The sequence below is a fragment of the Gadus morhua genome, chromosome 6, assembly GCF_902167405.1.
Source record: "Gadus morhua chromosome 6, gadMor3.0, whole genome shotgun sequence".
In the NCBI taxonomy this organism is placed as follows: Eukaryota; Metazoa; Chordata; class Actinopteri; order Gadiformes; family Gadidae; genus Gadus; species Gadus morhua.
In genome coordinates this window covers 5,510,031-5,619,848 of record NC_044053.1, presented here as the reverse complement: position 1 = coordinate 5,619,848, position 109,818 = coordinate 5,510,031, and the positions used below count along the sequence as shown (strand labels likewise).

General features: G+C 43.0%; 4 protein-coding genes across 4 annotated transcripts; all 4 read left to right on the top strand.

Moving 5' to 3' along the window:
• The first annotated feature begins 7,649 nt into the window (after positions 1-7,649).
• Positions 7,650-9,747, top strand: LOC115545355 (sialic acid-binding Ig-like lectin 5). Its single transcript, XM_030358404.1, has 4 exons — positions 7,650-8,022; positions 8,199-8,271; positions 9,009-9,090; positions 9,173-9,747. Exons 1-4 carry the CDS (start codon positions 7,665-7,667, stop codon positions 9,392-9,394), a joined length of 735 nt encoding a protein of 244 aa, XP_030214264.1. The 5' UTR covers positions 7,650-7,664; the 3' UTR covers positions 9,395-9,747.
• A 2,840-nt stretch (positions 9,748-12,587) lies between these two features.
• Positions 12,588-74,173, top strand: LOC115545352 (sialic acid-binding Ig-like lectin 5). The gene is made up of 9 exons (XM_030358400.1): positions 12,588-12,632; positions 13,094-13,153; positions 13,541-13,870; positions 13,990-14,283; positions 53,136-53,399; positions 73,122-73,424; positions 73,605-73,677; positions 73,887-73,955; positions 74,038-74,173. The coding sequence occupies exons 2-8, from the start codon at positions 13,108-13,110 to the stop codon at positions 73,921-73,923; spliced, it is 1,347 nt and encodes a 448-aa protein (XP_030214260.1). The 5' UTR covers positions 12,588-12,632; positions 13,094-13,107; the 3' UTR covers positions 73,924-73,955; positions 74,038-74,173.
• Positions 56,396-60,046, top strand: LOC115545357 (autotransporter adhesin UpaG-like). The gene is made up of 4 exons (XM_030358407.1): positions 56,396-56,468; positions 57,172-57,244; positions 57,487-57,568; positions 58,360-60,046. The coding sequence occupies exons 1-4, from the start codon at positions 56,411-56,413 to the stop codon at positions 58,693-58,695; spliced, it is 549 nt and encodes a 182-aa protein (XP_030214267.1). The 5' UTR covers positions 56,396-56,410; the 3' UTR covers positions 58,696-60,046.
• A 9,654-nt stretch (positions 74,174-83,827) lies between the features above and the next one.
• Positions 83,828-104,209, top strand: LOC115545348 (sialic acid-binding Ig-like lectin 5). The gene is made up of 10 exons (XM_030358394.1): positions 83,828-83,907; positions 84,364-84,423; positions 85,075-85,422; positions 85,558-85,851; positions 86,123-86,386; positions 87,107-87,370; positions 100,976-101,278; positions 102,556-102,628; positions 102,876-102,957; positions 103,684-104,209. The coding sequence occupies exons 2-10, from the start codon at positions 84,378-84,380 to the stop codon at positions 104,017-104,019; spliced, it is 2,010 nt and encodes a 669-aa protein (XP_030214254.1). The 5' UTR covers positions 83,828-83,907; positions 84,364-84,377; the 3' UTR covers positions 104,020-104,209.
• Positions 104,210-109,818: the final 5,609 nt, after the last annotated feature.

Sequence of the window (109,818 nt, the reverse complement as noted above, 5' to 3'; positions counted from 1 at the left end):
TTTTCATTCGAATATTTTTTATATGATTATGATTATTATTATTCTATAGATTGGTTTAACTTTTAAAATATGATTATTATTGACAAGCAAGTCATAAGTCATCAGTGATGCCAGTAATGCGTAACGCGTTACTGTGTTTCCTGGCAGCGCTGTGTGTCAGTGTTAACAGTGAGCTCTCCCCCTGGCCCAGCCTGCGCCTGCTGGCCTCCGAGAAGACTGAGGCATGGCAGCTGCTGGCCACAGGCTGAGCCAGAATAAGCCCCAAAGACGTCACTAGCACCCCCAATCAACAAGAGTGAACTAAGAATGACACCCCCTTACGTCAGACCACTTTTTCCAGTAACGAGTAATCTAACGCGTTACTATTTCCAAACCAGTAATAAAATTAAAATTACTCATCAAAGTCACTGTGCGTTATTATTTTTTTACCGGATCACCGATTGGCGTTGAGAGCGATGGGGTGCTGTGTGTGTGTCTGTCCGTCTGTCTCCCTATTTGTGTGAGAGTGTGTGTGCGTGTGAAGCGTAAGTCTCCAAAGACTTCAATCTATCAGAGGCGAGTGTCTTCCTTGACTCTCCAGAGTCCGCGCAACCAGTTGTTATAGCGGCGGAATTAGTCGCACGGTGCTGCGTGCGTGTTTGTGTGTGTGTTGCGCTGGAGCGGGGGAAGAACATTGTTGACGGGGGGAGGGAGTTAGAATTGGCTAAACTGGTTGCAATTTTTTATTTTGAGGTGGCAGGGGGTGTTGTCGCAGCTAAATGTAACTGATAAAGTAATTTGTAATCTTACTTAGTTACTTTTAAAATCATGTAATCAGTAGAGTAACTAAGTTACTTTTTTAAGGAGTAACTAGTAATCAGTAATCTGATTACTTTTCAAGGTAACTGGCAACACTGTTAGTCATACGTGATATTTTGATTACTTTACAGCAGTGGCGGCTCGTCCATAGAGGGCTGGGGCGCCGACCTGCCTGCCTCTTTTTATTTTTTTTATTTAATAATAATCGTTCTAGCTTTGAAAAATAATCGGTGTTAATTACATGCTAATAATGATTTTACTTAAGAAACAGTTTTTCGCTCTCCAGAATCTCCGGTGCAATTTCGTTGTGTCTTTGAAAGAAGTTCCTTTTAGTCTGCGATCAAATTCAGACAAATTGGCATTAAAAAAAAACAGGACCTCCAAGACCAAACAAGATTAAACAGGTTTATACTAAGTGGAGGATGTCACACACCCGAGGATAACCCTAACCCTAACATATTAGTATGAGATAAAGAGCTGTCTAGCAGGCTGTGAAGAAGCTAACGCAGTGTTCTGCTCCCCCGCCTCCTCTTCCACCCTGACGGCCGCACGGCAGACAGCGCTGCCCGGGTATCGACTGGTGGGACACATTGAGGGGAGATTTGCGGCTATTGAGAGGGTGAACATTGCCACTCAACTCCAGCAAATCCAAGATACTTTGACTGCACTACCTTTGAAATGTCGTAAAGGTTATGAAAGCCCTTGATCCCAATCCTAACAAATACCAAGATGTCGTATTTTCAGCTCATTTTGTATTTCATTTGTGTCTGAAAATACATTGTTTGTGCAATGTTGAGGAACGTGAAATGATTGTATTTCTATGTACCACTTTGATAACTTATTTTACTTTTGTAAGCTTTCACGGTAAGTCAACTAGACTTAATATGCTTCCCCTGTCTTTATGTTGTTTCCGGACATATTTTCTCCTGTTTAGCTAGTTTTCATCATGCAACATAAGATTCATATAAATAATTAACTGTGGAGCTACACCATTTTTTTAGATGGAGTTGCAATCTAGTGGACACAAGAATGATCTCTGTATGAGTTAATCATCCAACAACAAATTAATACTGTCTTGCTTAATGCACCCATTGAATGGGTCACCTCAATCATTATAAGAAAAATAGCCCCACATGAGATTTTTTTTCAGGAGCCGCCACTGGCTGAATATGCAATTGTGTGGACCCGCTATGCCAATTCAATTCCAGATCCATTCTGAAGGGGTTATTCTGCCCTCTGGTGGTGATTTGAATTCATAGCCCAGGCAGAGAATGCTTGTAGTTGTCAGTAGTGAATTTAATGCAATAAATACTTTTTCAGTGTAAAAACGACATTGTGTGAAACATGACAGCAAATCGATAGAAATTCATAAATGTATTAGTTGTTATTCTATCCTGTCGGCAAAATAAACATGTCAAGTTTCTACTAGGTTTTATAGCAATGTTAATTAAAATGTGTAACTATCTTTTTTAAACATTTGCAGTGTTAAGTTTAAAAAGAAAAGTCACAGTTCTCAGCTCAAGGCAAGGTAAGGTGCTGCCCTAAAGAAAGTCTTGCCTAGGCCCCTACTGCCTAGAACCAACAATGACCAGTGTCCCTATTAACAAAGGTAACCATTAGCATAGCTTGGGGCCCTGCAGTCTCCCTGGTTAGAATTAACCAAAAGCAGTATTTACAGTATCAAGAGAGAACAATATAAACAGTTGTTTACATGAAACTAAAGAAAACTGAATTATTGGGTTAGTCCAACTATGATTGGATTATTAAAATGCATGTTTACACCTTAGTCGTTGGATTAAGACCCCTAGATTATTAATGTTTACGGTTAATCTGATTGGAATTGGATTTAATTTTCTGCCCATGCTCAAGATCTTTTCTGGTGGCCGTGAGCCTGAAGTAGAAGGAGATGGTAGTCGTGTTGTTGTCGCCATCGGAAAACGAGAAACGGCGATTTATTTAAAAAGGTTGCGCATAAGATGGTGGAAGCCGTACCAATGTAGCGACCCCCTATAAGTGTATCATCATCGACATGCATTCACTACAAACTATGCTTAGATCTCACCCAAGAAAAGACTGAATTAAAAGTTAATGTTTTTCTAAAGGTTGGTCATCAACGAGGTAGTAAATTAGTATCACCACTAGGTGTCTCTAGCGTACTCATTTGAAGCTTTGAGGTCGAACTACTTTGGTGGTTCATCCGGCTGGGAGTCTTTGACGTTTCATGAGGCATCATCTCGACACCCCTATAGGTACGGTGCCACCTATCGTATATGACATGCTTCGGCCAATGAACCGATTTTTTCGACGCCATGTTTAATCGGACAATTGCAGTTGTCCAATTGAGGACCATAGTAGCACTAGCTTTAATCAAATTAAGCTGTGCATATAAACGTACTAACTTGTTAACAGATGACCTTATCGACAGAAAACATTTTCGGAAGTGAACAGTATAAACTGGGGGAGTACTTTTACCTTCTTGTACTTTGACCCTGGACTGTTTTTCTACTCTTTTTGTAGAGTTTGGGATTACCCTGTTGATTTGTTCGCTATTTCTGGATTGATCTTGTTGCCAACCTTTGCCTGTCTGTTTACCCTGCCTTTTGGATTACCCCTTGGATTTATTGGCAATGTGCTTTGCCTTTTTTGGATTCTGGGACTGAGTTTTTGTGTTTTTTGCTTTTTGGAATTTTTGGACTGAGTTTGTTTTTTGATCTTCTGAGCTTTATTGGATTTGGAACTTTATTTGTCTGAGGAATAAATACCTTAAAACTTATCCTGCTTTGCACTTGAGTCACACTAGCTTTCTGTGTACCATACCCTGACACGCTTGCCATGTTCATTATCACAGTTGTGTAATAAACCATATTTCTAACACCATTCGTACATCCTTTGTCTGAAGGAGCTCTAAATAAGTCACCTAGGTGGGGTGGGGCAGTCACCTAGGTACAGTATAACATGGACATTTGCTACAGGCAGTAAAAACAGCAGGATCAACAGGAGTAACAGAGAATATTAGCAACAGAGCAGTATTAAGTATAGTATAGTATCAACAGTGATTAGTATTAACAGGGAACAGTGTAAACAGAGATTAGCATAAACTGTATTAACAGTATTAACAGATTAGTATTAACTATTAACAGGCAAAAGTATTAACAGATTAGTATCAACAGAGCAGTATTAACAGTGATTAGTATCAACAGTAATAACAGAGCAGTATCAACAGTAATACCAGAGCAGTATCAACAGTATTAACAGAGCAGTATTAACAGAGCAGTATTAATAGTACTAACAGTTGTGCCGACCCTGCGGCTCGAGGAGACTGGGGGCGGGTCCCCTGCTCATGTGTTGGAGGTCGTGGGAGGAGCCAGTGGCTCATTACGGAGAGGTGGAAGCACCTGTGTCATGTGATCTCAGAAGCTGCCATTTTGAATGACGCAGTCTTCAAGCCCTCGACCCCAGTGCACTCGCTTTCCGTTGTGCAGGCTGCTCAACTTCCCGTTTTCTGTTCCATTACCCTGCTTTGTCAACTCTACACCACTACATAACATATATCCATCATCCACTTACTGTGTTACTGATGCTGCTGATCTACACATGTCATTACTTCAATTTAGTGGTCGTCCTTCATTGAATTATGTTAAGTTTACTCTTACAATCATCACCCTCTCCAATTGTTTATTATGGCCTAGAGCCGGGTCTAAACACAGTATTAACAGAACAGTATCAACAGTATTAACAGAACAGTATCAACAGTATTAACAAAGAACATTATCAACAGTATCAACAGTGAGAAGAATTAACAGAGAACTGTATCAACGAGATTAACAGAACAGTATCAACAGTGTTAACAGAGAAAAGTATCATCAGAGAACCGCATGAACAGTGTTAACATTATTAACTAAATGAATAGAAGTCAGTATCAACAGTATTACCAGTGAACAGTGTGAACGGCTTTAACAGTGTTTACAATAGCAACAGTATTAACAGAGACCAGTATCAATAGTATTGATAGAGAACAGTATTAGCTGCATAAACAGCGTTAACATTATTAACAGCAATTAACAGTATTAAGAGTATTAACTAATCAACAGTCATACAGTGCAGTACTAATATTGGTTGATAATGGTTTTGTTGAACCTTTAATCTCTAAATATATATTCTTCCGGTATGTTGGCTCAGCTCTAAGTTATGTCTCTGCTCATGTACATTTTAATAAGTTCCTCATTCATTCACCTCACCACGGCGTAGAGAGAAAGATGAAGTGAAGCTTTTACTCTTCAGGAACTTCATATCAAGTCCTTCACCTCTATCACGTAAGTCAACTCTGTGTCTGGTTTATAGAACAAAGGAACATAATAACTGTTTACATGTACTGATATATATTATTTTTGGTTTTATTCAAGCAATACCTGTTTTAGTTAATGTAAAGATGTTATCTTTTGATGTCCTGTTTATATCCCTGTCTAAACTTCTCAAGAGTTGAATATGTCCAAATGTTACCTTTAAAGGTAATACATCACATATGCATGGTTATTATCATTGTTCTTCTTTGAATATTGGTATTATATGATGGAAAATTAGTTTAATTAGTAAAAGTGGTAGATTTACTGTTATTTTGAAACAGACATTTCTATAGCATTTAATAATGTCTTACTATTATTAGTGTAGTACTGAATACCTTAAGTGTAGTATGATATTAAGTGTAGTACAGAAGTTAATGAGATTTTTGTATTTCTCCTGATGAAGTTCTGGAGGAGAACATGACTGGATTCTGGAGAGTATTTCTGCTCTGTAGTCTCCTGCAAGGTAAACATCTCAACCCTCTCTGATGTTACCTTTAATAGGTACTATATTAATACCTGTAGCACTGAAGTTATCTCTGTAGTACACTCTCTAATACCTTTGATACTCTATTTTTACCCTCTGTAGTACTATAATAATACCTGGAGAACTAGTTCTTTCTTTTGTCATCTGTTAATACCGATAGTACTCCCTTAATACCTGTAGTACCCTCTCTAGTACTCCCTTAATACCTGTAGTACCCTCTCTAGTACTCCCTTAATACCTGTAGTACCCTCTGCAGTCCTCTGTCAATACTTGTAGTACTCACTGTTATCCTCTGTAAGTACCTGTAGTTCTCTTTGTGTTCATCTGTCAATCCCGGTTGTACTCTGCTAATATTTTTTAATTACTCAGTGACTTTAACTTTACATTTAGGACTTCGAATTTTGAAATGCACCATCCAAATCAAACATAATAAATGATGATATTAATAATAATAATAATAAATAACTAATAACTTAGTGACTAATATTACTAATTAATATCAATAGTAGGATATATTATCTTGTTTTGGTAGGAAGTTCAATGTTGCATTTAAATATTTTGTCAGTTTGCATCGATTGAGCCTTTGGATTTGTCAACCTCTTGTTTTAAAGGTGCTGGGTGCAACGCTGCAGAATTTGAGGCCCTAGTGCCAGCAAGTGTGACGACACTCAGTGGATCCTGTGTTACCGTTCCTTGTTCCTTCACCTTGGAGGAGGAGTATAAAGACAAGCTACTTCCTGAATGTATACCAACATGGAAAAAAGATAAAATAACTATCAGTACAACATTCAAGGGAAATCTAACAGCGTACAACTGTACTACAACATTAAATAACGTACTTGAAGACAATGTTCAATATTATTTAAGAATTGACTGTGGAAAGCCATTAAGATATGATTTTTCAGTATACCCAGTGACCATCCAGATCAAGGGTAAGTGCAATGTGTGTCCGTCTGAAACAAACATCTCTCACAAGTCCTATTGGTCTCACTGTGGTTCAGATTATGCTTGGGTCTCCATAGTAACCGCTCTAAATTGGTTTGGTACCCAGGGCTCCCTGATGCACCTCGTTTGACCACCCCCAAGGAGCCGGTGGTGGAGGGGACTCCTGTGGAGCTGGGGTGCTCTGCCCCGTCCTACTGTGACACCCACCCCCCCACTGTGACGTGGACCCCCGCCCTGGGGCTCTGCACCCAGCTCCAGCAGAACGATACCGTGACCTCCACTCTGACCTTCAACGCCTCCCACCTCCACCATGGAAACAATGTCTCCTGCACTGCGGCCTACTACATACCATCTGGGAACAAAACTGTGACGTCTACAAGATACCAACTCAGTATCTCATGTGAGTCAATGTACTACCTTCTCAATGAAGAGTACATTTTATTATTTGTTTACTTTTTTATATTGATCTTCTCTGTAATATACCTTTTTTTCCCTTGATCTTAGAAGACTTTGATGCTCCTCCTGTTTTTCATTTCATTTACTATAATTTATTGTATTCAGAACAGTTTTCTTAAACTCACAACATCTGACCAACATGACACCGGAGCTGAGGGCTAGGCTCTGATTGGTGGGTTCTCTCTCAGATGCCCCCAGGAACACCTCTGCTGTCGGCAGCCCGTGTCTTCCAGCCAGAGAGGGAGGCTGCCTGAAGCTGACCTGCTCCAGTCATGCTAACCCTGCTGTCAGCGAGTTCACCTGGTACCGAATACACGGAGAAGACATCCTTAAGATCGGGAGTGGATCTTCTCTGTCCATCCAGCTGTGGAACGCCAATGATGTTTTCTTCTGTGTAGTCAGGAATGACATTGGCATTGAAAAGTCTAATATCTACAAGATCGACTTTCAAAGTAAGTTGATTCAAAACAGGAAACCACCCCTTGCTTGGTGATGTGTCTAAAGGTTTCCTCGATCTAAGAAAGAAGACAAAGCAGTGTGTTGATCAATAATTCAAAGTAAGATTGACTGAAAACCAGGAACAACCCTGAGTTTGGTGATGTAGTGATAACAAGGTTTTTTGTTAAACAGGAAGTAAGATGACTTCTCCAAATTCTCTCTTCTCATTGTCTTCCCTCTTCCCTGTATTCACAGCTCCTCCCAGGATCCTGCCCTCTTCAGCCTGCAGCAGAATTGCTGCCTGGGTGCGATGTTCCTGTGACAGCGTGGGCAGACCATCACCGTCTCTGGAGTGGCGGTTGGATGGGAAACTGGTGTCGGGTTCTGAAGACGTGTCTGTTAGCCAGGTCAACCTGGAGAACGCCACGTTGAGGAGCTCCCTCATAATGAGGGCCCCTGCTGGTCTGACTGCCTTGACCTGCCACAGCTCCAACGCTGCCGGGAACACCAGCCAGGAGCTTCCTGTCCCCCACCTGGATACACAGCCAAACCTGACAGGTCTGACCTCAGGGAGATAAAGCACAACCAATGCACATGTATCAATGCACTACCAGCTGTGAGTCTGAAGAGCCTCGGGGTCTTTATGTATTGACCTGTTCAATCACAGCCAATCACAAAACCATGAACAAAACCTCCTGACAACACATTCTAAATCCTGATCTTTAATATTCCAGACTTGGTGCTGTGCATTGTCAAATCTGCTGTGATGTTCGTGGGATTAGTGTGTGTGGTCGTCTGTATTATAAGGTAAGTCCACTTGAAATCGTACACATTCACTGTGTTTAGAAATTCACAACTATCTCTATTGAATTCAGATAGATGTCATTTAGTAGCAGAAGCCTACAAGCAGACTGAGGACATGGGGGACTGAACCCCAGGGGCGCAGTTGAGCGTTGACAGTGTAGAGTGTAACAACGGTTTCCAACTACCCCTCAAGTACAAGTTACGTACACTTATTATGCCCTGCCGTCCAATAAATCTGAAAACGATTGAGGCAAGATACATGCATCTCATTTGAAAAATATAGATAAATATAATTTTTATCCAATGAGGGCTGTTTAAAGAAAAATATGAAGAGATTCAGCAGGATAACCAGTGCTGCCAGGTGCTCGTCACGTCGTGTAGCTTCACTGCTGGAGCTTCTGATCTAAAAAGGTTTATCACACATCAGTTGTGTGTGGGACAAATCAAATTATTTACAATAACCCGTGGATTGTCATCTATGTAGCAGCGAATCAGAAATAGACAGAGATTCAAATTACTGCATTTAGCTCAGTCCACCCCATGCATTATACACTGTCAAGTCTGTCCCCCTGGTGCGCATTATTTTTCCGGTTGTATTCCGGTCAACGGGAGTGGGACAGCGCTCTCTCTATGACAGCTCTGCCAGAACCTTTCAACTGGTTTCCAAACCCCCTGACCAATAGACCATCCTACCCCCTCTGATATACAGTTTGCCCTACTGTGTATTCTTTTGGTTTCAGAACCCGGAAAGTGGGTGAGGAGACGCGGTCCTTTAACGCTGCCACTGTGAAGCGAGCCCCCCCAGACGAGGAGGAGTCCCAGGTAACATGGATACAAGCTCCACACTGACCTCTGGGATATTTGTGGAGCTCTGTTGTGTTTGAAGACCCATTCTGTGTCTCAGGTCGTCTTCGGAGGTGAGGGGGACATCTACGTTAACAACGGGATGCAGATGAACCCGGTTGGGCCGAGAGAGGAGCCTGTTGGACCGAGAGAGGGGGCTGTTCTGAGAGCCGGTTCCCCAGTCTCAACGCACCGTGATGCAGCCTCCTCCAGCCGGATAGGCCCTGCAGGCTCCCACACAGGACGACCGGTCTCTAGGGACCTGACTGAAGATACTCAGTAAACAGTTCATGATGACCAAGTATTTCCTCCAGGTAGATATTTTAAAAAGTTAGCATATAGCTTTTCTTAAATTAGTTGAGAACCATCGGTGTCAGTGGCAGCCTGCCCTATACGCTGAATATGCAGTTGTGTGGACCAGTCTAGCCAGTTCACAAAAGTTAATTAATTCTCTAATTCAAGATCCATTCGGAGGGGTTATGTTGCCCTCTGGTGGTGATTTGCATTCACAGCCCAGGTAGAGAATGCTTGTAGTTGTCCAGAGTGAATTTTAACGCACTATATACTGTTTCATACATTGTGTGCAGCATGACAGCAAATCTATTGAAATTAATAAATGTCTTAATAGTAATTCTATAATTTCGGCAAAATAAACATTGGTCAAGTTTCTACTAGGTTTTATGGCAATGTCTAATTTTGATTAAAATGTGTAACCATCTCTTTTAAACAATTGCAGTCCTTTGTTTTTATTTAAAGTCACAGTTTTCAGCTCAAGGTAGGGAGTGGCTCCAAAGTAAGTCTTGCCTAGGGCCCCCTACTGCCTAGAGCCAACACTGACCAGTGTCCCTGGTAACATCTAGCGTCCTAGGTAACATCTAGTGTCCCTGGTAACATCTAGCGTCCTAGGTAACATCTAGCGTCCTAGGTAACAACTAGCATACCTTGGTTCCCTGGTACCAACCAGTCTTCCTGGTCAGTATTAACCAAGAGCAGTGTTTAAAGTATCAAGAGAGAACAATATAAACCGTGTTATCAGATGACCGTATCAACAGTAAGCATTTTCAGAAGGGAACAGTAAAACAGATAGCAATATTAAAAGTATTCGTATTGACAGAGTACATTATTAACAGTATTAAGAGCAGCATCAATAGTATGAACACTGAACACTTAGTAACAGAACAGTATTATCAGTGTTCAAGTGGAAGTCCTGAAGATTTATTTATTTCACAACATTCATAGTACTGCAAAAGCAATGGATTTCATCAGTCTCAAGCACTATCGTGTAACCTAATTTGGCGATAGATTGTCAAGACTGCCAACGCAAATGTGTTATATGTAACACACTTACTGAACTACATCATACATTGACCATGATAAGTAATCAGAGATTAAGGCTACGTTTACACGATGACGGTCTGAACAGCAGACGCAAAAGTGGCGTTGCGTCTTCACTTTTTATTCCGCATTTAGACAAGCGTTTTCGGGAGGAAATCTGCGTGCATACGGTGACGCAAAAGTGTGTGGAATTCAATTGGGTATGCATGCCAGGCGGCTAGTTGGTGCTGTGATACACCATCACACAACACCGCCATGTCTGAGCGCATGCGTAGAATCTTCGTTCTTCTCTTATCCGTGCCGCAAAAACCAAAAGATCCTTCTCTGTTCAGTAACACTTTCTGTACAGAATCTGTACATTTCGTGGAAAGACTCCTGTACGCTTGTTAGAGCCGTCAGAGCAGCTTGAGGGTCCGACGCATGGAAATAATCTGACATGTTTGTTTATTTCCTTGTACTGGCACATGTATGTGACGTAAACGCGTACGCGACGTGAGCAGATCTGAGCAGTGTTTCGCGTCTTGGCCGTTTAGACGGAAACGCTACGGCGGAGCGTATTCAACTTTTCCACTCTGAAGGGTGGTTTCAGTTTATGCGTTTTCATGCCCCAAAAACGCCGTCAACGTCTAAACAAAAGGCACTTCCGATAAAATATTTTGTCGTTTCTACCCGCAAGCGTCCTCGTGTAAACGGGGCCAAAGGCCACTGTGGCAGTGTGTGTGTGTGTGTGTGTGTGTGTGTGTGTGTGTGATGGCTGGTTTAAGCAGCCTCAGCTGGCGGAGTCGGATTGGACTCTGGTGCTGGGTGAGGCTGCACACCTGTTGCACATTGAGTAATCAGTGAGCACAGGTTAGACCAGCCGTCTGCACTCGGCAGCGGAGCACCCTTGCCGTGTTCATTATCACACTTTGTGCAATAAACCATATTTTTAACACCACCACCCTACGTCCTTTGTCTTGAGGAGCCCAAAATAAGTCACCTAGGTGGGGTGGGGCAGCGTCCTAGGTGGGGTGTAACATGGACATTTGCTACAGGCAGTATGAACAGGGAAGTATCAACAGTATTAACAGGGATTATTATCAAAAGTGTTAACAGGGCAGTATTAACAGTATTAACAGAGCAGTATTAACAGTATTAACAGAGCAGTATTAACAGTATTAACAGAGCAGTATTAACAGAGCAGTATTAACAGTACTAACAGTTGTGCCGACCCTGCGGCTCGAGGAGACTGGGGGCGGGTCCCCTGCTCATGTGTTGGAGGTCGTGGGAGGAGCCAGTGGCTCATTACGGAGAGGTGGAAGCACCTGTGTCATGTGATCTCAGAAGCTGCCATTTTGAATGACGCAGTCTTCAAGACCTCGAGGCCTCGACTCCAGTGCACTCGCTTTCCGTTGTGCAGGCTGCTCAACTTCCCGTTTTCTGTTCCATTACCCTGCTTTGTGGACTCTACACCACTACATAACATATATCCATCATCCACTTACTGTGTTACTGATGCTGCTGATCTACACATGTCATTACTTCAATCTAGCGGTCGTCCTTCATTCAATTATGTTAAGTTTTCTCTTTCAATCATCACCCTCTCCAATAGTTTATTACGGCCTAGAGCCGGGTCTAAACACAGTATTAACGGAACAGTATCAACAGTATCAACAGTATTAACAGTATTAACAGAACAGTATCATCAGTATTAACAGTATTAACAAAGAACATTATCAACAGTATCAACAGTGAGAAGAATTAACAGAGAACAGTATCAACGAGATTAACCACAATTTTAAGATTACCACTGAACAGTGTGAACAGCTTTAACAGTGTTTACATTAGTTACAGTATTAACAGATACCAGTATCAATAGTATTAATGGAGAACAGTATTAGCTGCATTAACATAGTTAACATTATTAACAATGATAACAGACCAGTGTTAACGGAGAACAGCAACAACAGTATTAACAGTATTTACTAATCAGTGCAGTATTAATATTGGTTGATGTGGTTTTGTTGAACCTTTAATCTCTAAATATATCTTCTTCCTGTGTGTTGGCTCAGCTCTACGTTATGTCTCTGCTCGTGTACATTTTAATAAGTTCCTCATTCAGTCACCTCACCACGGCGTAGAGAGAAAGATGAAGTAAAGCTTTTTACTCTTCAGGAACTTCATATCAAGTCCTTCACCTCTATCACGTAAGTCAACTCTATGTCTGGTTGATAGAACAAAGGAACATAATTACTGTTGTATTACACGTCTAATGTCTATTACATGTATTGATGTATGTTATTTTTTGTTTTATTCAAGCAATACCTGTTTTAGTTAATGCAAGGGTGTTATCTTTTGTTTTCCTGTTTATATCTCTGTCTAAACTTCTCAAGAGTTTAACATTTCCAAATGTTATCTTTAAAGTTAATACATCACATATGCATAGTTATTATCATTGTTCTTCTTCGAATATTGGTATTATATGATGAAAAAATAGTTTAATTAGTCATGGTAAAAGTGGTAGATTTACTGGTATTTTGAAATAGACATTTCAATAGCATTTAACAATGTCTTATTATTATAAGTGTAGTACTGAATAACTTAAGGGTAGTACGATATTAAGTGTAGTACAGAAGTTAATGAGATTTTTGTATTTCTCCTGATGAAGTTCTGGAGGAGAACATGACTGGATCCTGGAGACTATTTCTGCTCTGTAGTCTCCTGCAAGGTAAACATCTCAACCCTCTCAGTTGAAACCTGTAGTTACCTTCTTAATACCTGTAGCACTGAAGTTCTCCCTGTAGTCTCTGTTTTTACCCTCTGTAGTACTCTAATAATACCTGTAGTACTTGCTCTGTTAATGCATATATATTAAAAAGTAAGATTTTGAAACTAATTAGAAGCATACCATACAAATCAAACATAATAATGACAATAATAATGATAATAATAATAATAACTAATAACTTAGTAAATAATATAACTTACTAATAATAATTTAATTGATTCAGATAAATTATCTTGTTTTTTAGGAAGTTCAATGTTGCCTTAAAATATATTATCACAGTTTGTGCATCGATTGAGCCTTTGGATTTGTCAACCTCTTGTTTTAAAGGTGCTGGGTGCAACGCTGCAGAATTTAAGGTCCTAGTGCCAGCAAGTGTGATGACACTCAGTGGATCCTGTGTTACCGTTCCTTGTTCCTTCATCTTGAGGGACGGGTATGATGCCTGGCTAAACCCTGAATGTGGAAAATATTGGTATAAAATTACATATCAACCTATAAGTTCTACAACATTCAGGGGGGACCTTACCGCATACAACTGTACCACAACATTCAATAACGTACATGAAGACAATGGTCCATATTATTTTAGAATTCAATGTGATGGAAGTCCTTTAAAATATAATTTTAAAGAAAACCCAGTGACCATCCAGATCAAGGGTAAGTGCAATGTGTGTCCGTCTGAAACACACATCTCTCACAAGTCCTATTGGTCTCACTGTGGTTCAGATTATGCTTGGGTCTCCATAGTAACCGCTCTAAATTGGTTTGGTACCCAGGGCTCCCTGATGCACCTCGTTTGACCCCCCCCAAGGAGCCGGTGGTGGAGGGGACTCCTGTGGAGCTGGGGTGCTCTGCCCCGTCCTACTGTGACACCCACCCCCCCACTGTGACGTGGACCCCCGCCCTGGGGCTCAGCACCCAGCTCCAGCAGAACGATACCGTGACCTCCACTCTGACCTTCAACGCCTCCCTCCTCCACCATGGAAACAATGTCTCCTGCACTGCGGCCTACTACATACCATCTGGGGACAAAACTGTGACGTCTACGAGATACCAACTCAGTATCTCATGTGAGTCAATGTACTACCTTCTCAATGAAGAGTACATTTTATTATTAGGGGTCCAAGCCAACAGGTTGGATCCCTATTGTTTTTGTAAGGATTATTATTAGGGGTCCAAGCCAACAGGTTGGATCCCTATTGTTTTTGTAAGGATTTTTCCTATTATACTTACCTCCCTAAAAGTGGGACCACAGCCCAAACCGTAAATGGTGCCGACACGCCAATTGCATGACTAGATCCAGATCTCTTCGGACTATGCAGACGACAAAATCCAGACACGCCGGCCACTAGGTGGCGCTATACCAAGGAATACGCGTTTGGGGCTATAACTCCCACATCGAACCTCCCACAGTCCAAAAACTTGTACACACAGATTCACTGGAGTCTGTTGCATCTTTTGGCATAGGCCACGCCCATTTGCGTCTAGAATTTTTTTTCGCAAAATCGCGAAAACCGCAAAACTGTTTTTTCGCTACTCCTCCCACATTTCTCGACCAATCAACACCAAACTTTGCACACGGCATCTTCAGACGCACACGCAAAGAAACCCTCAGACAGTTTTTTGATGCGACTTTTGACGACGAAACGGTAGCGTTTTGAATATTGGTTTATTAGCTAAATTAGACGTGGAATATCAAAAATCCAAAGAAATCCAAAATTAGACATCGGATCGAGTCCAAATTTTACACACATGTTGGTGTTAACCTTACCGTCGTTCGATAAAAAAATCGGAAAAATTCGCCATTAGGGGGCGCAATAAACGAGGAAATTGTATATCTTCTACAAATTTTCGCCGCGAAAACGCTACACTGACTTCTCGCTACTCCTACCACAGTCAAATCCTATGTATCCACAGGTTCAGGGTAGCGTTTTCAACACATGCTTCGCGTTGTGCCGGCGAAACGCACATTTCTTGTCGCGTTGTGCTGGCGAAATGCACACTTCTTGGACCCCTGCATAACTGCTTGCAGTTCTAGTTATTAGGGGTCCAAGCCAACAGGTTGGATCCCTATTGTTTTTGTAAGGATTTTTTTTATTATTATTATTATTATTCCCCCCTAGAAGTGGGCCCACAGCCCAAACCGTAAATGGTGACGACACGCCAATTGCATGACTAGATCCAGGTCCCTGAGTTCTAGGCAGACGACAAAATCCAGACACGCCGGCCACTAGGTGGCGCTATACCAAGGGGAAACGCGTTTGGGGCTATAACTCCCACACCGAACCTCCCACAGTCAAACACTTGTACGCACATATTCACTGGAGTCTGCTGCATCTTTTGGCCTAGGCCACGCCCATTTGCGTCTATAATTTTTTTTCGCAAAATCGCGAAAACCGCAAAACTGTTTTTTCGCTACTCCTCCCACATATCTTGACCAATTGACACCAAACTTTGCACACGACATCTTTAGACGCACACAACAATTTAAATAATAACACGTTTTTGATCCGACCTTCGACGACGAAACGGTAGCGTTTTGAATATTGGTTTATTAGCTAAATTAGACGTGGAATATCAAAAATCCAAAGAAATCCAAAATTAGACATCGGATCGAGTCCAAATTTTACACACATGTTGGTGTTAACCTTAACGTCGTTCGATAAAAAATTCGGAAAAATTCGCCATTAGGGGGCGCAATAAACGAGGAAATTGTTTATCGTCTACAAAATTTCGCCGCGAAAACGCTACACTGACTTCTCGCTACTCCTACCACAGTCAAATCCTTTGTATCCACAGGTTCAGGGTAGCGTTTTCAACACATGCTTCGCGTTGTGCCGGCGAAACGCACATTTCTTGTCGCGTTGTGCCGGCGAAATGCACACTTCTTGGACCCCTGCATAACTGCTTGCAGTTCTAGTTATTAGGGGTCCAAGCCAACAGGTTGGATCCCTATTGTTTTTGTAAGGATTATTATTGTTATACTTACCTCACTAGAAGTGGTACCACAGCCCAAACCGTAAATGGTGCCGACACGCCAATTGCATGACTAGATCCAGATCTCTTCGGACAATGCAGACGACCAAATCCAGACCCGCCGGCCCCTAGGTGGCGCTATACCAAGGAATACGCGTTTGGGGCTATAACTCCCACACCGAACCTCCCACATTCAAAACCTTGTACACACAGATTCACTGGAGTCTGCTGCATCTTTTGGCATAGGCCACGCCCATTTGCGTCTAGAATTTTTTTTCGCAAAATCGCGAAAACCGCAAAACTGTATTTTCGCTACTCCTCCCACATTTCTCGACCAATCAACACCAAACTTTGCACACGGCATCTTCAGACGCACACGCAAAGAAACCCTCAGACAGTTTTTTGATCCGACTTTCGACGACGAAACGGTAGCGTTTTGAACATTGGTTTATTAGCTACGTTTTACGTCGAAACGCAAAAATTCAAAAAATACCAAAATTAGACATCGGATCAAGCCCACATTTTAGACACATGTCGGTGTTACCCTTAATGGCGTTCAATAAAAATAACGGAATTTTTCGCCATTAGGGGGCGCTATAAACGAGGAAATTGTATATCTTCTAATTGGCCCAAGGAATGTTCTTCAGACTATAAGGGAACCATCAAGGGGCAAACCCGAGACCATATAGAAAATATGGCCAACAATTATTAATGTGGGCGGGAGTTATTTGGCAAAGGAAAATTGTCTTTGGAAAATGTCGCCACAGGGCGGCGCCAAAAAACGACGACATTGTCTATCTCCTATTTGGCCAATGTTCTGAAAACGCGTTTTAGGCTATAACTCCCACACCGAAGCTCCCACAGTCTAAACCTTTATATCCACATGTTGTTCACGGTAGCGTTTTCAATACTTGCTTCGCGTTGTGCCGGTGAAACGCACATTTCTTGTTCTTATTAGGGGTCCAAGCCAACAGGTTGGATCCCTATTGTTTTTGTAGTGTTTGTTATTATTCCCCCTGAAAGTGGGTCCACAGCCCAAACCGTAAATGGTGCACACGCGCCAATTACATGACTAGAACCAGGTCCGGCACCGCTACTCAGATAACCAAATCCAGACATGCCGGCCACTAGGTGGCGCTATACCAAGGAGAAACACGTTTGGGGCTATAGCTCCCACACCGAACCTCCCACAGTCAAAAACTTGTACCCACATATTCACTGGAGTCTGCTGCATCTTTTGGCATAGGCCACGCCCATTTGCGTCTAGAATTTTTTTTCGCTAAATCGCGAAAACCGCTAAACTGCTTTTTCGCTACTCCTCCCACATTTCTTGACCAATCGACACCAAACTTTGCATACGACATCTTCAGACGCACACGGACAGAAACCCTCAGACACTTTTTTTATCCGACCTTCGATAACGAAACGGTAGCGTTTTGAATATTTGTTTATTAGCTAAATTAGACGTGGAAAATCAAAAATCCAAAAAAATCCAGAATTAGACATCGGATCGAGTCCAAATTTTAGAGACATGTCGGTGCTACCCTTAACGACGTTCGAATAAAAATTCGGAAAATTACGCCCTAAGGGGGCGCTATAAACGAGGAAATTGTATATCTTCTAATTGGCCAAAGGAATGTTCTTCAAACTCAAGGGAAACCATCAAGGGGCAAACCCGAGTCTATATAGAAAATATGGCCAAGAATTATTAATGTGGGCGGGAGTTATTTGGCAAAGGATAATTCTCTTTGGAAAATTTCTCCACAGGGCGGCGCCAAAAAACGACGACATTGTCTATCTCCTATTTGGCCATGGAATGTTCTGAAAACTCGTTTTAGGCTATAACTCCCACACCGAAGCTCCCACAGTCAAAACCTTTATATCCACATGTTGTTCACGGTAGCGTTTTGAATACTTGCTTCGCGTTGTGCCGGCAAAATGCACATTTATTGTCGCGTTGTGCCGGCGAAATGCACACTTCTTGGACCCCTGCATAACTGCTTGCAGTTCTAGTTATTATTATTCCAGCACTAAAAGTGTGCCCACACCCCAAACCGTAAATGGTGCGGACACGCGAATTGCATGACTAGATCCAGGTCCGTGAACACTACGCAGACGACAAAATCCAGACACGCCGGCCACTAGGTGGCGCTATACCAAGGAATACGCGTTTGGGGCTATAACTCCCACACCGAACCTCCCACAGTCAAAAACTTGTACGCACATATTCACTGGAGTCTGCTGCATCTTTTGGCATAGGCCACGCCCATTTGCGTCTATAATTTTTTTTCGCAAAATCGCGAAAACCGCAAAACTGTTTTTTCCCTTCTCCTCCCACATTTCTCGACCAATCAACACCAAACTTTGCACACGACATCTTCAGACGCACACGAAAAGAAAAACTCAAACACTTTTTGATCCGACCTTCGATTACGAAACGGTAGCATTTTGAATATTTGTCTATTAGCTACGTTTTACGTTGAAAATCAAAAATCCAGAAAAATACCAAAATTAGACATCGGATCAAGTCCAAATTTTACACACATGTTGGTACTAACCTTAATGTCGTCCGATAAAAAATTCGGAAAAATTCGCCATTAGGGGGCGCAATAAACGAGGAAATTGTATATCTTCTAATTGGCAGAAGGAATGTTCTTCAAACTCAAGGGAAACCATCAAGGGGCAAACCCGAGTCTATATAGAAAATATGGCCAAGAATTATTAATGTGGGCGGGAGTTATTTGGCAAAGGAAAATTGTCTTTGGAAAATTTCGCCGCAGAAAATTTCGCCGCAGGGCGGCGCCAAAAAACCACGACATTGTCTATCTCCTATTTGGCCAATGTTCTGAAAACGCGTTTTAGGTTATAACTCCCACACCGAAGCTCCCACAGTCAAAACCTTTATATCCACATGTTGTTCACGGTAGCGTTTTGAATACTTGCTTCGCGTTGTGCCGGCGAAACGCACATTTCTTGTCGCGTTGTGCCGGCGAAATGCACACTTCTTGGACCCCTGCATAACTGCTTGCAGTTCTAGTTTGTTTACTTTTTTATATTGATCTTCTCTGTAATATACCTTTTTTTTACTTGATCTTAGAAGACAAAGCAGTGGGTTGATAAACAAGAACTCTTGATGCTTCTCCTGTTTTTCATTTCATTTACTATGTTTTACTGTATTCAGAACAGTTTTGTTAAATTCACAACATCTAACCAACATGACACCGGAGCTGAGCGCTCTGATTGGTGGGTTCTCTCTCAGATGCCCCCAGGAACACCTCTGCTGTCGGCAGCCCGTGTCTTCCAGCCGGAGAGGGAGGCTGCCTGAACCTAACCTGCTCCAGTCATGCTAACCCTGCTGTCAGCGAGGTCACCTGGTACCGAATACACGGAGAACACATCCTTAAGATCGGGAGTGGATCTTCTCTGTCCATCCAGCTGTGGAACGCCAATAACGTTTTCTTCTGTGAGGTCAGGAATGACATTGGCACAGAAAAGTCTAATGTCTACAAGATTGACATTCAAAGTAAGTTGATTCAAAACAGGAAACCACCCTGAGCTTGGTGATGTATCTAAAGCTTTCCTCGATCTAAGACAGACGACAAAGCAGTGTGTTGATCAATAAGTCAAAGTAAGATTGACTCAAAACCATTGAGCAATTGTAAGGTTATTTTATTCAAACCTTAACGTTTCTTATCTATTCATTTCAGTTTTTGCTTTGCTTTTCTGTTCACCCTGACAGCTTATTGTAAGGTCGACATTCAAAGTAAGATTGACTCAAAACCAGGAACAACCCTGAGTTTGGTGCTGTAGTGATAACAATGGCTTTTGTTAAACCGGAAGTAAGATGACTTCTCCAAATTCTCTCTTGATGTTGTCTTCCCCCTTCCCTGTATTCACAGCTCCTCCCAGGATCCTGCCCTCTTCAGGCTGCAGCAGAATTGCAGCCTGGGTGCGATGTTCCTGCTACAGCGTGGGCAGACCATCACCGTCTCTGGAGTGGTGGTTGGATGGGAAACTGGTGTTGGGTTCTGAAGACGTGTCTGTTAGTCAGGTCAACCTGGAGAACGCCACGTTGAGGAGCTCCCTCACAATGAGGGCCCCTGCTGGTCTGACAGCCTTGACCTGCCACAGCTCCAACGCTGCCGGGAACACCAGCCAGGAGATTCCTGTCCCCCACCTGGATACACAGCAATACCTGACAGGTCTGACCTCAGGGAGATAAAGGGACCCTATTGCAACACTAGCTGATCAGTCATTACAAGGTCTTTAAAAATACTCCCATCACAAATAGGAGTGATGTAGACTACAGATGATGTATGATAATAATTATAATAATTATATTTATTTATATAGCACTTTTCAAAGTTACAAAGTAATTTACATGGTCATACAAACAAAACAAATTACTAAAAGTAGAATCAATAAAGTAATAATGACAAGCAAGATGAATTAGGAGATATTTGAAATAAGAAAAAAAGCTCAAGTTTGTAGATGCTGTAATGAGAGGGACAGTAATACAACGAGTTACAGTAGTCTAAGCAAGAAGAGATGAGAGTGTTGATAACAGTGTCAAGATTTTAACGGGATAAAAACAATCTAATTTTATAGATAATACGACACTGCAGAAACACAATTCAAAGACTGATATTATCTTGTGGAAAAAGTTGTTAGAAAAGATGACATTGGGGTATGATGCAACAGGATACCGTGATTGGATACCAGGAAGTGCTCTCTGGCCTGCCCCTATGGTAATGGCATCCAACTGATCTAAGTTTAGCGGAAGAAAGTTTTGGATAGACAACAACTTAAAATATTCTGTGTTGTATTCTGACCAGTTGTGTTGCGTTTTATTGTAGTCAAACAAGAAATTGGGCTGGCAGTAGTCTGCATATGAATAGAAACTGATTTGCTGATGAAGGATTTGACCTAGCTGTTAAAAATATTTGGAGAATATAAAAGGGCCAAGGACTGAGCCTTGAGGCATTCCATAGTTAATGGAAGGTTGGGGAACTAAAGTAACCAATGGCCACGCAAAAGTTCCTAATAGAAAGGATAACATAAGGATAAAATAGAAAACAAATCTGAGGCTTCACCTGATAAGCCAACCCAATGCCTAAGACGTTCAATAAAATCACATGGTCTACTGATTCAAAAGCAGCAGTAAGGTCTAAAAGCAAAAAAACACATATTAGGCCGTGTAAGAAAAAATTGAGGGAGTGACTTGTGCATCATAGATCATGGTTCATGAAAATGAGGTAATAAACAAAACTAGAACTGCAAGCAGTTATGCAGGGGTCCAAGAAGTGTGCATTTCGCCGGCACAACGCGACAATAAATGTGCATTTCGCCGGCACAACGCAAAGCAAGTATTCATAACGCTACCGTGAACAACATGTGGATATAAAGGTTTTGACTGTGGGAGCTTCGGTGTGGGAGTTATAGCCTAAAACGCGTTTTCAGAACATTCCATTGGCCAAATAGGAGATAGACAATGTCGTCGTTTTTTGGCGCCGCCCTGTGGCGACATTTTCCAAAGACAATTTTCCGCCCCCTAATGGCGAAAAATTCCGTTTTTTTAATTGAACGCCATTAAGGGTAACACCGACATGTGTCTAAAATGTGGGCTAGATCCGATGTCTAATTTTGGTATTTTTTGAATTTTTGCGTTTCGGCGTAAAACGTAGCTAATAAACCAATGTTCAAAACGCTACCGTTTCGTCGTCGAGGGTCGGATCAAAAAAGTAATGCAGCATTTCTTTTCGTGTAGGTCTGAAGATGCCGTGTGCAAAGTTTGGTGTCGATTGGTCAGGAAATGTGGGAGGAGTAGCGAAAAAACAGTTTTGCGGTTTTCGCGATTTTGCGAAAAAAAATTATGGACGCAAATGGGCGTGGCCTATGCCAAAAGATGCAGCAGACTCCAGTGAATAAGTGGGTACAAGTTTTTGACTGTGGGAGGTTCGGTGTGGGAGTTATAGTCCCAAACGCGTTTTCCCTTGGTATAGCGCCACCTAGTGGCCGGCGTGTCTGTATTTTTGTGGTCTGCGTAATGTTCACGGACCTGGATCTAGTCATGCAATTGGCGTGTCGGCACCATTTACGGTTTGGGCTGTGGGCCCACTTCTAGCAGGAAATAATAATAATAATAATAACTAGAACTGCAAGCAGTTATGCAGGGGTCCAAGAAGTGTGTATTTCGCCGGCACAACGCGACAAGAAATGTGCATTTCGCCGGCACAACGCGAAGCATGTGTTCAAAACGCTACCCTGCACCTGTGGATACAAAGGATTTGACTGTGGTAGGAGTAGCGAGAAGTCAGTGCAGCGTTTTCGCGGCGAAATTTTGTAGAAGATATACAATTTCCTCGTTTATTGCACCCCCTAATGGCGAAATTTTCCGAATTTTTTGTCGAACGACAATAAGGCTAGCCCCGACATGTGTGTAAAATGTGGACTCGATCCGATGTCTAATTTTGTTTTTTTTTGGATTTTTGATTTTCCACGTCAAATTTAGCTAATAAACCAATATTCAAAACGCTACCGTTTCGTCGTCGAAAGTCGGATCAAAAAACTGTCTGAGGGTTTCTTTGCGTGTGCGTCTGAAGATGCCGTGTGCAAAGTTTGGTGTTGATTGGTCGAGAAATGTGGGAGGAGTAGCGAAAAAACAGTTTTGCGGTTTTCGCGATTTTGCGAAAAAAAATTCTAGACGCAAATGGGCGTGGCCTATGCCAAAAGATGCAACAGACTCCAGTGAATCTGTGTGTACAAGTTTTTGGACTGTGGGAGGTTCGATGTGGGAGTTATAGCCCCAAACGCGTATTCCTTGGCATAGCGCCACCTAGTGGCCGGCGTGTCTGGATTTTGTCGTCTGCATAGTCCGAAGAGATCTGGATCTAGTCATGCAATTGGCGTGTCGGCACCATTTACGGTTTGGGCTGTGGTCCCACTTTTAGGGAGGTAAGTATAATAGGAACTAGAACTGCAAGCAGTTATGCAGGGGTCCAAGAAGTGTGCATTTCGCCGGCACAACGCGACAAGAAATGTGCGTTTCGCCGGCACAACGCGAAGCATGTGTTCAAAACGCTACCCTGAACCTGTGGATACAAAGGATTTGACTGTGGTAGGAGTAGCGAGAAGTCAGTGTAGCGTTTTCGAGGCGAAATTTTGTAGAAGATATACAATTTCCTCGTTTATTGCGCCCCCTAATGGCGAAATTTTCCGATTTTTTTATCGAACGACATTAAGGCTAGACCCGACATGTGTGTAAAATGTGGACTCGATCCGATGTCTAATTTTGTTTTTTTTTGGATTTTTGATTTTCCACGTCAAATTTAGCTAATAAACCAATATTCAAAACGCTACCGTTTCGTCGTCGAAAGTCGGATCAAAAAAGTGTTTCATGCATTCTTTGCGTGTGCGTCTGAAGATGTCGTGTGCAAAGTTTGGTGTCGATTGGTCAAGAAATGTGGGAGGACTAGGGAAAAAACAGTTTTGCGGTTTTCGCGATTTTGCGAAAAAAAATTCCAGACGCAAATGGGCGTGGCCTATGCCAAAAGATGCAGCAGACTCCAGTGAATATGTGTGTACAAGGTTTTGAATGTGGGAGGTTCGGTGTGGGAGTTATAGCCCCAAACGCGTATTCCTTGGTATAGCGCCACCTAGTGGCCGGCGTGTCTGGATTTTGTCGTCTGCCTAGAACTCAGGGACCTGGATCTAGTCATGCAATTGGTGTGTCGTCACCATTTACGGTTTGGGCTGTGGGCCCACTTCTAGGGGGGAATAATAATAATAACAAGAAATGTGCGTTTCGCCGGCACAACGCGAAGCATGTGTTCAAAACGCTACCCTGAACCTGTGGATATAAAGGTTTTGACTGTGGGAGCTTCGGTGTGGGAGTTATAGCCTAAAACGCGTTTTCAGAACATTGGCCAAATAGGAGATAGACAATGTCGTCGTTTTTTGGCGCCGCCCTGTGGCGAAATTTTCCAAGGACAATTTTCCTTTGCCAAATAACTCCCGCCCACATTAATAATTCTTGGCCATATTTTCTATATAGACTCGGGGTTGCCCCTTGATGGTTTCCCTTGAGTTTGAAGAACATTCCTTTGCCAATTAGAAGATATACAATTTCCTCGTTTATTGCGCCCCCTAATGGCGAAATTTTCCGAAATTTTTATCGAACGACATTAAGGTTAGCACCAACATGTGTGTAAAATTTGGACTCGATCCGATGTCTCATTTTGGATTTCTTTGGATTTTTGCTATTCCACGTCTAATTTAGCTAATAAACCAATATTCAAAACGCTACCGTTTCGTCGTCGAAGGTCGGATCAAAAAAGTCCTTCGTGCATTCTTTGCGTGTGTGTCTGAAGATGTCGTGTGCAAAGTTTGGTGTCGATTGGTCAAGAAATGTGGGAGGAGTAGGGAAAAAACAGTTTTGCGGTTTTCGCGATTTTGCGAAAAAAAATTATAGACGCAAATGGGCGTGGCCTATGCCAAAAGATGCAGCAGACTCCAGTGCATATGTAGGTACAAGTTTTTGACTGTGGGAGGTTCGGTGTGGGAGTTATAGCCCCAAACGCGTATTCCTTGGTATAGCGCCACCTAGTGGCCGGCGTGTCTGGATTTGGTTATCTGAGTAGCGGTGCCGTACCTGGATCTAGTCATGCAATTGGCGCGTGTGCAGCATTTACGGTTTGGTCTGTAGTCCCACAAGTACGGGGGGAAGAATAATAATAATAGGAAAAATCCTTACAAAAACAATAGGGATCCAACCTGTTGGCTTGGACCCCTAATAAAAAAAATCCTTACAAAAACAATAGGGATCCAACCTGTTGGCTTGGACCCCTAATAACTAGAACTGCAAGCAGTTATGCAGGGGTCCAAGAAGTGTGCATTTCGCCGGCACAACGCGACAAGAAATGTGCATTTCGCCGGCACAACGCGAAGCAAGTATTCAAAACGCTACCGTGAACAACATGTGGATATAAAGGTTTTGACTGTGGGAGCTTCGGTGTGGGAGTTATAGCCCAAAACGCGTTTTCAGAACATTCCATTGGCCAAATAGGAGATAGACAATGTCGTTGTTTTTTGGCGCCGCCCTGTGGCGAAATTTTTAATTTTCCAAAGACAATTTTCCTTTGCCAAATAACTCCCGCCCACATTAATAATTCTTGGCCATATTTTCTATATAGACTCGGGTTTGCCCCTTGATGGTTTCCCTTGAGTTTGAAGAACATTCCTTCAGCCAATTAGAAGATATACAATTTCCTCGTTTATGCGCCCCCTAATGGCGAAATTGTCCGAAATTTTTATCGAACGACATTAAGGTTAGCACCAACATGTGTGTAACATTTGGACTCGATCCGATGTCTAATTTTGGATTTCTTTGGATTTTTGATATTCCATGTCTAATTTAGCTAATATACCAATATTCAAAACGCTACCGTTTCGTCGTCAAAGGTCGCATCAAAAGAGTGTTTCGTGCATTCTTTGCGTGTGCGTCTGAAGATGTCGTGTGCAAAGTTTGGTGTTGATTGGTCGAGAAATGTGGGAGGAGTAGCGAAAAAACAGTTTTGCGGTTTTCGCGATTTTGCGAAAAAAAATTCTAGACGCAAATGGGCGTGGCCTATGCCAAAAGATGCAGCAGACTCCAGTGAATATGTGTGTACAAGGTTTTGAATGTGGGAGGTTCGGTGTGGGAGTTATAGCCCCAAACGCGTCTTTCCTTGGTATAGCGCCACCTAGTGGCCGGCGTGTCTGGATTTTGTTATCTGAGTAGCGGTGCCGGACCTGGATCTAGTCATGCAATTGGCGTGTCGGCACCATTTACGGTTTGGGCTGTGGGCCCACTTTTAGCGCGGGAAGTATAATAATAATAATAAAAATCCTTACAAAAACAATAGGGATCCAACCTGTTGGCTTGGACCCCTAACTAGAACTGCAAGCAGTTATGCAGGGGTCCAAGAAGTGTGCATTTCGCCGGCACAACGCGACAAGAAATGTGCATTTTGCCGGCACAACGCAAAGCAAGTATTCAAAACGCTACCGTGAACAACATGTGGATATAAAGGTTTTGACTGTGGGAGCTTCGGTGTGGGAGTTATAGCCTAAAACGCGTTTTCAGAACATTCCCTTGGCCAACTAGGAGATAGACAATGTGGTGGTTTTTTGGCGCCGCCCTGTGGCGAAGTTTTCCAAAGACAATTTTCCTTTGCCAAATAACTCCCGCCCACGTTAATAATTCTTGGCCATATTTTCTATATAGACTCGAGTTTGCCCCTTGACGGTTTCCCTTGAGTTTGAAGAACATTCCTTTGGCCAATTAGAAGATATACAATTTCCTCGTTTATTGCGCCCCCTGAGGGCGTAATTTTCCGATTTTTTTATCGAACGCCGATAAGGTTAGCACCAAGATGTGTGTAAAGTTTGGACTCGATCCGATGTCTAATTTTGGATTTCTTTGGAATTTTGATTTTCCACGTCTAATTTAGCTCATAAACCAATATTCAAAATGCTACCGTTTCGTCGTCGAAGGTCGGATCCAAAAACTGTCTCACTATTCCTCTGCGTGTGCGTCTGAAGATGTCGTGTGCAAAGTTTGGTGTCGATTGGTGAAGAAATGTGGGAGGAGTAGGGAAAAAACAGTTTTGCGGTTTTCACGATTTTGCGAAAAAAAATTATTGACGCAAATGGGCGTGGCCTATGCCAAAAGATGCAGCAGACTCCAGTGCATCTGTGTGTACAAGTTTTTGGACTCTGGGAGGTTCGGTGTGGGAGTTATAGCCGCAAACGCGTATTCCTTGGTATAGCGCCACCTAGTGGCCGGCATGTCTGGATTTGGTCGTCTGCCTAGAACTCACGTACCTGGATCTAGTCATGCAATTGGCGTGTGTGCACCATTTACGGTTTGGGCTGTGGTACCACTTCTAGGGGGGAATAATAATAATAATAATCCTTACAAAAACAATAGGGATCCAACCTGTTGGCTTGGACCCCTAATAATAACTAGAACTGCAAGCAGTTATGCAGGGGTCCAAGAAGTGTGCATTTCGCCGGCACAACGCGACAAGAAATGTGCGTTTCGCCGGCACAACGTAGGAGTAGCGAGAAGTCAGTGTAGCGTTTTGACGGGGAAATTTTGTAGAAGATATACAATTTCCTCGTTTATGGCGCCCCCTAATGGCGAATTTTTCCGATTTTTTTATCGTACAACATTAAGGTTAGCACCAACATGTGTGTACAATTTGGACTCGTTCCGATGTCAAATTTTGGATTTCTTTGGATTTTTGATTTTCCACGTCTAATTTAGCTCATAAACCAATATTCAAAACGCTACCGTTTCGTCGTCGAAGGTCGGATCAAAAAACTGTCTCACGATTCCTTTGCGTGTGCGTCTGAAGATGTCGTGTGCAAAGTTTGGTGTCGATTGGTCAAGAAATGTGGGAGGAGTAGGGAAAAAACAGTTTTGCGGTTTTCGCGATTTTGCGAAAAAAAATTATAGACGCAAATGGGCGTGGCCTATGCCAAAAGATGCAGCAGACTCCAGTGAATCTGTGTGTACAAGGTTTTGAATGTGGGAGGTTCGGTGTGGGAGTTATAGCCCCAAACGCGTATTCCTTGGTATAGCGCCACCTAGTGACCGGCGTGTCTGGATTTTGTTATCTGAGTAGCGGTGCCGGACCTGAATCTAGTCATGCTATGGGCATGTCCGCGCCATTTACGGTTTGGGCTGTGGGCCCACTTTTACGGGGGGAATAATAAAAATAAAAAGAATCCTTACAAAAACAATAGGGATCCAACCTGTTGGCTTGGACCCCTAACTAGAACTGCAAGCAGTTATGCAGGGGTCCAAGAAGTGTGCATTTCGCCGGCACAACGCGACAAGAAATGTGCGTTTCGCCGGCACAAAGCGAAGCATGTGTTCAAAACGCTACCCTGAACCTGTGGATACAAAGGATTTGACTGTGGTAGGAGTAGCGAGAAGTTAGTGTAGCGTTTTCGCGGCGAAATTTTGTAGAAGATATACAATTTCCTCGTTTATTGCGCCCCCTAATGGCGAAATTTTCCGAAATTTTTATCGAACGACATTAAGGTTAGCACCAACATGTGTGTAAAACTTGGAGTCGATCCGATGTGTAATTTTGAATTTTTCGGGATTTTGGATATTCCACGTCTAATTTAGCTAATAAACCAATATTCAAAACGCTACCGTTTCGTCGTCAAAGGTCGCATCAAAAAAGTGTTTCCTGCATTCTTTGCGCGTGCGTCTGAAGATGTCGTGTGCAAAGTTTGGTGTCGATTGGTCAAGAAATGTGGGAGGAGTAGGGAAAAAGCATTTTTGCGGTTTTCGTGATTTTGCGAAAAAAAATTCTAGACGCAAATGGGCGTGGCCTATGCCAAAAGATGCAGCAGACTCCAGTGAATCTGTGCGTACAAGTTTTTGAATGTGGGAGATTCGGTGTGGGAGTTATAGCCCCAAACGCGTCTGTCCTTGGTATAGCGCCACCTAGTGGCCGGCGCGTCTGGATTTGGTTATCTGAGTAGCGGTGCCGGACCTGGATCTAGTCATGCAATTGGCGCGTGTGCACCGTTTACGGTTTGGGCTGTAGTCCCACAAGTACGGGGGGAAGAATAATAACTAGAACTGCAAGCAGTTATGCAGGGGTCCAAGAAGTGTGCATTTCGCCGGCACAACGCGACAAGAAATGTGCATTTCGCCGGCACAACACGAAGCAAGTATTCAAAACGCTACCGTGAACAACATGTGGATATAAAGGTTTTGACTGTGGGAGCTTCGGTGTGGGAGTTATAGCCTAAAACGCGTTTTCAGAACATTGGCCAAATAGGAGATAGACAATGTCGTCGTTTTTTGGCGCCGCCCTGTGGCGAAATTTTCCAAAGACAATTTTCCTTTGCCAAATAACTCCCGCCCACATTAATAATTCTTGGCCATATTTTCTATCTAGACTCGGGTTTGCCCCTTGATGGTGTCCCTTGAGTTTGAAGAACATTCCTTTGGCCAATTAGAAGATATACAATTTCCTCGTTTATTGCGCCCCCTAATGGCGAAATTGTCCGAAATTTTTATCGAACGACATTAAGGTTAGCACCAACATGTGTGTAAAATGTGGACTCGATCCGATGTCTAATTTTGGATTTCTTTGGATTTTTGATATTCCACGTCTAATTTAGCTAATAAACCAATATTCAAAACGCTACCGTTTCGTCGTCGAAGGACGGATCAAAAAAGTGTTTCATGCATTCTTTGCGTGTGCGTCTGACGATGGTGTCTGCAAAGTTTGGTGTTGATCGGGCGAGAAATGTGGGAGGAGTAGCGAAAAAACAGTTTTACGGTTTTCGCGATTTTGCGAAAAAAAATTCTAGACGCAAATGGGCGTGGCCTATGCCAAAAGATGCAGCAGACTCCAGTGAATATGTGGGAACAAGTTTTTGACTGTGGTAGGTTCGGTGTGGGAGTTATAGCCCCAAACGCGTTTTCCCTTGTTATAGCGCCACCTAGTGACCGGCGTGTCTGGATTTTGTCGTCTGCGTAGTCCGAAGAGATCTGGATCTAGTCATGCAATTCGCGTGTCGGCACCATTTACGGTTTGGGCTGTGGTCACACTTTGAGGGAGGTAAGAATAATAATAGGAATAATCCTTACAAAAACAATAGGGATCCAACCTGTTGGCTTGGACCCCTAACTAGAACTGCAAGCAGTTATGCAGGGGTCCAAGAAGTGTGCATTTCGCCGGCACAACGCGACAAGAAATGTGCGTTTCGCCGGCACGACGCGAAGCCTGTGTTCAAAACGCTACCCTGAACATGTGGATACAAAGGATTTGACTGTGGTAGGAGTAGCGAGAAGTCAGTGTAGCGTTTTCGTGGCGAAATTTTGTAGTAGATATACAATTTCCTCGTTTATTGCGCCCCCTAATGGCGAAATTTTCCGAAATTTGTATCGAACGACATTAAGGTTAGCACCAACATGTGTGTAAAATTTGGACTCGATCCGATGTCTCATTTTGGATTTCTTTGGATTTTTGATATTCCACGTCTAATTTAGCTAATAAACCAATATTCAAAACGCTACCGTTTCGTCGTCGAAGGTCGGATCAAAAAAGTGTTTCCTGCATTCTTTGCGTGTGTGTCTGAAGATGTCGTGTGCAAAGTTTGGTGTCGATTGGTCAAGAAATGTGGGAGAAGTAGCGAAAATACAGTTTTGCGGTTTTCGCGATTTTGCGAAAAAAAATTATTGACGCAAATGGGCGTGGCCTATGCCAAAAGATGCAGCAGACTCCAGTGAATATGTGCGTACAAGTTTTTGACTGTGGGAGGTTCGGTGTGGGAGTTATAGCCCCAAACGCGTATTCCTTGGTATAGCGCCACCTAGTGACCGGCGTGTCTGGATTTTGTCGTCTGCGTAGTCCGAAGAGATCGGGATCTAGTCATGTAATTGGCGTGTGTGCACCTTTTACGGTTTGGGCTGTGGTACCACTTTTAGGGGGGTAAGTATAATAATAATAATAATAGGAAGAAAAATCCTTACAAAAACAATAGGGATCCAACCTGTTGGCTTGGACCCCTAATAACTAGAACGACATTAAGGTTAGCACCAACATGTGTGTAAAATTTGGACTCGATCCGATGTCTCATTTTGGATTTCTTTGGATTTTTGCTATTCCACGTCTAATTTAGCTCATAAACCAATATTCAAAACGCTACCGTTTCGTCGTCGAAGGTCGGATCAAAAAAGTGTTTTCATGCATTCTTTGCGTGTGTGTCTGAAGATGACGTGTACAAAGTTTGGTGTCGATTGGTCAAGAAATGTGGGAGGAGTAGCGAAAATACAGTTTTGCGGTTTTCGCGATTTTGCGAAAAAAAATTCCAGACGCAAATGGGCGTGGCCTATGCCAAAAGATGCAGCAGACTCCAGTGAATATGTGTGTACAAGTTTTTGACTGTGGGAGGTTTGGTGTGGGAGTTATAGCCCCAAACGCGTATTCCTTGGTATAGCGCCACCTAGTGGCCGGCGTGTCTGGATTTTGTCGTCTGAATAGTCTTCACGGACCTGGATCTAGTCATGCAATTGGCATGTCGGCACCATTTACGGTCTGGGCTGTGGTACCACTTTCTTGGTAGGAAGTATAAGAATAATAATAATCCTTACAAATAGGGATCCAACCTGTTGGCTTGGACCCCTAATAATAATAATAATAATAGGAAAAATCCTTACAAAAACAATAGGGATCCAACCTGTTGGCTTGGACCCCTAAAAATCCTTACAAAAACAATAGGGATCCAACCTGTTGGCTTGGACCCCTAATAAACCAATATTCAAAACGCTACCGTTTCGTCGTCGAAGGTCTGATCAAAAAAGTGTCTATCATTTCTATGCGTGTGCGTCTGAAGATGCCGTGTGCAAAGTTTGGTGTCGATTGGTCAAGAAATGTGGGAGGAGTAGGGAAAAAACTGTTTTGCGGTTTTCGCGATTTTGCGAAAAACATTTGTGGACGCAAATGGGCGTGGCCTATGCCAAAAGATGCAGCAGACTCCAGTGCATCTGTGTGTACAAGTTTTTGGACTCTGGGAGGTTCGGTGTGGGAGTTATAGCCCCAAACGCGTATTCCTTGGTATAGCGCCACCTAGTGGCCGGCATGTCTGGATTTGGTCGTCTGCCGTCACCTCACGGACCTGGATCTAGTCATGTAATTGGCGTGTGTGCACCATTTACGGTTTGGGCTGTAGTACCACTTTTAGCTGCTGGAATAAAAATCCTTACAAAAACAATAGGGATCCAACCTACCTGTTGGCTTGGACCCCTAACTAGAACTGCAAGCAGTTATGCAGGGGTCCAAGAAGTGTGCATTTCGCCGGCACAACGCGACAAGAAATGTGCATTTTGCCGGCACAACGCGAAGCAAGTATTCAAAACGCTACCGTGAACAACATGTGGATATAAAGGTTTTGACTGTGGGAGCTTCGGTGTGGGAGTTATAGCCTAAAACGCGTTTTCAGAACATTCCCTTGGCCAACTAGGAGATAGACAATGTGGTGGTTTTTTGGCGCCGCCCTGTGGCGAAGTTTTCCAAAGACAATTTTCCTTTGCCAAATAACTCCCGCCCACATTAATAATTCTTGGTCATATTTTCTATATAGACTCGGGTTTGCCCCTTGACGGTTTCCCTTGAGTTTGAAGAACATTCCTTGGGCCAATTAGAAGATATACAATTTCCTCGTTTATTGCGCCCCCTAATGGCGTAATTATCCGAAATTTTTATCGTACGACATTAAGGTTGGCACCAACATGTGTGTACAATTTGGACTCGTTCCGATGTCTAATTTTGGATTTCTTTGGATTTTTGATTTTCCACGTCTAATTTAGCTAATAAACCAATATTCAAAACGCTACCGTTTCGTCGTCGAAAGTCGGATCAAAAAACTCTCTGAGGGTTTCTTTGCGGGTGCGTCTGATGATGCCGTGTGCAAAGTTTGGTGTTGATTGGTCGAGAAATGTGGGAGGAGTAGCGAGAAAACAGTTTTGCGGTTTTCGCGATTTTGCGAAAAAAAATTCTAGACGCAAATGGGCGTGGCCTATGCCAAAAGATGCAGCAGACTCCAGTGAATCTGTGTGTACAAGGTTTTGAATGTGGGAGGTTCGGTGTGGGAGTTATAGCCCCAAACGTGTATTCCTTGGTATAGCGCCACCTAGTGGACGGCAGGTCTGGATTTGGTCGTCTGCATAGTCTTCACGTACCTGGATCTAGTCATGTAATTGGCGTGTGTGCACCATTTACGGTTTGGGCTGTAGTACCACTTTCTTGGTAGGAAGTATAAGAACTAGAACTGCAAGCAGTTATGCAGGGGTCCAAGAAGTGTGCATTTCGCCGGCACAACGCGACAAGAAATGTGCGTTTCGCCGGCACAACGCGAAGCATGTGTTCAAAACGCTACCCTGAACCTGTGGATACAAAGGATTTGACTGTGGTAGGAGTAGCGAGAAGTCAGTGTAGCGTTTTCGCGGCGAAAATTTGTAGAAGATATACAATTTTCTCGTTTATTGCGCCCCCTAATGGCGAAATTTTCCGAATTTTTTATCGAACGACATTAAGGCTAGCACCGACATGTGACTTAAATGTAGGCTTGATCCGATGTCTAATTTTGGTATTTTTTGAATTTTTGATTTCCACGTCAAATTTAGCTAATAAACAAATATTCAAAACTCTACCGTTTCGTCGTCGAAAGTCGGATCAAAAAACTGTCTGAGGGTTTCTTTGCGTGTGCGTCTGAAGATGCCGTGTGCAAAGTTTGGTGTTGATTGGTCGAGAAATGTGGGAGGGATAGCGAAAATACAGTTTTGCGGTTTTCGCGATTTTGCGAAAAAAAATTAATGACGCAAATGGGCGTGGCCTATGCCAAAAGATGCAGCAGACTCCAGTGAATAAGTGGGTACAAGTTTTTGACTGTGGGAGGTTCGATGTGGGAGCTATAGCCCCAAACGTGTTTCTCCTTGGTATAGCGCCACCTAGAGGCCGGCATGTCTGGATTTGGTTATCTGAGTAGCGGTGCCGGACCTGGTTCTAGTCATGTAATTGGCGCGTGTGCACCGTTTACGGTTTGGGCTGTGGACCGACTTTCAAGGCGGGAAGTATAATAACTAGAACTGCAAGCAGTTATGCAGGGGTCCAAGAAGTGTGCATTTCGCCGGCACAACGCGACAAGAAATGTGCGTTTCACCGGCAGAACGCGAAGCAAGTATTCAAAACACTACCGTGAACAACATGTGGATATAAAGGTTTTGACTGTGGGAGGTTCGGTGTGGGAGTTATAGCCCAAAACGCGTTTTCAGAACATTCCATTGGCGATTAGGAGATGTATTATTTCATCGTTTTTTTGCGCCCTCTTGTGGCGAAATTTTGCAAAGACAATTTTCCTTTTCCAAATAACTCCCGCCCACATTAATAATTCTTGACCATAATTTTTATATAGACTCGGGTTTGCCCCTTGATGGTTCCCTCATAGTTTGAAGAACATTCCTTTGGCCAATTAGAAGATATACAATTTCAACATTTATGGCGCCCCCTAATGGCGACATTTTCCGAAATTTTTATCGTACGACATTAAGGTTAGCACCAACATGTGTGTAAAATTTGGACTCGTTCCGATGTCTAATTTTGGATTTCTTTGGATTTTTGATTTTCCACGTCTAATTTAGCTCATAAACCAATATTCAAAACGCTACCGTTTCGTCGTCGAAGGTTGGATCAAAAAAGTGTTCCAGCGTTCTTTGCGTGTGCGTCTGAAGATGCCGTGTGCAAAGTTTGGTGTCGATTGGTCAAGAAATGTGGGAGGAGTAGGGAAAAAACTGTTTTGCGGTTTTCACGATTTTGCGAAAAAAAATTCTAGACGCAAATGGGCGTGGCCTATGCCAAAAGATGCAGCAGACTCCAGTGAATATGTGCGTACAAGTTTTTGACTGTGGGAGTTTTGGTGTGGGAGTTATAGCCCCAAACGCGTATTCCTTGGTATAGCGCCACCTAGTGGCCGGCATGTCTGGATTTTGTCGTCTGCGTAGTCCCCACGGATCTGGATCTAGTCATGCAATTGGCGTGTCGGCACCATTTACGGTTTGGGCTGTGGGCACACTTTTAGGGAGGTAAGTATAATAATAATAAACACTACAAAAACAATAGGGATCCAACCTGTTGGCTTGGACCCCTAATAATAATAAGAAAAATCCTTACAAAAACAATAGGGATCCAACCTGTTGGCTTGGACCCCTAACTAGAACTGCAAGCAGTTATGCAGGGGTCCAAGAAGTGTGCATTTCGCCGGCACAACGCGACAAGAAATGTGCGTTTCACCGGCAGAACGCGAAGCAAGTATTCAAAACGCTACCGTGAACAACATGTGGATGAAAAGGTTTTGACTGTGGGAGGTTCGGTGTGGGAGTTATAGCCCAAAACGCGTTTTCAGAACATTCCATTGGCGATTAGGAGATGTATTATTTCGTCGTTTTTTTGCGCCCTCTTGTGGCGAAATTTTCCAAAGACAATTTTCCTTTTCCAAATAACTCCCGCCCACATTAATAATTCTTGACCATCATTTTTATATAGACTCGGGTTTGCCCCGTGATGGTTCCCTCATAGTTTGAAGAACATTCCTTTGGCCAATTAGAAGATATACAATTTCCTCGTTTATTGCGCCCCCTAATGGCGAAATTTTCCGAATTTTTTATCGAACGACATTAACGTTAACACCAACATGTCTGTAAAATTTGGACTCGATCCGATGTCTAATTTTGGATTTCTTTGGATTTTTGATATTTCACGTCTAATTTAGCTCATAAACCAATATTCAAAACGCTACCGTTTCGTCGTCGAAAGTCGGATCAAAAAACTGTCTGAGGGTTTCTTTGCGTGTGCGTCTGAAGATGCCGAGTGCAAAGTTTGGTGTTGATTGGTCGAGAAATGTGGGAGGAGTAGCGAAAAAACAGTTTTGCGGTTTTCGCGATTTTGCGAAAAAAAATTCTAGACGCAAATGGGCGTGGCCTATGCCAAAAGATGCAGCAGACTCCAGTGAATCTGTGTGTACAAGGTTTTGAATGTGGGAGGTTCGGTGTGGGAGTTATAGACCCAAACGCGTATTCCTTGGTATAGCGCCACCTAGTGACCGGCGGGTCTGGATTTTGTCGTCTGCATAGTCCGAAGAGATCTGGATCTAGTCATGCAATTGGCGTGTCGGCACCATTTACGGTTTGGGCTGTGGTCCCACTTTTAGGGAGGTAAGTATAATAGGAAAAATCCTTACAAAAACAATAGGGATCCAACCTGTTGGCTTGGACCCCTAAAAATCCTTACAAAAACAATAGGGATCCAACCTGTTGGCTTGGACCCCTAATAATCCTTACAAAAACAATAGGGATCCAACCTGTTGGCTTGGACCCCTAACTAGAACTGCAAGCAGTTATGCAGGGGTCCAAGAAGTGTGCATTTCGCCGGCACAACGCAACAAGAAATGTGCGTTTCGCCGGCACAACGCGAAGCATGTGTTCAAAACGCTACCCTGAACCTGTGGATACAAAGGATTTGACTGTGGTAGGAGTAGCGAGAAGTCAGTGTGGCGTTTTCGCGGCGAAATTGTGTAGAACATATACAATTTCCTCGTTTATTGCGCCCCCTAATGGCGAAATTTTCCGAAATTGTTATCGTACGACATTAAGGTTAGCACCAACATGTGTGTAAAACTTGTAGTCGATCCGATGTGTAATTTTGAATTTTTTTGGATTTTGGATTTTCCACGTCTAATTTAGCTAATAAACCAATATTCAAAACGCTACCGTTTCGTTGTCGAAGGTCGGATCAAAAAAGTAATGCAGGAATTCTTTTCGTGTAGGTCTGAAGATGCCGTGTGCAAAGTTTTGTGTCAATTGGTCGAGAAATGTGGGAGGAGTAGCGAAAAAACATTTTTGCGGTTTTCGCGATTTAGCGAAAAATATTCATGGACGCAAATGGGCGTGGCCTAGGTCAAAAGATGCAACAGACTCCAGTGCATCTGTGTGTACAAGTTTTTGGACTCTGGGAGGTTCGGTGTGGGAGTTATAGCCCCAAACGCGTATTCCTTGGTATAGCGCCACCTAGTGGCCGGCATGTCTGGATTTTGTCGTCTGCCGTCACCTCACGGACCTGGATCTAGTCATGCAATTGGCGTGTCGGCATCATTTACGGTTTGGGCTGTGGGCACACTTTTAGGTTTATTTTTGCTGGAATAATAAAAAGAACTAGAACTGCAAGCAGTTATGCAGGGGTCCAAGAAGTGTGCATTTCGCCGGCACAACGCGACAAGAAATGTGCGTTTCGCCGGCACAACGCGAAGCATGTGTTCAAAACGCTACCCTGAACCTGTGGATACAAAGGATTTGACTGTGGTAGGAGTGGCGAGAAGTCAGTGTAGCGTTTTCGCGGCGAAATTTTGTAGAAGATATACAATTTCCTCGTTTATTGCGCCCCCTAATGGCGAAATTTTCCGAATTTTTTATCGAACGACATTAAGGTTAACACCAACATGCGTGTAAAACTTGGACTCGATCCGATGTCTAATTTTGGATTTCTTTGGATTTTTGATATTCCACGTCTAATTTAGCTCATAAACCAATATTCAAAACGCTACCGTTTCGACGTCAAAGGTCGCATCAAAAAAGTGTTTCGTGCATTCTTTGCGGGTGCGTCTGAAGATGTCGTGTGCAAAGTTTGGTGTCGATTGGTCAAGAAATGTGGGAGGAGTAGGGAAAAAACAGTTTTGCGGTTTTCGCGATTTTGCGAAAAAAAATTCTAGACGCAAATGGGCGTGGCCTATGCCAAAAGATGCAGCAGACTCCAGTGAATATGTGGGTACAAGTTTTTGACTGTGGGAGGTTCGGTGTGGGAGTTATAGCCCCAAACGCGTATTCTTTGGTATAGCGCCACCTAGGGGCCGGCGTGTCTGGATTTTGTTATCTGAGTAGCGGTGCCGATTCTGGATCAAGTCATGCAATTGGCGCGTGTGCACCATTTACGGTTTGGGCTGTAGTATCACTTTCAAGGGGGGAAGAATAATAATCCTTACAAAAACAATAGGGATCCAACCTGTTGGCTTGGACCCCTAACTAGAACTGCAAGCAGTTATGCAGGGGTCCAAGAAGTGTGCATTTCGCCGGCACAACGCGACAAGAAATGTGCGTTTCGCCGGCACAACGCGAAGCATGTGTTCAAAACGCTACCCTGAACCTGTGGATACAAAGGATTTGACTGTGGTAGGAGTAGCGAGAAGTCAGTGTAGCGTTTTCGCGGCGAAATTTTGTAGAAGATATACAATTTCCTCGTTTATTGCGCCCCCTAATGGCGAAATTTTCCGAAATTTTTATCGAACGACGTTAAGGTTAGCACCAACATGTGTGTAAAATTTGGACTCGTTCCGATGTCTAATTTTGGATTTCTTTGGATTTTTGATTTTCCACGTCTAATTTAGCTCATAAACCAATATTCAAAACGCTACCGTTTCGTCGTCGAAGGTCGGATCAAAAAACTGTCTCACGATTCCTTTGCGTGTGCGTCTGAAGATGTCGTGTGCAAAGTTTGGTGTCGATTGGTCAAGAAATGTGGGAGGAGTAGGGAAAAAACAGTTTTGCGGTTTTCGCGATTTTGCGAAAAAAAATTGCAGACGCAAATGGGCGTGGCCTATGCCAAAAGATGCAGCAGACTCCAGTGAATATGTGGGTACAAGGTTTTGAATGTGGGAGGTTCGGTGTGGGAGTTATAGCCCCAAACGCGTCTTTCCTTGGTATAGCGCCACCTAGTGGCCGGCGTGTCTGGATTTTGTTATCTGAGTAGCGGTGCCGGACCTGGATCTAGTCATGCAATTGGCATGTCGGCACCATTTACGGTTTGGGCTGTGGTTCCACTTTCACGGGGAGGTAGTATAACTAGAACTGCAAGCAGTTACGCAGGGGTCCAAGAAGTGTGCATTTCGCCGGCACAACGCGACAAGAAATGTGCGTTTCGCCGGCACAACGCGAAGCATGTGTTCAAAACGCTACCCTGAACCTGTGGATACAAAGGATTTGACTGTGGTAGGAGTAGCGAGAAGTCAGTGTAGCGTTTTCGCGGCGAAATTTTGTAGAAGATATACAATTTCCTCGTTTATTGCGCCCCCTAATGGCGAAATTTTCCGAAATTTTTATCGAACGACGTTAAGGTTAGCACCAACATGTGTGTAAAATTTGGACTCGTTCCGATGTCTAATTTTGGATTTCTTTGGATTTTTGATTTTCCACGTCTAATTTAGCTCATAAACCAATATTCAAAACGCTACCGTTTCGTCGTCGAAGGTCGGATCAAAAAACTGTCTCACGATTCCTTTGCGTGTGCGTCTGAAGATGTCGTGTGCAAAGTTTGGTGTCGATTGGTCAAGAAATGTGGGAGGAGTAGGGAAAAAACAGTTTTGCGGTTTTCGCGATTTTGCGAAAAAAAATTGTAGACGCAAATGGGCGTGGCCTATGCCAAAAGATGCAGCAGACTCCAGTGAATATGTGGGTACAAGGTTTTGAATGTGGGAGGTTCGGTGTGGGAGTTATAGCCCCAAACGCGTCTTTCCTTGGTATAGCGCCACCTAGTGGCCGGCGTGTCTGGATTTTGTTATCTGAGTAGCGGTGCCGGACCTGGATCTAGTCATGCAATTGGCATGTCGGCACCATTTACGGTTTGGGCTGTGGTTCCACTTTCACGGGGAGGTAGTATAATAATAAAAATCCTTACAAAAACAATAGGGATCCAACCTGTTGGCTTGGACCCCTAACTAGAACTGCAAGCAGTTATGCAGGGGTCCAAGAAGTGTGCATTTCGCCGGCACAACGCGACAAGAAATGTGCGTTTCGCCGGCACAAAGCGAAGCATGTGTTCAAAACGCTACCGTGAACAACATGTGGATAGAAAGGTTTTGACTGTGGGAGCTTCGGTGTGGGAGTTATAGCCCAAAACGCGTTTTCAGAACATTGGCCAAATAGGAGATAGACAATATCGTCGTTTTTTGGCGCCGCCCTGTGGCGAAATTTTCCAAAGACAATTTTCCTTTGCCAAATAACTCCCGCCCACATTAATAATTCTTGGCCATATTTTTTATATAGACTCGGGTTTGCCCCTTGATGGTTCCCTTATAGTTTGAAGAACATTCCTCGGGCCTATTAGAAGATATACAATTTCCTCGTTTATTGCGCCCCCTAATGGCAAAATATTCCGATATTTTTATTGAACGCCATTAAGGGTAGCACCGACATGTGTGTAAAATTTGGACTTGATCCGATGTCTAATTTTGGTATTTTTCTGGATTTTTGATTTTCAACGTAAAACGTAGCTAATAAACAAATATTCAAAATGCTACCGTTTCGTAATCGAAGGTCGGATCAAAAAGTGTTTGAGTTTTTCTCTTCGTGTGCGTCTGAAGATGTCGTGTGCAAAGTTTGGTGTCGATCGGTCAAGAAATGTGGGAGGAGTAGGGAAAAAACAGTTTTGCGGTTTTCGCGATTTTGCGAAAAAAAATTCTAGACGCAAATGGGCGTGGCCTATGCCAAAAGATGCAGCAGACTCCAGTGAATATGTGCGTACAAGTTTTTGACTGTGGGAGGTTCGGTGTGGGAGTTATAGCCCCAAACGCGTATTCCTTGGTATAGCGCCACCTAGTGGCCGGCGTGTCTGGATTTTGTCGTCTGCATAGTCCGAAGAGACCTGGATCTAGTCATGCAATTGGCGTGTCGTCACCATTTACGGTTTGGGCTGTGGGCACACTTTTAGGGAGGTAAGTATAACTAGAACTGCAAGCAGTTATGCAGGGGTCCAAGAAGTGTGCATTTCGCCGGCACAACGCGACAAGAAATGTGCGTTTCGCCGGCACAACGCGAAGCATGTGTTCAAAACGCTACCCTGAACCTGTGGATACAAAGGATTTGACTGTGGTAGGAGTAGCGAGAAGTCAGTGTAGCGTTTTCGCGGCAAAATTTTGTAGACGATATACAATTTCCTCGTTTATTGCGCCCCCTAACGGCAAATTTTTCCGAATTTTTTATCGAACGACGTTAAGGTTAACACCAACATGTGTGTAAAATTTGGACTCGATCCGATGTCTAATTTTGGATTTCTTTGGATTTTTGATATTCCACGTCTAATTTAGCTAATAAACCAATATTCAAAACGCTACCGATTCGTCGTCGAAAGTCGGATCAAAAAACTGTCTGAGGGTTTCTTTGCGTGTGCGTCTGAAGATGCCGTGTGCAAAGTTTGGTGTTGATTGGTCGAGAAATGTGGGAGGAGTAGCGAAAAAACAGTTTTGCGGTTTTCGCGATTTAGCGAAAAAAAATTCTAGACGCAAATGGGCGTGGCCTATGCCAAAAGATGCAGCAGACTCCAGTGAATCTGTGTGTATAAGGTTTTGAATGTGGGAGGTTCGGTGTGGGAGTTATAGCCCCAAACGCGTATTCCTTGGTATAGCGCCACCTAGTGACCGGCGTGTCTGGATTTTGTCGTCTGCATAGTCCGAAGAGATCTGGATCTAGTCATGCAATTGGCGTGTCGGCACCATTTACGGTTTGGGCTGTGGTCCCACTTTTAGGGAGGTAAGTATAATAGGAAAAATCCTTACAAAAACAATAGGGATCCAACCTGTTGGCTTGGACCCCTAAAAATAAAAAGAATCCTTACAAAAACAATAGGGATCCAACCTGTTGGCTTGGACCCCTAAAAATCCTTACAAAAACAATAGGGATCCAACCTGTTGGCTTGGACCCCTAACAAGAAGTGTGCATTTCGCCGGCACAACGCGACAAGAAATGTGCGTTTCGCCGGCACAAAGCGAAGCATGTGTTCAAAACGCTACCCTGAACCTGTGGATACAAAGGATTTGACTGTGGTAGGAGTAGCGAGAAGTCAGTGTGGCGTTTCCGCGGCGAAATTTTGTAGAAGATATACAATTTCCTCGTTTATTGCGCCCCCTAATGGCGAAATTTTCCGAAATTTTTATCGAACGACATTAAGGTTAGCACCAACATGTGTGTAAAATGTGGACTCGATCCGATGTCTAATTTTGGATTTCTTTGGATTTTTGATATTCCACGTCTAATTTAGCTAATAAACCAATATTCAAAACACTACCGTTTCGTTATCGAAGGACGGATCAAAAAAGTAATGCAGGAATTCTTTTCGTGTAGGTCTGAAGATGTCATGTGCAAAGTTTTGTGTCAATTGGTCGAGAAATGTGGGAGGAGTAGCGAAAAAACATTTTTGCGGTTTTCGCGATATAGCGAAAAATATTCCTAGACGCAAATGGGCGTGGCCTAGGCCAAAAGATGCAGCAGACTCCAGTGCATCTGTGTGTACAAGTTTTTGGACTCTGGGAGGTTCGGTGTGGGAGTTATAGCCCCAAACGCGTCTGTCCTTGGTATAGCGCCACCTAGTGGCCGGCGTGTCTGGATTTGGTTATCTGAGTAGCGGTGCCGGACCTGGATCTAGTCATGCAATTGGCGTGTCGGCACCATTTACGGTTTGGGCTGTGGCACCACTTCTAAGGCGTATAGTATAATAATAATAATCCTTACAAAAACAATAGGGATCCAACCTGTTGGCTTGGACCCCTAATAAAAATCATTACAAAAACAATAGGGATCCAACCTGTTGGCTTGGACCCCTAATAACGGATGGGTAGATCAACTCCCAGGTCACCTCCTTGATTGGTCAAATCACAAATTCCTGGTGCCACCTTTTCACACTCAGACCAACTGCCCTGGATAGCTGCTACTGCAGTGCTAGCCGCGGGTCTGTTGTTTGCAACAGTGTGTGCCGTGAGGTACGTGGACTGATAGCCATTGTTTGTACGAATGTCCATTTCTTCACTGATTATTTAATTATTCTTATTATTCAATATTTAGTTTACAGGCACACCGAGTTCATCATCTGAATTGAAACCACTTTCCCTGTCTGGCAGTGGGATCAATTCAGCTAACCACAATGTCAATCAAAAATGGTCAGCTTCTTCTTCTCCATCCTCTTCTTCTTCTTCTTCTTCTTCTTCTTCTTCTTCTTCTTCTTCTTCTTCTTCTTCTTCTTCTTCTTCTTCTGCTTCTTCTTCTTCTTCTTCTTCTTCTTCTTCCCCTGTTAACATTCCAGAGCTTGGAAGATGGCGACCCGAGCAAGACTTGGCAGTGATGCTCTAATCAACAAAGCTCCACCCAACCAAAGGAACTCCCAGGTAACCCTCCCCTTATTTATACCCAGGATACCCTATCTGAAAACAATCTGTAGCCGGCTGACCCTAACACTATCTTTACCAAGGTAACCCTAACCTTATCTGTAAACAGGTTACCCTAACCCTATCATTAGCAAGGTAACCATAACCTTATCTGTAAACAGGTTACCCTAAACCGACCATATGTTTACCCAGATAATCCTAACCCCATCTTTTTCCCACGGTCAACCTAACTTTACCTGTAAACAGGTTACCCTGACCCTATCGTTAGCAGTGTAACCATAACCTTATCGGTAAACAGGTTACCCTAACCCTATGTTTACCAAGGTAACCCTAACCTTATCTGTAAATGGGTTACCCTAACCCGACCCTATGTTTATACAGGTAACCCTAACCCTATCTCTGTCCCAAGGTCACCCTAAACGTAACCGTTTTTAACCCGGGTAACCAGGGTGTGAGTTACATGTGAGACAGTAGGAGTTGAGCTCCCATAAGTCTGAGCTCCCATGAAATAAGTAAAATGTGGAAAAATGTGTGTCTTTGTGTGTGTGTGTGTGTGTGTGTGTGTGTGTGTGTGTGTGTGTGTGTGTGTGTGTGTGTGTGTGTGTGTGTGTGTGTGTGTGTGTGTGTGTGTGTGGGATGTCTTTTTGACATCCCAATCAGTAAATCCATATATATATATATATATATTTTTTTATATATATATATATATATATATATATATATATATATATATATATATATCTCACTCAGGTGTTCTTCAGAAGTGGGGAGGACATCTATGCTAACATTGATACACTGATGAACACGGTCGGACCGAGACAGGATCCTGTTGGAGCAGGAGAAGAGGCTGCTGGACTGGGAGAAGGGGCTGTTGGACTGGGAGAAGGGGCTGTGGGACTGGGAGAAGGGGCTGTTGGACTGGGAGAAGGGGCTGTTGGACTGGGAGAAGGGGCCGACTGTGATGTGGTGTACACAACAGTGAAATGGAAGAAGAAGTCCTAGAAAAAAGAGGTCTGAGCTCCTGGGGCAGAGACCCTCTGGGGCCCAGGGCCCCGGAGGCCCCTACACTTCCTCTGGGGTGGATGAGGGATGAGCTAAGGGCCGGAGGGATGAGTTAAGGGCTACATTGATGGGTAAAGGCTAGAGGGATGAGTTAAGGGCTACATTGATAAGTAAAGGCTAGAGGGATGAGTTAAGGGCTACATTGATGGGTAAAGGCTAGAGGGATGAGTTAAGGGCTACAGGGATGAGTTAATGTTAGAGGGCTGAGTTAAGGGCTACATTGATGGGTAAAGGCTAGAGGGAGGAGTTATGGGCTACCTGGATGAGTTAAGGGATGTAGGGATGAGTTAAGGGCTAGAGGGATGAGTACGGGGCTAGGCCAGGGGCCGTATTCCCAAAGAATCGTAGGGTTAAAAGTTAGGGTTAGTGGCTGATTTAGGAGAAACCCTTAAGAATAATGGGCGTGTCAGTCTTAAATGTTGGACTCCTAATTGATTTAAATTAGAGCAATTCACAAAGTATTATGGGCCCAAAAGTAGAACCCAAGTCTAGGAGAGCTTAAAAGTCCTCGAGAGGACTCCTAACTCAGTAAGTAACTCAGTATAAATATGTCCTCAGTTGTTGTATATATATGTATATATATAGTGTTGATTCTGTACCCAAGTCCACAGATTATTGAACCACTGTGGGGAGCTGTGTAAGGATGCAGGCTTGCATATGTAAATGAAGGTGCGTTCACATCAAGCACATGTTCAGGATGTATAATGCAGTTCTAAGAGAGCTCGGCCGAGCCTAACATGTATAAATGGTATTGAGAAAATATATCATAAACCATGCCCAAGAGCTAAAGAGTTCACGTGTGTAAAGAGTGTAGCGTATGGGGAAGCGGCCTTCCTTAACGTCAACAATCGCAACATCAGTGATGGTTAAAACACACGGGGCTGTAAAGCTTAGATCGAGTGGTGACCCTTTGTCGCTGGCGTGGTGGAGTATACGTAGAACGAATAGTATTCACTTCAGCCTTATGGCATATTTATTCACCGTTCAGAAGAGCCTACAGAATACACGACTGGATGCCGCTCAGTCATTCAACAACATCGCTCTAGCTTGACTTGACGCACTCATCTGCTAGAGCGCAGTGACATCATCACGTTACCGTAAAACATGTAACACATTGTCAACAGGATTATACTGGTACCCTACTACCACAGTTCATGGAGTAAGGGTGCAATCACATATTAACACTTAACAGGGGAAATGTTACAAATGAATCTATAATCATTCTTATTAATATATTGTATTAAGTTTGTAATCAGCTCAGTAGCAATTGGTCCTGGTACCAGTTGGGCTTTCGCTTGAGTTTCATGTCTTAGGCTTCGCTTTCTTTCATCATGAGAGGAGGACTTGAACAGCAGTATGGGCTGATTTTAAAGTGTTTGAGTTCTGGATATATGCTCAATGGATGAAGTTTGCATGGTGCTTTTAATTACCTCCTTGATATAATGCAATTTGCGTGTTTTTATTGTTTGTGTTCTCTCTCTTTAACGTGCATACATTGCATTATCGTGGTCTGCACAAAAGTGTCATCATGTGTGTATTCTGCTAACTGCACTGTCCATAACTATTTGATAGGACTTCATTGTAGCGTATGTAACAGGATGTTTCGGATGAGTTTCACCGAGACCGCCTGCACTCAACAACCAATCACCATACTGACCGCTAAACTTTTGCCCGAGAATCGACGTAAGGGGCTGTCATTCTTAGTTCACTCTTGTTGATTTATCCTTAGTATGAGTAGGTCTCAGCGGCTTTGTGAATTACTTTAAGTAAAACTCCTACGTAAAAACTTTTAGAGCAAGTTAGGAGCACTCCTAGCGGTAAGATAAAAAGCTTTGTGAATACGGCCCCAGATGTCTAGTAAATCAGAGTTTAAAAAAAGGTTGTGAATAGGTTTTCATTCGAATATTTTTTATATGACTATGATTATTATTATTCTATAGATTGGTTTAACTTTTAAAATATGATTATTATTGATAAGCAAGTCATAAGTCATCAGTGATGCCAGTAATGCGTAACGCGTTACTGTGTTTCCTGGCAGCGCTGTGTGTCAGTGTTAACAGTGAGCTCTCCCCCTGGCCCAGCCTGCGCCTGCTGGCCTCCGAGAAGACTGAGGCATGGCAGCTGCTGGCCACAGGCTGAGCCAGAATAACCCCCAAAGACGTCACTAGCACCCCCAATCAACAAGAGTGAACTAAGAATGACACCCCCTTACGTCAGACCACTTTTTTCAGTAACGAGTAATCTAACGCGTTACTATTTCCAAACCAGTAATAAAATTAAAATTACTCATCAAAGTCACTGTGCGTTACTATTTTTTTACCGGATCACCGATTGGCGTTGAGAGCGATGGGGTGCTGTGTGTGTGTCTGTCCGTCTGTCTCCCTATTTGTGTGAGAGTGTGTGTGCGTGTGAAGCGTAAGTCTCCAAAGACTTCAATCTATCAGAGGCGAGTGTCTTCCTTGACTCTCCAGAGTCCGCGCAACAAGTTGTTATAGCGGCGGAATTAGTCGCACGGTGCTGCGTGCGTGTTTGTGTGTGTGTTGCGCTGGAGCGGGGGAAGAACATTGTTGACGGGGGGAGGGAGTTAGAATTGGCAAAACTGGTTGTAATTTTTTATTTTGAGGTGGCAGGGGGTGTTGTCGCAGCTAAATGTAACTGATAAAGTAATTTGTAATCTTACTTAGTTACTTTTAAAATCATGTAATCAGTAGAGTAACTAAGTTACTTTTTTAAGGAGTAACTAGTCAGTAATCTGATTACTTTTCAAGGTAACTGGCAACACTGTTAGTCATACTGTATGTTTCTGATATTATGATTACTTTACAGCAGTGGCGGCTCGTCCATAGAGGGCGCTGCGGCGCCGACCTGCCTGCCTCTTTTTATTTTTTTTATTTAATAATAATCGTTCTAGCTTTGAAAAATAATCGGTGTTAATTACATGCTAATAATGATTTTACTTAAGAAACAGTTTTTCGCTCTCCAGAATCTCCGGTGCAATTTCGTTGTGTCTTTGAAAGAAGTTCCTTTTAGTCTGCGATCAAATTCAGACAAATTGGCATTAAAAAAAAACAGGACCACCAAGACCAAACAAGATTAAACAGGTTCATACTAAGTGGAGGATGTCACACACCCGAGGATAACCCTAACCCTAACATATTAGTATGAGATAAAGAGCTGTCTAGCAGGCTGTGAAGAAGCTAACGCAGTGTTCTGCTCCCCCGCCTCCTCTTCCACCCTGACGGCCGCACGGCAGACAGCGCTGCCCGGGTATCGACTGGTGGGACACATTGAGGGGAGATTTGCGGCTATTGAGAGGGTGAACATTGCCACTCAACTCCAGCAAATCCAAGATACTTTGACTGCACTACCTTTGAAATGTCGTAAAGGTTATGAAAGCTCTTGATCCCAATCCGAACAAATACCAAGATGTCGTATTTTCAGCTCATTTTGTATTTCATTTGTGTCTGAAAATACATTGTTTGTGCAATGTTGAGGAACGTGAAATGATTGTATTTCTATGTACCACTTTGATAACTTATTTTACTTTTGTAAGCTTTCACGGTAAGTCAACTAGACTTAATATGCTTCCCCTGTCTTTATGTTGTTTCCGGACATATTTTCTCCTGTTTAGCTAGTTTTCATCATGCAACATAAGATTCATATAAATAATTAACTGTGGAGCTACACCATTTTTTTAGATGGAGTTGCAATCTAGTGGACACAAGAATGATCTCTGTATGAGTTAATCATCCAACAACAAATTAATACTGTCTTGCTTAATGCACCCATTGAATGGGTCACCTCAATCATTATAAGAAAAATAGCCCCACATGAGATTTTTTTTCAGGAGCCGCCACTGGCTGAATATGCAATTGTGTGGACCCGCTATGCCAATTCAATTCCAGATCCATTCTGAAGGGGTTATTCTGCCCTCAGGTGGTGATTTGAATTCATAGCCCAGGCAGAGAATGCTTGTAGTTGTCAGTAGTGAATTTAATGCAATATATACTTTTTCAGTGTAAAAACGACATTGTGTGAAACATGACAGCAAATCGATAGAAATTCATAAATGTATTAGTTGTTATTCTATCCTGTCGGCAAAATAAACATGTCAAGTTTCTACTAGGTTTTATAGCAATGTTAATTAAAATGTGTAACTATCTTTTTTAAACATTTGCAGTGTTAAGTTTAAAAAGAAAAGTCACAGTTCTCAGCTCAAGGCAAGGTAAGGTGCTGCCCTAAAGAAAGTCTTGCCTAGGCCCCTACTGCCTAGAACCAACAATGACCAGTGTCCCTATTAACAAAGGTAACCATTAGCATAGCTTGGGGCCCTGCAGTCTCCCTGGTTAGAATTAACCAAAAGCAGTATTTACAGTATCAAGAGAGAACAATATAAACAGTTGTTTACATGAAACTAAAGAAAACTGAATTATTGGGTTAGTCCAACTATGATTGGATTATTAAAATGCATGTTTACACCTTAGTCGTTGGATTAAGACCCCTAGATTATTAATGTTTACGGTTAATCTGATTGGAATTGGATTTAATTTTCTGCCCATGCTCAAGATCTTTTCTGGTGTCTGTGAGCCTGAAGTAGAAGGAGATGGTAGTCGTGTTGTTGTCGCCATCGGAAAACGAGAAACGGCGATTTATTTAAAAAGGTTGCGCAGAAGATGGTGGAAGCCGTACCAATGTAGCGACCCCCTATAAGTGTATCATCATCGACATGCATTCACTACAAACTATGCTTAGATCTCACCCAAGAAAAGACTGAATTAAAAGTTAATGTTTTTCTAAAGGTTGGTCATCAACGAGGTAGTAAATTAGTATCACCACTAGGTGTCTCTAGCGTACTCATTTGAAGCTTTGAGGTCGAACTACTTTGGTGGTTCATCCGGCTGGGAGTCTTTGACGTTTCATGAGGCATCATCTCGACACCCCTATAGGTACGGTGCCACCTATCGTATATGACATGCTTCGGCCAATGAACCGATTTTTTCGACGCCATGTTTAATCGGACAATTGCAGTTGTCCAATTGAGGACCATAGTAGCACTAGCTTTAATCAAATTAAGGTGTTCATATAAACGTACTAACTTGTTAACAGATGACCTTATCGACAGAAAACATTTTCGGAAGTGAACAGTATAAACTGGGGGAGTACTTTTACCTTCTTGTACTTTGACCCTGGACTGTTTTTCTACTCTGAGTTTGGGATTACCCTGTTGATTTGTTCGCTATTTCTGGATTGATCTTGTTGCCAACCTTTGCCTGTCTGTTTACCCTGCCTTTTGGATTACCCCTTGGATTTATTGTCAATGTGCTTTGCCTTTTTTGGATTCTGGGACTGAGTTTTTGTGTTTTTTGCTTTTTGGAATTTTTGGACTGAGTTTGTTTTTTGATCTTCTGAGCTTTATTGGATTTGGAACTTTATTTGTCTGAGGAATAAATACCTTAAAACTTATCCTGCTTTGCACTTGAGTCAAACTAGCTTTCTGTGTACCATACCCTGACACCCTTGCCATGTTCATTATCACAGTTGTGCAATAAACCATATTTCTAACACCATTCGTACATCCTTTGTATGAAGGAGCTCAAAATAAGTCACCTAGGTGGGGTGGGGCAGTCACCTAGGTACAGTATAACATGGACATTTGCTACAGGCAGTAAAAACAGCAGGATCAACAGGAGTAACAGAGAATGATAGCAACAGAGCAGTATTAAGTATAGTATAGTATAGTATCAACAGTGATTAGTATTAACAGGGAACAGTGTAAACAGAGATTAGCATAAACTGTATTAACAGTGAACAGTATTAACAGATTAGTATTAACTATTAACAGGCAACAGTATTAACAGATTAGTATCAACAGAGCAGTATTAACAGTGATTAGTATCAACAGTATTAACAGAGCAGTATCAACAGTATTAACAGCCGTATCAACAGTATTAACAGAGCAGTATTAACAGTACTAACAGTTGTGCCGACCCTGTGGCTCGAGGAGACTGGGGGCGGGTCCCCTGCTCATGTGTTGGAGGTCGTGGGAGGAGCCAGTGGCTCATTACGGAGAGGTGGAAGCACCTGTGTCATGTGATCTCAGAAGCTGCCATTTTGAATGACGCAGTCTTCAAGCCCTCGACCCCAGTGCACTCGCTTTCCGTTGTGCAGGCTGCTCAACTTCCCGTTTTCTGTTCCATTACCCTGTTTTGTCGACTCTACACCACTACACAACATATATCCATCATCCACTTACTGTGTTACTGATGCTGCTGATCTACACATGTCATTACTTCAATTTAGTGGTCGTCCTTCATTCAATTATGTTAAGTTCACTCTTTCAATCATCACCCTCTCCAATAGTTTATTATGGCCTAGAGCCGGGTCTAAACACAGTATTAACAGAACAGTATCAACAGTATTAACAGTATTAACAAAGAACATTATCAACAGTATCAACAGTGAGAAGAATTAACAGATAACTGTATCAACGAGATTAACAGAACAGTATCAACAGTGTTAACAGAGAAAAGTATCATCAGAGAACCGCATGAACAGTGTTAACATTATTAACAAAATGAATAGAAGTCAGTATCAACAGTATTACCAGTGAACAGTGTGAACGGCTTTAACAGTGTTTACAATAGTAACAGTATTAACAGAGACCAGTATCAATAGTATTGATAGAGAACAGTATTAGCTGCATAAACAGCGTTAACATTATTAACAGCAATTAACAGTATTAAGAGTATTAACTAATCAACAGTCATACAGTGCAGTACTAATATTGGTTGATAATGGTTTTGTTGAACCTTTAATCTCTAAATATATATTCTTCCGGTATGTTGGCTCAGCTCTAAGTTATATCTCTGCTCATGTACATTTTAATAAGTTCCTCATTCACTCACCTCACCACGGCGTAGAGAGAAAGATGAAGTAAAGCTTTTACTCTTCAGGAACTTCATATCAAGTCCTTCACCTCTATCACGTAAGTCAACTCTGTGTCTGGTTGATAGAACAAAGGAACATAATAACTGTTTACATGTACTGATATATATTATTTTTGGTTTTATTCAAGCAATACCTGTTTTAGTTAATGTAAAGATGTTATGTTTTGATGTCCTGTTTATATCCCTGTCTAAACTTCTCAAGAGTTGAATATGTCCAAATGTTACCTTTAAAGGTAATACATCACATATGCATGGTTATTATCATTGTTCTTCTTTGAATATTGGTATTATATGATGGAAAATTAGTTTAATTAGTAAAAGTGGTAGATTTACTGTTATTTTGAAACAGACATTTCTATAGCATTTAATAATGTCTTACTATTATTAGTGTAGTACTGAATACCTTAAGTGTAGTATGATATTAAGTGTAGTACAGAAGTTAATGAGATTTTTGTATTTCTCCTGATGAAGTTGTGGAGGAGAACATGACTGGATCCTGGAGAGTATTTCTGCTCTGTAGTCTCCTGCAAGGTAAACATCTCAACCCTCTCTGATGTTACCTTTAATAGGTACTATATTAATACCTGTAGCACTGAAGTTATCTCTGTAGTACACTCTCTAATACCTTTGATACTCTGTTTTTACCCTCTGTAGTACTATAATAATACCTGGAGAACTAGTTCTTTCTTTTGTCATCTGTTAATACCGATAGTACTCCCTTAATACCTGTAGTACCCTCTCTAGTACTCCCTTAATACCTGTAGTACCCTCTCTAGTACTCCCTTAATACCTGTAGTACCCTCTGCAGTCCTCTGTCAATACTTGTAGTACTCACTGTTATCCTCTGTAAGTACCTGTAGTTCTCTTTGTGTTCATCTGTCAATCCCGGTTGTACTCTGCTAATATTTTTTAATTACTCAGTGACTTTAACTTTACATTTAGGACTTCGAATTTTGAAATGCACCATCCAAATCAAACATAATAAATGATGATATTAATAATAATAATAAAAATAACTAATAACTTAGTGACTAATATTACTAATTAATATTAATAGTAGGATATATTATCTTGTTTTGGTAGGAAGTTCAATGTTGCATTTAAATATTTTGTCAGTTTGCATCGATTGAGCCTTTGGATTTGTCAACCTCTTGTTTTAAAGGTGCTGGGTGCAACGCTGCAGAATTTGAGGCCCTAGTGCCAGCAAGTGTGACGACACTCAGTGGATCCTGTGTTACCGTTCCTTGTTCCTTCACCTTGGAGGAGGAGTATAAAGACAAGCTACTTCCTGAATGTATACCAACATGGAAAAAAGATAAAATAACTATCAGTACAACATTCAAGGGAAATCTAACAGCGTACAACTGTACTACAACATTAAATGACGTACTTGAAGACAATGTTCAATATTATTTAAGAATTGACTGTGGAAAGCCATTAAGATATGATTTTTCAGTATACCCAGTGACCATCCAGATCAAGGGTAAGTGCAATGTGTGTCCGTCTGAAACAAACATCTCTCACAAGTCCTATTGGTCTCACTGTGGTTCAGATTATGCTTGGGTCTCCATAGTAACCGCTCTAAATTGGTTTGGTACCCAGGGCTCCCTGATGCACCTCGTTTGACCCCCCCCAAGGAGCCGGTGGTGGAGGGGACTCCTGTGGAGCTGGGGTGCTCTGCCCCGTCCTACTGTGACACCCACCCCCCCACTGTGACGTGGACCCCCGCCCTGGGGCTCAGCACCCAGCTCCAGCAGAACGATACCGTGACCTCCACTCTGACCTTCAACGCCTCCCACCTCCACCATGGAAACAATGTCTCCTGCACTGCGGCCTACTACATACCATCTGGGAACAAAACTGTGACGTCTACAAGATACCAACTCAGTATCTCATGTGAGTCAATGTACTACCTTTTCAATGAAGAGTACATTTTATTATTTGTTTACTTTTTATATTGATCTTCTCTGTAATATACCTTTTTTTTCTCCTTGATCTTAGAAGACAAAGCAGTGGGTTGATCAACAAGAACTTTTGATGCTTCTCCTGTTTTTCAATTAATTTACCTTATTTTATTGTATTCAGAACAGTTTTGTTAAATTCACAACATCTAACCAACATGACAGCGGAGCTGAGGGCTAGGCTCTGATTGGTGGGTTCCCTCTCAGACGCCCCCAGGAACACCTCTGCTGTCGGCAGCCCGTGTCTTCCAGCCAGAGAGGGAGGCTGCCTCAACCTGACCTGCACCAGTCATGCTAACCCTGCTGTCAGCGAGGTCACCTGGTACCGAATACACGGAGAACACATCCTTAAGATCGGGACTGGATCTTCTCTGTCCATCCAGCTGTGGAACGGCAATAATGTTTTCTTTTGTGAGGTCCGGAATGACTTTGGCACAGAAAAGTCTAATGTCTACAAGATTGACATTCAAAGTAAGTTGATTCAAAACAGGAAGCCACCCTGAGCTTGGTGATGTATCTAAAGGTTTCCTCGATCTAAGACAGAAGACAAAGCAGTGTGTTGATCAATAATTCAAAGTAAGATTGACTCAAAACCATTCAGCAATCGTAGGTTATTTTATTCAAACCTTAACGTTTCTTATCTATTCATTTCAGTTTTTGCTTTGCTTTTCTGTTCTGACAGCTTATTGTAAGGTCGACATTCAAAGTAAGATTGACTCAAAACCAGGAACAACCCTGAGTTTGGTGATGTAGTGATAACAATGGTTTTTGTTAAACCGGAAGTAAGATGACTTCTCCAAATTCTCTCTTGATGTTGTCCTCCCCCTTCCCTGTATCCACAGCTCCTCCCAGGATCCTGCCCACTTCAGGCTGCAGCAGAATTGCAGCCTGGGTGCGATGTTCCTGCGACAGCGTGGGCAGACCATCACCGTCTCTGGAGTGGTGGTTGGATGGGAAACTGGTGTTGGGTTCTGAAGACGTGTCTGTTAGCCAGGTCAACCTGGAGAACGCCACGTTGAGGAGCTCCCTCACAATGAGGGCCCCTGCTGGTCTGACAGCCTTGACCTGCCACAGCTCCAACGCTGCCGGGAACACCAGCCAGGAGCTTCCTGTCCCCCACCTGGAGACACAGCCAACCCTGACAGGTCTGTCCTCAGGGAGATAAAGGGACCCTATTGCACCACCAGCTGTGAGGCTGATCAGTCATTACAAGGTCTTTAAAAATAGAGTCACTTCTGGACACTCTCATCACAAATAGGAGTGATGTAGTGTACAGATGATGTATGATAATAATTATAATAATTAGGGGTCCAAGCCAACAGGTTGGATCCCTATTGTTTTTGTAAGGATTATTATTATTATACTATACGCCTTAGAAGTGGTGCCACAGCCCAAACCGTAAATGGTGCCGACACGCCAATTGCATGACTAGATCCAGGTCCGGCACCGCTACTCAGATAACCAAATCCAGACACGCCGGCCACTAGGTGGCGCTATACCAAGGACAGACGCGTTTGGGGCTATAACTCCCACACCGAACCTCCCAGAGTCCAAAAACTTGTACACACAGATGCACTGGAGTCTGCTGCATCTTTTGGCCTAGGCCACGCCCATTTGCGTCTAGGAATATTTTTCGCTATATCGCGAAAACCGCAAAAATGTTTTTTCGCTACTCCTCCCACATTTCTCGACCAATTGACACAAAACTTTGCACATGACATCTTCAGACCTACACGAAAAGAATTCCTGCATTACTTTTTTGATCCGTCCTTCGATAACGAAACGGTAGTGTTTTGAATATTGGTTTATTAGCTAAATTAGACGTGGAATATCAAAAATCCAAAGAAATCCAAAATTAGACATCGGATCGAGTCCACATTTTACACACATGTTGGTGCTAACCTTAATGTCGTTCGATAAAAATTTCGGAAAATTTCGCCATTAGGGGGCGCAATAAACGAGGAAATTGTATATCTTCTACAAAATTTCGCCGCGGAAACGCCACACTGACTTCTCGCTACTCCTACCACAGTCAAATCCTTTGTATCCACAGGTTCAGGGTAGCGTTTTGAACACATGCTTCGCTTTGTGCCGGCGAAACGCACATTTCTTGTCGCGTTGTGCCGGCGAAATGCACACTTCTTGTTAGGGGTCCAAGCCAACAGGTTGGATCCCTATTGTTTTTGTAAGGATTTTTAGGGGTCCAAGCCAACAGGTTGGATCCCTATTGTTTTTGTAAGGATTCTTTTTATTTTTAGGGGTCCAAGCCAACAGGTTGGATCCCTATTGTTTTTGTAAGGATTTTTCCTATTATACTTACCTCCCTAAAAGTGGGACCACAGCCCAAACCGTAAATGGTGCCGACACGCCAATTGCATGACTAGATCCAGATCTCTTCGGACTATGCAGACGACAAAATCCAGACACGCCGGTCACTAGGTGGCGCTATACCAAGGAATACGCGTTTGGGGCTATAACTCCCACACCGAACCTCCCACATTCAAAACCTTATACACACAGATTCACTGGAGTCTGCTGCATCTTTTGGCATAGGCCACGCCCATTTGCGTCTAGAATTTTTTTTCGCTAAATCGCGAAAACCGCAAAACTGTTTTTTCGCTACTCCTCCCACATTTCTCGACCAATCAACACCAAACTTTGCACACGGCATCTTCAGACGCACACGCAAAGAAACCCTCAGACAGTTTTTTGATCCGACTTTCGACGACGAATCGGTAGCGTTTTGAATATTGGTTTATTAGCTAAATTAGACGTGGAATATCAAAAATCCAAAGAAATCCAAAATTAGACATCGGATCGAGTCCAAATTTTACACACATGTTGGTGTTAACCTTAACGTCGTTCGATAAAAAATTCGGAAAAATTTGCCGTTAGGGGGCGCAATAAACGAGGAAATTGTATATCGTCTACAAAATTTTGCCGCGAAAACGCTACACTGACTTCTCGCTACTCCTACCACAGTCAAATCCTTTGTATCCACAGGTTCAGGGTAGCGTTTTGAACACATGCTTCGCGTTGTGCCGGCGAAACGCACATTTCTTGTCGCGTTGTGCCGGCGAAATGCACACTTCTTGGACCCCTGCATAACTGCTTGCAGTTCTAGTTATGTTTATTTATATAGCACTTTTCAAAGTTACAAAGTAATTTACATGGTCATACAAACAAGACAAATTACTAAAAGTAGAATCGATAAAGTAATAATGACAAGCAAGATGAATTGGGAGATATTTGAAATAAGAAAAAAAGCTCAAGTTTGTAGACGCTGTAATGAGAGGGACAGTAATACAACGAGTTACAGTAGTCTAAGCAAGAAGAGATGAGAGCATTGATAACAGTGTCAAGATTTTAACGGGATAAAAACAATCTAATTTTATAGATAATACGACACTGCAGAAACACAATTCAAAGACTGATATTATCTTGTGGTTAAAGTTAGAAATTATGAGACCAACATTTCTGCAATGGGGTATGATACAACAGGATACCGTGAGGAGAAGTGCTCTCCGGCCTGCCCCTATGGTAATGGCTTCCAATTGATCTGAGTTTAGCGGAAGAAAGTTTTAAATACACAACAACTTAAAATATTCTGTGTTGTACTTTGACCAGTTGTGTTTGCGTTTTATTGTTGTGAAACAATAAATTGGTCCGGCAGTAGTCTGCATATTTATAGAAACTGATGTTCTGATGAACGATTGGACCTAGCGGTAAAATATGGAAAATATAAAAGGGCCAAGGACTGAGCCTTGAGGCATTCCATAGTTAATGGAAGGTTGAGGAACTAAAGTAACCAATGGCCACGCAAAAGTTCCTAATAGAAAGGATAACATAAGGAGAAAATAGAAAACAAATCTGTGGCTGCACCTGATAAGCCAACCCAATGCCTAAGACTTTCAATAAAATCACATGGTCTACTGTTTCAAAAGCAGCAGTAAGACCTAAAAGCAAAAAACACATTTTAGGCCGTGTAAGAAAAAAATTGAGGGAGTGACTTGTGCATCATAGATCATGGTTCATGAAAATGAGGTAATAAACAAAATATAGGATGTGTAGATCAACTCCCATGTCACCTCCCTGATGTACTGCACCAATTGGTAGGTTGGTAAGAAATTTCCTTTTGTGATTTTTTTTTTAATGGCTTTTGACGACTAATAAGCTCAAGGGATTCTTAATATGCATTGATTGGTCAAATCACAAATTCCTGATGCCACCTTTTCACACTCAGACCAACTGCCCTGGATAGCTGCTACTGCAGTGCTAGCCGCGGGTCTGCTGTTTGCAACAGTGTGTGCCGTAAGGTACGTGGACTGCTAGCCATTGTTCGTATGAATGTCCATTTCCTCACTGATTATTTAATTATTCTCATTATTCAATATTTAGTTTACAGGCACACCGAGTTCATCATCTGAATTGAAACCACTTTCCCTGTCTGGCAGTGGGATCAATTCAGCTAATCACAATGTCAATCAAAAATGGTCAGCTTCTTCTTCTCCATCCTCTTCTTCTTCTTCTTCTTCTTCTTCCCCTGTTAACATTCCAGAGCTTGGAAGATGGCCAACCGAACAAGACTTGGCAGTGATGGCCTACTCAACAAAGCTCCACCCAACCAAGGGAACTCCCAGGTAACCCTCCCCTTATTTATACCCAGGATACCCTATCTGAAAACAATCTGTAACCGGCTAACCCTAACACTATCTTTACCAAGGTAAGCCTAACCTTATCTGTAAACAGGTTACCCTAACCCTATCATTAGCAAGGTAACCATAACCTTATCTGTAAACAGGTTACCCTAAACCGACCATATGTTTACCCAGATAATCCTAACCCCATCTTTTTCCCACGGTCACCCTAACCTTATCTGTAAACAGGTTACCCTAACCCTATCGTTAGCAGTGTAACCATAACCTTATCGGTAAACAGGTTACCCTAACCCTATGTTTACCAAGGTAACCCTAACCTCATCTGTAAATGGGTTACCCTAACCTGACACTATGTTTATACAGGTAACCCTAACCCTATCTCTGTCCCAAGGTCACCCTAAACGTAACCGTTTTTAACCCGGGTAACCAGGGTGTGAGTTACATGTGAGACAGTAGGAGTTGAGCTCTCATAAGTCTGAGCTCCCATGAAATAAGTCAAATGTGGAAAAATGTGTGTCTTTGTGTGTGTGTGTGTGTGTGTGTGTGTGTGTGTGTGTGTGTGTGTGTGTGTGTGTGTGTGTGTGTGTGTGTGTGTGTGTGTGTGTGTGTGTGTGTGTGTGTGTGTGTGTGGGATGTCTTTTTGACATCCCAATCAGTAAATCTATATATATATATATATATATATATATTTTTATATATATATATATATATATATATATATATATATATATATATATATATATATATATATATAATATATATATCTCACTCAGGTGTTCTTCAGAAGTGGGGAGGACATCTATGCTAACATTGATACACTGATGAACACGGTCGGACCGAGACAGGATCCTGTTGGAGCAGGAGAAGAGGCTGCTGGACTGGGAGAAGAGGCTGCTGGACTGGGAGAAGAGGCTGTTGGACTGGGAGAAGGGGCTGTTGGACTGGGAGAAGGGGCTGTTGGACTGGGAGAAGGGGCTGTTGGACTGGGAGAAGGGGCTGTTGGACTGGGAGAAGGGGCTGTTGGACTGGGAGAAGGGGCTGTTGGACTGGGAGAAGGGGCCGACTGTGATGTGGTGTACACAACAGTGAAATGGAAGAAGAAGTCCTAGAAAAAAGAGGTCTGAGCTCCTGGGGCAGAGACCCTCTGGGGCCCAGGGCCCCGGAGGCCCCTACACTTCCTCTGGGGTGGATGAGGGATGAGCTAAGGGCCGGAGGGATGAGTTAAGGGCTACATTGATGGGTAAAGGCTAGAGGGATGAGTTAAGGGCTACATTGATGAGTAAAGGCTAGAGGGATGAGTTAAGGGCTACATTGATGGGTAAAGGCTAGAGGGATGAGTTAAGGGCTACAGGGATGAGTTAATGTTAGAGGGCTGAGTTAAGGGCTACATTGATGGGTAAAGGCTAGAGGGAGGAGTTATGGGCTACCTGGATGAGTTAAGGGATGTAGGGATGAGTTAAGGGCTAGAGGGATGAGTACGGGGCTAGGCCAGGGGCCGTATTCCCAAAGAATCGTAGGGTTAAAAGTTAGGGTTAGTGGCTGATTTAGGAGAAACCCTTAAGAATAATGGGCGTGTCAGTCTTAAATGTTGGACTCCTAATTGATTTAAATTAGAGCAATTCACAAAGTATTATGGGCCCAAAAGTAGAACCCAAGTCTAGGAGAGCTTAAAAGTCCTCGAGAGGACTCCTAACTCAGTAAGACCTATTCACAAAGAATCAGAAAATGGCTGCAGCGAGACAATTTTTTTTTGAGATAATAGAGGACTTCGAATTGATAAAGAGATATAGGCGTAAGGGTATCAAACTTGTGGTTGAATTTGTGAATAACACCTCGACATTTAGCAACAGGGAAAATGCAACTTTGCAATGCTGACGATTTAGGAATATCGCTGTTAAGGGAAACGTATAAATATGTCCTTAGTTGTTGTATATATATGTATATATATAGTGTTGATTCTTTACCCAAGTCCTCAGATTATTGAACCACTGTGGGGAGCTGGGTAAATATGCAGGCTTGCGTCATATGTAAATGAAGGTGCGTTCACATCGAGCACATGTTCAGGATGTATAATGCAGTTCTAAGAGAGCTCGGCCGAGCGTAACATGCATAAATGGTATTGAGAAAATATATCGTAAACCATGCCCAAGAGCTAAAGAGTTCACCGCCTCCGTCCCAACTATCTCTCAGAGTGTAGCGTACGGGGAAGCGGCCTTCCTTAACGTCAACAATCGCAACATCAGTGATGGTTAAAACACACGGGGCTGTAAAGCTTAGATCGAGTGGTGACTCTTTGTCGCTGGCGTGGTGGAGTATACGTAGAACGAATAGTATTCACTTCAGCCTTATGACATATTTATTCACCGTTCAGAAGAGCCTACAGCAGGGGTGCCCAACCTTTTTTGACCCAAGATCTACTTTTCAAGTAGCCAATCTCCCGAGATCTACCAGCCTAGTGTCAACATTGCAAACCTGCGTAACTACTGTTGACGGCTTTCAACTGTTGTTGACAGCACATGCGCTACCGCGCGTATATGTCCCGCGCAAATTTTATTTTATTTAAAAAAAAAAATATATATATATATTCTTTTTTTCTTCTTCTTCTTCACCCCTCGCGGTCTACTTGGGATCTGTCGGCGGTGTACTGGTAGACCGCGAGAGACTGGTTGGGCACCCCTGGCCTACAGAATACACGACTGGCCGCTCAGTCATTCAACAACATCGCTCTAGCTTGACTTGACGCACTCATCTGCTAGAGCGTAGTGACATCATCACGTAACCGTAAAACATGTAACACATTGTCAACAGGATTATGCTGGTACCCTACTACCACAGTTCATGGAGTAAGGGTGCAATCACATATTAACACTTAACAGGGGAAATGTTACAAATGAATCTATAATCATTCTTATTAATATATTGTATTAAGTTTGTAATCAGCTCAGTAGCAATTGGTCCTGGTACCAGTTGGGCTTTCGCTTGAGTTTCATGTCTTAGGCTTCGCTTTCTTTCATCATGAGAGGAGGACTTGAACAGCAGTATGGGCTGATTTTAAAGTGTTTGAGTTCTGGATATATGCTCAATGGATGAAGTTTGCATGGTGCTTTTAATTACCTCCTTGATATAATGCAATTTGCGTGTTTTTATTGTTTGTGTTCTCTCTCTTTAACGTGCATACATTGCATTATCGTGGTCTGCACAAACGTGTCATCATGTGTGTATTCTGCTAACTGCACTGTCCATAACTATTTGATAGGACTTCATTGTAGCGTATGTAACAGGATGTTTCGGATGAGTTTCACCGAGACCGCCTGCACTCAACAACCAATCACCATACTGACCGCAAAACTTTTGCCCGAGAATCGACGTAAGGGGGTGTCATTCTTAGTTCACTCTTGTTGATTTATCCTTAGTATGAGTAGGTCTCAGCGTCTTTGTGAATTACTTTAAGAAAAACTCCTACGTAAAAACTTTTAGAGCAAGATAAAAAGCTTTGTGAATACGGCCCTAGATGTCTAGTAAATCAGAGTTAAAAAAAAGGTTGTGAATAGGTTTTCATTCGAATATTTTTTATATGACTATAATTATTATGATTCTATAGATTGGTTTAACTTTTAAAATATGATTATTATTGATAAGCAAGTCATAAGTCATCAGTGATGCCAGTAATGCGTAACGCGTTACTGTGTTTCCTGGCAGCGCTGTGTGTCAGTGTTAACAGTGAGCTCTCCCCCTGGCCCAGCCTGCGCCTGCTGGCCTCCGAGAAGACTGAGGCATGACAGCTGCTGGCCACAGGCTGAGCCAGAATAACCCCAAAGACGTCACTTGCACCCCCAATCAACAAGAGTGAACTAAGAATGACACCCCCTTACGTCAGTCCACTTTTTTCAGTAACGAGTAATCTAACGCGTTACTATTTCCAAACCAGTAATAAAATTAAAATTACTCATCAAAGTCACTGTGCGTTACTATTTTTTTACCGGATCACCGATTGGCGTTGAGAGCGATGGGGTGGTGTGTGTGTGTCTGTCCGTCTGTCTCCCTATTTGTGTGAGAGTGTGTGTGCGTGTGAAGCGTAAGTCTCCAAAGACTTCAATCTATCAGAGGCGAGTGTCTTCCTTGACTATCCAGAGTCCGCGCAACCAGTTGTTATAGCGGCAGAATTAGTCGCACGGTGTTGCGTGCGTGTTTGTGTGTGTGTTGCGCTGGAGCGGGGGAAGAACATTGTTGATGGGGGGAGGGAGTTAGAATTGGCAAAACTGGTTGTAATTTTTTATTTTGAGGTGGCAGGGGTGTTGTCGCAGCTAAATGTAACTGATAAAGTAATTTGTAATCTTACTTAGTTACTTTTAAAATCATGTAATCAGTAGAGTAACTAAGTTACTTTTTTAAGGAGTAACTAGTAATCAGTTATCGGATTACTTTTCAAGGTAACTGGCAACACTGTTGGTCATACTGTATGTTTCTGATATTTTGATTACTTTACAGCAGTGGCGGCTCGTCCATAGAGGGCGCTGGGGCGCCGACCTGCCTGCCTCTTTTTATTTTTTTTATTTAATAATAATCGTTCTAGCTTTGAAAAATAATCGGTGTTAATTACATGCTAATAATGATTTTACTTAAGGAACAGTTTTTCGCTCTCCAGAATAATATTTGCATTCAGTTTCACGTTCAACGTTTATCGTTTTGGTGTAGTAGCCAATAGGCTGTCATCCCAGGCGCAGCCCTACCTACCCGGAATTTAATCCAATGGTTAATGGTTAAGCCCTGGTTGCTATGCAAAAAATTACATTTCGTCAATCAGCGTCGTCTAATTTTAGAGCTCTATTTGGAGATTTGGAGCTCTAAAAATGTCGCCCTTATGGTGTGTTCCTGAATCCTCGGACGCCAGCCTTCCGAGTTGCACTTTTGACGTAATTTCCGTTCTGGGAGCATTTATAGAGTTCTCGTGCGACTTTGTGATTGTGTCATGAAATTGGCTAGTCGTTGTTTATTGTTAGCTACATTAGCCTCTTTAGCAAACCAGCTCGAAAACGAACCACAAAACTTGACATTGTATTGCACGCACAGCAAGACTGTGCAATGCATAAATATGTGACCGGAATAAAGTAGCAATGTAATCAAGTGTGTAAGAGCATTTAAAATCAACATTAAAATGACCACGGTGGTACAAATACAAAGAAAATAAATCTCTTCACGGGCGCAACCATTTTATTGCGAGCGTCATCACTGCTCTCGGTCTACTCTCAGAAATCCGAGAGAAGACGACAAAAAGGGGGCGTGCCTCCGAGAAGTGCCGCAGGAAAGCTGAGAGATTTTCCGACTTCCGACTCGGAAGGCCGGCTTCCGAGGATTCAGGAACACACCCTTAGTATGGGTTCTCTATGGGTTCCTGGAGGGCTCGCCCCAACACGCTTGCGTCATACGTAACTAAGCAAAGAGAGGGAGGGAGCATGTACGGTCAAGTCACGTTCTACTTTCCAGATCGCGACTTTACGGTGCAATTTACGGTAAGTCAACTAGACTTAATATGCTTCCCCTGTCTTTATGTTGTTTCCGGACATATTTTCTCCTGTTTAGCTAGTTTTCATCATGCAACATAAGATTCATATAAATAATTAACTGTGGAGCTACACCATTTTTTTAGATGGAGTTGCAATCTAGTGGACACAAGAATAATCTCTGTATGAGTTAATCATCCAACAACAAATTAATACTGTCTTGCTTAATGCACCCATTGAATGGGTCACCTCAATCATTATAAGAAAAATAGCCCCACATGAGATTTTTTTTCAGGAGCCGCCACTGGCTGAATATGCAATTGTGTGGACCCGCTACCGTCATCGTCCTCATCGTCATCCGCTTATCCGGGGTCGGGTCGCGGGGGGAGCAGCTCAAGCAGGGGGCCCCAGACTTCCCTTTCCCGGGCCACATTGACCAGCTCTGACGGGGGGATCCCGAGGCGTTCCCAGGCCAGTGTTGAGATATAATCTCTCCACCTAGTCCTGGGTCTTCCCCGAGGTCTCCTCCCCACTGGACGTGCCTGAAACACCTCCCAAGGAAGGCGCCCAGTGGGCATCCTTACCAGATGCCCGAACCACCTCAACTGACTCCTTTCTAAGTAAAGGAGCAGCGGCTCTAATCCGAGTTCCTCACGGATGGCTGAGCTTCTCACCCTATCCCTAAGGGAGACGCCAGCCACCCTTCTGAGAAAACTCATCTCGGCCGCTTGTACCCGCGATCTCGTCCTTTCGGTCATCACCCAGCCCTCATGACCATAGGTGAGGATAGGAACGAAGATCGACCGGTAGATCGAGAGCTTTGCCATGCGGCTCAGCTCTCTTTTCGTTACAACGGTGCGGTAAAGCGAACGCAATACCGCCCCCGCTGCTCCGATTCTCCGGCCAATCTCACGCTCCATAGTACCCTCACTCGCGAACAAGACCCCGAGGTACTTGAACTCCTTCACTTGGGCTAAGGACTCATTTCCTACCCGGAGTAAGCAATCCACCGGTTTCCTGCTAAGAGTCATGGCCTCAGATTTAGCGGTGCTGATCCTCATCCCAGCCGCTTCACACTCGGCCGCCAGCCGATCCAGTGAGTGCTGAAGGTCACAGGCCGATGATCCAATGAGGACCACATCATCTGCAAAAAGCAGTGACGAGATCCTCAGACCACCGAACTGCAACCCCTCCCACCACGACTACGCCTCGATATCCTGTCCATGTATATCACAAACAGGATTTGTGACAAGGCGCAGCCCTGGCGGAGACCAGCACCCACTGAGAACGAAACTGACTGGCTGCCGAGAACACGAACACAGCTCTCGCTTTGGGAATACAAAGATTGGATGGCCCTGAGGATAGACCCCCTTACCCCATACTCCCGCAGCACCTCCCACAGTTTCTCCCGGGGGACCCGGTCATACGCCTTCTCCAGATCCACAAAACACATGTAGACCGGATGGGCATACTCCCAGGCCCCCTCCAGGATCCTTGCGAGAGTGAAGAGCTGGTCCGTAGTTCCACGTCCGGGGCGAAAACCGCATTGTTCCTCTTCAATCTGAGGTTCGACGATCGGCCGAACCCTCCTTTCCAGCACCTTGGAGTAGACTTTACCAGGGAGGCTGAGAAGTGTGATACCCCGGTAATTGGCACACACTCTCTGGTCCCCCTTTTTGAACAGGGGAACCACCACCCCGGTTTGCCACTCCTTTGGCACTGTACCCGACTCCCACGCGATGTTGAATAGGCGTGTCAACCATGACAGCCCCTCAACACCCAGAGCCTTTAGCATTTCTGGCTGGATCTCATCGATCCCTGGGGCTTTGCCACTGCGGAGATGTTTGACTACCTCAGTGACCTCCACCAGGGAAATTGACGACGAAACACCATCAACCTCGAGCTCTGCCTCCAACATAGAGGGCGTGTTATTCGGATTCAGGAGTTCCTCAAAGTGTTCCTTCCAACGTCCGACGACCTCCTCAGTTGAGGTCAACAGAGTCCCATCCTTACTGTACACAGCTTGGATGGTTCCCCGTTTCCCCCTCCTGAGGTCCCGGATAGTCTTCCAGAAACACTTTGGTGCCGACCGAAAGTCCTTCTCCATGGCCTCTCCGAACTTCTCCCACACCCGCTGCTTAGCCTCCGACACGGCAGCCGCTGCAGCCCTTCGAGCCTGTCGGTACCTTGCAACCGAGTCAGGAGTCCTCCAGGATATCATATCCCGGAAGGCCTCCTTCTTCAGTCGGACGGCTTCCCTGACCACCGGTGTCCACCACGGTGTCCGAGGGTTACCGCCCCTTGAGGAGCCTAAGACCCTGAGGCCACAGCTAGCCACCGCAGCTTCAGCAATGGAGGCTTTGAACACCGCCCACTCCGGCTCAATGCCCCCAACCTCCACAGGAATGCCAGAAAAGCTCCGCCGGAGGTGTGAGTTGAAGATACCTAGGACGGGGGCCTCCTCCAGACGTTCCCAGTTCACCCGCACTACTCGTTTGGGCTTACCAGGTCTATCCGGAAATTTCCCCCATTCCCTGATCCAACTCACAACCAGATGGTGGTCGGTTGACAGTTCCGCCCCTCTCTTTACCCGAGTGTCCAAAACATGCGGCCTCAGATCAGATGACACGATCACGAAATCGATCATCGATCTTCGGCCTAGGGTACTCTGGTACCAGGTACACTTATGAGCACCCTTATGTTCGAACATGGTGTTTGTTATGGATAATCCATGACTAGCACAGAAGTCCAATAACAAACGACCGCTCGGGTTTAGATCAGGGAGGCCGTTCCTCCCCACCACGCTTCTCCAGGTGTCTCCATCGTTGCCCACGTGGGCGTTGAAGTCTCCCAGCAGAACTACGGAGTCCCCTACTGGAGCCCCATACAGGACTCCATTCAGGGTCTCCAAGAAGGCTGAGTACTCTGAGCTGCTGTTTGGTGCATACGCACAAACAACAGTCAGAGTTTTCCTCCCTACAACCCTTAGGCGCAGGGAGGCGACCCTCTCGTCTACCGGGGTAAACTCCAACACCGCTCAGCCGGGGATTTATGAGTATCCCCACACCCGCCCGGCACCTCACGCCCTCGGCAACTCCGGAGAAGAATAGAGTCCAACCCTTATCCAGGAGTACGGTACCAGAGCTGAGACTGTGCGTGGAGGTAAGCCCCACCAGATCTAACTGATAGCGCTCCACCTCCCTCACAAGCTCCGGTTCCTTTCCCCACAGCGAGGTGACGTTCCACGTCCCCAGAGCCAGCTTCTGCCGCCCGGGTCTGGTCCGTCGAGACCCCTGACCTTCGCTGCCACCCATGTGGCTGCGCACCCGACCCCAACGGGTCTTCCCACAGGTGGTGGGCCCATGGGATGAAGAGAGGGGGGGTGCCACGTAGTTTGTTCGGGCTGTGCCCGACCGGGCTCCGTGGCAAACCCGGCCACCAGGCGCTCGCCATCGAGCCCTCCGTCTGGGCCTGGCTCCAGACGGGGGCCCCGGGCTTCCTCCGGGCCGGGTCACATCTCCTCTATGACAATTCAATTCCAGGTCCATTCTGAAGGGGTTATTCTGCCCTCTGGTGGTGATTTGAATTCATAGCCCAGGCAGAGAATGCTTGTAGTTGTCAGTAGTGAATTTAATGCAATATATACTTTTTCAGTGTAAAAACGACATTGTGTGAAACATGTCAGCAAATCGATTGAAATTTATAAATGTATTAGTTGTTATTCTATCCTGTCGGCAAAATAAACATGTCAAGTTTCTACTAGGTTTTATAGCAATGTTAATTAAAATGTGTAACCATCTTTTTTAAACATTTGCAGTGTTAAGTTTAAAAAGAAAAGTCACAGTTCTCAGCTCAAGGCAAGGTAAGGTGCTGCCCTAAAGAAAGTCTTGCCTAGGCCCCTACTGCCTAGAACCAACAATGACCAGTGTCCCTATTAACAAAGGTAACCATTAGCATAGCTTGGGGCCCTGCAGTCTCCCTGGTTAGAATTAACCAAAAGCAGTATTTACAGTATCAAGAGAGAACAATATAAACAGTTGTTTACATGAAACTAGAAAAATTAATTATTGGGTTAGTCCAACTATGATTGGATTATTAAAATGCATGTTTACACCTTAGTCGTCGGAATAAGACCCCTAGATTATTAATGTTTACGGTTAATCTAATTGGAATTGGATTTAATTTTCTTCCCATGCTCAAGATCTTTTCTGGTGTCTGTGAGCCTGAAGTAGAAGGAGATGGTAGTCGTGTTATTGTCGCCATCGGAAAACGAGAAACGGCGATTTATTTAAAAAGGTTGCTCAGAAGATGGAGGAAGCCGGTGTCGTACCAATGTAGTGACCCCCTATAAGTGTATCATCATCGACATGCATTCACTACAAACTATGCTTAGATTTCACCCAAGAATAGACTGAATTAAAAGTTAAAGTTTTTCTAAAGGTTGGTCATCAACGAGGTAGTAAATTAGTAACTTTGGGCACATATAAATGCATTCTCATATACGTGTATGTGCACATGTATGTATGTTGTGGCGTCCAGCCCCTTAAACCTCGGTCCAGGACGGACCCGAGGTTTCATCCTAGACAGCAAATACTACCGTCATCCACCAGCCGGCGACGGAGAGCACCCGTTGATCCCCAATCAGCGAGATGGAGTAACCCCTGACTGCAGCTCGCAGATCGAGGAGGAGCTAAATGTGGGCGGGCTTAAACGTTTAAGCCCGCCCACATTTAAGGAAAATTCCGCGCAGCATCATGGACTCAGTATCATGGTTTTACCCTCTCGGGCGCCATCAGGTGGCGGAGATCCGGCAGCACATTCTCAAACATCAATACAGCACAGCACAGCACAATGACTTACCGGTAATATGGAAAAAGGTTCATGCATTTGATAGACTTAGACGTTCCTACTTTTAACTTGTCATTTCAAATGTCTTTTTTAGTATAGACACATATTATTTCGTACACTCAATTATATTAGCTAAGTCAAATAAACCAAAGACAGAAGACTTTGCATCATTGATTTTTATTTTCACCCCAAGCAAGAAATTTTGATCTGTAAAGAAGAAAAAAAAAAAGCTTCCATAAATGTTTGACAAAGGCAAGTATCAAGGTATTTTTCTGGCCCATAGCAAGCAATGTACACGAACAGAGAGCGGCAACTTACCTCTAGGCAGAAAAGCGCGCAGCATCATGGACTCAGACGGTATTTCCGTCTGAGTCCATGATGCTGCGCGGAAGTTTCCTTAAATGTGGGCGGGCTTAAACGTTTAGACCCGCCCACATTTAGCTCCTCCTCGATCTGCGGGCTGCAGTCAGGGGCACTTGGAGTGATGGGAGACACCTGGCTGGACAGCCAGGAAGACACTTTAAAAGGAGCACGAGGACTGTCATTTGGGAGGGAACGGGAGCGAGAGAGAAGGAAGCGCTCGGGTCCGCGAGCGACTAGAGGCTCACAGGGGCCCTAGAGACCGCGAGTATATTATTTGTGATGTATGCAATAAATGCCACGTGTGGCTTAACCCTCGCGTAACGTGTGATTCGTACCTTGAACCCGGCTCATTGGGGGAGCGGGGTACCACAATGTACATACTGTAATTCATGTCTTAGACTTTTTCACACAGCTATAGATAAAAAAAAATGACTTCTCTATTTATGGTTTCATAATGACTGAGTCACCGCTAAAACAAATGAGTTTCAGCTCTAATGGTACTGTCTGTAATATGTTTCTATTCAGATTATTTGTCAGGATATTTTGTTATTATTGTCCGAGTCTGGTTATAACTAATGTGATACCACTTCAATCTATTATTACTTCAATTGTTATTATTACAATTATTAGTAGGCTAGGCTACTGTAGTTGACAAGACATATTTTGCCCGGGATGTCTACTTAAAATCTTTGCTAAAAATGATTTATTTTCTACCATGAGCTCGGGGAGATATTTATGAACGGCACGCTCACAAAGATGTATCAATGAAATTACTTTAAATCTCAAATGTTTTGATGTATCAGCACACGAAGCAAACATCACATTTTGGGCTAGGTTCACTGGAATCTCTTTTACTTTCATCATTATTTCAATCACCACTAGGTGTCTCTAGCGTACTCATTTGAAGCTTTGAGGTCGAACTACTTTGGTGGTTCATCCGGCTGGGAGGCTTTGACGTTTTCTTTCAATATTCGCTCGGTATCTCACTATGGGACACACCCCTCGCGCTGTCCCCCAGAAGCAATTTTACACTAGGCCAGTCGTGACTGGCCAACAGACGTGACGTCTGCCTGCAGAGGAGGGGCTCCCTCCTACTACATAAGTCCTGTCGTCACGTCATCTCTTCAGTCTTTAACCTCTTCTCGCTCCTAGAAGCACCTCGCGGACAGTCGTAGACGGACTAACACACTGTTCACAGAGCGAGCTAACCCCTCGGTCACCGAACGCTAGCCTACATTGCTACCTCTGACCTCTGTGAGACTAAGGCCCCTTCCACACGAAGCCGATTTCATGGCGAAACCGCAAAGGTCTTGTACGGTTCGGCCTTGCATCCACACGAAGCCGGCGAATCCGCTGACCGAAACCGCAAACTTCTGAAACCACCCTCGGAGGTGGTTTCAAATCTATCCGGTTTCGTTTTGGTTTCGTGTGGACGCCTGAAACAGACTGAAACCGCAAACCATGACGTCATCGCCCCACCCCTCGACCTCCTAGCCAATGGCTCTTAAGCCCGCGGAGTCTCAGAAATCCCAACAAAATCCCAACGTTCTGCAGCATATCATGTCCCTTGTTGGGTTGCTAAGCCATTATTTATTGAGAATCTAGTTCGCCTTCGTAGAAGAGCTGTTTGTTTGTGTTGTTAGTGGTTCGGGGGGCAGCCTTTATGCGCATGCTCGCCTCTTCTTCTTCTGGATTTCTGTACCAGAAGCAGCGCCCCTTATGGGCCTGGAATGTTTACTACAGCGTTTCTACAGATCTATCCGGTTTCGCTTGGCTTCGTCTTTACGGAGATACTTCGAAACCGGATAGATCGAAACCGTAACGGTTTCGTCCGTTTCGGCTTCGTGTGGACGGGGCCTAAAAAGAAAGCTAGACTGTCACCAAACAGTAGCTGTTTGGTGCCTCTCGGGCGGGCTGGGGAGCTGTATACGAGGGCATTTTCTTCCCTTTCTGAGAGGGCAACCAACATGTTCTAGTCAGGACGGACAACACCCCGGTGGTGGGGTATATAAACCGTCAGGGGGGGCTGCGCTCCCCTCAAATGGCCGCGCGTCGTCCTGTACGCTTTTCCCCCATTAAAACTGATCATTCCTACTCTCGCCAGGGTGCGAGAGAAGGGTCATGCGCTGATCCTTATAGCCCCCCGTTGGCCGGGGAAATATTGGTTGGCGGAAATAGTCCAGTTGCTGTGTGGCCAGCCTTGGCCTCTGCCTTTACGTAGGGACCTCCTGACGCAAGCGCATGGGGAAATCTTCCATCCTCATCCGGAGCGCATTGGCTCTATCGGCCTGGCCCGTGAAAGGATGAACCTAACGACGGCTGGACTCCCATGGAATGTCATTACGACTATCCAGGGCGCCAGGGCTTCCTCCACGCGTTACGCATATGACGGGAAATGGCGTGCGTACGGATTGGTGCGCGAAAGCTGGGGAAATAGCTTTCCAGAGTCCCGTGCCTATTATTCTGACATTTCTACAGGATTTGCTGGATAAAGGCCGGGCTTTCTCCACTGTCAAAGTGTAGGCCTACTTGGCCGCTATATCGGCTTGTCACATAGGTTTTGGGGACAAATCGGCAGGTCAGCACCCTATCGTTTGCCGGTTTATGAAAGGTGCACGCCGTCTTTGGCCGGTGTCGCGGAGCTTGGCTGCTCCGTGGGATTTATCTACGGTGCTTGATGCACTGTCACGCCCACCGTTTGAGCCCTTACAACAGGTAGAGCTTAAGACGCTCTCATTTAAGACGGCTTTGTTGCTCGCGTTGGCCTCAGCTAAACGCAATAGTGACATCGATGCGCTGTCGGTTAGCCCAACGTGTATGCAGTTTTTGCGGGGGAACTCAAAGGTTCTATTAAAGCCGAATCCTGCGTTTGTTCCCAAGGTATTCGACTCTGCGTTGTCATACCGCCCTATTGAGCTGTTGGCTTTCCATTCTCCTCCATTCTCCTCCCAGGAGCAGGAGCGGCTGAATGCGCTCTGCCCGGTGCGGGCTTTACGCGTCTAAGTTGATAGGACGGCTGAATTCAGGAAATCGGAGCAGCTGTTTGTATCATGTGCTACGTCACACCTGGGGAAGCCTCTCTCGAAGCAGCGTTTATCACACTGGATCGTGGGGGCTATAGCCATGGCTTATAGTAGCGTGGGTTTGGAACCCCCTATCGGCCTGTGCGCACATTCGACTCGCGGCATGTCCGCATCCTGGGCCCTGTTTCAGGGGGTCTCAGTGGAAGAGATACTGTATGTGCGGCTGCCAGCTGAGCGACGCCTCACACTTTCGCTAGATTCTACAGGTTGGATGTTACTGCGCCTAATCTGTCTTGAGCGTTGGATGCCTGTTTGATGGGTTTGCACTGGTACTTCTTTGGCAATACGGGAGTTACTATATCCCATAGTGAGATACCGAGCGAATATTGAAAGAAAACTTAGGGTTAAGAAATTAACAAAATATATGATATATGAGTGAGGTATCTCACCAGACCACCCTCCTTGCCCGGAGCGAGAAAGAGGTGTTTTGCCTATAGACTGAAGAGATGACGTGACGACGGGACGTATGTAGTAGGAGGGCAACCTGGTCTCACAGGAATCCGTGAAATGACTACGGACAAATAACTCGAAATCCGACGCATCACGGAAACACGCCGATTTCCGTGATTGAATTCGCTCCAATCGACCACGGGGGCTTAACTCAAAACCCGGGGTGGTCTCACTGAAACACTTAAATTGTCCTTGTTGTGTCCACAGAAGTTGCTCCAATGCAAGTAAATGACAATGATATTCCGTGGCACACACACAGATTCCCGTTTCAATCTGTGTGTGTGCCACATTTGACCACAGCGGGGGCTTAACTCAAAATCCGTGGTGGTCTGACGGAATCACTTCAATTGTCCGTGATGTGGCCACGGAATTTGCTCCAATGCAAGTAAATTACACTGTTATTCCGTGGCTCACACACGGATATCGGCGTGTTTCCGTGATGTGGCCACGGATTTCGAGTTAAGCGTCCGACCGTAGTCATTTCACGGATTCCTGTGAGACCATGTTGAGGATGGAGCCCCTCCTCTGCAGGCAGACGTCACGTCTGTTGGCCAGTCACGACTGGCGTAGTGTCAAATTGCTTCTGGGGGACAGCGCGAGGGGCGTGTCCCATAGTGAGATACCTCACTCATATATCAGAAAACTTTGGTTAATTTCTTAACCCTAAGTTTCACCGAGCATGCATCGGAGGTGGCTCGTGTGTACTTGCAACCGCTATAAATCCCAGGATGCATTTCGCACTCGCAGCAGTACGATGGCGGACAATATGGAGAAGACGCACAACTGTAGCTTAAGTTACTCTTAACTTATATATATATTTATATAATATATAATATAATAACAATAATAATAATAATATAAGATAATATATAAATAAATATATATAAAGTCGTGTGTGTATAGCTTATACACATGACAGGACACGCATATCTTTTCAATTTTTATTCATTCAGAATATTTACATACTATTTGAAAATGAAAGAGGCTGGGATTTTGTTTTAGATCATTTGTTTATATTGTTCAATAGTATATGCCTCAATGAGGCCGTAGCACAGTTAACGGACGAGCAGAGGTGGTGACGTCATCGAGTCCGCTGCTGTTCCGATGGCAGGTACGTACTCGCGTGCTCGCAAGTCTGTGCTTGAAGTACGGACTTGCCAAGTACGTACTTGCAAGTCATCGAGTCCGTAGTACGCGTGCTAGGAATTGAGAAACGGCCAATGTTTTTTGTTAAACAGGAAGTAAGATGACTTCTCCAAATTCTCTCTTCCTCCTTCCCTGTGTTCACAGCTCCTCCCAGGATCCTGCCCGCTTCATGCTGCAGCAGAATTGCAGCCTGGGTGCGATGTTCCTGCGACAGCGTGGGCAGACCATCACCGTCTCTGGAGTGGAGGTTGGATGGGAAACTGGTGTTGGGTTCTGAAGACGTGTCTGTTAGCCAGGTCAACCTGGAGAACGCCACGTTGAGGAGCTCCCTCACAATGAGGGCCCCTGCTGGTCTGACAGCCTTGACCTGCCACAGCTCCAACGCTGCCGGGAACACCAGCCAGGAGCTTCCTGTCCCCCACCTGGATACACAGCCAATCCTGACAGGTCTGTCCTCAGGGAGATAAAGCACAACCAATGCACATATATCAATGCACAACCAGCTGTGAGTCTGAAGAGCCTCGGGGTCTTTAAAAATGTATTGACCTGTCCAATCACAGAGAATCACAAAACCATGAACAAAACCTCCTGATAACACATTCTAAATCCTGATCTTTAATATTCCAGACTTGGTGCTGTGCATTGTCAAAACTGCTGTGCTGTTCGTGGGATTAGTGTGCGTGGTCGTCTGTATTATAAGGTAAGTCCACTTGAAATCGTACTCAGAAATTCACAACTTTCTCAGATGTCATTTAGTAGCAGATGCCTACAAGCAGACTGAGGACATGGAGAACTGAACCCCAGGGGCGCAGTTGAGCGTTGACAGTGTAGAGTGTAACGACGGTTCCCATTTACACCTCAACTACGAACTACGAACACTTATTATGCCCTTCTGTCCAATAAATAAAGGGTGAGGAGGCGCGGTCCTTTAACGCTGCCACTGTGAAGCGAGCCCCCCCAGATGAGGAGGAGTCCCAGGTAACGTGGATACAAGCTCCACACTGACCTCTGGGATATTTGTGGAGCTCTGTTGTGATTGAAGACCCATTCTGTGTCTCAGGTCATCTTCGGAAGTGAGGAGGACGACTACGTTAACAGCGGGATGCAGATGAACCCGGTTGGGCCGAGAGAGGAGCCGGTTGGACCGAGAGAGGAGGCTGTTCTGAGAGCCGATTCCCCAGTCTCAACGCACCGTGATGCAGCCTCCTCCCACCGGATAGGCCCTGCAGGCTCCCAGCCAGGATGACCGGTCTCTAGGGAGCTCACTGAAGATACGCAGTAAACAGTTTATGATGACCAAGTATTTCCTCCAGGTAGATATTTTAAAAAGTTAGCATATAGCTTTTTTCATAAGTTAATAACCATCAGTGTCAGTGGCAGCCTGCCCTATACGCTGAATATGCAGTTGTGTGGACCAGCTAAGCCAGTTCTCAAAAGTTAATTAATTCTCTAATTCAAGATCCATTCGGAGGGGTTATGTTGCCCTCTGGTGGTGATTTGCATCCACAGCCCAGGTAGAGAAGGCTTGTAGTTGTCCGTAGTGAATTTTCATGCAATATATACTGTTTCTTACATTGTGTAAAACATGACAGCAAATCTATTGAAACTAATAAATGTATTAATTGTAATTCCAGCCTTTTGGCCAAATAAACATTGGTCAAGTTTCTACAAGGTTTTATAGCAATGTCTAATGTTGATTGTACTATTGATTGTACTATACTAACTGTGACTTTTTTTTAAGTCACAGTTTTCAGCTCAAGGCAAGGAGCGGCTCCAAAGAAAGTCTTGCCTAGGGCCCCCTACTGCCATCCCTGACTAGTGTCCATGGTAACATCTAGTGTCCCAGGTAACCCACTAGTGTCCCTGGTAACATCTTGATTTCTAGGCAACAAGAAGCATACCTTGGGGCCCGTGGTACCAACCAGTCTTCCTGGTCAGTATTAACCAAAAGCAGTATTTGCAGTATCAAGAGAGAGCAATATAAACAGTGTTATATAGGGGTGGGTAAAAAAATCGATACGGCAATATATCGCGATACTTTGCTGGCCGATAAAATATCGATTTGTTCAACTTCAAATATCGATACTTTGTTGTTAAAGGGGTAGTTCGGAATTTTGGACATAGGGCCTGATTCCGAAGTGAGCATTGGTATTCTATATCACTGGAGACAGTTTTCAACACATTTCATTCAGTCCTTCTAGTTGCAGAGGTCGCTCATGCTAGGCTAGCGCACGTCAACGGGCAATGCTAGCCTGCTATTAAAAACACTTCTTACCCACTCCACAGTACACCCGAGGTAAATCAATTATAACGACAGACTATAAATCTAAATGTCTGTTTATAGAATTATGTTTGAAATAAAACCAACCTTGCATTGCATTGCATTTTGAGGGAATTGCGGGGTCTCAGCAGCAGTGTTTATATTCCTGTACGTAGGCTACGGCAGCGGCGGACTGATACCTAGGTTACCTGCCACTGTCATTGCTACAAACGCAGAGTACAGTGAACGAAGGAATTCTACAAGCGTATTAAATTAACAAGATATGGCCACGTTTGGAGGAGTTAGCGATGCATCTGCTTTTGAAGACGATTATGAGGAATGTGTTGTATCCAACATCGTACATGTACGAGCCGGTGTTTTGATGTCAAAGTCAGCAGCAACAAGCCACAGTTGAGTCCTTTCTGGATCTCGCACTGGAAATTGGTGGAAACTTTGTGGTGCCCATCTGTACCGTTTATTTCTACAATTTCTAAAAGCACACTGAACCATCATGTTGCCTAGTCGTCCAATTGCGCTTCTGTCCCACGCTTCTCTGTTTACATTCTTCTGTCGTGATTCGGTTAGAAACCTAACCAGCGCATAGTAGAATTCCGCTTCTGCTGAGAAAGTAGTCCCTCGATGATTCATGCGATGCAAGGTTAGTTTTATTTCTAACATTATTCTATCAACACAGACATTTAAATCTATAGTCTGTCTAACTTCAGAGCCACGTTACAAGATACCACAACGAGGGTACATGGTGGACACAGCTGTACCCGCGATGTATGAAGAGGTGAAGAAAGCGGTTAAAACATCCCTTGGCGCTGCGCAACGAGTTGCTTTGACCTGCGACGTATGGACCTCCAGAGCCACACAGTCGTATGTGACCATAACGTCCCACTACATCTCCGACGACTGGGAAATGGTTACGCATGTTTTGCAAACGAGGGCAATGCATGAGAGCCACACCGGCAGTAACATCGCGGATTTGCTGAAGAAGGCCGTTGACGAATGGGGCATTCAGGATAAGGAGCCAGCCATTGTCACCGACAACGCCAGAAACATGACCAGCGCAGCAGAGCTAGTCGGTATGCCGCATTTTAAATGCTTCGCGCATACACTAAATTTGTCTTCTCAGCGCGCACTGAAGTTGCCAGCAGTCCAGCGTTTGTTGGCTAGAGTGAGGCGGATTACCAACTTTTTCAGACGCAGTACAATTGCCACCCATGTTTTGAAAGAAAAACAGAAGAACCTGAAAACAAACCAAGTGAAGTACAAGTTTTAGGTCGATCCATTTCAGAATGTTTGTTTTTTTACTTAATTATTTATTTTGATTAGAGGAACAAAAGGGCTATTCTGCACTTTATTTTCTTATACTTTTTTACTGCATGCACATAGGTATTTTATTTTCATTTGAACTTCAGTTCAGATTTCATACTGTGAAAAACTACTGTGCACTTTATTTCAGTTTTCAGCTCAGTGTTTCAGCTGTAAGAAATAAAACAAATATTGTTAATGTTTCATTCATTGAAATAAAAAATAGCTGTTATGAATGAAATGGTTTTGACTCAATTTGTCCTCTGATCAATATAATCTGAAATACATAAACTCTTTAAATCGCAATATCGTGATATGTATCGTATCGTGACCCAAGTATCGGGATACGTATCGTATCGTGAGGTTCATGCCAATACCCACCCCTAGTGTTATAAGATGGCCGTATCAACAGTAAGCATTTTCAGGAGGGAACAGTATAAGCTGGCCGAGTCTTATTGGACTCTGGTGCTGGGTGAGGCTGCACACCTGTTGCACATTGAGTAATCAGTGAGCACAGGTTAAACCAGCCGTCTGCACTCGCACTCGGGGAGATCTCCTGGATGGCAGCGGAGTACCCTTTGTCACAATGTCGGACTTTTGTTATAGACCACTAGATGTCGCCATTACTGACTTTCTGTTCTCTGTGTTTTTTCCATCTAATTATGTCTCTTGTTGAGCAGACTCACCTGCCCCATGTTAATTAGTCATGTGATTTGTTCAGCCATTTTGTCTCGCAGTATTTAAGCCTGATCTTTCCACTCTGTCTCTGTTGAGTCTTCACTGAACCCCCGTGAGTAAACCTTAGTCTTGAACAGTATTTGCTGATTGCCTTCTTGTACTTAGACTGTTTTTCTACTGAGTTTGGGATTACCCTTTTGATTTGTTCGCTCTTTCTGGATTGATCTTGTTGCCAGCCTTTGCCTGTCTGTTTACCCTGCCTTTTGGATTACCCCTTGGATTTACTGTCAATGTGCTTTGCTTTTTTCGAATTTTTGGACTGAGTTTATGTTTTTGGATCTTCTGAGCTTTATTGGAACTTTATTTTTTTGAGGAATAAATACCTTAAAACTTTCTTTGCACTTGAGTCACCCTAGCTTTCTGTGTACCATACCGTGACACCCTTGACATGTTCATTATCACATTTTTCAATAAACCATATTTTTAACACCACATCTGCGCATCCTCTGTCTGGAGGAGCCCAAAATAAGTCACCTAGGTGGAGTGGGGCAGCGTCCTAGGTGGGGTGTAACATGGACCTTTGAAACAGGCAGTATAAACAGAGCAGGATCAACAGTATTAACAGAGCAGTATTAACAGTATTAACAGAGCAGTATTAACAGAGCAGTATTAACAGAGCAGTATTAACAGTATTAACAGAGCAGTATTAACAGTATTAACAGATTAGTATCAACAGTATTAACAGAGCAGTATTAACAGTATTAACAGAGATTAGTATCAACAGTATTAACAGAGCAGTATTAACAGTATTAACAGAGCAGTATTAACAGAGCAGTATTAACAGTATTAACAGAGCAGTATTAACAGTACTAACAGTTGTGCCGACCCTGTGGCTCGAGGAGACTGGGGGCGGGTCCCCTGCTCATGTGTTGGAGGTCGTGGGAGGAGCCAGTGGCTCATTACGGAGAGGTGGAAGCACCTGTGTCATGTGATCTCAGAAGCTGCCATTTTGAATGACGCCGTCAGCCCTCGACCCCAGTGCACTCGCTTTCCGTTGTGCAGGCTGCTCAACTTCCCGTTTTTTGTTCCATTACCCTGCTTTGTCGACTCTACACCACTACATAACATATATCCATCATCCACTTACTGTGTTACTGATGCTGCTGATCTACACATATCATTACTTCAATTTAGTGGTCGTCCTTCATTCAATTATGTTAAGTTTACTCTTTCAATCATAACCCTCTCCAATAGTTTATTATGGCCTAGAGCCGGTCTAAACACAGTATTAACAGAACAGTATCAACAGTATTAACAAAGAACATTATCAACAGTATCAACAGTGAGAAGAATTAACAGAACAGTATCAACGAGATTAACAGAGAACAGTATCAACAGTGTTAACAGAGAAAAGTACCATCAGAGAACCGCATGAACGGTGTTAACATTATTAACAAAATGAATAGAAGTCAGTATCAACAGTATTACCAGTGAACAGTGTGAACGGCTTTAACAGTGTTTACAATAGAAACAGTATTAAAAGAGACCAGTATCAATAGTATTAATAGAGAACAGTATTAGCTGCATTAGCGTTAATGTTATTAGTAGCAATTAACAGTATTAAGAGTGTTTACTAATCAGTTGATTATGGTTTTATTGAACCTTTAATCTCTACCTATATATTCTTCCGGTATGTTGGCTCAGCTCTAGGTTATCTCTCTGCTCATGTACATTTTAATAAGTTCGTATAAGTTCGTAAGTTGTAATGGCTAAAACTTGTCAATTGTTTTACCACTTCTTGTGAGTTCCGGTGTTTGCCTTGTTGAACGCGTGAAAGTAGAGTCCATGAGACGTGGCTATAATGCACTTGACTTTGTTTATTTCTAACAGATGTAAATTAAAGCATTGAAGTTTTGTCTTTGTTTCTTTGTTTGTTGGTTCAGCTCAGTTGCGTTTCCTCGCCACGGTCCCGTCAGGTTCATGACAGGTTCATGTCCTGTAGGCACGTTCTGCTCACGGTCAATAATGGTATTCGCAGGCCGGAACTCTCCACTCTCCTTGGCCTGGCACACCTTTATGCTATAGACAATTAGTGCCTTACCTATAGGGGGCACACACTCAGAAACAATTTACAATTTCCTAATTTGGGACAATTCAATACAAATAAGTTCACTAATAATAATTTTGTCACACAAACTAAAATATCAAACTGAATACTCAAAAAGGTCTCACATGGCTCCTACACACCGGCCCCTAATAGTGTGCATGGGCAACTATTACAACACTCAAATCATAAAGGAGCCTAAATTCTTTGTAGTTTATTGTTACCATTAACTCAAATCATAACATGAGTAGGTACTACTTATCTCTGGCCGATGACTTTGTGGTCATCTTTTCTGCTCCTTCCAGAAGCAGACAGAGCTTGGTTATTGGCCTCTCAAACACGCCAGTCTTCGTAATAATTTTCACTGTCCTCATCAAACCTCTGGAATCTGGTTTGACTTCTATTATTCTTCCAAGGTTCCAAGACCCACGAGGGGCTGAACTGTCCACTACCATCACAATGTCATCTACTTGGTATCCTTTCCTGACTGTAGTCCATTTTTGTCTTTCCTGTAACAGGGGTAGGTATTCTTTGGTCCATCTCTTCCAAAAGAGATCGGCAAGAAACTGAACTTGTTTCCAGCGCCATCTGATGTACGTGTCTGACTTCCATTTGGTTAGATGGAATCCTCCCTTGTGGCAAACACAGGTAAGGTCTCTCACCAGGTCGACGGCTTCATTTTCTGTTTCAAGAGACTTGCCGTCTTCTCTTTCAAGTTCAGCTTGTGGCACCACTTCAGCATGTCCATTGCTGATCACATCCTCCATAAACTCTGTGTACTCATTTCTGAATGTTTCATTTCTATTTAACTTCCTTTTCAGGCCTATTAGGCGCTGCTCTGCAATTTTGATCAATCTTTTATCCTCTATTGACATTTCTTTGTCATCTAATTTCTCATTGAACTCATGATTGTACTGTTGTACAATCAAATCTTCCAGCTTTGCAACTGATGTCCTGTTGACAGTAACTTTCTGATGTCCACTGCTGTCTGTCACGACACTGTCATCTAGAGGACCATTAACAACCCATCCCAATAGGGTCTTCACAGCATATGGCCCATTTTCACGACTATTTATTATTTCCCATGGTTCAATTGCTTTGGGAGCATTGTTGCCAATCAACAGCTCCACTTCAGCCTTGATTTTCGGGATCTGGATCTCACTCAAGTAAGGCCACCTAGCTAGCTCTTCTGTCTTTAGAATGCTGTCGGTGTCTACAGGCATACTCTTTTGTGTGTACACCTCAGGGAGTGCAATAAAATTGTTTTCGTTCAATGCACTAACCTCTATTCCATTTGCCATGTAGGTAATCACAGATTGTTCTTGGTTCATTGTCCTTAAGAGGATGTTGGTCTTTTTTCCTCTGATGTTCAGCTTGTTCAGGAGATTTTCTGTGCAAAAAGTAGCAGAGCTGCCAGGATCGGCCCCAGTATGTTCATCAGCTTTGACAGACACCTGCAGGCTCTTCAGTGTGGTCTCTTTGATATGCAAGGCACTTGGATGCTGCTTGTTGCAGATGGTGCACTGGAGACGTTTCCCACAGTCCTTGCTGATGTGTCCAGCCTTTGCCAGACATCCAAAGCAGACTCCATTCTGCATTACAAATTCAATTTTCTCTTCATGTGGTCTTGAATCAAACTGAACACATGTCATGAGCTCATGCTTACCATTGCAGAAGAGACATGCTTTATCTGGCACCATGTTTTGGTTTGCTCTTGGTTGGTCTCGTGTCATGGTTTCCTCTGACGTCCGCTGAATCGGCTTCACGTCAACTTGTGTAGCAAAACTACCTGTAAGATGTGGCTTCACTGGGGGTCTGGATGTGACCCTGCTGGAGCTAGGCTCCTGAATGTCACCAAAAACTGGATCTGAGACAATGGAAGCTTGTTTTTCAATGAAGGATACCAGGTCAGCCATTCTCACTCTGATATCGCGTTGTTGTATTTCGCAAGCCTTTGAGCGCCATCCTTCTCTTAACTTATATGGTAATATGAAAATGATTTTTCTCATGTTAGAAATTGTGTCTAACTCCTCCATGTACTGAAGTTGTTCCATGGCATTGCAGCAACTTCTCAAAAACAATGCAAAGTCCTGCAAAGCTCTTGGTTCCTCCGATTTGATCACTGGCCATGCAAGGGCCTTTTCAATGTAGGCACACGAGATTCTGTAGGCATTTCCAAAATGCTCTTTAAGCAATTGCCTCGCTTTTATATAGCCTCTATTTGCATCCATGAATTGACAACTTTTGACAAGCTGCTGAGCTTGTCCTTTTGTATACTGGATGAGAAATTGTAGTCTGTCTTGGTTGTTGTCTGTTCTACTTTCAATGATGTGTTCAAAGGAATGAATAAAGGAATTGTACTGTAAAATATTACCATCAAAAACTGCAAGATCTCCTTTTGGCAAAGTATGTAACAATTGTTGTTTCACTAGGAGACTTGTCAACTGATTTTGCTTTTCCAGAATTTTGGTAAGATTGTCAGGTACCTGTCCTCCCTGTGGAACTGAAAAGCTCTCTAAAGACATATTCTGGAGAGCGTGGCTCTGGTCATGCACTGGTCTAGCAGTACTGAAAGAGGGTGAAAGAGATGGCATTCTAGGTATTCTAGGTATTCTAGGTGTTCTAGCTGTTGTGGTCAAAACAGGGAATTGCACATGAACCCCATCTTTAGGCCTTGTATCTCTTACAGTCTGTTCAGCAATTGGTCCAGAAATCTTTTCAATATTCTCCTCATAATACGAATTCATTGCATTAAATTCTGTATGGTTAAATGCATTGAATGTTGCATCAACAGCTTGTGCTTCAGCATTTCTGAGATAGTTAATTTTGGCTGTAGTTGCAGACAATTCAGCTTGTAAGTCATGAGCCTCCATTCTCTTTCTGCTGAGCTCCTTTCTCTTTCTCAGTTCATCTTCCTCCTTTCTCAGTTCATCCTCTAACGCATGCTTTTTCTGTAAAGCTGCAGCCTTAACGAGTAGTGCTTCTCTGTCTGCCTCTGCACGGATGCGCACAGATGTCGTGGATGAAACAGAGCTAGTGCTTCTCAAGGACAGCCTATCTTCCTCAGTAGGCCCGACACTGATATCAGGATTACTTTCCAATCCAGTATAGGAAACGGTAACTTCATGCAAACGATTTTCAATTGAATCTATCCACCTCGTGACGTTGGCTAAAAAGGTGGTTATCGGCTCAAGCCTCGGTGCATACCAGGACTTAGTATCCTCATTTCGATCTTCCTCTTCTAACATTTCTTGGTATGAATCATGAAGAGATTTGTATTCCTCTAACATGTTATTAAACATAACCATATTACTTTTCACTTCATAAAAACTTGTTTCGTCATTCATCAAAGTATTTACAATGTTCATTCGTCTCGTCAAATGAGACAATTTGCCCGACCTCGATGAACGCAATCTGGCTGCTTCATTGAGGTTTTCTTCAGGTAGGCCCAAACTGGCCTCCTTCACGGGATCCGTCATCTTATATCAATACAATTTTCATTCGTTCTCACAAAAACTGTTCATCAACTTCATCAAACCCAGAATTTCAACAAAAAGCCTTTCTATCGTGCTCTGTATGCGTAAATTGCGTTTGTCCATGCACGATATGGCTTCAATTCCCCGACGTTAAGTCAAACTATAAACGTCGGGTTTCTAACCAAAAATACTTGTGTTTCTTGGGTTCAAAATGTGCACAAACAAGGTTTCAAAAGTATAGTCCATTCATAGTACATTGCATTCAAATGGGAAGCGAACATACCTCCGATCAAGTTAATTGATTGGTTTGTTTGTTGCGCATGGCGCGCTGCTGCTTCTCAGTGAAAGGTTCGTAGTAATCCAAGGGTTGGCTTGTTCCAAGGGTAATGCAATTATATCCAGTAATGATCCATCAAAAGGTCCAAAGTTGCGTCATTATTGACTATTGTAATGGCTAAAACTTGTCAATTGTTTTACCACTTCTTGTGAGTTCCGGTGTTTGCCTTGTTGAACGCGTGAAAGTAGAGTCCATGAGACGTGGCTATAATGCACTTGACTTTGTTTATTTCTAACAGATGTAAATTAAAGCATTGAAGTTTTGTCTTTGTTTCTTTGTTTGTTGGTTCAGCTCAGTTGCGTTTCCTCGCCACGGTCCCGTCAGGTTCATGACAGGTTCATGTCCTGTAGGCACGTTCTGCTCACGGTCAATAATGGTATTCGCAGGCCGGAACTCTCCACTCTCCTTGGCCTGGCACACCTTTATGCTATAGACAATTAGTGCCTTACCTATAGGGGGCACACACTCAGAAACAATTTACAATTTCCTAATTTGGGACAATTCAATACAAATAAGTTCACTAATAATAATTTTGTCACACAAACTAAAATATCAAACTGAATACTCAAAAAGGTCTCACATGGCTCCTACAACTATATATTCTTCCTGTATGTTGGCTCAGCTCTAGGTTATCTCTCTGCTCATGTACATTTTAATAAGTTCCTCATTCACTCATCTCACAAAGGCGTAGAGAGAAAGATGAAGTAAAGCTTTTACTCTTCAGGAACTTCATATTGAGTCGTTCTTCACTCTATCACGTAAGTCAACTCTATGTCTGGTTGATAGAACAAAAGAACATATTTACTGTTGTACACGTCTAATGTCTATTACATGTATTGATGTATATTATTACATTTTTATTCAAGCAATACCTGTTTTAGTTAATGTAAGGGTGTTATCTTTTGTTTTCCGTTTATATCTCTGTCTAAACTTCTCAAGAGTTGAACATGTCCAAATGTTATCTTTAAAGGTAATACATCACATATGCATGGTTATTATCATTGTTCTATTTTGAATATTGGTATTATATGATTGGAAATTAGTTTAATTAGTTAGGGTGAAAGTGGAAGATTTACTGATATTTTGAAATAGACATTTCTTTAGCAGTTTACAATGTCTTACTATAATTAGTGTAGTACTGAATACCTTTAGTGTGGTACGATATTAAGTGTAATACAGAAGTTAATGAGATTTTTGTATTTCTCCTGATGAAGTCCTGGAGGAGAACATGACTGGATCCTGGAGACTATTCCTGCTCTGTTGTCTCCTGCAAGGTAAACATCTCAACCCTCTCAGTTGATACCTGTAGTGGGTACTATCTTAATACCTGTAGCACTGAAGTACTCTCTGTAGTACTCTGATGATACCTGTAGTACTTGCTCTGTTAATACCTATATTACTCTCTTAATACCAGTAGTACCCTCTGTAGTCCTCTGTTAATACTTGTAGTACCCACTGTAAACCTCTGTTAATATCTGTAGTATTCACTGTAATCCTCTGTAAATTCCTGTAGTTCTCTCTGTGGTCCTCTCTCAATACCGGTAGTACTCTGCTAATACTTTTTAATTAATCCGGGATTACTTAGTTAAATTTAAGATTTTAAACCTCGAATTTTGAAATGTACCATCCAAATCAGACAAAATAAATGATAATAATAATAATAATAATAATAATAATAATAATAATAATAATAATAATAATAATAATAATAATGATAATAATAATAATAATGATAATTATTATTATTATTATAATAATGATGATAATTATAATATAACTGATAACTTAGCAACTAATATTACTAACTAATAACAATAGTAGGATACATTATCTTGTTTTGTTAGGAAATTCAATGTTGCATTAAAATATTTTGTCAGTTTTTGCATCGATTGAGCCTTTGGATTTGTCAACCTCTTTTTTTAAAGGTGCGGTGAGCAACACTGTAGATTACGAGGTCCGAATGGCAGCAAAAGTGACGACACTCAGTGGATCCTGTGTTACCGTTCCTTGTTCATTCACCGTGAAGAAAACGTATGAAGTCCAGCTAAATTCTGGATGTGAAGTCACATGGTTAAAAGTTGATAAACCTATAACTTTTAAACCTATAACTGCAGGGTTCGGAGGAATCCTAACAGAGTACAACTGTACTACAACATTCAATAACGTACATGAAGAGATTTCATATAAGCTTAGAATAGAATGTTTAAAAGAAGAAGAAAATAACCGATTCAAATACGAGTTTTCAGAACAGCCAGTGACCATCGAGATCAAGGGTAAGTGCAATGTGTGTCCGTCTCAAACAAACATCTCTCACAAGTCCTATTGGTCTTACTGTGGTTCAGATGATGCTGAATGCTGGTAATGCTTGGGTCTCCATAGTAACCGCTCTAAATTGGTTTGGTACCCAGGGCTCCCTGATGCACCTCGTTTGACCCCCCCCAAGGAGCCGGTGGTGGAGGGGACTCCTGTGGAGCTGGGGTGCTCTGCCCCGTCCTACTGTGACACCCACCCCCCCACTGTGACGTGGACCCCCGCCCTGGGGCTCAGCACCCAGCTCCAGCAGAACGATACCGTGACCTCCACTCTGACCTTCAACGCCTCCCACCTCCACCATGGAAACAATGTCTCCTGCACTGCGGCCTACTACATACCATCTGGGAACAAACCTGTGACGTCTACAAAATACCATCTCAGTATCTCATGTGAGTCAATGTACTACCTTTTCAATGAAGAGTACATTTTAATATTTGTTTACTTTTTAAAATTAATCTTCTTGGTAAATATACCTTTTTTTCCTTGATCTTAGAAGACAAAGCAGTGGGTTGATAAACAACAACTTTTGACGCTCCTCCTGCTTTTCATTTAATTTACTATATTTTATTGTATTCAGAACAGTTTTGTTAAATTCACAACATCTGACCAACATGACACCGGAGCTGAGGGCTAGGCTCTGATTGGTGGGTTCTCTCTCAGATGCCCCCAGGAACACCTCTGCTGTCGGCAGCCCGTGTCTTCCAGCCGGAGAGGGAGGCTGCCTCAACCTGACCTGCACCAGTCATGCTAACCCTGCTGTCAGCGAGGTCACCTGGTACCGAATACACGGAAAACACATCCTTAAGATCGGGACTGGATCTTCTCTGTCCGTCCAGCTGTGGAACGCCAATTACGTTTTCTTATGTGAGGCCAGGAATGGCATTGGCACGGAAAAGTCTGATGTCTACAAGGTCGACATTAAAAGTAAGCTGATTCAAAACAGGAAACCACCCTGAGCTTGGTGATGTATCTAAAGGTTTCTTCGATCTAAGACAGAAGACAAAGCAGTGTGTTGATCAATAATTCAAAGTAAGATTGACTCAAAACAATTGAGCAAATGAAAAGGTTATTTTATTCAAACCTAAATATGTTTCTTATGTACTAATTTCAGTTTTTGTTCTGCTTTTTTGTTCACTTTGACTGCTTATTGTGAGATCAACATTCAAAGTTAGATTGACTAAAAACAGGAACAAGTCTGAGTTTAGTGATGTAGTGATGGGCAGACAACCACCACGTTTTATCTTTTATTTTACTATATATATCTGTATCTAAACCTCTCAAGGATTGAGCATGTCCAATTAATTCTCATGAGCAGGGTTATTATCATTTTTTTTCTTTTATAATGGTATTATATGTTTGAAAATGATATAAATAGTCATGGTGGCAATGGTAGATTTACTTGTATTTTGAAACAGATATTTCTATAGCAGTTTACAGTGGCTTACTATAATGAGTGTAGTACTGAATACCTTAAGTGTAGTAGGATATTTAGGGGAGTACAGCAGATAATGTCCTCTATAGATTTAATGATGAGATGCAGATATTTTTGTATTTCTCCTGATGAAGTTTTGTTAAATTCACAACATCTGACCAACATGACACCGGAGCTGAGGGCTAGGCTCTGATTGGTGGGTTCTCTCTCAGATGCCCCCAGGAACCCCTCTGCTGTCGGCAGCCGATGTCTTCCAGCCAGAGAGGGAGGCTGCCTCAACCTGACCTGCTCCAGTCATGCTAACCCTGCTGTCAGCGAGGTCACCTGGTACCGAATGCACGGAGAACACATCCCTAAGATCGGGAATGGATCTTCTCTGTCCATCCAGCTGTGGAACGCCAATGACGTTTTCTTCTGTGAGGTCCGGAATGACTTTGGCACAGAAAAGTCTAATGTCTACAAGGTCGACATTCAAAGTAAGTTGATTCAAAACAGGAAACCACCCTGAGCTTGGTGATGTATCTAAAGCTTTCCTCGATCTAAGACAGAAGACAAAGCAGTGTGTTGATCAATAAGTCAAAGTAAGATTGACTCAAAACCATTGAGCAATTGTAAGGTTATTTTATTCAAACCTTAACGTTTCTTATCTATTCATTTCAGTTTTTGCTTTGCTTTTCTGTTCACCCTGACAGCTTATTGTAAGGTCGACATTCAAAGTAAGATTGACTCAAAACCAGGAACAACCCTGAGTTTGGTGCTGTAGTGATAACAATGGCTTTTGTTAAACCGGAAGTAAGATGACTTCTCCAAATTCTCTCTTGATGTTGTCTTCCCCCTTCCCTGTATTCACAGCTCCTCCCAGGATCCTGCCCTCTTCAGGCTGCAGCAGAATTGCAGCCTGGGTGCGATGTTCCTGCGACAGCGTGGGCAGACCATCACCGTCTCTGGAGTGGCGGTTGGATGGGGAACTGGTGTTGGGTTCTGAAGACGTGTCTGTTAGCCAGGTCAACCTGGAGAACGCCACGTTGAGGAGCTCCCTCACAATGAGGGCCCCTGCTGGTCTGACAGCCTTGACCTGCCACAGCTCCAACGCTGCCGGGAACACCAGCCAGGAGATTCCTGTCCCCCGCCTGGATACACAGCAATACCTGACAGGTCTGACCTCAGGGAGATAAAGGGACCCTATTGCAACACTAGCTGATCAGTCATTACAAGGTCTTTAAAAATACTCCCATCACAAATAGGAGTGATGTAGACTACAGATGATGTATGATAATAATTATAATAATTATATTTATTTATATAGCACTTTTCAAAGTTACAAAGTAATTTACATGGTCATACAAACAAAACAAATTACTAAAAGTAGAATCAATAAAGTAATAATGACAAGCAAGATGAATTAGGAGATATTTGAAATAAGAAAAAAAGCTCAAGTTTGTAGACGCTGTAATGAGAGGGACAGTAATACAACGAGTTACAGTAGTCTAAGCAAGAAGCGATGAGAGTGTTGATAACAGTGTCAAGATTTTAACGGGATAAAAACAATCTAATTTTATAGATAATACGACACTGCAGAAACACAATTCAAAGACTGATATTATCTTGTTGAAAAAGTTGTTAGAAAAGATGACATTGGGGTATGATGCAACAGGATACCATGATTGGATACCAGGAAGTGCTCTCTGGCCTGCCCCTATGGTAATGGCATCCAACTGATCTAAGTTTAGCGGAAGAAAGTTTTGGATAGACAACAACTTAAAATATTCTGTGTTGTATTCTGACCAGTTGTGTTGCGTTTTATTGTAGTCAAACAAGAAATTGGGCTGGCAGTAGTCTGCATATGAATAGAAACTGAATTGCTGATGAAGGATTTGACCTAGCTGTTAAAAATATTTGGAGAATATAAAAGGGCCAAGGACTGAGCCTTGAGGCATTCCATAGTTAATGGAAGGTTGGGGAACTAAAGTAACCAATGGCCACGCAAAAGTTCCTAATAGAAAGGATAACATAAGGATAAAATAGAAAACAAATCTGAGGCTTCACCTGATAAGCCAACCCAATGCCTAAGACGTTCAATAAAATCACATGGTCTACTGATTCAAAAGCAGCAGTAAGGTCTAAAAGCAAAAAAACACATATTAGGCCGTGTAAGAAAAAATTGAGGGAGTGACTTGTGCATCATAGATCATGGTTCATGAAAATGAGGTAATAAACAAAATAACGGATGGGTAGATCAACTCCCAGGTCACCTCCTTGATTGGTCAAATCACAAATTCCTGGTGCCACCTTTTCACACTCAGACCAACTGCCCTGGATAGCTGCTACTGCAGTGCTAGCCGCGGGTCTGCTGTTTGCAACAGTGTGTGCCGTGAGGTACGTGGACTGATAGCCATTGTTTGTACGAATGTCCATTTCTTCACTGATTATTTAATTATTCTCATTATTCAATATTTAGTTTACAGGCACACCGAGTTCATCATCTGAATTGAAACCACTTTCCCTGTCTGGCAGTGGGATCAATTCAGCTAACCACAATGTCAATCAAAAATGGTCAGCTTCTTCTTCTCCATCCTCTTCTTCTTCTTCTTCTTCTTCTTCTTCTTCTTCTTCTTCTTCTTCTTCTTCTTCTTCTTCTTCTTCTTCTTCCCCTGTTAACATTCCAGAGCTTGGAAGATGGCGACCCGAGCAAGACTTGGCAGTGATGCTCTAATCAACAAAGCTCCACCCAACCAAAGGAACTCCCAGGTAACCCTCCCCTTATTTATACCCAGGATACCCTATCTGAAAACAATCTGTAGCCGGCTGACCCTAACACTATCTTTACCAAGGTAACCCTAACCTTATCTGTAAACAGGTTACCCTTACCCTATCATTAGCAAGGTAACCATAACCTTATCTGTAAACAGGTTACCCTAAACCGACCATATGTTTACCCAGATAATCCTAACCCCATCTTTTTCCCACGGTCAACCTAACTTTACCTGTAAACAGGTTACCCTAGCCCTATCGTTAGCAGTGTAACCATAACCTTATCGGTAAACAGGTTACCCTAACCCTATGTTTACCAAGGTAACCCTAACCTTATCTGTAAATGGGTTACCCTAACCCGACCCTATGTTTATACAGGTAACCCTAACCCTATCTCTGTCCCAAGGTCACCCTAAACGTAACCGTTTTTAACCCGGGTAACCAGGGTGTGAGTTACATGTGAGACAGTAGGAGTTGAGCTCCCATAAGTCTGAGCTCCCATGAAATAAGTCAAATGTGGAAAAATGTGTGTCTTTGTGTGTGTGTGTGTGTGTGTGTGTGTGTGTGTGTGTGTGTGTGTGTGTGTGTGTGTGTGTGTGTGTGTGGGATGTCTTTTTGACATCCCAATCAGTAAATCCATATATATATATGTATATATTTTTTTTTTATATATATATATATATATATATATATATATAATATATATATCTCACTCAGGTGTTCTTCAGAAGTGGGGAGGACATCTATGCTAACATTGATACACTGATGAACACGGTCGGACCGAGACAGGATCCTGTTGGAGCAGGAGAAGAGGCTGCTGGACTGGGAGAAGGGGCTGTTGGACTGGGAGAAGGGGCTGTGGGACTGGGAGAAGGGGCTGTTGGACTGGGAGAAGGGGCTGTTGGACTGGGAGAAGGGGCCGACTGTGATGTGGTGTACACAACAGTGAAATGGAAGAAGAAGTCCTAGAAAAAAGAGGTCTGAGCTCCTGGGGCAGAGACCCTCTGGGGCCCAGGGCCCCGGAGGCCCCTACACTTCCTCTGGGGTGGATGAGGGATGAGCTAAGGGCCGGAGGGATGAGTTAAGGGCTACATTGATGGGTAAAGGCTAGAGGGATGAGTTAAGGGCTACATTGATAAGTAAAGGCTAGAGGGATGAGTTAAGGGCTACATTGATGGGTAAAGGCTAGAGGGATGAGTTAAGGGCTACAGGGATGAGTTAATGTTAGAGGGCTGAGTTAAGGGCTACATTGATGGGTAAAGGCTAGAGGGAGGAGTTATGGGCTACCTGGATGAGTTAAGGGATGTAGGGATGAGTTAAGGGCTAGAGGGATGAGTTCGGGGCTAGGCCAGGGGCCGTATTCCCAAAGAATCGTAGGGTTAAAAGTTAGGGTTAGTGGCTGATTTAGGAGAAACCCTTAAGAATAATGGGCGTGTCAGTCTTAAATGTTGGACTCCTAATTGATTTAAATTAGAGCAATTCACAAAGTATTATGGGCCCAAAAGTAGAACCCAAGTCTAGGAGAGCTTAAAAGTCCTCGAGAGGACTCCTAACTCAGTAAGACCTATTCACAAAGAATCAAAAAATGGCTGCAGCGAGACAATTATTTTTTGAGATAATAGAGGACTTCGAATTGATAAAGAGATATAGGCGTAAGGGTATCAAACTTGTGGTTGAATTTGTGAATAACACCTCGACATTTAGCAACAGGGAAAATGCAACTTTGCAATGCTGACGATTTAGGAATATCGCTGTTAAGGGAAACGTATAAATATGTCCTCAGTTGTTGTATATATATGTATATATATAGTGTTGATTCTGTACCCAAGTCCACAGATTATTGAACCACTGTGGGGAGCTGTGTAAGGATGCAGGCTTGCATATGTAAATGAAGGTGCGTTCACATCAAGCACATGTTCAGGATGTATAATGCAGTTCTAAGAGAGCTCGGCCGAGCCTAACATGTATAAATGGTATTGAGAAAATATATCATAAACCATGCCCAAGAGCTAAAGAGTTCACGTGTGTAAAGAGTGTAGCGTATGGGGAAGCGGCCTTCCTTAACGTCAACAATCGCAACATCAGTGATGGTTAAAACACACGGGGCTGTAAAGCTTAGATCGAGTGGTGACCCTTTGTCGCTGGCGTGGTGGAGTATACGTAGAACGAATAGTATTCACTTCAGCCTTATGGCATATTTATTCACCGTTCAGAAGAGCCTACAGAATACACGACTGGATGCCGCTCAGTCATTCAACAACATCGCTCTAGCTTGACTTGACGCACTCATCTGCTAGAGCGCAGTGACATCATCACGTTACCGTAAAACATGTAACACATTGTCAACAGGATTATACTGGTACCCTACTACCACAGTTCATGGAGTAAGGGTGCAATCACATATTAACACTTAACAGGGGAAATGTTACAAATGAATCTATAATCATTCTTATTAATATATTGTATTAAGTTTGTAATCAGCTCAGTAGCAATTGGTCCTGTTACCAGTTGGGCTTTCGTTTGAGTTTCATGTCTTAGGCTTCGCTTTCTTTCATCATGAGAGGAGGACTTGAACAGCAGTATGGGCTGATTTTAAAGTGTTTGAGTTCTGGATATATGCTCAATGGATGAAGTTTGCATGGTGCTTTTAATTACCTCCTTGATATAATGCAATTTGCGTGTTTTTATTGTTTGTGTTCTCTCTCTTTAACGTGCATACATTGCATTATCGTGGTCTGCACAAAAGTGTCATCATGTGTGTATTCTGCTAACTGCACTGTCCATAACTATTTGATAGGACTTCATTGTAGCGTATGTAACAGGATGTTTCGGATGAGTTTCACCGAGACCGCCTGCACTCAACAACCAATCACCATACTGACCGCTAAACTTTTGCCCGAGAATCGACGTAAGGGGCTGTCATTCTTAGTTCACTCTTGTTGATTTATCCTTAGTATGAGTAGGTCTCAGCGGCTTTGTGAATTACTTTAAGTAAAACTCCTACGTAAAAACTTTTAGAGCAAGTTAGGAGCACTCCTAGCGGTAAGATAAAAAGCTTTGTGAATACGGCCCCAGATGTCTAGTAAATCAGAGTTTAAAAAAAGGTTGTGAATAGGTTTCCATTCGAATATTTTTTATATGACTATGATTATTATTATTCTATAGATTGGTTTAACTTTTAAAATATGATTATTATTGATAAGCAAGTCATAAGTCATCAGTGATGCCAGTAATGCGTAACGCGTTACTGTGTTTCCTGGCAGCGCTGTGTGTCAGTGTTAACAGTGAGCTCTCCCCCTGGCCCAGCCTGCGCCTGCTGGCCTCCGAGAAGACTGAGGCATGGCAGCTGCTGGCCACAGGCTGAGCCAGAATAACCCCCAAAGACGTCACTAGCACCCCCAATCAACAAGAGTGAACTAAGAATGACACCCCCTTACGTCAGACCACTTTTTTCAGTAACGAGTAATCTAACGCGTTACTATTTCCAAACCAGTAATAAAATTAAAATTACTCATCAAAGTCACTGTGCGTTACTATTTTTTTACCGGATCACCGATTGGCGTTGAGAGCGATGGGGTGCTGTGTGTGTGTCTGTCCGTCTGTCTCCCTATTTGTGTGAGAGTGTGTGTGCGTGTGAAGCGTAAGTCTCCAAAGACTTCAATCTATCAGAGGCGAGTGTCTTCCTTGACTCTCCAGAGTCCGCGCAACCAGTTGTTATAGCGGCGGAATTAGTCGCACGGTGCTGCGTGCGTGTTTGTGTGTGTGTTGCGCTGGAGCGGGGGAAGAACATTGTTGACGGGGGGAGGGAGTTAGAATTGGCAAAACTGGTTGTAATTTTTTATTTTGAGGTGGCAGGGGGTGTTGTCGCAGCTAAATGTAACTAATAAAGTAATTTGTAATCTTACTTAGTTACTTTTAAAATCATGTAATCAGTAGAGTAACTAAGTTACTTTTTTAAGGAGTAACTAGTCAGTAATCTGATTACTTTTCAAGGTAACTGGCAACACTGTTAGTCATACTGTATGTTTCTGATATTTTGATTACTTTACAGCAGTGGCGGCTCGTCCATAGAGGGCGCTGGGGCGCCGACCTGCCTGCCTCTTTTTATTTTTTTTATTTAATAATAATCGTTCTAGCTTTGAAAAATAATCGGTGTTAATTACATGCTAATAATGATTTTACTTAAGAAACAGTTTTTCGCTCACCAGAATCTCCGGTGCAATTTTGTTGTGTCTTTGAAAGAAGTTCCTTTTAGTCTGCGATCAAATTCAGACAAATTGGCATTAAAAAAAAACAGGACCTCCAAGACCAAACAAGATTAAACAGGTTCATACTAAGTGGAGGATGTCACACACCCGAGGATAACCCTAACCCTAACATATTAGTATGAGATAAAGAGCTGTCTAGCAGGCTGTGAAGAAGCTAACGCAGTGTTCTGCTCCCCCGCCTCCTCTTCCACCCTGACGGCCGCACGGCAGACAGCGCTGCCCGGGTATCGACTGGTGGGACACATTGAGGGGAGATTTGCGGCTATTGAGAGGGTGAACATTGCCACTCAATTCCAGCAAATCCAAGATACTTTGACTGCACTACCTTTGAAATGTCGTAAAGGTTATGAAAGCTCTTGATCCCAATCCGAACAAATACCAAGATGTCGTATTTTCAGCTCATTTCGTATTTCATTTGTGTCTGAAAATACATTGTTTGTGCAATGTTGAGGAACGTGAAATGATTGTATTTCTTTGTACCACTTTGATAACTTATTTTACTTTTGTAAGCTTTCACGGTAAGTCAACTAGACTTAATATGCTTCCCCTGTCTTTATGTTGTTTCCGGACATATTTTCTCCTGTTTAGCTAGTTTTCATCATGCAACATAAGATTCATATAAATAATTAACTGTGGAGCTACACCATTTTTTTTAGATGGAGTTGCAATCTAGTGGACACAAGAATGATCTCTGTATGAGTTAATCATCCAACAACAAATTAATACTGTCTTGCTTAATGCACCCATTGAATGGGTCACCTCAATCATTATAAGAAAAATAGCCCCACATGAGATTTTTTTTCAGGAGCCGCCACTGGCTCAATATGCAATTGTGTGGACCCGCTATGCCAATTCAATTCCAGATCCATTCTGAAGGGGTTATTCTGCCCTCTGGTGGTGATTTGAATTCATAGCCCAGGCAGAGAATGCTTGTAGTTGTCAGTAGTGAATTTAATGCAATATATACTTTTTCAGTGTAAAAACGACATTGTGTGAAACATGACAGCAAATCGATAGAAATTCATAAATGTATTAGTTGTTATTCTATCCTGTCGGCAAAATAAACATGTCAAGTTTCTACTAGGTTTTATAGCAATGTTAATTAAAATGTGTAACTATCTTTTTTAAACATTTGCAGTGTTAAGTTTAAAAAGAAAAGTCACAGTTCTCAGCTCAAGGCAAGGTAAGGTGCTGCCCTAAAGAAAGTCTTGCCTAGGCCCCCCTACTGCCTAGAACCAACAATGACCAGTGTCCCTATTAACAAAGTCCTAGGTAACCATTAGCATAGCTTGGGGCCCTGCAGTCTCCCTGGTTAGAATGAACCAAAAGCAGTATTTACAGTATCAAGAGAGAACAATATAAACAGTTGTTTACATGAAACTAAAGAAAACTGAATTATTGGGTTAGTCCAACTGATTGGATTATTAAAATGCATGTTTACACCTTAGTCGTCGGATTAAGACCCCTAGATTATTAATGTTTACGGTTAATCTGATTGGAATTTGATTTAATTTTCTGCCCATGCTCAAGATCTTTTCTGGTGGCTGTGAGCCTGAAGTAGAAGGAGATGGTAGTCGTGTTATTGTCGCCATCGGAAAACGAGAAACGGCGATTTATTTAAAAAGGTTGCGCATAAGATGGTGGAAGCCGTACCAATGTAGCGACCCCCTATAAGTGTATCATCATCGACATGCATTCACTACAAACTATGCTTAGATCTCACCCAAGAAAAGACTGAATTAAAAGTTAATGTTTTTCTAAAGGTTGGTCATCAACGAGGTAGTAAATTAGTATCACCACTAGGTGTCTCTAGCGTACTCATTTGAAGCTTTGAGGTCGAACTACTTTGGTGGTTCATCCGGCTGGGAGTCTTTGACGTTTCATGAGGCATCATCTCGACACCCCTATAGGTACGGTGCCACCTATCGTATACGACATGCTTCGGCCAATGAACCGATTTTTTCGACGCCATGTTTAATCGGACAATTGCAGTTGTCCAATTGAGGACCATAGTAGCACTAGCTTTAATCAAATTAAGCTGTGCATATAAACGTACTAACTTGTTAACAGATGACCTTATCGACAGAAAACATTTTCGGAAGTGAACGGTAGGCTTTAAACTGGGGGAGCCTGATTGGACTCTGGGGCTGGGTGAGGCTGCACACCTGTTGCACATTCAGTAATCAGTGTGCACAGGTTAAACCAGCCGTCTCCACTCGCACTCGGGGAGATCTCCTGGATGGCAGCGAAGCACCCTTTCTCACTATGTCAGACTTTTGTTATAGACCACTAGATGTCGCCAATTCTGACTTTCTGTTCTCTGTGTTTTTTCCATCTTATTATGTCTCTTGTTAAGCAGACTCACCTTCCCCCGGTTAATTAGTCATGTGATTTGTTCTGCCATTTTGTCTTACTGTATGATCACAGCCTGATCTTTCCACTCTGTCTCTGTTGAGTCTTCACTGAACCCCCGTGAGTAATCCTTAGTCTTGAACAGTATTTGCAAGTTGCCTTCTTGTACTTTGACCCTGGACTGTTTTTCTACTCTGAGTTTGGGATTACCCTGTTGATTTGTTCGCTATTTCTGGATTGATCTTGTTGCCAACCTTTGCCTGTCTGTTTACCCTGCCTTTTGGATTACCCCTTGGATTTATTGTCAATGTGCTTTGCCTTTTTTGGATTCTGGGACTGGGTTCTTGTGTTTTTTGCTTTTTGGAATTTTTGGACTGAGTTTGTTTTTTGATCTTCTGAGCTTTATTGGATTTGGAACTTTATTTGTCTGAGGAATAAATACCTTAAAACTTATCCTGCTTTGCACTTGAGTCACACTAGCTTTCTGTGTACCATACCCTAACACCCATGTTCATTATCACAGTTGTGCAATAAACCATATTTCTAACACCATTCGTACATCCTTTGTCTGAAGGAGCTCAAAATAAGTCACCTAGGTGGGGTGGGGCAGTCACCTAGGTACAGTATAACATGGACATTTGCTACAGGCAGTAAAAACAGCAGGATCAACAGGAGTAACAGAGAATGATAGCAACAGAGCAGTATTAAGTATAGTATAGTATCAACAGTGATTAGTATTAACAGGGAACAGTGTAAACAGAGATTAGCATAAACTGTCTTAACAGTGAACAGTAACAGATTAGAATTAACTATTAACAGGCAACAGTATTAACAGATTAGTATCAACAGAGCAGTATTAACAGTGATTAGTATCAACAGTATTAACAGAGCAGTACTAACAGTTCTGCCGACCCCGTGGCTCGAGGAGACTGGGGGCGGGTCCCCTGCTCATGTGTTGGAGGTCGTGGGAGGAGCCAGTGGCTCATTACGGAGAGGTGGAAGCACCTGTGTCATGTGATCTCAGAAGCTGCCATTTTGAATGACGCAGTCTTCAAGCCCTCGACCCCAGTGCACTCGCTTTCCGTTGTGCAGGCTGCTCAACTTCCCGTTTCTGTTCCATTACCCTGCTTTGTCGACTCTACACCACTACATAACATATATCCATCATCCACTTACTGTGTTACTGATGCTGCTGATCTACACATGTCATTACTTCAATTTAGTGGTCGTCCTTCATTCAATTATGTTAAGTTTACTCTTTCAATCATCACCCTCTCCAATAGTTTATTATGGCCTAGAGCCGGGTCTAAACACAGTATTAACAGAACAGTATCAACAGTATTAACAGTATTAACAAAGAACATTATCAACAGTATCAACAGTGAGAAGAATTAACAGAGAACTGTATCAACGAGATTAACAGAACAGTATCAACAGTGTTAACAGAGAAAAGTATCATCAGAGAACCGCATGAACAGTGTTAACATTATTAACAAAATGAATAGAAGTCAGTATCAACAGTATTACCAGTGAACAGTGTGAACGGCTTTAACAGTGTTTACAATAGTAACAGTATTAACAGAGACCAGTATCAATAGTATTGATAGAGAACAGTATTAGCTGCATAAACAGCGTTAACATTATTAACAGCAATTAACAGTATAAAGAGTATTAACTAATCAACAGTCATACAGTGCAGTACTAATATTGGTTGATAATGGTTTTGTTGAACCTTTAATCTCTAAATATATATTCTTCCGGTATGTTGGCTCAGCTCTAAGTTATGTCTCTGCTCATGTACATTTTAATAAGTTCCTCATTCATTCACCTCACCACGGCGTAGAGAGAAAGATGAAGTGAAGCTTTTACTCTTCAGGAACTTCATATCAAGTCCTTCACCTCTATCACGTAAGTCAACTCTGTGTCTGGTTGATAGAACAAAGGAACATAATAACTGTTTACATGTACTGATATATATTAATTTTGGTTTTATTCAAGCAATACCTGTTTTAGTTAATGTAAGGATGTTATCTTTTGATGTCCTGTTTATATCCCTGTCTAAACTTCTCAAGAGTTGAATATGTCCAAATGTTACCTTTAAAGGTAATACATCACATATGCATGGTTATTATCATTGTTCTTCTTTGAATATTGGTATTATATGATGGAAAATTAGTTTAATTAGTAAAAGTGGTAGATTTACTGTTATTTTGAAACAGACATTTCTATAGCATTTAATAATGTCTTACTATTATTAGTGTAGTACTGAATACCTTAAGTGTAGTATGATATTAAGTGTAGTACAGAAGTTAATGAGATTTTTGTATTTCTCCTGATGAAGTTCTGGAGGAGAACATGACTGGATCCTGGAGAGTATTTCTGCTCTGTAGTCTCCTGCAAGGTAAACATCTCAACCCTCTCTGATGTTACCTTTAATAGGTACTATATTAATACCTGTAGCACTGAAGTTATCTCTGTAGTACACTCTCTAATACCTTTGATACTCTGTTTTTACCCTCTGTAGTACTATAATAATACCTGGAGAACTAGTTCTTTCTTTTGTCATCTGTTAATACCGATAGTACTCTCTTAATACCTGTAGTACCCTCTCTAGTACTCCCTTAATACCTGTAGTACCCTCTCTAGTACTCCCTTAATACCTGTAGTACCCTCTGTAGTACTCTCTTAATACTTGTAGTACCCTCTGCAGTCCTCTGTCAATACTTGTAGTACTCACTGTTATCCTCTGTAAGTACCTGTAGTTCTCTTTGTGTTCATCTGTCAATCCCGGTTGTACTCTGCTAATATTTTTTAATTACTCAGTGACTTTAACTTTACATTTAGGACTTCAAATTTTGAAAGGCACCATCCAAATCAAACATAATAAATGATGATATTAATAATAATAATAAATAACTAATAACTTAGTGACTAATATTACTAATTAATATTAATAGTAGGATATATTATCTTGTTTTGGTAGGAAGTTCAATGTTGCATTTAAATATTTTGTCAGTTTGTGCATCGATTGAGCCTTTGGATTTGTCAACCTCTTGTTTTAAAGGTGCTGGGTGCAACGCTGCAGAATTTGAGGCCCTAGTGCCAGCAAGTGTGACGACACTCAGTGGATCCTGTGTTACCGTTCCTTGTTCCTTCACCGTGAGAGACGGGTTTGAAGACAAGCTACATCCTGGATGCATACTAACATGGAAAAAAAAAGACAAAATAACTATCAGTAAAACATTCAAGGGAAATCTAACAGCGTACAACTGTACTACAACATTAAATAACGTACTTGAAGACAATGTTCAATATTATTTTAGAATTGACTGTGGAAAGCCATTAGGATATGATTTTTCAGAATACCCAGTGACCATCCAGATCAAGGGTAAGTGCAATGTCTGTCCGCCTGAAACAAACATGTATCACAAGTCCTATTGGTCTCACTGTGGTTCAGATTATGCTTGGGTCTCCATAGTAACCGCTCTTAATTGGTTTGGTACCCAGGGCTCCCTGATGCACCTCGTTTGACCCCCCCCAAGGAGCCGGTGGTGGAGGGGACTCCTGTGGAGCTGGGGTGCTCTGCCCCATCCTACTGTGACACCCACCCCCCCACTGTGATGTGGACCCCCGCCCTGGGGCTCAGCACCCAGCTCCAGCAGAACGATACCGTGACCTCCACTCTGACCTTCAACGCCTCCCACCTCCACCATGGAAACAATGTCTCCTGCACTGCAGCCTACTACACACCATCTGGGAACAAAACTGTGACGTCAACTTACCAACTCAGTATCTCATGTGAGTCAATGTACTACCTTTTCAATGAAGAGTACATTTTATTATTTGTTTACTTTTTATATTGATCTTCTCTGTAATATACCTTTTTTTTCTCCTTGATCTTAGAAGACAAAGCAGTGGGTTGATCAACAAGAACTTTTGATGCTTCTCCTGATTTTCAATTAATTTACTTTATTTTATTGTATTCAGAACAGTTTTGTTAAATTCACAACATCTAACCAACATGACAGCGGAGCTGAGGGCTAGGCTCTGATTGGTGGGTTCTCTCTCAGACGCCCCCAGGAACACCTCTGCTGTCGGCAGCCCGTGTCTTCCAGCCAGAGAGGGAGGCTGCCTCAACCTGACCTGCACCAGTCATGCTAACCCTGCTGTCAGCGAGGTCACCTGGGACCGAATACACGGAGAACACATCCTTAAGATCGGGACTGGATCTTCTCTGTCCATCCAGCTGTGGAACGCCAATAACGTTTTCTTTTGTGAGGTCTGGAATGACTTTGGCACAGAAAAGTCTAATGTCTACAAGATTGACATTCAAAGTAAGTTGATTCAAAACAGGAAGCCACCCTGAGCTTGGTGATGTATCTAAAGGTTTTCTCGATCTAAGACAGAAGACAAAGCAGTGTGTTGATCAATAATTCAAAGTAAGATTGACTCAAAACCATTCAGCAATCGTAAGGTTATTTTATTCAAACCTTAACGTTTCTTATCTATTCATTTCAGTTTTTGCTTTGCTTTTCTGTTCACCCTGACAGCTTATTGTAAGGTCGACATTCAAAGTAAGATTGACTCAAAACCAGGAACAACCCTGAGTTTGGTGATGTAGTGATAACAATGGTTTTTGTTCAACCGGAAGTAAAATGACTTCTCCAAATTCTCTCTTGATGTTGTCCTCCCCCTTCCCTGTATCCACAGCTCCTCCCAGGATCCTGCCCTCTTCAGGCTGCAGCAGAATTGCAGCCTGGGTGCGATGTTCCTGCTACAGCGTGGGCAGACCATCACCGTCTCTGGAGTGGTGGTTGGATGGGAAACTGGTGTTTGGTTCTGAAGACGTGTCTGTTAGCCAGGTCAACCTGGAGAACGCCACGTTGAGGAGCTCCCTCACAATGAGGGCCCCTGCTGGTCTGACAGCCTTGACCTGCCACAGCTCCAACGCTGCCGGGAACACCAGCCAGGAGCTTCCTGTCCCCCACCTGGAGACACAGCCAACCCTGACAGGTCTGTCCTCAGGGAGATAAAGGGACCCTATTGCACCACCAGCTGTGAGGCTGATCAGTCATTACAAGGTCTTTAAAAATAGAGTCACTTCTGGACACTCCCATCACAAATAGGAGTGATGTAGTGTACAGATGATGTATGATAATAATTATAATAATTATGTTTATTTATATAGCACTTTTCAAAGTTACAAAGTAATTTACATGGTCATACAAACAAGACAAATTACTAAAAGTAGAATCGATAAAGTAATAATGACAAGCAAGATGAATTGGGAGATATTTGAAATAAGAAAAAAAGCTCAAGTTTGTAGACGCTGTAATGAGAGGGACAGTAATACAACGAGTTAAAGTAGTCTAAGCAAGAAGAGATGAGAGCGTTGATAACAGTGTCAAGATTTTAACGGGATAAAAACAATCTAATTTTATAGATAAAACGACACTGCAGAAACACAATTCAAAGACTGATATTATCTTGTGGTTAAAGTTAGAAATTATGACACCAACATTTCTGCAGTGGGGTATGATACAACAGGATACCGTGAGGAGAAGTGCTCTCTGGCCTGCCCCTATGGTAATGGCTTCCAATTGATCTGAGTTTAGCGGAAGAAAGTTTTAAATACACAACAACTTAAAATATTCTGTGTTGTACTTTGACCAGTTGTGTTTGCGTTTTATTGTTGTGAAACAATAAATTGGTCCGGCAGTAGTCTGCATATTTATAGAAACTGATGTTCTGATGAACGATTTGACCTAGCGGTAAAATATGGAAAATATAAAAGGGCCAAGGACTGAGCCTTGAGGCATTCCATAGTTAATGGAAGGTTGAGGAACTAAAGTAACCAATGGCCACGCAAAAGTTCCTAATAGAAAGGATAACATAAGGAGAAAATAGAAAACAAATCTGTGGCTGCACCTGATAAGCCAACCCAATGCCTAAGACTTTCAATAAAATCACATGGTCTACTGTTTCAAAAGCCGCAGTAAGACCTAAAAGCAAAAAAATACATTTTAGGCCGTGTAAGAAAAAAATTTAGGGAGTGACTTGTGCATCATAGATCATGGTTCTTGAAAATGAGGTAATAAACAAAATATAGGACGGGTAGATCAACCCCCAGGTCACCTCCCTGATGGACTGCAACAATTGGTAGGTTGGTAAGAAATTTCCTTTTGTGATTTTTTTTTTAATGGCTTTTGACGACTAATAAGCACAAGGGATTCTTAATATGCATTGATTGGTCAAATCACAAATTCCTGATGCCACCTTTTCACACTCAGACCAACTGCCCTGGATAGCTGCTACTGCAGTGCTAGCCGCGGGTCTGCTGTTTGCAGCAGTGTGTGCCGTAAGGTACGTGGACTGCTAGCCATTGTTCGTATGAATGTCCATTTCCTCACTGATTATTTAATTATTCTCATTATTGAATATTTAGCTTACAATCCCACCGAGTTCATCATCTGAATTGAAACCACTTTCCCTGTCTGGCAGTGGGATCAATTCAGCTAATCACGATGTCAATCAAAAATGGTCAGCTTCTTCTTCTCCATCCTCTTCTTCTTCTTCTTCTTCTTCTTCTTCCCAACTGTTAACATTCCAGAGCTTGGAAAATGGCCAACCGAACAAGACTTGGCAGTGATGGCCTACTCAGCAAAGCTCCACCCAACCAAGGGAACTCCCAGGTAACCCTCCCCTTATTTATACCCAGGATACCCTATCTGAAAACAATCTGTAACCGGCTAACCCTAACACTATCTTTACCAAGGTAAGCCTAACCTTATCTGTAAACAGGTTACCCTAACCCTATCATTAGCAAGGTAACCATAACCTTATCTGTAAACAGGTTACCCTAAACCGACCATATGTTTACCCAGATAATCCTAACCCCATCTTTTTCCCACGGTCACCCTAACCTTATCTGTAAACAGGTTACCCTAACCCTATCGTTAGCAGTGTAACCATAACCTTATCGGTAAACAGGTTACCCTAACCCTATGTTTACCAAGGTAACCCTAGCCTTATCTGTAAATGGGTTACCCTAACCCGACCCTATGTTTATACAGGTAACCCTAACCCTATCTCTGTCCCAAGGTCACCCTAAACGTAACCGTTTTTAACCCGGGTAACCAGGGTGTGAGTTACATGTGAGACAGTAGGAGTTGAGCTCCCATAAGTCTGAGCTCCCATGAAATAAGTCAAATGTGGAAAAATGTGTGTCTTTGTGTGTGTGTGTGTGTGTGTGTGTGTGTGTGTGTGTGTGTGTGTGTGTGTGTGTGTGTGTGTGTGTGTGTGTGTGTGGGATGTCTTTTTGACATCCCAATCAGTAAATCCATATATATATATATATATTTTTTATATATATATATATATATATATATATATATATATAATATATATATCTCACTCAGGTGTTCTTCAGAAGTGGGGAGGACATCTATGCTAACATTGATACACTGATGAACACGGTCGGACCGAGACAGGATCCTGTTGGAGCAGGAGAAGAGGCTGCTGGACTGGGAGAAGAGGCTGCTGGACTGGGAGAAGAGGCTGTTGGACTGGGAGAAGGGGCTGTTGGACTGGGAGAAGGGGCTGTTGGACTGGGAGAAGGGGCTGTTGGACTGGGAGAAGGGGCTGTTGGACTGGGAGAAGGGGCTGTTGGACTGGGAGAAGGGGCTGTTGGACTGGGAGAAGGGGCCGACTGTGATGTGGTGTACACAACAGTGAAATGGAAGAAGAAGTCCTAGAAAAAAGAGGTCTGAGCTCCTGGGGCAGAGACCCTCTGGGGCCCAGGGCCCCGGAGGCCCCTACACTTCCTCTGGGGTGGATGAGGGATGAGCTAAGGGCCGGAGGGATGAGTTAAGGGCTACATTGATGGGTAAAGGCTAGAGGGATGAGTTAAGGGCTACATTGATGAGTAAAGGCTAGAGGGATGAGTTAAGGGCTAAATTGATGGGTAAAGGCTAGAGGGATGAGTTAAGGGCTACAGGGATGAGTTAATGTTAGAGGGCTGAGTTAAGGGCTACATTGATGGGTAAAGGCTAGAGGGAGGAGTTATGGGCAACCTGGATGAGTTAAGGGATGTAGGGATGAGTTAAGGGCTAGAGGGATGAGTACGGGGCTAGGCCAGGGGCCGTATTCCCAAAGAATCGTAGGGTTAATAGTTAGGGTTAGTGGCTGATTTAGGAGAAACCCTTAAGAATAATGGGCGTGTCAGTCTTAAATGTTGGACTCCTAATTGATTTAAATTAGAGCAATTCACAAAGTATTATGGGCCCAAAAGTAGAACCCAAGTCTAAGAGAGCTTAAAAGTCCTCGAGAGGACTCCTAACTCAGTAAGACCTATTCACAAAGAATCAGAAAATGGCTGCAGCGAGACAATTTTTTTTTGAGATAATAGAGGACTTCGAATTGATAAAGAGATATAGGCGTAAGGGTATCAAACTTGTGGTTGAATTTGTGAATAAGGTGCGTTCACATCAAGCACATGTTCAGGATGTATAATGCAGTTCTAAGAGAGCTCGGCCGAGCGTAACATGCATAAATGGTATTGAGAAAATATATCATAAACCATGCCCAAGAGCTAAAGAGTTCACCGCCTCCGTCTATCTCTCAGAGTGTAGCGTACGGGGAAGCGGCCTTCCTTAATGTCAACAATCGCAACATCAGTGATGGTTAAAACACACGGGGCTGTAAAGCTTAGATCGAGTGGTGACTCTTTGTCGCTGGCGTGGTGGAGTATACGTAGAACGAATAGTATTCACTTCAGCCTTATGACATATTTATTCACCGTTCAGAAGAGCCTACAGCAGGGGTGCCCAACCTTTTTTGACCCAAGATCTACTTTTCAAGTAGCCAACCTCCCGAGATCTACCAGCCTAGTGTCAACATTGCAAACCTGCGTAACTACTGTTGACGGCTTTCAACTGTTGTTGACAGCACATGCGCTACCGCGCGTATATATATATTTTCTTCTTCACCCCTCGCGGTCTACTTGGGATCTGTCGGCGGTCTACTGGTAGACCGCGAGAGACTGGTTGGGCACCCCTGGCCTACAGAATACACGACTGGATGCCGCTCAGTCATTCAACAACATCGCTCTAGCTTGACTTGACGCACTCATCTGCTAGAGCGTAGTGACATCATCACGTTACCGTAAAACATGTAACACATTGTCAACAGGATTATACTGGTACCCTACTACCACAGTTCATGGAGTAAGGGTGCAATCACATATTAACACTTAACAGGGGAAATGTTACAAATGAATCTATAATCATTCTTATTAATATATTGTATTAAGTTTGTAATCAGCTCAGTAGCAATCGGTCCTGGTACCAGTTGGGCTTTCGTTTAAGTTTCATGTCTTAGGCTTCGCTTTCTTTCATCATGAGAGGAGGACTTGAACAGCAGTATGGGCTGATTTTAAAGTGTTTGAGTTCTGGATATATGCTCAATGGATGAAGTTTGCATGGTGCTTTTAATTACCTCCTTGATATAATGCAATTTGCGTGTTTTTATTGTTTGTGTTCTCTCTCTTTAACGTGCATACATTGCATTATCGTGGTCTGCACAAAAGTGTCATCATGTGTGTATTCTGCTAACTGCACTGTCCATAACTATTTGATAGGACTTCATTGTAAGTAACAGGATGTTTCGGATGAGTTTCACCGAGACCGCCTGCACTCAACAACCAATCACCATACTGACCGCAAAACTTTTGCCCGAGAATCGACGTAAGGGGGTGTCATTCTTAGTTCACTCTTGTTGATTTATCCTTGGTATGAGTAGGTCTCAGCGTCTTTGTGAATTACTTTAAGAAAAACTCCTACGTAAAAACTTTTAGAGCAAGATAAAAAGCTTTGTGAATACGGCCCTAGATGTCTAGTAAATCAGAGTTAAAAAAAAGGTTGTGAATAGGTTTTCATTCGAATATTTTTTATATGACTATGATTATTATGATTCTATAGATTGGTTTAACTTTTAAAATATGATTATTATTGATAAGCAAGTCATAAGTCATCAGTGATGCCGGTAATGCGTAACGCGTTACTGTGTTTCCTGGCAGCGCTGTGTGTCAGTGTTAACAGTGAGCTCTCCCCCTGGCCCAGCCTGCGCCTGCTGGCCTCCGAGAAGACTGAGGCATGACAGCTGCTGGCCACAGGCTGAGCCAGAATAACCCCAAAGACGTCACTTGCACCCCCAATCAACAAGAGTGAACTAAGAATGACACCCCCTTACGTCAGTCCACTTTTTTCAGTAACGAGTAATCTAACGCGTTACTATTTCCAAACCAGTAATAAAATTAAAATTACTCATCAAAGTCACTGTGCGTTACTATTTTTTTACCGGCTCACCGATTGGCGTTGAGAGCGATGGGGTGGTGTGTGTGTGTCTGTCCGTCTGTCTCCCTATTTGTGTGAGAGTGTGTGTGCGTGTGAAGCGTAAGTCTCCAAAGACTTCAATCTATCAGAGGCGAGTGTCTTCCTTGACTATCCAGAGTCCGCGCAACCAGTTGTTATAGCGGCGGAATTAGTCGCACGGTGCTGCGTGCGTGTTTGTGTGTGTGTTGCGCTGGAGCGGGGGAAGAACATTGTTGACGGGGGGAGGGAGTTAGCATTGGCAAAACTGGATGTAATTTTTAATTTTGAGGTGGCAGGGGGTGTTGTCGCAGCTAAATGTAACTGATAAAGTAATTTGTAATCTTACTTAGTTACTTTTAAAATCATGTAATCAGTAGAGTAACTAAGTTACTTTTTTAAGGAGTAACTAGTAATCAGTAATCGGATTACTTTTCAAGGTAACTGGCAACACTGTTAGTCATACTGTATGTTTCTGATATTTTGATTACTTTACAGCAGTGGCGGCTCGTCCATAGAGGGCGCTGCGGCGCCGACCTGCCTGCCTCTTTTTATTTTTTTTATTTAATAATAATCGTTCTAGCTTTGAAAAATAATCGGTGTTAATTACATGCTAATAATGATTTTACTTAAACAGTTTTTCGCTCTCCAGAATCTCCGGTGCAATTTTGTTGTGTCTTTGAAAGAAGTTCCTTTTAGTCTGCGATCAAATTCAGACAAATTGGCATTAAAAAAAAACAGGACCTCCAAGACCAAACAAGATTAAACAGGTTTATACTAAGTGGAGGATTTCACACACCCGAGGATAACCCTAACCCTAACATATTAGTATGAGATAAAGAGCTGTCTAGCAGGCTGTGAAGAAGCTAACGCAGTGTTCTGCTCCCCCGCCTCCTCTTCCACCCTGACGGCCGCACGGCAGACAGCGCTGCCCGGGTATCGACTGGTGGGACACATTGAGGGGAGATTTGCGGCTATTGAGAGGGTGAACATTGCCACTCAACTCCAGCAAATCCAAGATACTTTGACTGCACTACCTTTGAAATGTCGTAAAGGTTATGAAAGCTCTTGATCCCAATCCGAACAAATACCAAGATGTCGTATTTTCAGCTCATTTTGTATTTCATTTGTGTCTGAAAATACATTGTTTGTGCAATGTTGAGGAACGTGAAATGATTGTATTTATATGTACCACTTTGATAACTTATTTTACTTTTGTAAGCTTTCACGGTAAGTCAACTAGACTTAATATGCTTCCCCTGTCTTTATGTTGTTTCCGGACATATTTTCTCCTGTTTAGCTAGTTTTCATCATGCAACATAAGATTCATATAAATAATTAACTGTGGAGCTACACCATTTTTTTAGATGGAGTTGCAATCTAGTGGACACAAGAATGATCTCTGTATGAGTTAATCATCCAACAACAAATTAATACTGTCTTGCTTAATGCACCCATTGAATGGGTCACCTCAATCATTATAAGAAAAATAGCCCCACATGAGATTTTTTTTCAGGAGCCGCCACTGGCTGAATATGCAATTGTGTGGACCCGCTATGCCAATTCAATTCCAGATCCATTCTCATCTCATCTCCCTCATCTCATCTCATTTTCGTCCGCTTATCCGGGGTCGGGTCGCGGGGGGAGCAGCTCAAGCAGGGGGCCCCAGACTTCCCTTTCCCGGGCCACATTAACCAACTCTGACGGGGGGATCCCGAGGCGTTCCCAGGCCAGTGTTGAGATATAATCTCTCCACCTAGTCCTGGGTCTTCCCCGAGGCCTCCTCCCCACTGGACGTGCCTGAAACACCTCCCAAGGAAGGCGCCCAGTGGGCATCCTTACCAGATGCCCGAACCACCTCAGCTGACTCCTTTCTAAGTAAAGGAGCAGCGGCTCTAATCCGAGTTCCTCACGGATGGCTGAGCTTCTCACCCTATCCCTAAGGGAGACGCCAGCCACCCTTCTGAGAAAACTCATCTCGGCCGCTTGTACCCGCGATCTCGTCCTTTCGGTCATCACCCAGCCCTCATGACTATAGGTGAGGATAGGAACGAAGATCGACCGGTAGATCGAGAGCTTTGCCTTGCGGCTCAGCTCTCTTTTCGTTACCACGGTGCGGTAAAGCGAACGCAATACCGCCCCCGCTGCTCCGATTCTCCGGCCAATCTCACGCTCCATAGTACCCTCACTCGCGAACAAGACCCCGAGGTACTTAAACTCCTTCACTTGGGCTAAGGACTCGTTTCCTACCCGGAGTAAGCAATCCATCGGTTTCCTGCTAAGAGTCATGGCCTCAGATTTAGCGGTGCTGATCCATTCTGAAGGGGTTATTCTGCCCTCTGGTGGTGATTTGAATTCATAGCCCAGGCAGAGAATGCTTGTAGTTGTCAGTAGTGAATTTAATGCAATATATACTTTTTCAGTATAAAAACGACATTGTGTGAAACATGACAGCAAATCGATAGAAATTCATAAATGTATTAGTTGTTATTCTATCCTGTCGGCAAAATAAACATGTCAAGTTTCTACTAGGTTTTATAGCAATGTTAATTAAAATGTGTAACTATCTTTTTTAAACATTTGCAGTGTTAAGTTTAAAAAGAAAAGTCACAGTTCTCAGCTCAAGGCAAGGTAAGGTGCTGCCCTAAAGAAAGTCTTGCCTAGGCCCCTACTGCCTAGAACCAACAATGACCAGTGTCCCTATTAACAAAGGTAACCATTAGCATAGCTTGGGGCCCTGCAGTCTCCCTGGTTAGAATTAACCAAAAGCAGTATTTACAGTATCAAGAGAGAACAATATAAACAGTTGTTTACATGAAACTAAAGAAAACTGAATTATTGGGTTAGTCCAACTATGATTGGATTATTAAAATGCATGTTTACACTTTAGTCGTCGGATTAAGACCCCTAGATTATTAATGTTTACGGTTAATCTGATTGGAATTTGATTTCATTTTCTGCCCATGCTCAAGATCTTTTCTGGTGTCTGTGAGCCTGAAGTAGAAGGAGATGGTAGTCGTGTTGTTGTCGCCATCGGAAAACGAGAAACGGCGAGTTATTTAAAAAGGTTGCGCATAAGATGGTGGAAGCCGTACCAATGTAGCGACCCCCTATAAGTGTATCATCATCGACATGCATTCACTACAAACTATGCTTAGATCTCACCCAAGAAAAGACTGAATTAAA

Excerpts from the sequence above, each read along its gene's own strand:
- LOC115545357 (XM_030358407.1), top strand. The coding sequence starts at position 56,411 with ATGGGGTATGATACAACAGGATACCGTGAGGAGAAGTGCTCTCCGGCC. Across the intron at positions 56,469-57,171 it reads CTCTCCGGCCTGCCCCTATG|ACCAACTGCCCTGGATAGCT; the intron begins GTAATGGCTTCC and ends TTTCACACTCAG. Across the intron at positions 57,245-57,486 it reads GCAACAGTGTGTGCCGTAAG|AGCTTGGAAGATGGCCAACC; the intron begins GTACGTGGACTG and ends TTAACATTCCAG.
- LOC115545355 (XM_030358404.1), top strand. The coding sequence starts at position 7,665 with ATGACTTCTCCAAATTCTCTCTTCTCATTGTCTTCCCTCTTCCCTGTA. Across the intron at positions 8,023-8,198 it reads TACACAGCCAAACCTGACAG|ACTTGGTGCTGTGCATTGTC; the intron begins GTCTGACCTCAG and ends TTAATATTCCAG. Across the intron at positions 8,272-9,008 it reads GTGGTCGTCTGTATTATAAG|AACCCGGAAAGTGGGTGAGG; the intron begins GTAAGTCCACTT and ends TTTTGGTTTCAG.
- LOC115545348 (XM_030358394.1), top strand. The coding sequence starts at position 84,378 with ATGACTGGATCCTGGAGACTATTCCTGCTCTGTTGTCTCCTGCAAG. Across the intron at positions 86,387-87,106 it reads CTACAAGGTCGACATTAAAA|ATGCCCCCAGGAACCCCTCT; the intron begins GTAAGCTGATTC and ends GTTCTCTCTCAG. Across the intron at positions 102,629-102,875 it reads GCAGCAGTGTGTGCCGTAAG|AGCTTGGAAAATGGCCAACC; the intron begins GTACGTGGACTG and ends TTAACATTCCAG.
- LOC115545352 (XM_030358400.1), top strand. The coding sequence starts at position 13,108 with ATGACTGGATCCTGGAGACTATTTCTGCTCTGTAGTCTCCTGCAAG. Across the intron at positions 13,154-13,540 it reads GCTCTGTAGTCTCCTGCAAG|GTGCTGGGTGCAACGCTGCA; the intron begins GTAAACATCTCA and ends CTTGTTTTAAAG. Across the intron at positions 13,871-13,989 it reads AGTGACCATCCAGATCAAGG|GGCTCCCTGATGCACCTCGT; the intron begins GTAAGTGCAATG and ends TTTGGTACCCAG.